Genomic DNA, 134923 nt, shown 5'->3' with positions numbered 1-134923 from the left:
CCGATGCCCCCTGCCTCCGCCACAGCCCCCGCCCACAGCAGGCGCTGGCCTCTCTTCTCGCTCTCCTCTCCGCCTGTCCTAAGAGCAGCTTAAAAATCAGGGCGAAAAGGGGTCTCCGCTTCCAAAATGGGATGAGTGTCGCTATGTCAACGTTGCCAGCCGCTGGCTGTTCGTCATGAGGCATCCATGTGGCTCATTCCCGATTCCGAACTCTGTCGCGCCCTGATTCCTTTTTTAATGCCGCCGGCTCACAAGCCGTTCCCTTTCCTCGGGGGGCCTCGTCTTGCTGGATCCCGGACCCGCTGTGTGATGGCCCAGAGCCGCCGACCATCATGTTGCCTCTGTCCTCATGACAGGTGACACGCCACCCCTGGAGCCAGCAGGGATAGGGGCCAAGTGGCTCGATGAGGGCCACTTCCCCAGAGGGAAGCCTTCTCCCAGCGGCAAGTTCTAGGCTCCCCTGGCTAAGTTCTTGTTTTCAGCCCCAGCCAGGGCTGGCCACCCGAGCCTTTCTCTTAGAGGGGCAAGAACAGGACTAGGGGCACAGGCGCACCCATCCAGCCTCCTGCTCGCCACCCTGGCAGCCAGGGCCCTCCTGCCGTCTCTGCCCCTCCGGCCACAAACTTCCTCCGGAGCGCCCAGAGCCCAGCAGCCCTGCAGCCCTGCAGCCCCTCACAAATGTGCTCAGAGCCTCCTTCCTCCTCACCATTCAGTCCACCCCCTCCCCCAGCCCTAAATCCTTCAAACGGCTCCCTGTTGCCGCTCAGTTAACAACTCTACTTGCCTCCCACAATACTCTGCTCTGCATCTCCGCTGTCAGCGGGAGGGGGGCCGAGCCTCCACGGCGGGCTCTGAGCTTTTGCTGGGGCTCTTCCCTCCACCTCACACGTTGCCCTGCCCTGCGCCCGGCAGAGCCGCCCCCGGCAGCCCAAGGCCAGCTGTCCCCTCTTGCGGGGAGCCCCCGGAGCCCCCTTCCTCCTCGCGGTCTGTGCTTCGCTGGGCGGGGCTGAGCCTCGTTCCCCTTGTGGTCCCAGTACGCACAGGGGGTGCTCCGTGCACACGTGGTCTAAGGAACGGAACCCTTGGTCACGGGTTAGGTGTGACCTGAAAATTGCAAGCCTCGGGTTGTCCCTGGATCCTCGCTGGGCCCTGCTGGCCGGACAGGGGCAGGGGTGGCCTTGGAGCAGAGGGCCGTGGCTGGGAAGGTTGAAGCAGGAGCAAGGCACCTGGAAAGTCGCCGAGGTCCTCGGGGCTCTTCATCCTTCTGGAGGATGAGGATGATTTCTGTGCCTGATTAGAGCCGGGGAAGCCGCTGCCCAAGTCCTGCAGGGTGGGTGTGAGCAAATCCCACTGATGGTTTACTGGCTCTGTGACTCACTAGTCTCAGCCAGGAGTGTGGTGGAGTGGGGACTTGCACCCGGGCCTCCCTGATTCTGCAGCCTGGGGAGAGCAGGTGCTCCCTCCAGAGAAGGGTCCTGCGGGAGGTGTTCCCTAGGGGAGGTGTCATACGAGCAGCCCTGTTCTGGCCCTTTCAGGTGACACCTGCCTCTCTTGCTGCCCCAGCCCCTCTACCTGTCTCCCACCAGCCCCTCCTCTTGGGGGGCTGTTTGGCCGACAGAGCACAGGCCCTCCCCCAGGAAGGGCACAGGCCCTGCCCCCAGGAAGGGACAGGCTCCCCCCCAGGAAGGGACAGGCTCCCCCCCAGGAAGGGCACAGCCCCCTCCCCCAGGAAGGACACAGGCCCCCCCCAGGAAGGACACAGCCCCCCCCAGGAAGGACACAGCCCCCCCCCAGGAAGGGCACAGGCCCCCCCCAGGAAGGGACAGGCTCCCCCCCAGGAAGGACACAGCCCCCTCCCCCAGGAAGGACACACGCCCTCCCAGGAAGGGCACAGCCCCCCAGGAAGGACACAGGCCCCCCGAGGAAGGGCACAGGCCCCCCCCAGGAAGGACACAGGACCCCCCAAGAAGGGCACAGGCCCCCCCAGGAAGGCTGTGGGAGGGCGGCTGAACCCTTGGGGCTAGAGGGCCCGCCCCTCGCCACCACCGGGTCCCAGCGTGGGCAGCTGTCCGTAGCACCAGGGAGTGGCATTGGCCATCTGGTACCCGGCAGTGGCTGGGCGTGGGGGCGCAAGGCCTGAGGCCCCTGCTAGAATCCAGAGCGGGTGAGATGAAGTCTCACCTCTCGAGACTACGAGTTGACGCTCTCTGCGCCGGGCCCCAGTTAAAGCCCCCAGTGTGTGCCATCCTCGAGTCACAGCACGCGCCCTGGTGTGGGTCACCACGTTTAGCATGAAGCGTGGTCAAGACGCTGCCTTTGGAGTCAGAAAACCATGAGTTCAAGTCCCAGCTCGCCATGTCCTCTACCGTGGAACCCTGGGCAAGTCCCTCAAAGCTTTGTCCCACAGTTGAGTCACTTTTGTCCACTTCAAAGGGCTGGATCAGAGGATGCAACGTGGAGCTCTGGGCCCAGCTTGCGAAATGGCCGATAAGCGATACTGTCACCACATTCATCTTGCAGACGTGGGCCTGGAGCCCAGGGAGGTTAATCGACTTGCCCAGGGTCGCGCGGCTGTTAGCTGCTGGAGCCGGGATTCCTCCCCAGGCTTGCCCGGCACCAGGTGTCTCCGCTCCACGCTGGCCTCTGCCCCGAGCCAGCAGCAAGCATTTTGTCACTTGGTGATTAAGGGACGGGTCCCACCAAACAGCAAGTGGTGTTTCATTGTCTGGATACCAAGATAATGAAGTTTGGGGAAGAGGGAGCCGGAGGATTGGTTGGCGGGGAGGAGGGGTGGCAGGAGGCAGGACTCTGGCGGGACCTGGTGGGACCCCTGGGTGGGCAGCAGGGCTCTGGCCGCCCCCCAACTCCGCAGTGCTGTGTAGGTTTTTTGAGGTGTGAGGCCTTGGGGGGTTGCAAATTCCCAAAGCTACTGTTGGAAACAATGTAAGCAGATGGGGCCGCCCCGGTGGGGAAGCCAAACCTCATTTACGGAGACAATGGTCCTCTGCAGGCAGGCCTGGGCCTGTGGGGCCCCACCCCCTCGGAAGCCATCCATCACCCCACGAGGGCCGAGGACAGGGCCACCTGCGCTTGCCCCCCCAGGCACAGATGCACACACGCTTCCAGGCCCCCCCGACCCCCACTCGCAGCCCGCGCGCTCTCCCTCTCTTCCCCATAACTGGGGCTACTGCTTATTGGCCCCTTCTGGGGACTGCTCACTTCTTATGCCGTTGCCTCTCCTCCTGGCATTTTACAGGAGCAGAAACTGAGGCTCAGACAGGTTCAGTGACTCGCCCCGGGTCACACAGCCCTTTGCGCTCCACTCCGTGGGGCTCAGCTTAATGGATTTGGGGCCAAGTCTGAGCAGGGAGCCGGAATGGGGGCGTGGTCCCAGGACCCTGAGGTCTTGACCCAATAACACAGATGCGTGGAGCCTGAGCCGCAGGTGCCCCCGACATCTGCATTTGAATCTGGAGGGCAGGGGACTGCGTCTTTGCCCACAGATTAGAACCTCTCCAGTAAAGGATGTGTTTCTCCATGTTCTGGGAACTTCCAAGGCCGGGCCTGCGTCTGTTCTAGCAGGCGGGGGGCAGCAACTGGATGGACGGCTGTGGGCCGCAGGCCTCCTTGGGGGACGGGCCAGAGCTCCGTGGGCAGGAGCCGTGTCTCTCTTAGCCTCGGGGAGTCCTCCCCAGATCCCAGGCCAAGGCAAGACCTGCACCTCCCCTACCGCCCTCGGGGCTCCCTCGGGCCAGGGCTAGTGTCCCCGCTCCAACTGGCAATTTCCAGAGCAGAGACCAGGTCTCCACCTCAGACTGGAGCAGGCTCTTTACATGACCTCCAGGTCCTGCCCCCGGAGGGGCTCACAAGGGGTGACCGCCTGGTGTCACTCTCCCCTCCCCTTGACCCCTGGGATGGCCACCCCCATTCTCCAGGGGTCAAGATGCACAGGCCTCTGCCCGAGGCCAGGTTGGCTCAAGGCCTAGGGGAGGGTAGACCGAGCTCCGAGCTCCGGCTGCTCTGAGGCCCCTTCCTACTGGCCAGGGAGGGAGAGTGGTAGGGACTAGTCGGGACTGCCAGCCCCCGGGGCAGCGCCCCGCCACTCATCTCCTTGCTGGAGCACCTCATAGACCTACCTGGCCCCATGCATACCCACTCCCCCCGCCCCCATACACACAGGCAGGGGTACTGATCTCCCAAATAATCCCACCTCCTGGCAGTCGGCTGATCCCATTTCACAGACAGGGATGCTATGACTCATGAGGAGGTCTCATGGTGGGAGGAGCTAGAGGGACAAAGTCTAGTCCCAAAATGCCTTGGAAAGAGCCCAGCCCATGAATTTAGGAGCCATCTGCCCCTCCTCCACCCTCATCTAGGATATGACAGGGTTTTTTTGCGGTAGGGGGGAGGCTTAGTTTTCTTTTTCCTTATTCACGAAAGACACAGAGAAAGAGGCAGAGACACAGGCAGAGGGAGAAGCAGGCTCTCTGCAGGGAGCTCGATGTGGGACTCGATCCCAGGACCCCGGGGTCACGCCCTGGGCTGAAGGTGGACGCTCAACACCTGAACCACCCAGGGGCTCCTCGGATATAACAGTTTTGATCGAACAAGCAAAATTACCCATTTTCCCTCCCTCCAAAGGAGTCCGGGATCTGCTCCCAGGAGCCCCGGCTCTGTGGCACCCACGCGCCCCAACCTGAGCTGCGGCCAGGGCAGCCCCACTGTTCTCAGAGCAGGAGGGCCTGGGATGGCCACCCCCATTCTCCACTAGCCCTTCTAGGAGGCGGCCAACCTGCTGAGAAGGGGGCGCCCGAGGGAGGGGTCTGGCAGATGGCTTCCAAGCTGGGACGTTCCTAGTCTTCATGGACGTATGGGAACGTAAAACCCACACGATCCCTGCAGCAGAGTCCATCCCAAGCGCTCCTGCTCCCGGGCTCCCAGGCTGGGGGTCGGGGCTGGGGGGCCAGAGCTCTTTATATGTTCAGGAATCATCTCTTGTCTGCGGAGCCGGTGGCAGCGATGTGGGAGGAACGTTTTGGTGAAAAGCGGGAGCAGAGGCGGGAGGGCGGCGGGGAGTGAGGGGGCTGTTCTGGTCACACGGGAAACACGGCAGGGAAGGAGGCCAGGGTTTTATGGTGAGGGGGCACCTGCACGGAGGCCGGGCCGCCTGCGGCTGCTGCTCTGAAAAACAAATCAGGGGCGCCTGGGGGGCTCAGGGGGTGAGCGTCTGCCTTTGGCCCTGATTGCGATGCCGGGGTCCTGGGATCGAGTCCCGCATCGGGCTCCCTGCTTTGGGGAGCCTCTCCCTCTGCCTCCGTCTCTCTCTGTCTCTCATGGATAAACAAAGTCTTAAAAAAAAAACAAACAAGAACAGAATTGGACCCTTGGTGCTCAGGATCCCGGGTGGGAGCTGTGGGCTGTGCTGCCTGGCCGCACGGGGGGCCGTCCACCCCTGAGCCCACGGGCTCATCCCGGCCGAGGGAGCCACGCGGGGGCCGGGCAGCCTGCTTGGGGTGGGTCAGCGTGGCCTTCCCAGCTGGGCTCTCAAGGGAGCAAGATCCCGGGGATGTTTCGTGGCCTCTCGGGGGTCAGAAGACCCTCCCTGCGCAGGTTTAGGGCTGGGTAGTGCCGTCCAGTTCCTCACGAGCTGGGAGGTATTCCAAGGGAGGCGTTTCGGGTGACCCATGGAGAGGGCCATTTCGAGGCATGGGGTGTGGCCCACGGAGAGGCAGGAATTGGGAGCCCTCCGCGGCCAGCCCCTCGCCGCCTTCCCTGAAGAGGTCTTGAGAGATGGAAATGCGCCAGTGTCCCAGAGAGGCCCGTGCTGGCGTCGGGGCGCACGGCCCAGCCCCTCTGGGGACAGTATGTCCTCTGAGCCCTCGCTGCCTCACGACGGGCCCCTCACCCCTGCCGGCTAACTCTGGATCCTGGAGGCTGGTACCTGTCGCCCCTCCCCACGGGGACCTGTCGCTTAGACAGACATGGAGGCTTGTCGCCCCGGGTGGGGAATCCCCAGGCTCCTGGGCAGACCAGGCCCCGAGGCCTCCCAACCTGCTGACCCGGGCTCTTCCTCCCCGAGTCCCCTCACCCCGATGTTTTGAGCACAGCAAATCCTCCCCGTGGAGTCTTCATACCCCGAGCACGGGAAGCCGACAGGCCGTGATGTGCGACTGCAGCACCCCACGGCCCCCACCTGCAGCCTCTCCCTGGAAGCCCCGTGCACCCCGTCTTATACGGACACAGCGTCAGGGCCCCCGGCGGCCAGGCCGGCGTCAGCCTGGTGCGCGGACATGCGGGTGACCACCGCTAGGCGCCCGGTCTACGGTGCGGCCTTGAAGCGGGTCCGCGTGGAAAGAGAGCTGGTCCCCAGTGGTGCGAAGGCACCCGTGGCCGTGGGCGGCACCTGTCCCAGGGAGGCGGGGCGTCCACCCGGCGGCGGTCACACCCGGAAGACCCTGGAGTGGGCACACAAGTAGCCGCAAATGGGCACAGTGGTTCTTCGAAACGGCTCCCCTTGTGTCCCTGGGTGCCCTGCAGGGCCCCGGGGAAGCCCGAGCTGTGCTCGCGTCGGGAGTGGGGCAGAGGACGCATCTGAGAGCATCTGCCGTTCCCGCTACAGCTTTTAGGGTCGCTTAAAATATATTTTTAAGAAGTGACGTCAGAACCAGGTGATCTAAGCACCCCTGGCCCGTCTCTACCAAATCCGCTTTCCCACGGGAGGAGGAGAGCCAGGGCCTGGTGGGGGCTGGGGGGCTGCGCGGCCAGGGTCTCCCGGCGGCCGGCTGCGGGACCGAGCTCCAGGATCCTCGGCTCCGGAGCGCCGCTCGTATTCGGGGCCCCGAGCCCCGCCGGACGCCCCTCAGCCGGCTCTGCTCCCACCACCACCCGCTCCCCGGCCCCGGGCCCCCGGCACAGCACGCAGCGGGCGAGCCACTCGCCAGGCAGGAATGCGAGCCCTGCAGCGGCCCCGGGATGCCCAGGGGCAGCCCAGCTCCACAGATGTCCATCGGGCGGGTGGGCCACGAGCCCCCCTAGTCTCCCGGGCCCCAAATGCCAGGCTGTCGGTGCGGGAGGGGCTCCGGAACCGAAGCAGGCTCCAGGCTCAAGTCGTTGGCTTCGCTTGCACATGCAGCCTCTGGATGGAGACAGGTCACAGGCCAACCGTCCCCACCGAGTAGGGACAGCGGAAGGACACGACGATCTTTCCCCTCCGTCCCCAGCTGCCGGTGCCCAGTCCCCCTCGTGGGCCCTGACTGCACTCACAGCAATCACAGACCATGTGGGGGACGCAGGGGGGGACCCCGGTGAAGCTCAGTGCACCGACAGTGGTGTGAAGGACTGTCCCGTGTGCGCTGGGCGAGCGTCGTGTATGGGCTTACCCCCCGCCCCCCGCAGGCTCTCAGCTTCCTCGTTGTATAAACGTGGAAAATGACCCGCTGCACAGGGCAGTTGGGAGGACGTGGGGAGAAGTGGGCGAAATCTAAGGGCCCGGGCCCCACAGGCCCCGGGAGCCGCGGCTCCTATGATCGCGTTTGCTTTTGTTCTGTTTTGCTTTTCATGAGTCACTGAGATCTCAGTTACGGGGGGGCTGTCCCTGGGCTGTGGGTGGCCCCGGGGTCCCTGGACCGCCCTCATCCAGGCTGCTGGGGAGGGGCTCAGACCAGGCCCGGGAGAGCAGACTTGGTGAGCCGAGCACCTGCCGAGCACCTGCCGCCCCTTTCTGCCTGGATGCTCGGCGCCTCGTGATGCGGCCTCCAACTGGCTCAGAGTGGCAGAAACTGTTGGCGCCCCTCGTCGCCGCGGATCCCTGGCACCACTTCTGTAGCACATCCCACGTGTCCTGGGCGGCGCTTTGCCAGGCTGGCATCGTGGCTGCGGGGCTGTGCCAAGATCTGCGTACAAATCCTGTGGGCTGGGGGAGAGGGCCCCATCAGCCACGCGGGCAAAGCGCTGCCAGGATCCCCCGCCCTCACTCCAGCCCTCGCTCGCAAGCACACGTGCACGACCACACCCTGAGAATGTATTTATGATCCTCTGCTCAGTGGTCAGTTTGTTCTCAGTCCACTTCCATTCTGATCTATTAGTGCCCATTATTTGCAGGGTCTTTTTTTTTTTAAAGATTTTTAAAAAAAATATTTTATTTATTCATGAGAGACACACACACACAGAGAGAGAGAGAGAGGGGCAGAGACACAGGCAGAGGGAGAAGCAGGCTCCATGCGGGGAGCCCGACGTGGGACTCGATCCCAGGACCCCGGGGTCACGCCCTGAGCCAGAGGCAGGTGCTCACCCACTGAGCCACCCGGGCGTCCCTATTTGCAGGGTTTTATAGATGTGATAGGAACAGAGGGAAGACTGGGACGGAGCCCCCTAGGATCAGAGTCCTGTGAAAAGGCAGGTTGCTGCAGCACAAGACGGCACACGGGGTCCTTCAAGAGCTGGACAGAGCCGTGTGGGAGCGCGACGGGGAGCCCTTGTCGCTGGGACACAGACAAGCTTCCTTCCTGGAGGAGAGGACATTTGGGACGGACCGCAGAGGACGGGCAGGATTTGGACAGAGATGGGGGTGGAGGGAAGAGGTGGTTTCAGGCAGAGGGAACAGCCCAAGCGGGAAAGACACAGGGAAGGTGGGGTGTGTTTGGGCCCAGGGAAGAGCCCCTGTTGGCTGTGAGGTTGGGGGGACAGTAGAAGTCAAGGCCATAAAGCCAGGTCGGGATCACATCCTCCAAGGTCTTGAGCGCCAAGGTAAGGAGTCCATGGGTAAAGGGGAAGGCCTTAGGGAGCCAAGGACTGTTTTAAGCGCGTGAGGGTCCCGGTCAGAGGAACGGTCAGCAGTGGGGCCGGGCTGGGGCAGGACGGGGCTGATAGGGTCTGGGCAGAGGCATGGCTCCCGCACGCTGAAACCCCCGGGCTTGCCCCAGGCTGGCGTGTGCCTGATTTGTGGGGGGCGGGAGGGGACAGGTGGCCCTGGAGTCAGCTGGGGTGCGTTGAGATCTGCAGCCGTTGGAAGAGTCGTGGCAGGAGGACTTCAGGGGGCCAGACTGACGGCCGCGGACGTGATGCCCCGGGGTGTTGGGGGCCTCCTTCCTGGCGCCGCCTCCGGGACTCCGCCTGCCCTCCGCCCCCTGGGCTGCCCGGCCCTGTCTCCCAGAGGCCCCTCGGGGTGCAGGCCTGGCTCTGCCCACCCCTCCTCCCGCGAGCCTCTCTGCTCCGGCCCTTCTGCCGTGACCTGCCTCCTGCCCTCTACCTCCACGGGAGGGGGGTTCCCAAGTGGCTCTCCCGTAACGTCACGGGGGCGCCCCGGCCTTCTCCCAGGCCATTGTCCTCCGAGACACAGGCCGGGCCTGGCGGGGACAGCATCCCACTCGGCCCCAGAGCCTTTCTCGTCGGGGGAGCGCAGAGGCTGGCCAGGCCCCCCTGGAGAGCAGCCTGCACCTGCTTCACCCGGAAAGGGGCTCCAGGGGTCCCCGCGCAGAGCAGCCCTGCACTGGCAGGCCGTGGGAGGGCCCTCCTCCCGCCCAGCCGCCTCGGGAGCTCTGGAGCCGCCCCGCTGCCCGCCTGGGCCTCCACAGCCCCTTCCGGAAGGGCTGCAGGGGAGGCTGGCAGGGGCACCCTCCTGGGGGTGAGGCGGGGGCGCCCGGGACAGCCGGCGGGGCTGCGTGCTTTACTTTCTCCGCGGCGGAGGGGTCACACCAGGGCACCCCAGGGGTCCCACACGGTTCCCGAGGCTGTGCAGGCAGCTCGGAGCTGGGAGGTGACCGGACGGCCTGTCTCTGTGTCCATGGTCCCAGGGGAGCAGAGCGGAGGGCAATGCTGGGGACCCGGCCTCGCGGGGGACCAGGCCACCCCAGGGGGACGAAGGGAGAGCAGGATAAAGGACGGTGGGGGCCAGGCAAGGTGCGAGGACCTGCTGCCCCTGCTCCCCCCAACCAGCCTGGTCGGCCTGGCCCGGAGGGCTCCAGCCTCCCCGCCCGCTCCAAGGGCCTCACTGGGAGTTGGCTGACCATGAGGCTGGTAGGGGAGCAGGGGGCGCGGGGGAGGTGGCCACGGGGCAGCTCCAGAACAGAGGAGGCCAGGGAGAGACCCGGGAGTGACCACAGCCCCACCAGCCTCTCCTCGGCCCTGGGCCATCACATGGCCACAAATTCAAGGGAACAGTCACATAAGCGCCTTTGCCAGCCTAATGGGGTACGTGGGAGGCCCCGGGAGGCCGTGGAACTTCAATCAGCTCGGCCAGCCTGGTGCCGGACCTGTCGGGGCGCGAGAGCCTGGTACGGGGGTGGGGGCTGCGGCCAGGGCCACGGGGGATGGGCCCCAGGCTTCGGCAGACACCCCACCCTCCCCCAGCCACGGGGACGTCAGGGGTGCTCCCCCCGGGGCCCCGCGCGTGGTGGAGAACGGAGGCTTACCCCGACGGTGGTGGGGTGGTGGTCGGGGTGGGCTCACCCCCCACGGCCGCCGTCGGAGCCCAGCGTCCAAGGTGCTCGGCCCCAGCAGGGTCAGTGGGGGTCGCAGCCGCCGGCCCTGGGAGGAAATCGAAGGGGAAAGTCAGGACTGGGCTGTGTCGGGGCAGCCACGGGCGAGCGCCCGAGCCCAGACACGGCAACGACGCGTGCGGCGCTTAGTCTCGGCTCCAGAAAACGCTGGGAGCCACTCGAGAGCCGCGGGGAAGGAGCGAGTGATAGAAACTCCCGTGAGCACTGAGCCTGACGCTGAGTCCAGCCCCGGGGGCCAGGCCCGCCTCTGGGCTCGGAAGGACTCGGCCCGTTCCGGGGGCTTGGCGAAGGGTCCAGGTATGCGCGGAGAAGGGAACGTTCTAGACTAATCTGGAACCTGCCTGGAGCTTGGACTCTAAACCAGGGCTTCCAGCCGGGGCACCCTGGTCTCCCCGCCGGCCTCCAGGGGGCCGGGCCGTGCACACGGGGCTCCCGGCGGCGCCCCCAGCCCGGCCGCCGGATTCTGCAGCCCTGCGGCCCCGGGGGGTCTCCACAAGCTGCCGGATGTCCCCGGACAGAGCCCGCTCTGCCCCTGCTGAGCCCGGGCCACAACGGGGCGTGGAGGCGGGACGCAGGAGACGGTGGGGGGGGGCGGCTGGCTGAACCGAGCCTCACGGGCTGCTCCTCTTCCAGACCAGAGCCCATGGCCGGGCCCGGCACCCACGCCGTCCCCGTGCTGTTCGCCGCCCTCCTGCTGCTCCTGGAGCTGCGCCCGGCAGGCTCCCTGGGCCCCGGCGCCCCCGCGCGGAACCTCCCCGAGAACCACATCGACCTCCAGAGCCCGGCGCTGTGGGTGCCGCAGACCAGCCACCACCGCCGCCGGGGCCCGGCCAAGAAGGAGCGGGCCCAGGACGGGACTGTGGCCTCCACCACCAGGCAGGCCTCCAGGCTGCCTGGGCAGAGGCCTGCGGGCCTGCTGCAGGACGAGGACCCGCTCCTGGGGCTGGCGCTGCCCTACCCTGAGAAGGACAACCGGCCTCGTGGGTCAGAGAGGGTCAAGAAACGCGGCAGGGAGCACAAGAGGCGCAGGGAGAGGTTGAAACTGCACAGAGGTAGCCGGAGGTCTGCCCTGGAAGGGGGGGCACGGGGGAGGGGGTCGGCAGGGGGAGGGGGCCATGAGGGAAGTGAGGACCCTGGGAGGACGTCGGGAGCCCCGGAGAGGGCAGGCACTGAGCCCCCGGGGTGGGGGGTCTCTCTGAGGTCAGAGTGATGTGATGGGGGCGCCGGGCGAGGCCGGGTGGTGGAGCTTGGGGGGGGAGGGAGGCATAGCTGTCGAAGCTCAGCCCGAACAGTGAATGATCCTCCTCAGTCAGGAAGTTCCCCCTTGTGTCTGACCTAAATCCACCGCCCTGTGAGCCCCGGACAGAGATGCACTAGCTCGGGTGCCCCCGCACGCATCACTGACCTGCGTCCAGGGCTCGGAGCAGGCGCCCAGACGCTGAAGCCAGGTGTGCCCAGGCCAGGGTTGTGGCCCTGCCCCTTACCAGCTGTGCCCCAGGGCAGGTCAGCCTCCCGTGCCTCGGTTTCCCCATCTGCATGAGGATGCTGGCCCCGCGGACCCTAGTGTGAAGTCCTAGACGACTCAGACTCTGGGAGGGCAGCCGGCGGGTCGGGTGCGATGAGCAGCGGGCGTCACAGGCCAACCCTGGGCTTGTTCTCAGGCTGGGATCCCCATCCTCGAGGCCGGACCCAGATGAGCTGGGGAGAGACGTGCTGTCGTCCCCCCGCCTCTGCCCCTGGGGTGCTCCCTGGCCTCCGACTCTCCCCCACATCCCTGAATGCCCGTGAGGGCCTAGCTGCCCCCCTGGCCGGCCGCCCCCACCCTGTGCCCACTCGGCTCCCGAACAAACATGTCCTGGCAGGTGCCCCCGCCACGCCCTGCCCCAGGCGGCTGCTCCGGGGGCAGCTGGCCCCGAGGCAACCTGGCAACCTGGGCTCCCGAGTCCCTTGGCGGACCAGGTCCCACAGATGTGAGATGGGTGTTGTTGTGCAGGAGGAGAGACAGAGGCTCACCCCCCCCCCGGCCTGCAACAGCCGGGCTTGCTTCCCCGCCAGGCCTGCCCACCCCGTGGGCGGCACACTCAGGAGGGCCCAGCTGACTCGGCCCCCACCACCGGAGCCGCGGGTCAGGAAGCGGAGGGGACGCCGGCATCCTCGAGGACGCCGGGGCCGTGAGCTCGTCCCGGCTCAGCGCCGGGCCCCAGCTGCATGGGGCCAAGGGGACCCCTAAGGGGGGGAGGAGGCCGTGGAGGTCTCCGGGTCTCCAGGCCAGTTCCAGCCCTGCTCACGTGCCGTACAGCTCCGGTGACTGGGTCCCCGTTGCCCCATCTATAAAATGAATGGGGTGGATTTACTGGTCCCCGAGTCCCCTTTTGACTCTTTGGGACTTGTTTTTGGGGCTTGGGGTGGCCTCAACTGGCCCAACCAGACGTACACTCGGAGCTTGCCTAAGAAGGAGGCGAGGATGAACCCAGGCGCCCCGGCTTCTCTCAAAGTCCCTTTGTTCTTGACCCCCCACCCTGCCGCACTCTTCACGCTGTCCCCTCCGCACTCAACCTCCCGCAATGGCCCTGAGTCTTGGGAGGTGGCATCAGTGGTTAAAAGGCATTGGCTTCGTGCTCAGAGGGACCTGGGTTTGAATCCAGGCTCTGCTGCTGCTGGCTGCCGGCTGACCTCTCTGCGCATCAGTCCCCCCATACGTGAACCTGAAGGAGCACCCAGGTCCTAGGCGAACCCCAGGAGAGGGGTTAGATAGAGTAATGCCCCTAAGGAAGGATCCGGCCCACGATGGGGCCCGGCACACAGCAGGGTGACGATCGTCACCGCGTAGGAAGCACCTGTTCACAGAGGATAAGCTGCGGCTCCTACTTGTCCAGGTCCTCTCCCCCGCGATGCCTCTCATCACGTTATCCCCCCACTCAAACCGCACCTCTTCCAGGAAGCCTCCCGTGGTCAATCCCACTTAGTTCCCATTTGTCGCACTTGCACCCAACCCGGCCTTGAACGTGCTGGAATGTTCCTTCAGAGAGAGCATCCTTGGGCCGACCGTCTCCCCAGCAACAACACAAGTTCATTCGCGACGTCCCCTCCCTCCTCTCTCCCCGCCCCGCCGGCCCCTCATCACCTCCAGGAAGGTGGGCAGCAGGAGCGCTGGCTGAGCCCACACCTGTCCCCCGGCCCAGCCGCCGCCCTGCTTGGGGCTGAAGATGGGCCTTGCCGTGGGCTGACGCGGATAAAGGCCCTGTTGCCCGCCCCGTGTCTCAGGCCGCGCCGTGCTCCGAGGCCCTAGCTCCCTGATGAAGAAAGCAGAGCCCTCCGAGGACCAGGCCCTGGAGGCCACCATGGAGGACTCCTCCACCAGCCTGGCCCCCACCATTCTCTACCTAACCACCTTTGAGGCGGCACCTGCCACGGAGGAGTCCCTGATCCTGCCTGTCACGTCCCTGTGGCCCCAGGTAAGGGGCCCCAGACCAGCTGGACACGGAGGCCCGGGGGTGGGAGGCAGCTGGCCGAGGCCTCCGAGCCAGGGGGGCGGGCACCTGTGCAGCCCAGCTGCACCCCAGTGCACGCTCTGTCCTGGGAGGGCTGCTACCGTCTGGGAGGAAGGGGTCCCAGGGGCTCAGTCCAGGGACAGGCAAGGAAGCAGGTGCCAGCTCAGCACGCTGGCTCTGCGTGGGAAAGAGCAGGGGCCTCGGGGAGGAGCAATCGTACGTTTGCCCAAAAGTCCAGAGAATAATAATAGTAATAATTTAAAAAGCCATGTCCCCAGGGCGCCTGGGTGGCTCAGTCGGTCAAGCATCTGCCTTCAGCTCAGGTCATGATCCCAGGACCCTGGGGTTAAGTCCTGCATCTGGTGCCCTGCTGGGCGGGGGGGGGGGGGGTCTGCTTCTCTCTCTCCCTCTGACCCCCCCCCCGTTCCTGCTCACACCCACACATACACTCTCTCTCTCTCTCAATGGAATACATAAAAAATCTTAAAAAAAAAATAGCCATGTCCCCATGACACAGAATTAATAAACGTAAGTCAGCACTTTGAGCTATTGCTTCAGACCTTCCAAAAATCCACATGGCGCACGCAAGCCCAGGTGGCAGACGGGCGCGCCGTCGGTGATTGTAGACGGACGGGCACGGAGGAGCTACTAGCATCATTCTCGGAACTAGCAAGAGGCGCACCCTTCTTGGACCCCTTCCGTGGCTTTGAATTTTTTCCCAAATATGATTATTGAAGGTGATCAATAAAGTATATGCATAGAAGAAATAAAACTTTTTAAGCAGTAGGTCATTCTTACTCCCTTTTGGGTCTTGTCCCCCACTCCTTGAGATTTTTTTTTAAATTTCATTTTTAAGGGGCGCCTCGGTGGCTCTGTCGGTGAATCGTCTGCCTTGGGCCCAGGTCACGACCCTGGGGTCCTGCTGCTGGGGGGGCGGGGACTCTGCTTCTCCTCCCTCTGCTCCTTTCCCCGTCTCACGCTCACTCTCTCTCCCAAATAGATAAATAGGATCTTTTTTGAAAATTTATTTTTTAAGTCATCTCCACGCGCACCACAGGGCTCCAGCTCACAGCCCCGAGGTCACAGTCGCACTCTGCACCGACTGAGCCCGTAGGCGCACCGCCCCCCCTTGAGATTCTGACGAAAGCTAGGGACCCTCTCCAAGGACCAGCTGGCGGCGATCTCCGCTGTCCAAGGCCCCCTGAGGCCCGTCGGTTGAGAGCCCAGCCCTCGAAGATGCCATCAGGGCCCATGTCCGACCCCCAGGACCGCCGGCCAGGGCTGTGAGCCCAAAGGAGCTGTGGCCTCACGGTGCCACAGAAGAGCCGAGAGCTTTTTTGGGGGAGAGAAGGGGCGGGGAAGCGAGTGGGTGAGCGAAGGCCTCATCCAAGCCCCGCCCCCCACAGCACAGGTGTAGAGACCCGCCAGCAGGTGCACCTGCTGCCCCAGCCGCTCCCCCACAGGCCCGGAGGGATATCACTGGCTGCACCACCCCTGCACCATCCGGGGCCTCCCGCAGGGTGGTGGCTGCGCGGCCTGGGAGCTGCCTGAGTGCGGCTGGAGCGGGGCCTGGGCAGCTGTCCCCGTGTCCCCCCACCCCGGGCTGGGCTTCCAGGCTGGCCTCTGAGGATCCCTCCTTTGCCCTCGGGCTCTGGGGGCCCCCATCTCCGCTCCCGCTGTGGGAGCTGCAGGCCCCCCCTCGTGCGCTGTCTGCAGGCTCCGCCCAGGCCTGACGGGGAGGTAATGCCCACGCTGGACATGGCCTTGTTCGACTGGACCGACTACGAAGACTTAAGACCCGAAGTCTGGCCCTCTGCAAAGAAGAAAGGTATGTCCGCCGACCCTGCCACCCCCCTGTCGGGGTGGGGGCCCCGGGGAGCCCAGCCTGACCTACAGGTGTCCCGGGGGGGGCGTGGAGCGGAAACGGGAGCTGACAACGGGGTGCAGATGTTGCTATCGGGCCGATGGCGTGCTCGTGCTTTCCTCCGGCAACTCCTTTTACCTGCAAAAAACCCACAACCTGCTGGGTCTATCCTACCATCGATCCCATTTTAGAGAGGAGACGACTGAGCCAGAGAGGTGGACAGTCCTGTCCACGCGGCCCAGCGCGGGGGGCAGCACGGGCCGGCGCTCGGTCGCTCTGGCCTGTGGGCGTCCGCTTCTGACGGCGCATCTTCTTGTCCTCAGAGAAACACCGGGGGAGACTCTCCAGCGACGGTAATGAAACATCCGCGGCTGCAGGGGCGCCGTGCAACCACCACCAGGACTGCCTGCCAGGTACCCTCGTCCCCTTAGGACGCTGCCGGGCCTGGGGGGCGGGTGCACCTGAGCAGCAGCTGCGCCCATCATCCCGTTTTGGCTGGCGTCCTCAACTGCTGGCCCTTGTTGGGTCTGTGGGGACCCCCCGGGAAGCAGACACTGGGGTGGGGGGGTTCCAGGTGCAGCAGGTTTACTCTGGGGGAAGAGGGCAGGCCTGTGAATGGCCTACGGCGGGTGGGGGAGCAGGACCGGACCCAGAAACCGGGGAGGTGGTCTCCGCCAGCCCTCAGGGAGCGCTGGGGCAGGGCTGCGGCCCACGGAGCCCGCGTGGGCCAGAGTGGCTACGCCTGGTCGCCCTGCTGGGCCCCGCCCTGGCTGGGCTGCCGGGGAACCCAGGTGACGTCGGCCCGGGGGGTGCCTGAAGGTGCTGCAGGCCGCCGGCTGACCGCCCCCCACCTCCTGACAGCAAGAAGGGAGACCAAGGCCTCTTCCGCGGTGCCCCGCTGGTGACCTCAGCGGCCAGAACATTGCACAAAGTAGCGATCACAGCGGCAGTGTGGCTGTTTAGGGCAGGCCACCAGCTCTCGGACCCGCTGTCTCCGCTCCAAACCATTGTTCCCACCCCAGGGGAAAGGGCTTGAGCTGGGGCCAACCGGGCAGGCGGCCGAAGTGCAGGCTGCATCTCTAGAGGCCGTCGGGCCTCCCCGGGGCCTCCTTCTGGGCCGTCCAGCGGCTCCCCGGGGGCCTCGGTGTCCCCATTGTCGAAGAAGGTGTTGCAGCAGGTGTCCCCAGGGCCCCCCCAGCTGCTCTGGCCCCTCCCGCCCCGCCCGTGTGGGGCAGCTGGGGTCCCTGCCGCCGGCCCCGCGGGGCCCTGGCCCTGAACGTCCTCGGTGGTCCTGGTAGGGGGCCTTGTGCAGCAGGCGGCCCTGCCTCGGAGATGACGGATCTCCTGTCCGGCGGGACTGCGTGCACGTCGGGGGAGGGTCCGGGCGGCTGGGCCGACCGCGCTTGCTGTGTGGGCAGGGACCTGCTGTGACCTGCGGGAGCACTTCTGCACGCCGCACAACCGAGGCCTCAACAACAAATGCTTTGATGACTGCATGTGTGTGGAAGGTGAGCCTGCGCTCTGTGGGGCGGGGGGTCCCCCGGTTCTGCACGGAATAGGGGCGGAGACGTCCTGGCAGAGGGCGGGCCGGGGCCGTGGGGAAGGAGAGGGTGGCGGGATCCCTTGGGAGCAGCGCCGCTCCGTGCCTCCCCAGTCTGTGAACTCATGGAGTCTCGACTCCTGGCATCGTTTCTCAGATTTGCTTTCCTCGCCTCTTGAAACACAAGCTGGCGTGATCGCCAGCGAGATCGGAGGTGGGAGAGGGAGGAAAGGAGCGCGTGTCTCCAAATAAGACGGAATCTGAGAAGCCTGGCGCTTTACCCCCGAATTCTACCCCGGGGCCGGCATTCCCGGGGTGAGAACGAGGGCTGGGCGGTGGCGGTGGCCTTCCACCAGCCCGGCGGCGTCCTTCACGCTCCCGAGCTCCCGCCCAGGTGTGCCCGGCTCTGTGCCCAGCACGTCACTCCAGTTATCTCTCATCACCCTCGCAACCGTCCCAAGTTAGGACCTGTTACTGGCCCATTTCACGCCTGAGCCAACTGAGGCACGGAGAGGCTAAGCCACCTGCCCAATTCACGCAGCTGGAAAAGTCGGGGAACACTTCTAATTTCGTCCTCCGAAGCATTTCCAGTATATGTGTTTGAAATTAGGAGCCCCCGCTTGCCGTCCCTCGGCTTCAGTACTTACCAGCTCCCACCAGTCCCGGCCGTCTTCCCCCCACTCAGCTCCCCGATTCCAGTCTGATTTCAAAGCGACTCTGGGGAGCGCATCTTCCACCTGCGAATATTTCAGGATATATCTCTAAAAAGATAAGGATTCATTTAAAAATAAAATACCGGGGCTCCTGAGCGGCTCAGCCGGTTGAGTGTCCGACTGTTGCTCTTGGCTCAGGTCACGATCTCGGGGTCGTGGGACCGAGCCCTGAGGCGGGCTCTGCGCCAAGTGCAGCCTGCTTAGGATCCTCTCTCTCCCCGCCTCTCTGCCCCCCCTCACTCTCCCAGGCACACGTGCTTTCTCTCTCTCTCTTAAAAAAAAAAAAAGTGAACAATAATTACTCAATATTGTTCAGTAGCTAAACGGTTGCTCACATGCCCTGAGTGGAAAAATTGGTCTCGGCCCTTCTATTAACCATCCTGAGACACAAGCCCCGTTTTTGCTCAGATCAGCCTCAAAAATTACCTGCTGTGACAGCAATAAAGCTACTTGGGTCTAGTCAGTGAAGAGATATCTACCGAGTGCTCTCGAAGGTCCTGGACCTTTGAGATGCCGGGGCAGAGAGAACTGGCAAGCCGCTCCCACGGATTCCATTCTAGCGAGATGCGCAGATATTAAGCAAATAAGGCGACAAGATGTCTTTAGAAAGAAATAAAGACTCCAAAGAAAATCAGGGTGGTCCGATGAGGAGTCAGAGTTGTTTTAGAGAGGACAGCGGGCGGGAGGGGGGTGTGGACCCGGCCGCCTGAGGATGGAGGGTGCGGGGAGCGAGGGAGGGCCCCACCCACGCAAGAAGCAGGGCAAAGGCCAGAGTGAGGCTGGCGTGTTGGAGCGCCCCGGCCCACGGTGGCCCACAGAGAAGGAGGCTGGAGGGGCAGGGCACGGGGGACGCTGGAGGAGACCATCACGCAGGACCTGGCTTGATTTATAACGGAGGGCGTCGGCCGGCTGTACGCTGGGCAGTGACCCGGCCTGCCTGCGGGCCTCTGGGGGCAGGAGCGGAGGCCGGGAGGGCCCATGGAGATGAGGGGATGGAGGCAGGCAGGGGTGGCGCGGGGCGGGAGATGCGGAAACGACCTCCTGTTACCTGTGTGCAGGGCTGAGGCCCCATTTCACAGAGCAGGAGACTGAGGGGTGCAGGGGGCAAGAGGGCAGTGCAGCCCGGGGAGTCCCGACAGCGCTGAGGTCCCCTCACAGCTCCTGGGCCCCTAGGTCCACCCCGGCGCCGGGTGAGGGGATGCGGCCCTACTGAGCTGCACGTGCCAGGTTGGTCCAGGCTGGGCGGCCCCTCTGGCCAGGGAGCCTTCCTTCCTTCTTTCCTGCCCTGGACCCTCTCCAGGCCACCCCCGAAGCCCCTGCGGCTCATTTCCTCTGATCCCTCTGGATCAGAAAGGAAGCTCTTGCTTCCTCCCTGGAGACTTAGGTTCCGGAAAAGAAAAAAGAAGGCTGGAAGTGACCGCCCAGGCGGCTCATGAGAGCCGGTCCAGGAGGAGGCTGTCACCAAGGTGCCACGCAGGAGGGACTCCCTGCCTCCTCAGCCCAGGGTCCTCGGCCAGCCTGGGTCGTGGACGGTTCTGGAAGGACTTCCGTGGGAGCCAAGCACTCCTGCTCGTGAATCCCCGGCTGCTTCCCGAGTGTCACTCGTGTGGCCCCATGACCCAGGTGTAAACTCCAGGCCCCTGAAAGCACGAGCTTCACAGCGGTTCCTTTATCCTCTCGGGAGCAACACGAGTGGATCCTAGAGTAGCCACGTCCTCTCCCCCCGGGGCCAGGCCTGACCTGAAGTGCAGGGATTGCTCGGGCCCCACTCACACCACCCAGAAGGGGTGGCCTTCTGAAGCCTCGAATGAAAAATATGCTTAGCCGTGTCTCCCAGGGGATACCTGTGGCCACGACAGAGCTTCGGCTACGACCCCTCCCCGCAGTGGCCAGGAGGGCCACGCCCACGCCAGCTTGAGTGGTCAGGGAGGGTCTCTGAGACCTCAAGGCCCCAAAGAGGCCAGTGATGCAAAGCTTGGGCCAGGGAGTTTGGTTGCAAGAACAGCAAGTGCAAAGGGCCTGAGGCAGCACATGGCTGGGTGTTGAGGAAAATCAAGAAGATTGTGCGGCTGGAGCTCGTGAAGAGGAGAACGGACGGGAAGGGGCAGACAGGAGGCAGGTCCAGGTCCCGGGGGGTCTTGCAAGCCAAAGAGGGAAGTTTGGACTTCCTTTTGAGTACGGGGGCGGGGGTCGTGGGGGGTTTTATAGGGGAGGTCGGAGTCTGCCTTCCTTTGTCACTTTTTTTAATAGACCCTGCATCCTCGAGGCATCGCCGCCGGAACAGCGTCGGGCTCTAAATAGCCTCGAGCTCCATCTGTCTCTCCTTCCTTTCGCCTTTTTTAAGCCTTTTTTAAGCGGGCTGGGCTGGGCTGCCAGTGGGGACGGGGCGGGCGGGTTGTGCGGCAGAAGGGGAGGGCGGCGGTGAGAGGGCGCGGGCTGGGGGCGCCCAGGCGTGGGGCGCCCCTGACCCCTGCCTCCCTCGCTCAGGGCTGCGCTGCTACGCCAGGTTCCACCGGAACCGCAGGGTCACCCGGAGGAAGGGCCGCTGCGTGGAGCCCGAGACGGCCGACGGCGACCAGGGGTCCTTCATCAACGTGTAGCGGCCCCGCGGGGGGTGCCCCCCACCGGCCTGGGGACCCCGCAGGTTTGGAGAAGCCGGACGTTTTGTTGACAGCTAGTGGGCGACCCGATGGGGCCCAGAGACCGGGGCTACGGGCTGGAGTCCGGGACCCTCGGCCCGGAGGGGAGCCCCGCGCCAGCCGCCCCCCACTCCCGTGCCCCGCCAGACCCAGTTCCCGCCACGGCGGTGTGGGGAGCACCCCCCGCGGCCCGGCCTCGGCACTGCAGTGGCCTCAAGTCCACGGAGAGGCTTCCCTCGACGGGAGGAACTGCCCGAGACACGCGGAAGTGGCAGCCGGGGCCCAGCGTGGCCCTGCATTGTCTCCCCACTGAGCTCCCACAACGACCGTCCAGAGGAGGCATGACCACCGTCTTCCAGGCGGGGAAACCGAGGCAGAGCCCGCTGGGACTTGTCCAGGGTCCCAGATCGATGCTCCTCACACCTCACCCTGTAAGGGCCCCCGGGGTCTGACTACCACGCAGATTCCGGTTGGGTCGAGTCTGCGTTGTTAACAGGCTCCCGGGGTGGGGGGGCGGCCGCGGGGAGGACCCCGCTGAGAGCACCCGGATCCTAGGGAGCAAAGCCGTGCCGAGCTGGGATCTGCCCCCGGGCCAAACGTGTGGGGCTCCCCTCCCGCATCCCTGCCTCCCCACAACCAGGGGCTCAAGCCGGCTCCCCCGCGGCCTTCAGTGAGACGCGAGCGTTCCCCGGCAGCCCCCTCACCGCCGCGAGGTCCGCGGTGCCCGGTGTCTTCCTTCCTGGACAGAGGCGTGCGGCGTCTTCAGCTCGGTTAGGCCCCTCCTGGTAGGCACCCCGCGGGCAGATGGCCGCTGCCCCTGGACACGCTGTCCTGGGATCCGACGTGTTGGGGGGAAGGGCCGTAGTGCCGTTCCTCGTCCTGCGGCTCGCTCGCCCGTCCCAGGCCAGGTGCCCTGACGTTGCTCTGACAGCCTCTTTGGCTTCTGTAGTCCATGCCCTTTGGGAATCCAGTGCCGATATGGACGCAAAAAAAAAAAAAAAAGCAAAAATGCACACTCTGTGCATGTGCAGCCACTTTGCACACCGCCTCCATGGCTCCCGGCCTCCCGCGGACCCTCTCTAGACCCCCCACCCACGCTTCTGCAGCAGAGCCTACTGAGGAGCTGGGGCCCCTGGGAGTCCGGGTGCTGCCTGAAAGTGACTGCCCCCCACGAGCTAGACCCCCGCTGCCCCAGCACAACTGGCCCTGGGGGTCACTTCGGGAGGGCCGCTTAAGTGCCCCCCACTCCTGGTCGGCCCTCTGGTCCCGGGACAACCAGGTTGCAAAGGACAAAAGCCTTCCGCGTCCACATTCCCGACCGGCCTGGACGCCTGCCGAGGGCCCACACCCGCGGGCCTAGGCTATTTGCTCCCCTGGGAAAACCAGCTGGGGTCAGGGGTCTGGCACCAGCAGAGCAGAGACATCTAGGAGAAACCAAATATCCTTGCTCATTGCTCCCTGTCCACGTTCCACGGGCAAGGAATCCTCGGGGTGGGGGCGAACGAGGCGAGATGAAAGCCGGCTACCGGGAAACCGAATCCGCGGCGGCTTTGCCAGAGGGCACCCAGGCAGCGCCCGTGCTCTGCGTGTCTCGGGGGGCGGCTGACTGGAGACTGTGACGCAGCCCCGAGGGGGCAGGCCCAGGCAGGACACGCGGCAGGGCTTACGCGTGGCCTTGCATGTGTCGGGGGCCAGGAGGGTGGTAACAGGGTGGCCCCGGGACATCAACAGCAGAAAGCACGAAGGGCAGGACAGCGAGGGCCCTGGGGAGCTGTGCTCGTGCACCAGGGCGGCTCCACGGCCGGACGGCCCGCGTCTAGCTCTCCGCGAAGGGGGTGGGTGCAAACCTCCTAACACCAGGGTTAGAGATCCCAGAGCCCCCCAGTTCTTCCTTAGGTCTCTCTTAAGTTTGTTTGGCGAGTGCAGAGGTCACTTTCCCTTAATCCGGGGTTTCAGCAAGTTTTGACCATAAAGGGCAGGTAAATATTTTAGGCTGTGGTCCAATAAAACGGTTCACGGACGCGGAGATTGGAATTTCATATGCTTGTCACATGTTCCGGATACTACCCTTCGTTTGATTTTCCAAAACCCACTTAGAAATGTAGAAAGCCCCTCCTGACTTGCAGCCGCAAAGCCGGCGATGGGTTGGATGTGGCCCACGGGGCCGTCGTTTGCAGGTCCCTGCTCTGGTCGGCTGTGTCCGGCGCGGCTCACGTTAGAATACTTTGGGGAGCCCTCGAAGGAGCGGGTGCCAGGCCCCTGCACAGATGCCGGTTCCACTGGTCTGGGTTGTGTCTGGGCTTCGTGTGTGCGAGGCCCCCCAGGCGGGGCCTGAGCTCCAGGCCCCTCGACCCCACGAGTGCCTGCCGCTGGCGACAAGCTAGTGCTGGGGTGTCGGGCGCACAGCCCCCGCAACGGGATCCGCTTTGCAGGGTGGGGGGGGGCAGGGAGCACCCAGAACCCTGCCCGGAACGAGTTTACAGGGCAGCAGAACAGCAAGGAGAGTGGGTGCTGGGGGGACCCAAGGGGAGCCAGGGAAGCAAAGCCGTTAGGATTTCGCGGGGCGGGCCCGTCACCGCCTTGATGACCTGGCCTCTCGTGGGCGGCAGCGAGCGTGCATGTGTGCATCTGTGTGTGTGTGTGCGTGTGTCTCAGGGAGGGGGCGGCAGGGTGAGAACCGGAGACCTCCGCTGCAGGGCGTGTGTTCTGAACCGAGTCCGGCCGGGTGGTCTGAAGTCGGATCCTCAGCCTCCTCTGGGCGCGGGAGGCTCGGGGTGGGCCGGCAGCGCGGCATCGGGCCGGGGCTCGGCGGGAGTGCGGGGTCCCGGGCCCCAGCCCAGCCCGCTGACCCCGAGCCTCTGGCGGTGCTGGCCGGGGCAGGGCGGGCGGACATCAGGGTTTTAACAAGTTCCTGGGCCGCTCTTGGGCACAATGAAGCATGAGAGACCCAGGTCTCGGACACATAAAGGGACACAGACGAGGTGGATGGTCGGGGACGGCTGGCGATTCAGGGCGTCTGCGTTCAGCTGGGAGCCGCAAGTCCGAGGTCTGGTTTGCCGACTTAGCGACCAGCGGGTACCAACTTCCGGGACCCGGGGCCCTGCCTCCCAGGCGGGGGCCTCAGGCTTTGGGTTTTCCGACCCTCGGAGCTTCCCTGGGGTCCTGTGCCTCCTCCTGAACATGTGGGGCGGCGGGGTGCCTGCCCCCTAGTCCTGTGCTGACGTGTTGCATGTGTTCTCTTGAGCTGTAAATAAAGAGCCGATGGTGGTCGAGCTGCCTCACTGTCTCTCTCTGCCTCCCCCGAGACCATCCGGGGCAGGCGGGGAGCACGCTCCCTGCGGGCCCGAGTATTTCCTCCGCCTCGTCTTCGAGCATTTGCGCTGAGCTCAGCGGGAAACAAGACCGTCTCTGTCCTCAGCTGGACCTCTTCGTGCTCCTTCCGTCAACCTCTCGGTGGGGATTTGATATCTGCACCTCCCTCTCCATTTTAGGGCTGGGGCAGCCGAGGTCGCATCAGGCCGGCCTCGGTCGGGGCCTGGGTGGCCACGTGCAGTGAAAAGCAGACGCCGACTCCCCCCGGAATGGGAAGGATAAAGCGCCGCCACCTGACCTGACGCGGGGCCTGGGCAGGCTCAGATGGCGTCCTGGGAGAGGGCATGAACTGGCCAGCGGGTGGCCTGGCTTGGCACCAGGAGGGCCGTCGCTTATCTCGGTGGCAACTCCAGCCAGCACCACCCGGCTCTGCTGAGCTCCCTGCCAGGCCTGGCTGAGGGCAACACAAAGCGAGGCTGCACCGCCGCTCTCGGTGCCTCGGCGTCCTGAAGCCAGGGGGGTCCAGGCTCTCCTGGGGGCTGGGGTACCACAGAGGAGGGAGGCCCCCAAAGGCCTGCTGTCCCTCTGGGACTCTCCCTGCCCAAGCACCACCAAGGGACTGTAGCCTGGACGGAGGCGGGACGGGGAACCCCCTAATCCCGGGTTTCCCAAAACGTGGGCCTGGGATCCGGGCTGGGCGGGGAGGGGGGCGCCCAGGTGGTGGTGAAGCGATGAAGAGTCCGCCTTCGGCTCAGGTCGGGATCCCAGGACTTGGATCGAGCCCCACGTCATGCTCCCTGAGCCTGCTTCTCCCTCTCCTCTGCCTGCCACTCTCCCCACCCCACCTGCTTGGGACACAAGCTCGCTTTCTACAAAATAAGTAAATAACATCTTTTTTTAAATTTTATTCATGAGAGACACAGAGAATGAGAGGCAGAGACACAGGCAGAGGGAGAAGCAGGCTCCCCGCAGGAAGCCCAATGCAGGACTCGATTCTGGGTCTCCAGGATCTTGCCCTGGGCTGAAGGCAGGCGGTAAACTGCTGAGCCACCCAGGCGTCCCAATAAAATCTTACAAAAAAAAAGGTCCTCTAAGGGGAGAAAACCGAAGTTTGTGAGCCCCACTGGAGCCTGTGGCTCAGCGTCTCTAGGGAGGGGGCTTGGCCTCTGCGTGTTTGACGAGCCCCCTGCCTGGGTTTGAGACCTTCCTGAGAGCTCAGTCTCCTCCCCACGCAGGCCCCAGGCGGCTGGTGAGCCTCACGCTGGGGATGGTGCTGGGGTGTCGAGCCCGAAGCTCCCCCTTCATATGAGCTCCAGGGTCCTCGTCACCGTGGCCCTGCTGCTCAGCATCGCAGACAAGGCTGAAGGCGGATACGCACCAACGAATGAGCCGTAATCCTCGTTCACACGGAGGGGCAGCGCGCTGGCTCTGCCCGGGGTCTGCAGTTTGCCGAGCCCCAGGCCTGTACGGCTGACTCCGGGGCGCGTGCTCGCAGAACCCTCCGCTAGGCTTTTAAGAACCCCTCTGTCCCGGGACATCAACTCAAATCCATTTCCTTAATTTTTAAAGATTTTATTTATTTATTCATGAGAGACATAGAGAGAGGCAGAGACACAGGCAGAGGGAGATGCAGGCTCCATGCAGGGAGCCCGATGCCGGACTCGATCCTGGGACCCCAGGGTCATGCCCTGAGCCGGAGGCAGACGCTCCACCGCTGAGCCCCCCAGACACTCCTCAGATCCGTTTGTGCTCATAAGGGTCAGAACGGTACTGAAGTGAACCCACGGCCACGGGGGTCTCGGCTCCCTGCTGGCAGCCTGGGTGCTGCCCTCGGGGCTCGGGTAGCTGCCCTGGGGTGTCAGCCAGGGTTCTCCAGAGAAGCAGAACCAATAGAATTTGTATTTTTTTTTTTTAGAATTTGTATTTACATATCTTTACACGTCTGTGTGTTTATACTGTATTTATGCCGATCTATTCTGCGGCACCGGCTCACTCGTGCAGGGCCGGCAATCCGCAGGGCGGGCCTGAACCTCCCGCAGGCGTTGATTGGAGTCTCGAGACCACCTCTCTTCTCGGAGATCTCAGTTTTTGGCATTTCGGGCCTTCACCTGATGAGACAAGGCCCACCCACAGGGTTCTCCTTTACCTGAAGCCGATTGCTTGTAGATGAGGACGCCGTCTCGGCTGCACCTAGGTCAGCGTGTGCTTAAATCCTCACCTGCTACTGCTGGGCCGCCACGAGACCGAACACCACTCGTCTCGGGGGGGCTCCTGAGCTCGGCGCCCAGCTCTGGATCACAGCGCCCGGGCACAAGGCGGAGTTGTGTTTGGTGCGTCCTGAAGTTCTGGGCTATCTCGGTCCTTCGTCAGCTTGCGCGTCAGGTGGCAGCAGTGACCACCATCTGTCATGTGAGGGGACACGCACGTCCTCACCTCACGTCGGATGGGAAACCCTGCAGGGTGGGGGGTGCGGGAAGGTGGGATCGTGGACCTTGCCCCTCCTCCTGCCCCTCGGTGATGGCGGACCCTGACACCTGTCTTTGTGCCCAGGGGACCACGCGAGATGCCCGGGCCCCTCCCACAGGTGACCGTCCAGAGGGCCAGGCTGGCCAGCCCCGCGCACTGCGGTCCTGGTGTCTGTCTACGCAGGGCCTTGACCTTGCCTCAGGGTGTGCCCGGAGCGGGACGTGAGCTCATCTGCCGGGCTGCACCCACGGGGGGTGGGGGGCACCCTCCCCTTGTGCAGCTGCAAATGGGTAGAGCCGCCCTCCCAGAGCGGGGCACACACCGCACCGAGAGATAAAGGCCACTTGTCCAAAGCGGTGCAGCTGCTTAGTAGCAGGTACCAGGAGCCCCAGCCGGGCCTCTCTGACTCCGGGACCTGATTACGTGCCCCCGTCTCACGTTGCCTCTCAAGTGCCACGAGTTTGCTGAGCACCTACTAGGAGTCGGGCACCTGTCCCGCTTGCCCCTTCCACCCCGCCCATACCCCAGGTCACGGGGGCTGCCCGGTGCATCCAGGGCCACCGAGGCTGCTCAGGGCCAGCAGGGAACAGGAGGTCTGCTGGGCAGGCCCCAGCCCTGGGCGGCCGGAACCGAAGGGCATGGCTCCCCTGGGCCACCTTCCAGAAGGCCCCTCGGGTCGAGGTCCCTCTCAGGGGCCCGGCTGCCTGACCCCAGCGCCCATGTCCCCATTCTTCTGTCTCCCCCGCACGGGCGCAGGCTCCCTTGCTGCCCGCCCCCAGCGGAGGAAGGTGAGACCTCACGGAGCCCGCAGACCTGGACCCGAGAGCCCCGTGGGCCATTCTGATGCGTTCTCTGGTCCTGACGTGAGCGCGGGCTCTGGAGGGATGGGGCAGGTCTGGTGAGGCCTTGCCAGGACGGGGCTCCCGCCAGCGAGGATCACGGCACCCCGACCAGGCGGCGAAGCCTCAGGGACACCGGGAATCACGGGCTGCATTTTAAAGCTCAAGGCTGGTTTCGAGGAACCTGACTGGGACCCACGGACGTCGGCCGTGATGCCGATGGATTCTGAGTCGTTGGGACACATATTTTGGAACCTGCCCCCCTGTGCTTTGACCAATCATAAAAACAAAAGTGTCCTCTAGAGAGGAGGCCTCTCGCACCTCCCAGCCTTGTCCGGGCACCTCTGGAAAACCCGAGAAAGGAGAAGTAGCAGAACCCGACTCCCTCTGGGCCCGTGCTGCCCCAGGATCGTGTCCCATTCCTGGATCCGAGTAAGCTGCGACGCGGTGACTGTCCTGACGAGTCACAGTGGTGTTTGATGCTTCCGGTGTCTTGGCATCAACCAGGCTCTGGGCTGAAGGACAGCGAGTGAAAGCTGGGAGCCCAAGAGAGCCACCCGACCCCAGTCCTACCGGGCTCCACTCGGGGCCCTTAGCCCCTGCCCGTGCCCGGCCGTCTGCTCACGGCAGCTGGCCCTCGGGAGGAGAAAGAAGAGCACAGCCACGGGGGCGCCTGGGGGCTCAGGGGTGGAGTATCTGCCTTCCGCCCAGGGCGTGAGCCCGGGGTCCTGGGATCGAGTCCCGCATCGGGCTCCCTGCAGGGAGCCTGCTTCTCCCTCTGCCTGTGTCTCTGCCTCTCTCTGTGTCTCTCAGGAATAAATAAATAAAATGTTAGAAAAAAAAAAAAAGGAAGAGCACAGGCACAGATCCCAAGGCCGACACTGACCCACAGACCCCAGGCCTTCCCTAACCCCGGACCTTAGGCCGAGAAACACAGAGCCAGCATGATGGACACTAGCTGACACAGACCCTGGAGGACAGGTCTCAGGTCAGACGCCAGAAACAGCCCCTGCGCCACCAGGGCCCACGGCTCTGCGTCCAGGCCCTTCTCGGATCTAGCGGAGGTTCCTGCTTTCTGACAGGCACGTGTGACTCTCCGACGATGGTGTTTTGGTGACGCTCTCGGCTCTTTTCCTTCCCAGTTTGATTTGCCGGCTCCGGAAAGGGAGTGGCTGGGCCGCATCACAGCTGTGGGCCTCCTGCGCCTTGAGAACCAAAGGACCTTAGTGGGAAGGAGCTTCAAAAACCTTTTCATATTCGGCGCCCGGGACTGATTATCACCGTCCTCATTGTCAGGATGCAGAGAAAAACTTGGAGGGATTAGGTGGCAGATTAAGTGACAGATGCAAAGTGGCAGCGGGGGGGGGGGGGGGTGGCCGTGGGCCAGAACGCAGAGGCCTCTAATAGGAAAAGGAGGATGGGCATCTTCTGTCCATCAGAGGGGTCGCCCCTGTGCCTCCATTCAGCAGGATGTATCGTGGACCAGGACCTGCTGGGAGACGCTGCAAGATGCTATGGGGTTCGTTTGGGGTTTTGTTTTTTTTTGTGTGTTTATAGCAGCAGGGCAGCTCTTTGCTTACGGAGCATTTATGACGAGCCAGGAGCTGCGCCAGGTGTGCTACATAAATCATCTCACGTGGGATCCCTGGGTGGCGCAGCGGTTTGGCGCCTGCCTTTGGCCCAGGGCGTGATCCTGGAGGCCCGGGATCGAATCCCACGTCGGGCTCCCTGCATGGAGCCTGCTTCTCCCTCTGCCTATGTCTCTGCCCCTCTCTCTCTCTCTCTCTCTGTATGTGTGTGACTATCATAAATAAATTTAAAAATAAATAAATAAATAAATAAATCATCTCACGTGAGCCCTGCGGTCACCCTGTGGCTCGGTGTGGCCCAAATCGCTTTGCTATAGGAGGAGGCAGGGCAGGCGCCCAAACACACACCTTTGCCCAGAGGACCCCGGCATGCACGGGAAGCACATGGGACAGCGGTTGTGATGCCGGCGTCCGAGGACCCAGAGCAGGGTCCCGCAGGACCCACCAGCAGGTCCCTGGCTTCACCCAGGCATGTGCCAGGGAAGCGAAAGCAGAGTTTAACGAACAACGTGAGCCACAGAATATAGCAGACGGGGCGTCTGGGAGACTCAGAAAAGACAAAGCCCGTCGTCAGTTGGGGCAGGGGTTTACACCGCAAAGGAGGCTGGGGTACGAGTTCCCTCGGGAACCCAGGGTAGGGTCCGACCAAAGACGAGTGACGGGTGAGTAACAGGTGTTATTCCATAAACCACCAAACAGGGGCATTGATGCGCGTCCGCCGAGCTTTGTCGAAGCCAATGTCCCGGACGATGTTTGGGGTCTGGTTCCTCTCGGGTGTGGTCAGGCGTTTGGGGCCTGGAACAAGACTCAGAGAATGGTCAACCTTGTAGCTTCCCCCCTGAAAGTGGGAATATCATTTCTTTGGCTTGTTCAGAGGCGAGGGTAGACCAGGAGTAAATGGAGCCGCATAGGCCTGGGGCCTTTCAATTTTTTTGTTGTTATTCTATGTCTTTTTTTTTCTTTTTTTCTTTTCTTTTTAGGTGTTTCCTGCGTGGTTCGTGTGCTCGGGCACTGTCCATGGGGCTCTGAGCAGCCACGGGAATGTGCAGGTGCAGACGGCAGACCCGGTGGCATCTCCAACACCGTGGGAAAGGACTGCGCGTCACGGGGCCGAGCCCGTGCTCCCCTACGTCACCTGGATCGTGCCTGCGTGTTCTAGGAAAGACGTTAGGGTTTAAAGTCGACGCGCTTGTCACTGCGGCGGGAGTTCGCGGCTCCTCATGCCCCCTTCACCTCCGGGACCGCGGAAGGGCTTGGGCCTGACACCAAGTGCCCGGCGTCCGTGGGCAGACAGGGCAAAGGCACGTTTTCCTTACCCGGCCCCCAGGCAGGCTTTGCTCTCTGGGACCTTGGCCAAGTCATCCGAGTGGCAACAGCCTCTCTGGTAACACAGCAGGAGTGGCCGCCCCGCCACGTGAGATGTGAAAAGAGAGCCGAGAGCCTTTCTAAAGGCAGGGCCACTGCCCGAGGTCCCCCCCCCCACCGCCCTGGCAGAGCCTGACTCCCAGCGGGACCCTGAGCACAGGCCGAGGGGTGGGTGGCAGGTCGTCCAGGTCCTGTGATGGGAGGAAGCGGTGCACACGCACGTGTCGGCTGGTGTGTGGGTCGGTTCACCCCCAGGGACTGCTGCGCGCCAGGTGGGCGGCTGAGCACCGCGAGCGAGACCCCCTGTGGCACACGGGGCGGGGGGGCGGGCGGCAGATAAGAACCAGCCCGCAGGTAGCCCGAGAGGCCCACACCTTCAGACGTCGATAAGCGCTACAAAGAAAATAGGATAGGGTGCCCGGCGTCTGGGACAGCGGTCTGGCAATTTCTTAAAAAAGGTGACTCGACACCAGCCACGTGACCCGGTCCTTCTGCTCCTGGATATTTTCCCAAACAGGTGTTGGGTGACAGGCCCGGGCGGGTGAGCGGATGAAAGCGTCCATCCTGCACGTCCTTCTGGGTCGAAGGCGCAGAGGCAAGGCCTGGCCGCGGCACACAGGACCGGTGCGGGTGCGGGAAACGAGCCCCCGGTTCCGCCCGCCTGCTCGCCAAGCACGACCCCAGAGCCCCGGGGATCCGCTCTGCGGGGGATCAGGAGCGGCTCGGGGCAGAAACTCGGGCTCCTGGGAGAGCCGGAACGTTCCTCTGTTGCCCCAGAGCGACCCGCCAAGTCCAGCCACCAGGCCGGGCCCTCGCCCAGGCCGCCAGCCCAGGATGGACGCAGAGTGACCGCGGGAGCCGCGGGGACACTGCACGGCCCCCGCCTGGTGCCCTCCGCTGCCCGCTCGCCCCAGCCTTCGCAGCGCAGCCTGGGCGCCGTCTCCCGGACACAGAGGCTCTAGCCCGAGGGGCCGAACGTTGGGCCGGAGCCCGCCCTCCGGGGCCCAGGCCAGGCGCCCACCAACCGGGGCCTCGGGAAACCCTGCCGTGTCCTCACCTCAGTCGCCCTGCTGGACCGAAGGGCGGGGATGACACCTACACCACGGGGTCACTGTGACTGAGCGGGTCTCACTGCCTCCCACCGATGAAGTACTTAATGTCGCCCATACTCCCGGGGCTTGTTCGGGGTGCACTGTGCTCCTGAGGCGACGGCGGTCTCGTTACACATCCAGAGGCTTGGAGGAAACGCGGCGAGGACCTGCGGGGCAAGGGGACTAGCTCCTAGAAGAGGACTGATAGGGACACCTGGGGGCTCAGTGGGCGAAGCATCTGCCTTCGGCTCAGGTCATGATCCCAGGGTCCCGGGATGGAGCCCCACGTCGGGGGCGGAGGGGGGGGGGTCCCGGCTCAGTGGGGAGCCTGCTTCTCCCTCTCCCTCTGCTGCCCCCCCTGCTTGTACTTGCTCGTCCTTTCTGTCAAATAAATAAAATCCTTCCAAAAATAATAAAATTAAAACCTTTTTAACGAAGAGAATTAATAAATAATATAATGTTATAATATCCACCATTTATTTGGGAATGACTCTCTTCTAAGATATCACATAACCAATCATTAACAACGCCTACTGCGGGCAGCCCCAATGGCTCAGCGGTTTAGCACCGCCTGCAGCCCAGGGCATGATCCTGGAGGCCCGGGATCGAGTCCCGCGTCGGGCTCCCTGCATGGAGCCTGCTTCTCCCTCTGCCTGTGTCTCTGCCTCTCTCTCTCTCTCTCTCTCTCTGTTTCTAATGAATAAATAAAATCTTAAAAAAAAAAAAAACGCCTACTACTCGATAGCAATAGTAACCAGTCCTGATGTAGTGCTTACTACCTGCGAGGCGCTGTTCTAAAGGCTTTTTATGTATCAGCAAATCCTAACAGCCCTGTGAGGGAGGGGACCATTATTATCCTCATCTTACTGTGAAAAAACGAAAGCACAGGGAGGCAAAGCAACTTGCCCAAGTTCAAGCAGTAAGTGGCAAAGCCAGGAGACAGACACCTGTTCCCCTGTGTGCTGACTCTGGAAAAACCAAGCTCGGTGTGTGGCCATTTCCCAGCTCTCGATCACAGTGGCAGGTGCTGCGTGAGCCCCGAGGCCCTGCAAAAGGTCCCCCTTTCTTTGTGTCCAGAGAGAGTCTGCGAGTCTTGATAGGCTCTCCGGACCCTCCCACTCCCCACGGCCAGTCCCAGGTTGTTTCACAGCCTCCCACCTGGTTTCTCCCTCCCAGGAACGGGAGCAAGCACCTAGACCCACCCTGAGGGGGGACCCCTACCCCAAGTGATGCTCAGGAAAGCGGGTGTTCTTCAGATGAAAATGTTCTCCGGTTACAGTTAGGTTACGGTGAAGGGTGGGCTGGGGAGGGGTGAGGGGAGGGAGTGGGAATCAATGCTCCTATTTGGGGTGGGGAGAGGCTAATGGCTAAGAGAGGTGCCGGGTTCCCGCCCTTCCTTTCCGCAATTCTTCCCACTTACAATTACAAGGGGCAGACAGTGTTTAGGTAAAATCTTTCTGTTCTCTCCTCCTTCTGGAGACAGGTGCGTCCTACAGATGTTCTGCTGTTTTCCAGCTACGTTTTCCTGCAGCTTTGGTAGGAGACTTGAGCGGACTCCCCCCAGTGTATGGTGATGACCTTGCGCGGCGATGACAGCAGCTCATGTGTACCCCCCTCGCTTACTAAGTGGCAGGTACTGTTCTGGGCACTTCACCTTGACAAAGACGCTCGCTCTCCTTGACCTTATTCTAGTTAGGCTCCTCCGAGCCCTCCTCCCTCCCGACCAGGCCTGGCCTGTGTCCCCCTGTCCTTGCTGGCCCGCAGGATCCAGCTTTAGCAAGAATCGCACTCACTTGAGTGGGGGTCCCCGGCTTTGCCCCCGGGCACCGTCCCCACCCCCATCTTTGGTGTCTCGGTGCTGGAATCCTGTTGCTCAGTGTAGGGAGACTCTCCCCGCCCTTGACCGCTGCTCTTGGTAGCTCCCAAGGCGGCCTGGTGCCCCGGGGGGCGGGCTCCCTCCCTGTCCCCCTAACGGCGATGCCCCTGCGCCAACCGTCTTGAACCAGGTCCCCCTCGCCGCTCCAGCCAGGGCCAGAGGCTTCTGTCGCCACCAACGGAGGAGTCCGTCTAACCCGCACGGCTCCCGAGGGGCAGGGGCAGGTTATGGGTGAGGCTGGGATGGGGAGGGGTGACAGGGCGGGGAGGCGGGGGCGCCTCGGGAGGAGGCATCAGCCGCCGCCCCTGGACGGTGCCCCGGTCCTGGGCTGCAGGGCGTCCGGTCCATGCACCTGCTGGGACGCGCCCGGGCAAGACGCGCGCCCTCTGCCGGCCTGCGCGGGAGGCGGCGGAGCCGGGAACCCGGAGGGCGCGACGCCGTCGCCTAGCGACCGGGGGCCAGACCACGTGACGCGCCTCACGTGGTGGGGCGGGGCGGGGCGAGCGGGGCAGGAGGGGCGGGGCGAGCGGAGCGGGGGGCGGGGCGAGCGGGGCAAGAGGGGCGGGGCAAGAGGGGCGGGGCGAGCGGGGCAGGCGGGGCGGGGCGGGACGAGCGGGGCAGGAGTGGCGGGAAGGGTGAGCGGGGCGGGCGGGAGGGCTTAGTGGGGCAGGAGGGGCGGGGCGAGCGGGGCGGAGGGGCGGGGCAAGAGGGACAGGAACGGCGGGAGGGGTGAGTGGGGCGGGCTGGAGGAGCGAGCGGGGCAGGAGGGCGGGGCGAGCGGGGCGCAGGGGTCGGGCGAGCTGGGCAGCAGGGGCCGGGCGAGCTGGGCAGCAGGGGCGGGAGGGGTGAGCGGGTCAGGAGGGGGCGGGGCGAGCGGTACAGGAGCGGCGGGAGGGGTGAGCGGGGCGGGCTGGAGGGGCCAGCGGGGCAGGAGGGGCGGGGCGAGCGGGGCGCAGGGGGCCGGGCGAGCTGGGCAGGTGTGGCGGGAGGGGTGAGCGGGGCGGGCTGGGGGGGGGCGGCGAGCGGGGCGTAGGGGCGGGGCGTAGGGGCGTAGGGGCGGGGCGAGCGGGGCGGGAGGGGCGGGAGGGGCGAGTGGGGAGGAGGGGCGGGGCGAGCGGAGCGGGGGGGCGGGGCGAGCGGGGCAGGAGTGGCGGGAGGGGTGAGCGGGGCGGGCGGGAGGGGCCAGCGGGGCAGGAGGGGCGGGGCGAGCGGGGCAGGAGGGGTGGAGCGAGCGGGGCAGCAGGGGCGGGAGGGGTGAGCGGGGCGGGCTGGGGGGGCGAGCGGGGCGTAGGGGCGGGGCGAGCGGGGCGCAGGGGCGGGGCGAGCGGGGCGCAGGGGCGGGGCGAGCGGGGCGTAGGGGCGGGGCCGCCAAGTTAGTTCGCGGGAGTCCGGAGCTCGGGAGCGCCGGGGCGGCCGCGCAGGTGCCCTGGGCCGGCGTCGGGATGGAGCTGCCCACGGTGAACCTCAAGGTGGCGGGGGCGGGGCGGGGCGGGGCGGGGGCGTCGCTGTCCTCCGGCCGGGTGCGGGGTGCGGGGTGCGGGGTGCGGGCCCCGAGCGGTGGGCTCGAGGGCTGCTGGGCCCGGCTGCGAGGGGAGGCGGCCGCCGCGGCCGAGGGCTCCGGGGAGCGGCCCGCGGGGGCCGGGCGGGGCGGCGCGTTCCCTCCCCCGGCTGACCCCGCCGACCCCTGGGCCTGCACCAGGGGCCGGGAGGGGCCCCGAGAGCCCCGCGGGCCGGGCGGACACCTGCCTGCCCTCGGGGGCCCGCGACCCGCCCGACCCCGCCCGCGGCCCGCAGGCCCGGGGCGCCCGCCTCGCCGGCGTCCGCGGGTTAAGAAAACCCGCAGTTCCCAGACACGTGGTCTCCAACGCCTGCAGCTCCCGCGCCCTTATTTCCTAAGACCCGGAACAGCGGATAGAAGTTACTTAAAAGCAGCAAACCTCGACCCTGGGCCCTAGGAGGACACTGCGAGGCTTCCTGGGGTGTCTTCACTTCCTGTGGCCTGTCCTCCGCCCCTCCAGATGCCAGCGGCTTCTTCTTTCTGTCGCCGCCCCTGGCCCCACGGGCTCCCTCCCGGCGGCTCCCGGGCAGCATCGGCGACCCAGGAAGGTGGGGAGCTTGGCCCAGACCTGCCATCGGGGTGTCGGGCCGCCCCCTCTGACACTATACCCAGGGACGCCCTCTTACTCACCAGTGACAAAGCATTTAGCCCCCGTGGTGTCCAGCATGGAAAGGGAGACACGGGGGACCAGGAAAGGACACGAGACCCGTGCTTGGGTTACTGGGGGGCGTCTGTGTTACGACTCCCCAGGGGCAGATTTTTCTCTAATCAGAAGCTTCCAGCCAGGGAGGTTCCCCGAGGGCATCCGAGGGGCGGGGGGGGGGGGGGGGGGTGGGTATCAATATTCACCTGGGTCGGGGCAGCGGGGCGCCAGGCAGTGAGGGGTCCATGCCCGCGCCCTTTTCTCTGATGCGAGATTCGCCTAAAGCCGTTGCCCGGGGAGCACCCGCTGAGGCAGAGCTGCAGAAACTCGTTCCTGGAGCGTCTGTGGCTTGCCAGGTTGTTCACTTGATCACAGCCGCCTCCCGAGAAAGCTGATACTGTCACCTGCCTGGCAGGTGAGCGAACTTCAGCTCGGGTCAGATGAGTAACCTGCCAGGGTCCCACCGGGATTAAGTGGCAGAGTCAGGCTTTGAACCCACTGGGGCAGACTTCAAGGCCAGGTCCTTTCCTGGCCACCAGTTAGGGCTGACTTCAGCCTTGAAGCCTTCCTTCCATCCATCGGGAGGGTTTAGTCTCTTTGGGGCTTTTTTTTTTTTTTTTTAGATTTTATTTATTTATTCATGAGAGACGCAGAGAGAGGCAGAGACACAGGCATAGGGAGGAGCAGGCTCCATGCAGGGAGCCCGACTTGGGGCTCAATCCTGGGACCCCAGGGTCATGCCCTGGGCCGTACACGGCCCTAAACCTCTGAGCCACGGGAGCTGTCTTTGGGGCTTTAAAAAAAAAATTTTTTTTTTTGAGCAACTTTATGGGCCTGACAGGCCAAGCACACCCACAGGTCTGGGCTGTGCCGACGTTCTGTGCCCCCGAGTGAGACGGGCGGCCCTTCCCTTGGCTTAGGCAACAGCACCCCACGTTTCCAAAGATCTTAGCTGGTACCAGGCAGAGACAAATAAGTGCTGAGAGACCGCGAGGGGCCAGAGTTGCCCCTGGTGTCATACAGGACGTCCAGTTGGATTTGAATTTCAGGTCAACAATGAATAATTTTTTGGCATAAGTATATCCGAGGCAGGGTCTGGGGCACCCTAACAGAGGCTTTATTAACCAGCATTCGAAACTGAGCGTTCTGTGTTTGTGTCGTTAAATCTGGGCATCCTGGGGGGTGGCTGTTGACTCCTTGCTCGTAGGCACTTCAGTGGGATGTTCTGAAGTCAGGTCCCCTCGGGGGCTGGGGAAATGCGCCCCTGTGGGCCTGCACCCCCTCCATTGTCTGGCAACTGGTTGAATGCCTGTCGTGCCCAGCCCAGCCAGAGTGGCCAGTGTGGTGCCGGCGAAAGCAACAGCTGCCCCAGGCCCTTCACACAAAGGGCTGTCCCTAACCGAGGCCCATCCGTGAGGCAGGTCCTGAGCCGGAGACGTGACATTGTGACAGGCTTAGAAAGGAATAGGCTTCGGTCTGGGAGATCTTTCCAGAAAAGGCGGGTGGGAGGAAGGTCCAGGCTGTAGGGTAGCGTGCGGGCTTAAGGACTTCGGGAGCCGACTTCCTGATGGTAGTAGGGAGCAGGGCCGTGCACGGGGCTGACCGCCTGGCAGGCTATTGTTGTGTGGTTTTTTGTTTTTTTAAAGATTTTATTTATTTGTCCATGAGAGAGGCAGAGGCAGAGGGAGAAGCAGGCCACCTGCAGGGAGCCCGATGTGGGATTCGATCCAGGGTCCCCGGGGTCACGCCCTGGGCCGAAGGCAGACGCTGCACCGCTGAGCCCCCCAGGTGCCCTCTGTGTCCTGTGTTTGACGCCCCCCTCCACCGCCCTGGGCCCCAGGCTCCACAGAACAACCCCACGACACGGGCACGATGGGCCCTACTTTATGGAAGAGCAAACAGCAGTTCGAGGGCTCGGCGAGTTGCTCAGGGTCCCGGCTCCTGCCCCCCGGGGCCAGGCTCCGAAGCCCCACCTGACTGCTGCCGCGGGGGGGCGGGGGTGCTGCCGTGGGCCTCTCAGCCCGGCCACCCTGGGGGGCTTGCCACCCCTCCGCAGGCCGCTGGACGTTTACGCAGGACTAATGCAAACGGGTTGCCTAGGAAGTGTGCCCCTCCCGCGCCGGTCAGCCCGGGGCCCTCTGTGGCAAGCGCGGGGCTGGGTCCTGCCCTGGGCCCCGGGCCTGCCCTCGGCCTGCCCTCTGGCTCAGCCTCCTGCGCGCGCCGCCCTTCCCTTGCTCTTCCAGGCCCTGCGCGTGGGCACACCTGCGGCTCACCGGCTGTGTGACTCAGGCCTCGACCTCCGGAGTGTCCATTTGCTCCCCGTAAGAAAGAGGATCAGAATAGACGCTCCGTCCTAGGGTGACAAGAGGAGGATCCCGCGCTCCACGAGGGGGGGGGGCGTTGGCGTTTTTATTAGACCCGAGAGCCGTCGGACGCCTGCACCGAGCGCCGTGTATCTGAGCGTTGGGGTGTGGGCCGTGGGATGTCCCGCCGCCTCGGGGCTAAGAGCGTCGGTGCGCGCGTACACACACACGCACATGCACGTGCACACACACGCACACACACACATGCACGTGCACACACATACACGCACACACATGCGTGTTCGGGGCAGTGCAGACACAGCGGGTCCTGGTCGGGGGCGGGAGCTGCGTCATTAGTGCTGGTGCAGGAAGCCTGAGCCATGTGGGGACCCGTGGTCGGTGCGTGGACGCGCAGTGCCTGCGGGACCATGTCTGTGCGCGGGAGGCACCGCACTGGGACATGGGGGGGACAGGGTGGCCTCTGTTGCACAGAGAACGAACCCAGTGCACAGACACCCAGAGCCGCGGCCTCTGGACCAGACCCCAGGCGTCCAGGGCAGCACCCCACGACCCCAGCTGCCCTGGCTCCCCCCGCCCCCGTCTCTTGGGGAACAGCCGGGCAGCCCCTGGGCCGAGCACTGTGTGAAGAGTCCTGAGCCCCCGGCTCTGCTCTTGCCCAGCCGCGTTGTCAGAGCCCAGTGCCTCCCTCCCCCGGTCTCAGGCGGTACCTGGGGATCCCTGGTGTCCCCCCGGTTACCAGAAACCTCCCCAGCAGCCGGCACGTGGCTCTCTGTGCTGAGACGAGTCGGGGGGCCCTCATGGGTCGCGGGGGCTGGCCCACATGGCTCGGTTTCTGCTGGGAGCTCTCCTGGACGTCGGGCCTCTGCAGGCCTGCGTGGCTGTGCCCTCCCTCCCCTTACAAAGATGGGGACACCCGGGGAGAGGAGGCGTAGTGTTCTGGGGCTTTCTCCTCCCGGGGGCTGAGACACGATCCAAAGCTGCCAAGTTTCTTAACTATAAAATGAAAGTGATGTCACGTGGAGGGCACCCAGCGGCCCAGTTCCGGGTCGCTCTCCCCCCGAGACAGACGGCAGAGGTTTGGGCTTCGGGCAGGGGCCCACTGCGTATTCCAGGTCTTTCTAGCTCTTGGCAAAGTCTTTGTCTCACAGGTGACACCGCGATTGCCCCCGGCAGCTCGCGTCCCCGCCGGCTTGCGGGTCTCAGCCCTTCACCCTCCCTTCATCACGCAGGCGCCCCGGGGCCCAGAAGCGCCCCGTGCTGGAGCCCCGCCGTGTGCGTGGTCTGGAGGTGGGAGCCAGAGCGCCTGGAGATGGAGACGGTTCTGGAATAAAGGCCAACGAGGGGGGAGGCTCAGGTGTTGAGTCTTAGACGGAAGGTGGTGATAGGAGCCCCTGCCCTGTGCTTCCTTCCCCGGGGTCTGCTCTTAGTGGGAAAGGCGGACGCCAGAACCACTGCGGCCGGTCACGTGTGGCCTTGAGGCAGGCTCCCCTCTGTGGGCAGGGTTTCCTGTCAAGACTGGGGGGGGGGGGCCAGTGGTTGGCTCTTGAGATACAGATCAGAACTCTTCCCCACAAGCCCCAGCCCCCCCACCCCCGCTTCCTGTGTGCCCTCCACGGTCTCCTGTCCAGCCACCTTGGCATCTTTCCAGTTTCCAGAATGTTCCGTGCTGCCTTCTGCCACAGAGCCTTTGCAGGTGCTGCCCCTTCTGCTTAAAATGCTCTCCTTTTTTTTTTTCTTTAAGATTTTATTTATTTGATGGAAAGGGAGAGAGCACAGGCAGAGGGAGAGGGAGGCGCAGACGCCCGTGACCTGGGAGCTGACACGGGCTCCGGCCAGGACCCTGGGATCGTGACCCGACCCCTTAATCAGCTGAGCCCCCAGGTGCCCCGTGAAATCTCTTTTTGACGCCCACCTCGCTCACCGGCCTCGTAACCCCCCTGCCCCTCCCCTTGTACAGGAGGCTCCTCTTCCTTTACTAGAATCTCCCTCGGAAAGACGGTCTCATTGGGGCAGCCCGGGTGGCTTAGCACTGCCTTTAGCCCAGGGCGTGATCCTGGAGTCCCCGGATCGAGTCCCACATCGGGCTCCCTGCACGGAGCCTGCTTCTCCCTCTGCCTGTGTCTCTGCCTCTCTCTCTGCATCTCTCTGTGTCTGTCATGGATAAATAAATAAAATCTTTAAGAAAAAAAAAGGTGGTCTCGTTGGACCCCTCACTCTGTGGTGATGATCTGCTCAGCAGGTGTCTCCCGCCACATGAGGTTCTGGGAGGGCCGCCCAGCCCCACGTATGCCCCACTCGCCGCTGGGTCCCCAGGCGGGTGCCAAGCAGATGCCAGGGGCACCGGCCGACAGTCTAGATGTCTGAGACACGTAGCCCCATTTGGTCACGTCTCGTAAGCCTCTGCGAAAGGACACCCTAGCACCTCAGCCTCCTGTGCCTCGGTGTCCCCATTTTGTAATGTGAGGAGTGCACTGGGCCCCCAGAGGCTTGGCGGTCAGGGGCCTCGGCCTTCTCCCCTGCACACGGCTCCTCCGCTCCCCGCACAGGATGGAGGGTGTGCGGCCCTCAGGACGCGCCCGGAGCGCCAGCCCGGCCCCCCGGGGGGACAGAGCGGCTTCCCCAGAGGCGGGTGCTGGGCCCTGGTCGCCACCGGCTCAGGCAGCTCCCCTGGAGCCTGGACCCTGGGAGCCTGGGTCACACTCGCCGCCGACCCCTAGGCCCACCGCCCGCCGTCCGGGGAGCCCGGGGCAGCCTCAGCTTCCTGAGTCTGGTTTTCCCCTCTGTAGGAGGGGAGCGATCGTGGCGTCTGTTCCAAAGGCTCGCGTGCGGGCTGGGTGCCGCGGGGTGCGCAGCAAGCGGGGCTCTTCTCGCGGGGCTCTTCCCTCCGCGGCCACGACTCCTTCCAGCAGGTGCCCTTCTGCCCTTTGCGGGGTTCGGAAGCCTGGGCTGTTCCTGCACGGCCTCGCCCTGTGTGCCCTCCCCCGGGCTCTCGGCGTCCCCCCCAGCCCGACCCCCCAATCCCCTGAGTGACTCCTCCAAGGCCCCCCTCTACCACAGGGACCCCGGGGAAGCCCCCGTGGGGGTCAGGGGGGCCCTGGCCCCCTGCTGGTCCAGGTCTGCTCTCTGCCCCCCGCCCCCCGCCCGGGCTCTGGCTCCTGCCTCCCCGTCTGTGTTTCCACCTGTGGCTCTCGCACACCTTGCCCCTCCCCTTTGCCAGGCTGGGCCCTGCTTGTCCCTTGGCACCCAGCGCCCTCCTCCTGAAGCTCCGCCCGCCGCCGGCAGCACCCTGCCCTCCCCATGGCATCTGCGCCTCCTCCTCCACTTCCAAGCCGGGCCCTTGCCGTCACCAGCAGTGGAGACAAGTTCCACGAAGAGGGCTGTTATTTTAAACACATCCGGGACGGTGAAAGGGATGGGATAGCGCAGAAATCTAGAAAAAAGCGGGGGTGGGGGGTTGTGTTTTGTTTCCTTAAACCGCAGCAAGTTACTTCCTTGCACAAAAGCCCTCTGTGGCTTCCCTCCATGCACTTCAGATAAAATCCGTGCTCCGCTTTTTTTTTTTTTTTTTTACAAATACAAATAGTATATATTATATGCAACGTTCCTGAAAACTTCCACCAGATTTGAAAAAGGAAAACCGGAACGTGACTTACATGCTGTAAGAGCAGTTTCATTCTCAGAGAGCTAATATATTAGAAAACATTCCTCTTCTTACAGACCTGGTTTTTTATTATATCTTTTTTACATATGACACATCCACTTTAAGTTTCCAGCTAAAACCTCAATGAGGGCTGAATAAGCCTAACAAGTAGTGCACCAAATGATTTCAAGCTTTCTAACACTGACATTAGCACTTTTATCATCTCCATGGGGATGCATGGGGAGCTAAAATCCCCAAGGCCTGCTCCTCCCGGGCCCCCCGCCGCCCTCCCCTGGCTCTTCCCCCGGCCCCCCCGGTGCTCTCCTGCTCCTTGCACGCAGGTGGCCCCCCCCCACCATACCCCAGCTCTGCTGTGCCAAGAAAGCAGCCTCGGTGGATGGAGTCCCACGCCCCCCCCCAGCCATTCCTAGTCCAGGGATCCGCTGATGCCAGAGCCGATTGGCAGGTGCCCCCGAGGAGCCCCCGCCTCTGGGAGCAGGTGGGGCTGTGGGCGTCTGCTGCCCCAGGGGACGCGGCAGCCCAGGCCTGGCCTCACTCGTCGTCCTTCACCTGAGCCTGGTTCGCTCAGTGTGGCTGGTGGATTTTTGTATTTCAACAGGTGTTTGCAAAGCTTGTTAGGTCCTAGGCAGGGGCTTCCTGTGTTTCCTGGCTCCACAAGCCCCCCCGCCCTGGGGGGCGTCTCACTCACAGTTCTCTCCTTCCTTCCCACAGATGATCCTGCTGGTTCACTGGCTGCTGACGGTCTGGTGAGTGACTCCGCAGGTGCCCGGTCCTGGGTCACGTACCTCCCGGGATCCTGTCCACGTGTCCCCTGGTCTTACCCGCGTGTCTCCTGGCCAGGTCTAAGACTAAACAGCCCCTCTGTCAAGAACGTCATCAGCAAGCACCCTGTGTTCCAAGACTGTCTGTGGGGCAGGCGACTTCCAGAGGCCTTTGCCATCCCTGCCACCTCCCCCCCACCCTCCATCGAGGCTTCAAGCCGTCATCCTCGGGGAGGTGGCCGGCCCAGGGCAGTCTCCACGGCTCAGACCCTCCTCCAGGCACTGCCCTTTGGGGCTTGGCTGACTCTGGTTCCTCCCCAGGCCTTCGTGTCTGGAGGGCGTGAGGTGCTAAAGCCAGGGGGCTGGTCTCGTGGGCAGCTGGACTCCCCGAGGCAGCTGGGGGTAGGGGGCGGCTAGAGCTCCTCGTGTCTGTGGCCTCGGGTCAGTCACTGGGACTCCCTGCGTCGTTCTCTCACCCGTAAGACGAGGGCATAACTGACCCGTGTGAGGTCACCGGGCGGTGAACGCACAGCTTCAGACACTAATAGGCACGATGGCTTACTGAGGGTGTCTGGGAGCAGCCACCGGGCCGAGCACCTGTGGGTGACTCAAGGAGATGCTCACGACCCGAGGCGCAGGGCTGGACCCCTTTTCCCATATCGAAGTCCTGCCCAGAGACGGCCGACTCAGGATTCACACGCATCTGAGCAGGGCCTGGCACAGCCGGGGTGCAGCCGGTGACCTTACCGAGTGTCCCGCCCCCTGGGGCCTCGGTTTCCATCTGTAAGGACGGCACACCCCTGCCTATGGGGCTGGGGGGGGAGGCGTGTCGTGCCATCCAGCCCCCGGGGCCTGCCGCCAAGGGGGGCCCGAGGGTGTCAGGCGACTCCACGATCGCCGTGGGGCTGCCGGGGCGACCTCGCTGTCCAGCCAGCGCTGGGAACCGTTGAGCTCCCGCGCCTCTGGCAGCCCCCCAAGTACGCTGCCCGTGTGGGGCGGCTGCGAGTGTCGCACACGGTCACGGCGGATGACCTCGGGAAGCAGGGTCAGGAGTCCCGGGGTTCCGGGTTGTGGTCGGGGCCGCACTCGCTTCTGAGGAGCAGGAAGTCAGGTGACTTCTTCTAAGGCTGCGGCGCCCCTCACCTTCTGCTCTGAACTGGAGCGGCCTCTGCAGCGGCCCCTGAGCCCACACCTGGGGGCTGTGCGGCCTGGGCCGAGGCACGTCATCTCCCCGTGGCCCAGCTTCCTCGTCTTCATTTTTTTTTTTAAACATTTTATTTATTTGACCCAGAGCGAGCACAAGCAGGGGGAGCGGGAGAGGGAGAAGCAGGCTCCGTGCCCCGCAGGGGGCCTGACCTGGGGCTCGTTCCCAGGACCCCGGGATCGTGACCTGAGCCCAAAGCAGATGCTTCCCCAGCCGAGCCACCCGGGCCCTGGGTTCCTCCCTCATGTTCAGAGCGAGGGCACAGCTCGCGCCTCCTTTCTAGGGTCGTTACCATAAACACGCATCCCTGAGTTCACGTAAAGCGGCTAAACGGGCCAGGCGCCCCCGGGGGCTCCGTGTTAACTATTTTCGCTGGGTTGACGACCACAGAGGTAGTGGGTGACGACACCCCGGGAACCACACGGGGCGGCACCAAGTGAGGAAGAGCCGAGGGGCGCGTCACACCGGGCGGTCAGGGCGAGGGCCCGGCGTCCACGCGGGGCCGAGCTTCAAGCGGCACAGCAGGCCCCGCGTTCAGGGCGGCGCACGCAGGCGGCCGGCGGCGAGTCATGGGGCCCCTCGGGTCACAGGGCTCCTCGGGCCACGGGGCGGGTCTGTGTTTCATGGCACGTGGGCAGGAAGCTGTGGGAGACTCAGCAGACGAGGGGCGGCACCCGGTGACGTTAGTCGCCTCTGTTGAGGGAAGGGCCAGAGGGCAGGAGTGGGCGTCCGGGGCCCGCGGGGCCAGGCCCCCGGTGATGGGTCCTGGTGGGGGGGGGACCATGCGGCCAGCGGGGGCCAGAGCGGGGTCCCTTTGGGAAGCAGGGGTGACGGGGTTTGTTGCCGGTTCCAGCGCCCAGCTGGGCGGGAGGAGAGCGAGCACCCCAGCCTCTTCACAGGGGCCCGGGACCCCGGCGCAGTGGCCTCGGGAAGGGGGGGCACCTGCAGGGTGGGCACCTGACGGGACCTCTTCCCACAGGGGCTGCATCACATTCTCGGGGCCCTATCCCTGGGCCAACTTCACCGTCCTGGCCGTGGGTGTGTGGGCCGTGGCTCAGCGGGACTCCATCGATGCCATAAGTCTGGTGAGGCGGGGGAAGCGGGAGGTGACCGGCCTGGGGGGCCGCAGCCCCCCATCCCATCCCACCCATCCCATCCCAATCCTGACGCCCCCACCCGCCCCCCATTCCCAGGTGTCTCACCCGGCCTGCCTGGCTCCGAGAGCCTAGAGTCCCTCGTGGCCGCCCCGACAGAAGCATGGGTGGGGTCCCCCAGGGGCCCCAGTGTCCCGCTCCTCGGGGGCGCTGGAGCACGTGCCCAGTAACCCGCCTCTCCAGGGAGGGGTGCGGCTGGGAGCCCCACCAACGGGGAGCTCGTCTCCGTCATGAGGTCAGAGCAGATGCAGCCGTGCTGAACTCTGTCCCGGGGGCGCTCCCCCAGCCCCACTGTGCCCCAAGGGCCCGTCAGGGTGACTGCAGAGGAAGGAGCTCCCCACGGCGGAGACAGACTGGGGAACCCGAGGGACCTTCTATCCCAAAGGTTCTGGAACCGAGTCTTGTGCCCCATCCTGGCCTCAGGGACAGGGAAGAGCAGGAGTGGTGACGGGCTAGGTCCAGACCCGGGTCCACCCTGCGCTCAACGGTGTCACCCTCGGTCGGGCGTCTCACCCGCGGCTCCTGCCCGTGGCCCGACCTGCCGTCCAGCACAGCCCGGGGACACGGGAGCGCGGACGGAGCGCCCGGGCTGGCGCGCGTGGCAGCGGATGGCACAGGCCCGCGTGCCTCTGTCTTGCAGTTTCTGGGCGGCTTGGCGGCCACCGTCTTCCTGGACATCGTCCACCTCAGCATCTTCTACCAGCGGACGGGCTTCTCGGACACGCAGCGCTTCGGCGCGGGCATGGCCATCCTCAGCCTGCTGCTCAAGCCCCTGTCCTGCTGCTTCGTCTACCACATGTACCGGGAGCGCGGCGGTGAGCGCCTGCTGTATACGGGTGAGGCCGCCGCCCCCGGCCCCTCTGTCCCGCCTGACCCGCAGCTCCTGCCCCAGGGAGCGGGCCTGGCCCCGGGGTCAGGGGTCCGAGGGTGGGGCCGGGGAGCGAGGCCCCTGAATGCCGGGGAGTGGGAATGCAGGCTCCCGTGTCGCAGCGCACAGGCTGCGGGCAGAGCTGGGGGCGCGCCCAGACCCCGTGTCAACCGGAGCTCGGATGCCACGGGGCAGCCTGCAGCCCGAGGCGGGTAGGCTCCTGCGGGGCGCCGGGCCTAGAGCCCCCCTAGCAGCACGCGGGCTCCGCGGCCAAGGGACGGGAGCTGCTGGCCTGGGCCACGGAGCCTCGGCCGGCGGGCACGGAACCGCAGGCGCTTTGTCTGGGGGCGTCCCGGCCACATCCCCTGGCCCGCCGCTGCCCCCACCCCCCTCCTCGTGGTGGCTGGCCCATTTTCCTCTTCTCCCTCCCATGCTTCTCCCGTCCCTTCTCTCAGAGGCGGGGAGAGGGTAGGCGGTGGCCTTCCACTGTCCCCTCCCAAGGAGAGAGGCCCGATGGGCCCACAACCTGCCCGCGGGAGCAGCTGAATCTGGGCAGCAGCGGCCTGTGGCCTCAGCATTGCCCTGGCCTGGCCTGCAGCTGGGGACGGCCAGGAACATTCTTGCCATGGGACAGATGAGGGAGCGGGCGCCCAGAGCCCCTGGGACTTGTGCTGGGTCACAGGACGGTGTGCAGGGCAGGAGGGGAGCGAAGAGCATGGGCACACGGAGTCCGCCCCCCTGACACCTTGGGCTCTGCGAGTGCCAGCTCTGGGCCTTCTGCACAGTCACGTGGTGTCCACTGTGCGGGGAGGACCCTGCGGGCCCAGGGCAGAGAGCGCTGAGCGCGGGCTGCTCCGGGAAGGCCAGTGCAGGGTGGCCAGGGCACTGGCTGCAGGCTCGCGCCACCCTGGCGTAATGCCCTCAGCTTCAGGCTCTACGCTCGGGGCCAGTCAGGTCCTCTCTTGGAGCCTCAGGTTCCCCATCTGTTAAGAGCACCCGCTCGAAAAATAAATAAAATTAAATAGATACATACATAGATAGATAGATAGATAGATAGATAGATAGATAGATAGATAGATAGATAAAAAGAACACCTGCTGTGTAGGGTTACAGGAGGACTAGCGCACCGGCCAAAAGCTGGGGACTGTCACCCCCTCGGCGTCTCAGTGCCCTCCTGGTCGGGGGTGGATCTTGGTTGGGGCTCAGTAGAATGTCCCGAGTCCTCACCCTTCATCTTTCTCCTTCCCCTGTGACCCCCCAGGTTTCCTTGGGCCGTCACAGGAGCGCAGTGACTACCAGACGATTGAGTCACCAGAGGTGCCTGCGGACCCCTTTGTAGGCTCAGAGGGCAGGGGCCACTCCCCGCAAGGGTATTGAGGCCAGCCGGCTTTGGCCGCAGCGCAGGGGCGAGGGTGGTGGAGCCCGGAGATGGCCCAGCGGCATCACCCCCCTTGCGCCGCGGGTGGTATCCCAGAGACACTCCTGACCCCACGCCCCTGTCTTGGACTACGTTCCCCTGTCCCCAACCCCCATCAGGTGCCCTGAGTGCTCACCCATCCCAGGCTCCCTGCAGCCGCCTCTCCCTTCGCTGGTCCAGGGCCGGGAACCTGGGGTCTCATCGCCTCCCGCAGCTGCCCCGTGCAGCCCCGTCCCAGTCTTGCCCGAGCCAGGCTCTGCCCATGGCTCTTGGCCTCTGAGCTGCCTGCAGGTTGCACTCAGCCCTGGAGCAGCCCGGCTCGCTGCCTGGTGGCTTGTGGCGTGGGGTCCTTGGGCTTGGGGATGGCACCTGGGACCCACCACAGCCTCGGGCGGCCCTTCCTGAAGCCCGGTGTTGGCGTCGGGGCACGTGGCTACGTGCACTTTGAGCCTGTAACCCCCAGCCGGGCCGTGCCTGGACCTGCCTGCGATTTCCCCTTTGAGTCCGCAGGGAACCGGGGCTCAGCTGCCCTGTCTGCTGTGGGAGGACGTGGCCTCACGGGTAGCCGGGCCCACCCTGCACCCCGCATTGGCCCAGCGAAGGCCCAGCAGTGGAGGGCGCTGCGTGGTGCCAGCGGCCTCCATGTGTCTGAGTCAGAGGGCTCGGGTACCGGCTTGAATCTCGAGCGACTTGACGTCTCCGACCTCAGTGTCTTCTGGAAAGAAGCTAATAATGCTGCCGGGGTGGTGATGCAGGGGAAGCGTGCAGTGCCCGGCCCTTGGAAAGCTCCCGAAGTGGCGGCACAGTTGGTGGGCTGCTCCTTGATCCTGGGGTGCTGTGGGGTCTGTAGGTGGGGGGTGACCTCTTCTGGGCAGACCCTGGGTCTTGCCGTCGGGGGGACGGGGACCAGCACCCAGAAGCCCCGAGCATCCCACAGCCAGGCTCCTACCCTGTGTCGACTGGACCAAGTGCCTGCGCTCTCCCAGGCCGGCCCACTTGTCCCCGGCACGCACCCCCCACGCCCCGTGTCCATCCATCCGAGGGCGCTCAGGACCTGCTGCTGCTGAGCCAGGGCTGCGGGGCTGAACCTGGAGCCTGCTCTCAGGGAACAGACCTCAGGAGTCTGTCAGGAGGCAGGAGCCCCACAAGGGTCCTATGGGGAGGGACCTGCACTTGGCACCCAGGGACACCGAGCGGGGGCAGCTTCACCGTCAGGGGGGTGAATAGATAATCCACGGTACGTGCACTCTGGATGTGGCTCAGCAGCCCGCGTGTGTGAATAAACCACACCTGTTTCTGTCAACGTCGGTCCCCCCGTGTGAGCAGATTGCAGAGTGGCCCCTGCGACGTGTTAGCATGAACTTGAAACCCGCCAAGCGAGCCCGTGTGTCGTTCATGAGCGAGTAGGTGGTGAACTAGAGGAGTGTGGGCTAGAAGGGAGGACCCTGCAAGCTCGTGGTCAGGGCAGCCTTGGGGGGCGGAGGTGGGGCCTCCGGGGCAAGTTCTGGGTCCCCTGCTTACACCAGCCCCTGGCACATGGCAGGCTTGCGCCGCACATGCCCGTGTGTATGTTGTGAATATATCAGGTTTTCAAGGGGAATGACAAGGTGAGGGGGACGCAGTGGGGGGGCCGCTAACTGCCTGTGTCAAGCAGCGGGAAGAGTATATTCAGAGACTCTGGGTCCTCATAGTCCCAGATCCTCAAATCAGACCAGATCTTTACAGGGGTGGGGGGGTGCAGGGAGGGCCCCTGTCTTAGGTAGGGGTCCCCAGAAGCACACCCTGAATGCAGTGTCTGGCTTGAGGCGAAGCAGGGGAGCTGGGCTTTCTGGTCATTGGCCAGGGGCTGCTCCGGCTTCGGGGGACGGCGACTGAACCTCCCAGCTACTCTGGCTCCCCGAACCCGCAGGCCAAGTGGCCCCGGGAGCTGGACGGTTGGCCTGCAAGAGCAGGGCCCTGATCCGAGGCCCAGGGACAGCGAGGGCCCCCAGTGGGGTGCCCCCTCTCCAAACAGCAGGTCTCCTAACTGACATTCTAGCATTCGTTCAACAAGCAACCAAGAGCCTGTGGGAGCTGGGAGTCCTCTAGCTGCTGGGGCTGCCAACATCGGGGAAAAAGCCCCAAGTACCAGGCGATTCCCTTTGATGTGAGAGCTTCCAGGCAGGGGAACAGCTCGCGGGAAGGCTTGAGCATGTGTGTGCCTGCCCAGCCTGTTTCCGGGCACAGTCAGGAGGCCGGCGTGGCTGGAACCAAGGGAGGGAGGAAAGAATGAGGTCAGAAGGGCAGCAGGGACCCGGTAGCAAAGGGTTAGGAGGGCATGTGGGGACTTTGGCCTGTTCTGAGTGCCCTGGGGCCGCTGGAGGGCTTGACGGTCTGACCTACACTCTGAAAGGCCCCTGTTGGCTCGGGCGGGCGGGGAGAGGTGGGGGTGCTGCTGGCCACATTGAACAGAACACCGCGCACCCGTTCTCAGTCCCAGGGAGGGACATCCGAGTCCTGCCCACTGCGTGCTGGAGGTCGGGGCACCGAGGGCAGCGGGGCAGGCGCGCCCTGGACGGACCACGCTCTACTCGCGCCGAGAAAGGACAAGACCAGCTTCGGTGGGACGGGGGGGGGGGGGTCATTCCCCCTGGCCAGCAGTAACCCCCACGCCCTTACTCTCACCCCTCTCCGGCCCCGGTGGGAGGACGCTCCCCTCCCCGAGGACAGGCGCAGCAGTGGCGTGGGCCGGGGGCCACATGACACGCATGCTTGAGCAGAACAAGAGAGCAAACCTTGGACTTGAAACAGAGTAAGATATTCCCACACGGGTGACAAGGTCAGCTCCGCCTGCGTGGGCTCTGCATCTCTGGGTAAGGAAGTGTTCCAGCCTCAAGGCCCCTTTGTGACCGGCGAGTGGGATGCAGCCAGCTTGCAGGAGGCGGCCTTTCCCAACAGGGCAGCCCTCGGCTGTGTTTTGGAGGCAGAGCGGCAGGATTCACTCGTGGCCGGGGTGTAAGAAGGAGAAGGCCTGGGGCCCGAGCAGCTCGGAGCTCCAGCTGCCCCTGGCTGGGGGCCCCGGCAGGAAGGCCGGGTCCAGGGAAGGGCCAGACGGGAATGGAGCTTCCGACCGACCGTCTCAACAGCCTGCTCTTCCAGAAAGGCCAGCTTTTGTAGACTCTTTTTCTCAAATATTTGTTTATTCATGAGAGACACGGGCAGAGGGAGAAGCAGGCTCCCTGCGGGGAGCCCGACGCGGGACTCAACCACTGAGCACCCCGGCGTCCCTGTAGACTCTTGCCAGCCTCCGCCTTTTAGTCTGTAGCGTCTGCCGCTCTGGACACTCGACCGCAGGCTGCCAACTCCTCTTGCCTCCGGTCTCCTGCTGGTGAGGGCTGAAGCCACCTGTCCGGTTCCCAACTCTTGTGTTTCTTGTTTTCACAAAGCTGAGCTTTCCAGATGAGGGAGCCGGAGATAAGCCCTGGTCCCGGGAGAGGTCACTGTCCTGTCCTGTTGGCCGGAACTGGACCAGAGCCAGCCGTCCCCGCAGGGGCCCCCGCCTTAGGCTCATCCTGCCTCGAGTCTCCAGAACAGCCTGGAAATTCCAGCTCTCCCCGCCTCCCCCTCCAGAACGGCCCTAGAGCCAGAAAGCTTTGGTCAAATCCCCACTGCCCCCCGTGACCGGCTGTACGAGACACAGGACAGCCCCTTCCCTCACTGTGACTTGGTTTCCTCATCTGAGAAGTGGGGATTGTCCCAGTGCCTGGCCCCGGGACCAGTGAGATCTGAAAACGTGTGACATCAGTGTTTCTCGTTGTGCTGTGACCGTGTTAATCATTGAGAGAGGGAGGGGGTGACGAGCGTAGGGGAGGAGAGAGCTTTCCTCCGTCCTCCGAGGGTCCCTGGCTGGGTCTGAAAGTCTGAAACTGACAAACACGAACAGGAGAAAAGCATGTGCGTTTTCTCGAACTTTCCCACGTACATGAGAACCTTCACAACAGAAGGACGGTTTTGTGCCTTTCACACAACGAGACGATGAACGCGTGAAGAATTGAGAGGTGGGGACTGGGCTGGGGTAGTGAGGGTGACGCAGCAGGAAGATCAGGGTTAGTCTAGCGAGGTTGGTTCAGGCAGAGCTCTCGGAGAGGAACCCCCGTCTCTGGTGATAAGGATGTCCTCTCTCCCCGGCACGCGGATACCTTTCACCTAGGGGATTTAGGGCTTGTTTCAGGGAAGTTCAGGGGACGGGGGCAGAGTGACTTTCTTGCTTCAGGCATTTTTCCCCCCAAAAGCTCAGGGTAAGATGTTCAACACGCCACGGTGCCAGGCCTTGGGGGTAGCATGTCCTGAGCCCATCAGTCTGTCTGACCATCCACCCATTTATTCATTCATGATCAATTCCATAATAATTTATCGAGTGCTTTCTACAAGTTTTGAAAAAATTATAAAACAGAAGTTTTCCTCACTGGCAACAGCAGAGCCCTGAGGGTCCAGTTCTCCGGGTAGTTGAGGGCTCATGTTCATACCTATTAATGTAGAGACTGTTGACAGAGTCAACAGGTTATTATAAAGCATTACCATGTCAACGATCTTTTTTTTTTTTAAAGATTTTACTTATTCATGAGGCACAGAGAGAGAGGCAGAGGCACAGGCAGAGGGAGAAGCGGGCTCCATGCAGGGAGCCCGATGCAGGACTCGATCCCAGGACCCTGAGATCATGCCCTGAGCCCAAGGCAGATGCTCCAGCCAGGTGCCCCCATATCAAAAATCTACACTCAGATTCACAGACTTGAACTCAAGAGAAGCTTCGAGCTCCCACAGCCCAGCAGTTTGAAAGTTTTAATTTCAAACCCTTGATTAAAAAAGAAATCTTGGCCAGGGAATAAGACAGAGCAGGTCTGGCAGAGCACGCCAGCACCACCACCGCTGCCGCCACTCTGAGGTAGGGCACAATTGTTCTACATCCACCTTATTTCATAGCTTGGGACACAGGCCCACAAAGAGGAGACTTGGCCAAGGGGTACATGGAGACTTCTTGATTTTAGGGCCAGAATGTGCCAATGTGGAGATTAGGGAGCCAAGTAGAATTTAAAAGGAAATAAATAGAACTTCCACAAATAAATAGGAAAAAAAAAAAAAAAGGATTGTTGACATGGTAATGTTCTATAATAACCCGTTGACTCTATTATTTCCAGAAATAATAGAACAGTTAGAGACTCAATGGATGGCTTAATTCATAGAATAGAAACACCAGAAGAATAGTAGCCTTGAAGATGTATTCAAAGAAATTGCTCAGAATATACCAAAAAGCACAAATAAGAAAGGTTCGTAAAGAAACAGAGGATAGCAGGACAAGATCCAACATAACTCCCTTGGAGTTCGGAAGGAGCCCCTGGGAGAGAGAGGCAATACTCAAAGGAATAATGGCAGAGAATTTTCCAGAACAGACAAGACACCAAATGCAGATTTGGGAAGCCAAACAATCCCCGCACGTAAGAAATCCACATTGATAGTCATCCTGGTGGCCCTTTGTTCAGCATTGCTTAATCTTGGACACCTGGAAGGGTTCTGGCACCGCTTTATAGCAAACATAGAATGAGTGGTTCAGGACACCAGACATGAACATTAAGATCCCGAGAGCGGAGGCGGCTGACTGGCTACTTTTGATCTCCAGGTCATGAGTTTAAGCCTCGTGTCAGACTGTAGAGATCACTTTAAAAGAATTTTTTTTAATTTAAAAATTAAATTGAAAATATCCCAAAAGGGGATCCCTGGGTGGCGCAGCAATTTGGCGCCTGCCTTTGGCCCAGGGCGCGATCCTGGAGACCCGGGATCGAATCCCACGTCGGGCTCCCGGTGCATGGAGCCTGCTTCTCCCTCCGCCTGTGTCTCTGCCTCTCTCTCTCTGTGATTATCATAAATAAATAAATAAATAAATAAATAAATAAATAAATAAATAAAAATATCCCCAAAGCAACCGGGTAGAAAAGATGTTGTCCTAAAAGAAATGACAATTACATGGGCAACCGATGTCTCAACAGCAACAAAAGGAGTCAGAAGACAGGGGGCTGGTATCTTCAGAGTGGTGCGGAAGCAGCTGTGTGCTAGGAGTTACCTTTCAGGAATGAGGAAAATTAAGGCCTATTCAGAGAAATGACAACAGAGTTTGTCACCAACAGACCTTTGATACAGAAACATCTGAAGCATCTTCCGAAGGCATTTTTCCATAAGGAAGGGCTGACGTACACAAGGAAACAGTAAACACGATTTAGTGATCAAAACCGTCCTGGTACACGGCGGGAGGAGCTGGCCAGGCACGCAGTGTGATAAAGTCCTTTTCTGTCCGCAAGGAGGGTAAACACTGGATTAACTTCAGATTCTGCCAAATTAGTGTCTCGAGAACCATGAAAGAATAGAGGTGGAATGTGCAACTTCCAGGACAGTGTTGGGCCGGTGGGGAAGAGAGAGCCTTGATCAACTCCCCTGTTGTTGTGGCGGTTGTTTGATCAATTCTTAAAAAGTCGAGAAAGGAGGAAAAAGAAACATGAAGTTGGACCATTAGCAAACACAAAAATAAGATGGTTTTTGTATATGCACGTCACGATCATTCCTTTGTAAATGACTCCCTAGAGACCCCCAGCCCTGCCTGTGCTGACGAAAGACGCGCCCGAGGTACACAGACACAGGAGGGTGCCCTGCGAGAAGGAAAGAGCGTCAAGCAGGCGGGGGTGCCAGACCTGCTCAGTTAGTGGATCGCGCCGCACTTAATCTCGGTGACCTGAGTTGGAGCCCCACGTTGGGTGTGGCGTTTACCTAAAAATAAATCTTAAAAAAAAAAAAGAAGTCAGAACAGGCAAATGATGACCCAAGAGAGCTGGTGTAGCCGGTGTAGCCGCATTAGTATCAGGCCAACTCGCCTTCAAGGCATCAAGTGTTACCTGAGATAAAAGAGCACCAAGATCCGAAGAACGGAAGGGGCGGGTGGTCGACGAGATCCAGGAGACGTTAGACCCACAGACTCGGGCAGGAGGTAATCGTTCCTCCTCCTTCCAGAACTGCTTCACTTTTAGGAGGCTCTTCGGCAGTTACTTGGTAAAGGCTCGCCTCAAACCGGTGGGACGGCAGAGGAGGCGATACCACCCCTCGGCTGCAGATGAGAAGCTGAGTGAGGGTCCTAGGAGTTAGGGACCGGCCTTAGGGCACAAGCAGCAGAACGATGGCCTTACAGGTCCTCTGACCCGGGGCCAAGTGCCCTTTCCTGTCTCGGTTGGAACCGGGAAAGCGACGCATCTGGACAGAGGGTAGAAAGGCAGGCTCCTTGGGAGCAGCTTGGGCAAAGGCCTGGCAGGTGGGCACGCCTGGCTCACCTCCGGGCTCTGGGACACGGAGGAGTGGGCACGGGGGACTCCGGGCCGTTTCAGGGGGACCCGGAGGCCGGCAGCGTCTCCCGTCTCGCAAGGGCAGCCCTTGCCCGAGGCCCCGCGCTTCGCCACCGGATGCGCAGCGGGGCCGGGACCCTCGGGGAGGCCCTGGTGCTCGGCTGGTCGCCCCATCGCGCCCCGCGGCCCCCGCCGCGAGCCCCCGCGTGCACCTGCAGGCTCCGTGGTTCCCTGGCGCCCCTCCCCCGCCGGGGTCGTTAGCCCTCCGCGGACGGGACAGCAACGGCGCCCCCGGCTCAAGCCCCAGGGGGTGAAGGAGGCCCCGAGAGAGGCGGACGGACTCCGAAGCCGGTCCAGGAGGCCAGGAACACCGCCCCCGTTCTCGGGTGGGAAGACCGGGAGGCTCTGAGGTCCTTAGCTGGGGGGGCGGGGGGCAGACGGGGGGGGGGGGGGAGGAGCACTCAGCGGGGGGGAGGGCAGGCTCTGAGGTCCTTAGCTGGGGGGGCGGGGGGCAGACGGGCGGGGAGAGGAGCACTCAGCGGGGGGAGGGCAGGCTCTGAGGTCCTTAGCTGGGGGGGCGGGGGGCAGACGGGCGGGGAGAGGAGCACTCAGCGGGGGGAGGGCAGGCTCTGAGGTCCTTAGCTGGGGGGGCGGGGGGCAGACGGGCGGGGAGAGGAGCACTCAGCGGGGGGAGGGCCGGGAGGCTCTGAGGTCCTTAGCTGGGGGGGCGGGGGGCAGACAGGGCGGGGAGAGGAGCACTCAGCGGGGGGGGGGGGAGGGCTCTGAGGTCCTTAGCTGGGGGGGCGGGGGGCAGACGGGCGGGGAGAGGAGCACTCAGCGGGGGGAGGGCAGGCTCTGAGGTCCTTAGCTGGGGGGGCGGGGGGCAGACAGGGCGGGGAGAGGAGCACTCAGCGGGGGGGGGGGGGGGAGGGCTCTGAGGTCCTTAGCTGGGGGGGCGGGGGGCAGACAGGGCAGGGGGAGGAGCACTCAGCGGGGGGAGGGCAGGCTCTGAGGTCCTTAGCTGGGGGGGCGGGGGGCAGACGGGGGGGGGGGGAGGAGCACTCAGCGGGGGGGAGGGCAGGCTCTGAGGTCCTTAGCTGGGGGGGGCGGGGGGCAGACGGGCGGGGAGAGGAGCACTCAGCGGGGGGAGGGCAGGCTCTGAGGTCCTTAGCTGGGGGGGGCGGGGGGCAGACAGGGCAGGGGGAGGAGCACTCAGCGGGGGGAGGGCAGGCTCTGAGGTCCTTAGCTGGGGGGGCGGGGGGCAGACAGGGCAGGGGGAGGAGCACTCAGCCGGGCAGGTGCGCCGGGGGTGAGGGGAGGGGGGCACAGGGCAGGCTCTGAGGTCCCTAGCTGGGGGGGGGGGCAGACAGGGCAGGGGGAGGAGCACTCAGCCGGCAGGCACAGGGCAGGAAGGGATCCCGCGGGGGCGGGGGTCCTCCGGGCTCCCTCGGAAAGAGGTGGGGGCGGGGCGGTCCTGGTTCTGAGCATGCGCCGCGGAGCTGGGCCCGGGCCTGGGCGCCTCCGCAGCCCCTGCTGGGCAGGTGGCCCCGTGGAGTCCCAGGGCCTCGTCTCTAAAACAAGGGACCCAGGGCTTCGGGCGCGGGGCGGATTTGACGGGCGCGTCCGAGGGCTCTTTGCGCGCAGGGTGGAAGCAAAGAGGCTGGGCCCGGGGGAGGGGGTGGGGGGGACTGGCTCGCAGCCCCGCTGCATTGGCCTGTTCGGGGAGAAAGTCCTGCAGGATAAGAGAGGACAGAGTGGGGATGATGTGATCCCTGTGCGGTTCAGGAGCGACAGTCGAACACTGGAGAAAGAATTCTTTTTTTTTTAAGATTTTATTTTATTTATTTATTTATTCATGAGAGATACACAGAGAGAGAGAGGCCGAGCCGGGGGCAGAGGGAGAAGCAGGCGCCATGCAGAGAGCCCGCCGTGGGACTCGATCCCTGGCCCCCCGGGGTCACACCTGAGCCAGAGGCAAATGCTCAACCGCTGAGCCAGCCACCCAGGTGTCCCTGGAGAAAGAATTCTTGAGATGTTATGGGTGCAAAAAAACAAAAATCAAAAAACAGGGGGTGGTTTTATTAAAGCACAAGGACAGGACTCATGGGCAGAAAGAGCTGCACCAGGATTGTGAGGAGTGGCTGATGATGGACTTTTACGTCTGTGGAGGGCCCGGCCGGGCCAGGGGAGAGGGGGTAGAGGCGACTGTCGGGAATTGTGGCTGAAAGAAACGTCTGCAACACCTTGGAGGTCTGGCTGTTGTACGTCTGTGATGCAACATCACTATGAGTTGCTTGAGGAACATCACCCTCTGTCTCACGTACTCAGCAGCAGGCTGCGAGCAGTAAAGAGATTTATTTATTTTATTTATTTTTTTTAAATAAATTTTTTTTATTTATTTATGATAGTCACACAGAGAAAGAGAGAGAGAGAGAGAGAGAGGCAGAAACACAGGCAGAGGGAGAAGCAGGCTCCATGCACCAGGAGCCCGACGTGGGATTCGATCCCGGGTCTCCAGGATCGCGCCCTGGGCCAAAGGCAGGCGCCAAACCACTGCGCCACCCAGGGATCCCTATTTTATTTATTTTTAAAGATTTTATTTATTTATTCATGAGAGACACACACACAGAGAGGCAGAGACCCAGGCAGAGGGAGAAGCAGGCTCCCTGCAGGGAGCCCGACGTGGGACTCCATCCCGGGACCCTGGGGTCACGCCCTGGGGTGAACGCGGCACTAAACCGCTGGGCCAGCCGCGCTGCCCAGAGATTTAATTTAAGCTACAGTTCTCTTGCTTTAGTTCTCTTCATCCTTTCCTCCCCAATTTTGACGCTTAAATCTTTAAGGTTGCTGAGGGAGGAAGGTCTCATCTCTGTAACTTCTTCCTGCTGAATAGGGACATAGAGCTGTCCCTTCCTACGGGACAACACTGGTGAGTTGGGGAACATTTTTTAAATTTATTTTTTAAAAAGATTTTAAAAATTTATTTATTTGACACACACAGAGAGTGAGCATGAGGAGGAAGAGGCAGAAGGAGAAGCAGACTCCCCACCCAGCTGGGAGCCTGACACAGGGCTCGTTCCCAGGACCCCAGGATCGTGACCTGAACCAAAGGCAGACACTTCACCGACTGAGCCACCCAAGTGCCCCAGTTGGGGAACTTTTATATAGAGAAGGTTCCAAAGGCAGAGGCAGCCAATCCAAGGTAGAGAACACATACGAATCTGAATAGAAAGGATCATCTGTGGGCTGGAAGTTAGGGCAGTGAAGGAGTCTTGGCACCAGGCAGGGAGACACCAAAAAGGAAGAAGAAGGAGAAGGAGATCAATATTATTAAGTGAAAGAGAAGCCCAAGGTGGGCCAAAATTTTCCTCCAGTCCTTCATGGTTGTTTGGAGAGAAGCGTGAGGCCTTGCACGGGCCCACAGGAACAAGAAGGCACGTTAGCTGGCACTCTGGCTTCCTCCGAGGAAGGAACAGGTTTCATTCGTGGTGTAGGAGTCCATGAGGAATGTCCTGCTGATTCTATGGCCATAGGAGAACATGATACAGCCCGGTAGGGGCCCTTCCATTTTGGAGTTAAATCCCCTGCTGTATTAGACTTGCAAGCCTCTAAATAAACCATGTATCCTGGGGTTCTGTGGGGTGGGTTGCTAGTAACCATCGGATCAGGGGGAGGGAGGGTGTGCCCGGGGGACCCCTTCAGCTACATATTTGAGGAAACCAGAAGAATTCAGAAAATAGTATTAAAATCTAGTATCTACAAAGATGTTATTGAAACCTATTTTCTCTCTGTAATCACCGTCATTTTTACCAAAGATAGCCAAATCTAGACTGCTTCATTTTTTTAAAAAAAAGATTATTTATGTATTTATTCATGAGAGACACACTGAGAGAATCAGAGACACAGGCAGAGGGAGAAGCAGGCTCCCTGCAGGGATGCGGGACTCGATCCCGGGACCCCAGGATCACGACCTGAACCAGAGGTAGATGCTTAACTGACAGAGCCACCCAGAAGCCCCAACTTTTTCTTTTTTTTTTTTTAAGATTTAATTTTTTATCTATTTGAGAGAGCGTGCGTGCACACGCTGGGGAGAAGCAGAGGGAAAGAATCTCAAGCAGACTCTGCTGAGTGTGGAGCCTGAGATCGTGACCTGAGTCGAAACCAAGAGTTGGATGCTTAACCGACTGAGCCACCCAGGCCCCCTGTAACCTTTTCTTTTTTTTTTTTTTTAAGATTTGTTTTTATTTATTTATATATTCATGATAGAGACAGTCCGAGACACAGGCAGAGGGAGAAGCAGGCCCCATCCAGGGAGCCCGATGCAGGACTCGATCCCAGGACTCCAGGACCAGCCCCGGCCCAAAGGCAGGCGCTAAACTGCTGAGCCACCCAGGGATCCCCCCCCCCCCCCCCCGTAACCTCTTCTAGTCAGAGTTGTTTCCTTTATTTCCATCAGTCTTAATTACATTTAGCAAGACTTTAACCCTCAGGAACTTTAGTCTTCACCAATTGTGAACTACACCAGAATTCTCTAGATGGCAAATTTGTGCATACTTTTCAGAATTTTAAAAACATGTTTTGCCGAAGTACAATCTTCCAGTAAAGCACAAAGCGTGTTTACCCACAGACCCAAGTATCCTCAGCTTGTCTGCAATATGAAGCCAAAAGCACCAACCAGCGTCCAGTAATCATTGCTTTAATATTTTCTCATTTGGAAAAGACCTCGATGTCCAGGGCATTCAATCCCATTTCTCATCCAAGCGAGACTTGAAAGCTTCAGGTTGCCAGAGCCTTTGAAAGTGATCCTAACGATTACCCATGAAACCCTTGAGACAGACAAAATCAACCATCGTTTTAAGTCCTCTTTTTGCTGACAGATTGGAACAGAGATCACGAGCTTATTTGACTTTTCGTAAACCTTAGCAGGATAGAAGTCTTAGGTTTAGTGCTGACAGCTCTAAAGGCACGTCTTCACTCACCCAGCAAACTTAAATTGAGTTTAAATATCAAATATGTTCCCCCTGGGTCCACTTCAAAGTTTGTTCTCCATTGTCAGGGTCTACATGGGTCCATGGCGGGAAATCCGAAGGGGGCGGTGTAAGTCCAAGGGCTGGGGTGCTCCTCGCCCCTTGACAGAAGGGGCAGGAGCCAGGGAGGTGGAGGCGCCAGGAGGGCACGGGAGCCAGGTGGTCCCCGAGGGGGTGCAGAACCAGGGGGAACGGGAGAGGGCGGGAGAGGAGCCCCCGAGGCGCCTCCAGGAGGGTTGGCGGTGGACGAAAGCCCAGGGGGCAGGGAAAGAGGATTCCCGGGCCTGAAGCCCCTCAGCCTGGACGGATGAAATGACAGATTTTCTTTCCACCAACAAGTGGAAACAGGAGGTCCATGTCGGGCTGGAGAAGACAGGGAACTTCCCCAAAACAAAAGGGATTTTGGCACCTGCTTGGGAATATTAGTAAAGGCCCCGTCCCAAGACGATTGGCTCCAATGATCAGAGCCACTGACCCAGGAAATGAAGGGGGGAGAGGCCCCCCCACACCGCTGGAGGGATCTGGGACGGTCAGGAGCAACGGTGAGGCAGCGTCCCCTTCATCAGCGACCGCCCGTGTTTCCTCCAGCAAACTGGGTTTGGTCGGAGGAAGCCTGTGTAGACGACATCATCCCGTGTGTCAGGAGACTGGCCAGTCTAGAAAACCAAACACATTCTACGAGGCCCGCAGCTCGGGGCCCTGACTGAGGGCCAGGAAGGCCTGGCCACCGGGTACCTCCATCCGCTCACCCTGTGTCCTGCAGAAGAGACCCAGCAGATTGATTGTGTTGAAGCTCAGGGTCCCATTAACGGACCGTTTTCCCTTGTCTCCTAAGGAGAGGCCACGCAGTGTTCCGGAAGACCGCTCCTTTCTTAAATCTTGCAGTCCCATTTGTTTCCAGTGGGTAAAAGGGCTTCCCAAGGGAGGGTCCTTGGGAACTGAAAAAGAAGCCTAGAAGGCCTGTTACCAAGAACCCTCCACCCCCCGCCACTCCCTGGTGGCATCCCACATAGGATGTATCCGAGCCGCCTGGTGTCAAAGCGACCCCAAAGTGTCCCTCTAACAAAATTGCTATGATCCCTGCCCTGTAGGACGGATGCTGGCGCCCCCCACCCTGCTTCCCCATTGCATCCGAGGCTACAAATGGGTCCTCGCCTTGCCATGCTGTGCCACAAAGAACCCACCATTTTTAACCCGTGGAACATGCTAGAAAAGTTTTGCAAGAGGAAATTAGCCAACATAATTGAAGTGCTAGAGGATGTTGAGAGAAAACGGTAAAGATAGGAATCCATGTGGTTTAAGCGACATCCCCACACATCCAGTCCCTGTAGCCAACTTCCCTAGGAAATGGTCCCGGCCGGGTTTTAATTCAATCAGGTGCTGCTTTCAGCTGGCTCCCGGGGGAGTTCTCGCAGCCAGAAGTGGCTGGGCCTGGGATGCGGAGGGGATCACGTGAGCCCCGGTGAGGAGGAAACCTCACATGGGAGTCTTAAGACTGGCTGCCGTGCTGGTCCCTTAGGTGGCTGTCCTGTGCCCAAGACAGACAACTGTGTATAAGAGTAGGGATAAAGGAGGGGCACTGGGGGGCTCAGTCGGGTGGGCATCTGCCTTCGCTCAGGTCACGATCTCTTGGTCCTGGGATCGAGCCCCATGTCGGGCTCTCTGCTTGGTGGGGAGCCTGCTTCTCCTTCTCCCTTTGTGTGTGTCCTCTCCCTCTTTCAAATAAATAAATAAATCTTTGAAGAATAGGAATAAAGAGGGACGCCTGGATGCCTCTGTTTGAGCACCTGCCTTCGGCTCAGGGCATGACCCTGGGGTCCCGGGATCGAGTCCCACGTCGGGCTCCCTGCATGGAGCCTGCTTCTCCCTCTGCCTCTCTCTCTCTGTCTGTGTCTATCATGAGTAAATAAATATAATCTTAAAAATAAAAATAGGAATAAAGAGAAGGCATCGAGTTTCTGGGTCTTGTTACCACTCTGGCCAGGGGTGTAGCTCCCAGCCGGAAGGCAGGCTCTCTGCTCGGCGTAGGACGGCCTGGGCTGGAGGATTGCCTCCTGAGCAATCCACAGGAAAGTGTTCCAGGAAGACCGACCTCCTTGGAAAGCCCCTGAAATGAAAGTAAAGAAAGAGAAAATACCAAGGTGGCACCGAGACTCAGGGTGGAGATGAGATGACTCAGGCCCCACGCTGGGCACCAGAATGACGTGATTTGATATATGGTTTGGGAGCAAACAGTCAAGAGAGAATTCTTGGGATATTTTTGGTGCAAAAAGGCGGTTTTATTAAAGCACGGGGACAGGACTCATGGCAGGAAGAGCTGCGCCGGGATTGTGAGGAGTGGCTGATGACGGACTTTTACGTTTGCGGAGGGACGGGGGTAGAGACGACGTCAGTGTGTCGGGAATTGTCGCTGAGATGTTGGTCCTCCGACGTCTGCAGGACCTTGGGGGTCTGGCTGTTGGACGTCTGTGATGCAGCATCACCATGAGGGCAGCCGGGCCTTCCTACAGGAACGTCCTATTGCCCGGCTCAGGTATTCCACGGGGGCTGCAGGCTGGAGACTCGGATGAAGCTACGTTTCTCTTGCTTCTGTTGTCCTCCTCAGGGAGCTGCCGCGTCGGGGATGACGGTCGGGGAAGGGCTTGGTGCCAGGGCCAAGGCAGGCCTGCCTGGAAGGAGAGAGCGAGAGCGAGAGGCCTGGGCGCAGGGAACGGCGCAAGGGAGGGACTCGGGGTGAGGTCACAAGCTAACTGGGGGCCAGATAGCACAGGACAGGGGTCAGCAAACATCCCTAAAGGCCAGGGAGCACATGTCTAGGCCTCGAGGTCCAGGAGGCTTCTGTTCCAACTTCTCCGGCCCCTGGTACCAAGAGAGTAGCCAGGCCAAGCCATGGGGGGCACCCGGGGGCTCGGTGGGTGGAGCGCGGGGCGTGATCTCAGGGTCCTGGGGTCTCAGGGACCACGTCGGCTCCCTGCTCAGCGGCGGGGACTCTGCTTCTCCCTCTCTCCCCTACTCATGCTCCGTCTCTGTCTTTCTCAAATAAATAATCTTAAAGCAAGCAAGCAAGCAAGCACCAAGGCCTTAATCCCTAGCCGGGGCTGTGTTCCAACAGAACTTCCCTCACATAACAGGCCCCGCTACTGGGCCTTCAGGCGAGCTCGGAAGAGCAGGGACGAAGCCGGTGGGCAGGAGGGGAGGGCAGGAAAACCCAGTCAAAACCCAAACTGCACACTGAATAAAACCAAGCAGAGAGTCGGGCTCATTGCAAGGCTGTCCGCTCAGGGCTGCGGGCGATGCCTTCCCACTGCTCGCAGGTAAGGGGTTTTTATGGGATAAATACGGAAGTTATCTGACTTTTGTTGCCGGTTGGTCACCTAATGGTCTTTCTTATTTCTTACTTGGATCGAGGGAGCTGATTCAAGGGACTTGAGGGGAGGGAGGAAGTGCAGAGAGAGCGGACCGGCTTGGTGCTTGGGGTTTCCCCGGGGCCCTGTGCTGATTTCTGAAAAAATTCCCCTGTAAATTCCCCTAAGTTTAGGCCAAACGTCCTTTATGCACCTGCGCTGAGCATCTCCGTTCTGCCCCTGACAGAAGGGGCTCCATTTTAGTTTGGTTCGACATCCAAGAAGGGGACATCCTGGAGCCAGGGAGGCGGGGTTCCCCAGGGGACCAGCGAGTGACCACCGTCCCAGTGCTGCCGCTGCCCCAGGGGTGGCCCGGATGGGGGTGGCATCTTGGGGATCACCGGGAGGGAGGAAGGCAGCTCTGGGCAGGTGGGGGCGGGGGGAGCCAATTGCGGTGAGGTCAGCGGAGGTGGGGATGGGAGAGGAACTGGGATTTGAGTGTGGGGACCGTGGGAGAGGCGGCCAGGGACCTAGAGGCTCAGGAAGGCTGGTGCTGGGTTTTCTGGGTGGCGGGTCTTGCTTTCCGTCTTTTAAAGCTGGAAGAAACAACCACCTGCTTAAGTGCTCATGGGAATGATTCAGTAAAGAAGAGGGAAGTTTTGATGGGGGGAGGGGTGGTTTCTGGAGCAAGGACATCAGAGTGTGTGTCCCACCCCCAGGCTCTGCACCCCGGTTCAGACCTAAGTCTGCGGTGGGGCCATGGGGTCAGAGGTGCCTTTCCTGACTCACAGAAGGACCCCTCGGAGACCGTGGTGGCCCTGGGATGGCGCCCAGAGTGCAGGGGGGTGGCCAGCTGGGAAGGGGACCACAGGACGGGGGAGGGGCCAGGAGGCGGTAACGAATGCCTTTCTCTTCTGATTTTGCCCTATTTTGTGAGTCTGCTGGAGGGGGGCGGGGAGGGGAGAAAGGGTGGCCCGGGTTTGAGGACAGGCCAGGAAGTGTGACCTGGCCTCTACGAGGGAGGGGAAAGGGAGTAGAGTCTGATTCTCCAGCAGCCCGTGCGCCCACTTGGGATCGAAGGCGGTCACTTGGAGCAAGGTCGTCGGTCGGTGCAGCAGGAGGGTGAAAACCACTCATCACCTGTGTGCAGAGAGAGCAGGGGTGCGGGGCCAGGGCCGGGGTGTGCCAAGGGGCGCTTACACGCCCGCCCGACGGTTAAACTGTGGGAGGAGGGTGAGCCAGCAGCGGTGAGGGGCAGTCAAAGGGTGGCAGGACCCGAGGGGGGCGTCTGATGGGACAAAGAGCACCGCGTTGAGCGACAGAGGATGGGAGCGGGCCCCGGAACTGAAATTATGGGGTGGGTGCAGTTATTTAGGACGGCAGGGCCTGGGGCACCATGGCAGCAGGTGGTTGAGGCAGGACGAAGGGCAGGGTGGTGGGAGGGGAGGACATGGAGGACTCCGCAGGCCAGGAGTGAGAGGCGTGGCCATGCAGACGGTGCGAGCGCCAGACGGAGGTGTGTGTCGGAGACTGCAACAGGGGCCAGGGCTGAAGCCTTCAAGGAACGAGGGGACAGGCCCTGGGCTGGTGTCAGGGCCTGCCTGGAGCTTCGGCGGAGTGCTCCCCCCTGGAGCGGGGAGAAGGCGGGAAGCGGCGGCAGGCAGCAGTGGGCCCCAGCAGTCTGGGAGGCCCCGACCTGAGAGGGCTGCCCCGAGAGCAGGGCCCCTGGGGGCTGTGGTCGGCGTTGGAAGGAGCAGGGCCGGAGGACACGAGTCACATTCAAGGGAAAGGGGGTGGTGTGGGGCCTGAGCAGGCCCGTGGGGGTCGGGCCTCAGGGCAGCTGGGTGCAGGGGTAGGGTGCGGGGGGCCCGGGGCAGGGGCGAGGCAGGTGGGAGTGCGCCTGCCGTCCTCGCCCTACAGGACCCGTCCCATCAAACCGGCCGGACCACGCGCCACGTGGACCACGGACGCCGTGGCCTTGGCCTCATCCTGGAGCCCGCGGAGCTGAGACGCGATGGCAGCCGCAAGGACCCTGTGCTGCTCGGGCCCGCGATGCCCCCGGGGCCGGGCAGGTCAGGTGGGTCCGGGTGGGGGCGCGGGGCAGCTGGGCGGCCGTGGGCCCGGGGCTCCTTGCCCGTCAGTCCAGTCCGGCCTCCCGAGTCCCGGGGACTGACTGGACAGGGCCTTCCCCACGGAGGGCAGCAGCACTGGGCCTGGCGGGGGCCCCGGCTGAGAAGGGAGCCCCGGGCGGTCTGTGCCAGGCCAAGAGCTGGCACAGCCGCAGGGGAAGTGGCCCCCACACAAAATCAGGGCAGATCCTGATCCTCGGGGCGAGTTCTCCAGGTTCTAGCTGTGTGACCGTGGGGCGAGTGGCCAGACCTCTCTGGGCATTGGTTGGTGTCCGCGAAGGTGCAAGTCCGGCCCGCTCTGGGTGCGGGGTCCTCCCAAGCACTTGCCAGGCCCCGGGGAGCCTCGTCTCCACTGTGGGACGGCCTTGGGGGGCGGGGAGCCTGACCCCCACCCCGAGGCCCCAGACCACTCCCTTGCGGCTGTTGGTTGCGGGGGGGTCTCACCCCGGGTGCTGTCCCTGTCACCTCTGCCCTGGCCAGAAATCGGGCCCCCTTGCCCCCCCCCCCCCACCGCCCCTTCTGAGTCTCAGGGCACATCTGAATCTGAGTCCTTCTCTCCCCTGTCACTGCCACCCCCGATCCCAGCCCTGTCGTCTCTCACCCGGGACAGGACGCCCTAATGGCCTCGTTACTGTCCCCCTGCTTCCCTGTGCCCTCCCTGCGCCTGCACCCCGCAGCCAGGCCCCGACTCACACTGCCACTCCGTCCGCGGGGGGAGCCCTGGCCCGCTCCCACCTGGGGCCCCCAAGCCGCCCGAGCCCTGGCCACCCGTCCTCCCCCGGACCTGACGGTCTCTCCTCCCTTCAGAACAGTGGCGATGGCCGAAGAGCCTAGACGCCGGCCCGGGCAGGGGACCCGGCCGGGGGGCGCCCACGTGCGGGGCGCAGAGGTTCCCCTCGCCCTCCCCGGTGGCGGTGCTGCGCTGGGAGCCCGGCTGGGTGCAGAGCAACCTGGCTGCGCCCAGCCTCGTCCCGACGGACGGCGCGGACTGGCTCATGAACTCGAGCCCGCAGCAGCAGAGCAACCTGCCGCCCCCCGCCAGGCCCCAGGGGAGAGCCCGAGACCCTGCCGTCCAGCAGAGCAACCTGAGCGCGAGGGGCACCGGCCTGGCTGGGGGAAGGCGCTGCAGCCCCCGCCCCCCGCCAGAGCTTCAGGAGAGCATCAGGCCCCAGGGGGCAGCTCAGGGGAGCCCTCGGCCCCCAGGCTCGCTGGCCTGCCCGTCCTCCACCCTGAGGTCACCCCAGCTGCTGGCCACAGATGCCCCCTGCCCAGACGTCCCGCCTGCGGCAGGCTCAGCCCCTTTCAACGGGCGCGCACAGCCGGACTCCGGGCCCTGGGGTGGCCTGTGGAGTGGGCCCTCTCGGCTCGTGGGGGAGCCGCTCACCCTGGAGGACCTGACCGTCCCTGTCCACGGCCGGGCTCAGGCTCCGTCCCACACCGCCGTGCACCAGCTGCTGGCCTCCGTGCGACACATGGAGCGAGCGGTAGCTCGTCTCCGGTGCCGACCGTCCCAGGAAGCCCCGGGCCCTGCTCAGCGGGCCCCCTGGAGCAGCTTGGGCCAGGCTCTCGCCGCCCCCCGCCAGCCCAGCCGACCTGGTCTTGCTCCCTGGGGTGGGAGGAAGGAGCACCCGGGCCGCCTCGGGGGAAGTGCAGATTGCCCAGAGACTCGAGGGAGCCAGGCTGGCCCTGCAGGCTCTCAGGCAAGCAGGCGGCCTGCATCGTCACTGGAGGCCACGCTGGGGACCCTGGCTGGGGATTGCCTTGCCCCTAAGGACAGCGTCCAGAGGCAAGGAGAGAGCTCCCCGGGGCCTCCACGTGGCAGCTGGCAGAGGCGAGACCCCCAGCTCCCTCCAGGGGCGGGCAGCAGGGAGGCCAGACGCTGCTCGTGGGCCTGGTCCAGTGCTGCCCGGGGCGTCCCACCTGGGTGGGGAGGCGGGGAGGTGGCCCCGCAGGAGCAGAGCAGTAGGGAGGAGGAGACGACGGCCTCCTGGCCCCCAGATGCAGCCCCAGCAGGGAGCGGCCTGCAGGTAGGGGCCAGAGGAGGCTGGGCGTGGGGGCCGGGGGACCCTGGGATTCTCATTGCCAGCTGGCTCCTCCCCCCAGAAAGGGAGACCTTGGGCAGGCCCGCTTTGCAGAGGGTGTCCTGTCCTGCTTGCTCTCAGCCTGAGAACTCTGTCCTGCCCTTTTGCTTTCCAAGGAAAAAGCCCGAAACGTCGCGAGCCTGGAGTCTGAGACAGCTGGGTGAGGCCGTGGGCTGTGGGGGCACAGGGGGTGGCCACACTCCTGGGCCAGTGATGGTCCTACCTGAGGTCAGGCCCTGGAGGCAGACCCACGCAGGACTCAGGGTGGGGGGGTCACACTGTCCCTGCTGGGGCATGCGGGGGCCCCAGGGCCCAAGGACAGGGACGGGGGGTGGGGGCTGCTGTGGCTGCTGGGATCCGAAGCTTCTGAGGCTCGGCACTCTCGGCCGTCGGGGCACCGCGGGCGGCAGGAGCTTCCCCGTGGGGCTTCCCGGGCCTGCTGCAGCAGGAGGCCTCACCCACCCACCGGCGTGGACGGTGCCGCGGGGGGTGCCCAGGCCCCAGTTGCTTCCTGGGGCCGCGGGCCAGGCCAGCCCTGATCAGCCCCGGTCTGGCCCCAGCCGGCCGTGGCTGTCCCCATGTTTCAGAGCCTGGTGGCGCTGGGTGCAGAGGCGGCGGGCAGCGGCTGCCGTGGTGGCGGGGGGCCGGCGGCAGCTGTTGCACAGAGGCCTGTGGGCGCTTCGGGGGGCCCTGCAGCTCCGGCAGGCCCAGCTGGAGGCGGCGTGGGGGCGACACACTCGGGCCCTGCTGGCCCAGAGCTTCCGAAAGGTCAGCGGCCTCCAGGTTGGGGCGTGGGGAGGCGAGGAAAGGCTGGTAGGTCTGGGGAGGAGGTTCCCGGGGCACCTGTCGTCTACCTCCCGAGTGGTCCAGGGCCACCCGCACACCTGAACCAGCTCTGCCTGAGTTCAAATCCTGCCTCCACTACTTTCTTTTTTCCACAACTTCTCACGTGTGGCTTTGGGCAGGTTACTTAACCTCTCTGCGCCTCGGTTTCCTTGGCTCCAAAATGGGATAATACTAAGAGTACATACCTCTGGGTTGCTGTGAGGTCCCATTAATAAGCATAAAGGACCTGGAGCCGTGCTCAGCACACAGCAAGCGCTCTAGCGTGAGTGCTCGCGACCTCCTACGAGCGGTCAGCCCCCCCGGGACTGGCAGGACACATCTGTGTTCTTCTGTCCTGAGGAAAGGGGGGCTCCGGGGGGGGTGCAGCCCCGGGTTTTGCCTCCTGAGGAAGGCACCGCACCGCGGGCTCCGTCTCGCCTTTCATTCATTTATTCCGAAAGCGTCTGGGTAAGACCCAAGGCTTCGGAGTAGGACGTCCCTGTCCTGTCCCCTCTTGGGGGCACGCTTGGAGCTTCAGCTGACAGCCTTCTTTCCCCCTCCTCCCCAGTGGAGAAACCGGACTCTGCAGCAGAAGCAGGGGCAGCCCCCCGTCCAGGCTGGGCCGGGACCCCCACGCCCTGGGCCAGGAGGAGGCCAAGACCCCTCAGGAAGGGGGCCCGAGGTGGACCCCGCCAGGAGCAGCAGGTAGTCCGGGTCCCCCCAGCAGTCCGTTGGTCAGTGTGGCCTGGGCAGTGCTGGTGGGCCGCCCCCCCGCCCCCCGCTTTCTGCCCACGGGGCGAGTGAGAAAATTATGATTTAACAGCGTGATGAGCATTTGGCAACCGTTCCATACGATGTTCATCAAGATTTTAACATTCCTCCCCATTCTTTTTTTTTTAATTTTTTTATTTCAGTAACTTTTGGGTGCTACTTCTAATTATAACAGTAATGTGTGCTTGACTTGAAAAAAACACTCCAAATAGCTGGAAGGTTCACCCCCTCCCCAGGTATCCCCCTTCCTAGAAGAGTTTCATGGGTATTTGCATGGAATTTTTAGTGACGAGAAGAAATTGGTTATATGCCATGTCAAATGGGGGGAGAGGAACTAAAAAAATGGTGTATAAGATATTTTTTATGCACATGAAATGGTACAGAAGGAAAAATGGTGCAATGTGGCACCATTACTTAGCACTACTGACCCGCTCACTTAGAGGTGGTTCAGACAGTAAGTTTTATGTTTTGTGTATTTTTACCAGTGTTCAAAAGGAAAATAAATAAGTAGTTCATCCAAAAAAAAACAACAACCCATGCTGAAATAAGCAGATAGTGCACATCTCTGGGGCGGTGAAATTCAGGGTGACTCTTCCCCCCTCCATTTGCTCGGTCTTCCACTGCGGCAAAGTGTGGTGTTTGTTCTTATTTGTAAATCGAGACCCACGTATCTAAGACGATCATTCAAATACCAATGGTTTGTACGTGTTTGCTGTAAGAGTCCAAACGGCGTTGGAAGAGAATGAGGCAAGAGCAGGCCCGCGGCCCTCCCTCCGTCACTCAGATAATCGGGGAGGAGACGGAGCGTCTGGGGGAGAACGGGGTGGGGAGCGGCGGCTCAGGGCACCTCTGCACCTGTCCGGCGCCGGGTGGCCAGGTTGGGACTGTGCGCTGTCCCTCAGCCCGGCCCGCGGCGGCATCGGTTTCTCTCCGGGCAACTTCCCTCGCGGTCCAGAGAGTCAGAGGGAGGAGGCGGCAGCCTGGCCGGGACCAGATGGAGGCGATGGGGGAGCGCAGATGCTGCAGGCCTTAGGACAGCTGGCCGGTGAGCCGTGGGCCCCGGGAAGCGGGGGGTGCGGGGTGGGGACCCGAGCACCCACACCGGGCAGGGCACGGGCTCCCGAGCGGTGTTCCCTGAGCATCTACTCGGTCCGCTTCCCAGACACAATCTCATTTGAGCCTCGTGGGACCTGGGCAGGGCTTTGTGCCCGTTCACGGACGGGGAGGGGAGGCACAGAGAAGTGACCAGCTCGAGGGCACACGGGATGGGCGCATGTCCTGCCTCAGTGTGCCGCTGAGGGTAGTACAGCCCCAGCGGAAGCTTGAGTGAACCGGAAGGTCTCTCAGACATCACTCACTCACGGGGAAACTGAGGCCCGGAGACAGGGAATGACATAGCCTCCTCCTGTCCGGGGCCTCCCTACTCTCTCTTCTCGCTCTCTCTCCTCGCTCTACAGTCTTCCTCTTGTGGTGCCACCAGAAGAAATGGGCCAGGCAGGACAGGGAGGCCCAGAGAGAGAACCCCCGGGTCCCACTGAGGACACAGGGGATGGGGAGACCCCCCGAAGCCTGGCGCTCTCATGCTGTAGACGCACCCAGGGCGGCCTCGCCGGACACTCAGCCGCGGAGAGCCTGGCTCGGCAGGTAGGGAGACGTGGAGAATGTGAGACTGGGGACCCTTCCTTGAGGCAGGGGGCGAGGTGCAGCTGGAGCAACCCTTTGAGGCAGCTCTGGACTCCTGGTGTCAAGAAAGGATGATAAAGACCAACCACGAGAGGCTCCTGAGTCTGAGAAACAGGGTTACAGAAGGGGAGGAGGGCGGGGGGTGGGGTGACTGGGTGACAGGCACGAGGAGGGCACGTGACGGGCTGAGCCCTGGTGTCATACATAGGCTGGCAAATTGAATTTAAATAAAAAATACATTTTTTAGAAAGAAACGATGATAAAAATAAGAAATGAAAACACCTGCTGTTTGCTGAGAGCCCAAGACGCCACCCAGAGCCTGGGGTTTGGCCCCAAGCAAAGCTGGGTGCCCCCGCCCCCCTCCTGGAAGCGTGGCGGTCACACAGGGTGCGGGCCAGTACCGCCCGAGTCACGTGTTGGGAAGGGAGAGAGCTCAGATCTGTAAGACGCCTCTTCCTGTGTTGTTTTATGATGAGACATTTATATCTTACACAAAAGTAGAGAGAATAGATGCTGACCCCCGTGTCCCCATTACCGAGCTGCAGTAAAGTCACCTCCTGGGAACACCTGGGTGGCACAGTCGGTTAAGCATCTGACTCTTGGTTCCAACTCAGGTAGTGACCCCAGGGCCTGTGGGGAGTGACCCCAAGGTCCGTGGGGAGTGACCTCAGGGTCCTCGGGGAGTGACCTCAGCATCCTCGGGGAGTGACCCCAGGGCCCGCGGGATGGAGCCCTGACTCAGGCTCCTTGCTCTGTCTGCTTGAGAGTCTCTCCTTTGCCCTCAGCCCCTCCCTCTCATGCTCTCTCTCTTTCTCTCTTTCTCTCTCTCTCTCTCTCCTAAAATGAATTTAAAAAATCTTAAAAAGAGGGCAGCCCAGGTGGCTCAGGGGTTGAGCACCTGCCTTTGGCCCAGGGCGTGACCCTGGAGACCCGGGATCGAGTCCCACGTCGGGCTCCCTGCATGGAGCCTGCTTCTCCCTCTGCCTGTGTCTCTGCCTCTCTCTCTCTCTCTCTGTGACTATCATAAAAAAAAAAAAAAAAAAAGTAAAGACAATCACCTCCTGAAAAGCTTGTTTCACGTACCCCACCTGCTTCTGCCTACGTTGTCTGAAGCAGGGCCCCCTTCGTACCGCTGCGCCTGTAGATACTTCTAGAGCGTCTGTGGAGGTAGGGACTCCCCACAAGGCACACGGAGCCATGGTCACGCCTCAGAGTGAACGTTCGTTCCCGAACACCGAGAAATCTGTGGCCGGCCCGGGTGTGCAGCTGCTCCCGGCGCGCACATCCCGCTGTAGTTCGTGTGAACCGGGGTCCAGACGGGGTCCCCCGCTAACGGCGGCGGACAAGTCGCCACGGTCTGTCTGAGCTGCGGGGTCCCCTCCGGTTCTGGTCTTTGCCGCCTGTCGGGAGGAAACCGGGTTGCTGGTCCCGTAGGATCCCCCCGGGGCCTGCGTCCCGCTGACGGCCCCGGTGGTTTCCGGGGAGAACTCGGGGCGGAGGACGCCGAGCCGCTGAGGGCTCCGCCGAGACCCGAGGGTGACTGCTTGGGCCCGCGACGCCTGTGACGCGGGAGCTCGGGGAGCCCGGAGGACGCCGCCCGGCAGTCCAGGTGCAGAGGAGGCGACGTTCTGTCCCCAGCAAGGAGGCGGCCGCTGGGGGTTCTCAGCAGGGCTGTGAGCGCCCACACCTGGGATTTGAGAAACATCAGTGTGGGGCCAGGGTGGACGCGGGCGTCCAGGCCCGGGGGCACCCACGCTGTCCCGACAGCTGCCCCATTTACGTATGACAAACAGGTTCAGAGGGCCAAGTGGCTTGTCCAAGGCCTCTGCGGCGGCACGGGGCAGGTGGCTGTCACTGCCGTCATCACTAGTACCAGCACCTCCCCGGCTCCCCAGGTGCTTTGGGGCCTGGCAGCGGTTCGCACAACGAGGGGCCGGGTTCCGGGAGCGGCTGGCCCACCGCCGGGCACACACCCTCAGGCTGTGTCTGCAGCAGTGGCTACGGATGAGGCGGCTCCGGGCCTCCGATGGAGCCAAGGTGACCCAGCTGTCCCTCTGCCGGCAGAAGGCAGGTGAGGGAGCCAGTGGCACTCCGAGGAGCTCCCTTCCCCTCCCACCCCTGCCAGCAGTGTCACCAAAGCTCCCTCTGGGATGGTTCGAATTCTTGTGATGAGATGGAACCCGGAGCACTCGGGGGTGCGGTGTGTCGGCCCGGAGGGTCCAGGAGGTGCCCTGGGTGGCAGGCTTGCAGGGCCGCCTCCTCACTCCCAGTCATGGGCTTCTCTAGGCCAGAGACTTTCTTCTCCCGGCAGGAGGGGGGTGGCCTCTGCTCTCGGAAGCTCTTAGTTGGGGTGGAGGGATAATGTGCATCCCTTGTCCCCCAGATCTGACAGGGGAAGGTGGGATCTTTGAGGTGTATTGGAGGGGAGGGTTCGGAGGCAGTGGGGGGCGGGCAGTGCCTGGGAGCGGGATCCTAAAGGGGGTGAGGTGGGGTCACTGGGGACCTGGCTGGTTCACCCTCTGACTGCTTCTCAGGGAGCGCGACTCTCTGCGGCCCAGCCCCTGGGGTGGCCCCAGCCCGTGGCCTGGGAGTGGTGGCTCGGGTCCAGGCGCCGGCCCAGGAGCAGGGCCGGGGCTCCCTGCAGGAAGCCTGCCGGAGACTGGCCCTCAAGCGGGCGCTGCTGCTCTGGAGGACGCGGCTGTCCCAGCGCCGGAGGCCTGAGTAGGTGTCCACGAGCCTGGGACCTGGGTGCGTACGGGGCGGGCCGTGGGCAGAGCTCAGCGCTGGGAAGAGCGTCCCTCCGGGAACGGGCCCCATCCCGCCCTCCCCGGTGGCTTCTGCGTGGGCTGCGGTGCCCGGCAGGTGCGGGGCGGGGGGAGGTGGCCCGGGGCCTGGGACGCGATGGAGCAGAGGGCCGCCGGGGCCACACGCACGGGCCTCTACCGGGTGCGGGAAACTGGCCGCGCGGGAAGCCTGTGTGCCTCCCGCCGCCGCCGCCCAGCGCTCAGCAAGTGTCTGCAAGTTAGCAGCTCAGCATAGACCCTGCAGGCTAGTGTAGACGCCCCGGCGGCCTCACTGCGCAGCCAGGCCCACTGAGGCTCAGGGTGGAGCAGCTCGCTCCAAATCACACTGTGAATCGGGGCAAGAAGGTCCCGGTGCTTTTCCACAGACAGTTGTGCTGGGATTCAGAGTCCAGGTGGCTGTGGGTTAGGGGGGCGGGGGGTCAGGGGGGCAGGGGGCCGCTGCGCTGATGGGACACAAGTGGAACGTTCGCCAGCAGGTAAAGGCCAGTAATTCCCTCGGGGAAAGTCACCCACCAGGGCATCTGGGGGCTCAGTGGTTTAAGCGTCTGCCCTCAGCTCAGGTCACCTGCCCACAGCCCTGGGGCCCCGCGTCGGGCTCCCTGCTCAGGGAGGAGCCTGCTTCTTCCTCTCCCCCTGCCCCTCCCACCCTTGTGCTCTGTCTCTCACTCTCAAAACAATAAAATAATAAAATAAAATAAAATAATAAAATAAAATCTTTAATTTTTAAAATATTTTATTTACTTATGCGTAAGAGAGACAGACAGAGAGAGAGAGGCAGAGACACAGGCAGAGGGAGAAGCAGGCTCCATGCACGGAGCTCGATGTGGGACTCGATCCCGGAACCCCAGGGTCACGCCCTGAGCCGAAGGCGGCGCTAAACCACTGAGCCACCCGGGCTGCCCAAAATAAAACCTTTTTAAAGAAATTTAAAAAGGAAGCCACATACCTAGCATCCATCATGCCACACCCCCTTGGTCCAGTTGGACCCTCGTCTGTTTTGATGAAAGCCCCAGAACCCCCGGGAGGGTCGGTGAGCTCACGTGATCCCTGGGAATGTAGCTCTCCCTCCTCAGTGTGTGCTCCCGCCCCGGCCTCGGGGAACCGTCCCCGTCCACCCAGGACACAGCTGGGGCTGCCCTGCGACCTCAACGACGTACTTGGGTCCCACGTCTTCCACTGTTTGCCGTTTGGGGAACTGACCTCCCGCAGGCCTGTTTCCCCATCTTTACACCCGAGCAGAGGCAGAGCACCGACGTGGCTTCCCCCTGAGTCTGGGGTCCTCGGGCCTGGGGCCCAGCTCCACCTCCCCTCGGGAGCCTGGCTCCAATCCGCCAGGTGAGGCAGGCACTGGTGGGAGTCCCTGTGGGAACTCTGGAAAAGTGAGGAGGCCCAGGTTGAGCTCAAGTGGGGGGGACCCCAAGGGGCACGGGTGCATCTCGGCCACCAGCCGTCCCGTGTGCGGCCAACACGGTGTGGGCGAGGTGGCCCTTCCAGAGTGGTGAGCTGGCAGAGGTCCGGCTGGGGGCCCCCACATGGCAGCCCGTCCGCTGGGGGTGAGGCTGGGCTGCAGGACGCCCCTGCTCCTTCCCCAGCATCTCGGACCGGGCCTTACGGCAGCTTCAACACATGCTGAGTGGGGGGCACCTGACGGCGCAGGGTCTGAGCGCCTCGGCCCCGGAGCTCTTGGGCAGCCTCCCGGGAGGGGAGCCCTGGCTGGGCGGCCGCCCACTTCGAAGCTCGCCGCAGCAGGTGAGGGGAAGGTGGGGGACGGGCGGGGGCGGAAGGGGCAGGCGGGGGGCCGTGGTGGGGCAGCGCAGGGCCGGGGGTGCAGGACTCCATCCCCCTTCCCAGGCCTTCAGGGTGCCCGCCCCCTTGGAGACGCTCGGGCTGAGCTTTCGGTGGGCATCTGGGCAGCGGCGGAAGGGGCGGTGCCTTCGGCTCTGGCAGGTGCGGGCCTGGCAGTCCCGGGGTGCGGCCAGGTGGTGCCGTTGCGCTCTCCAGAGGCGGTAGGGACCCTCCCCGCGTGGGCCAGCCGCGCCGCGGTCACCCTGCCTCCCAGCCCCCTTCCCGCCCACCCTGACCTTCACAGCAGCCTCTGTTCGGGTCTGCACCCCGCAGGGCCCCCACGTCACCCCCCAGGCCGTTGGTACCCAGACTCAGGTCTCTGACACCTCTTGCCCCCCGGCCTGCCTTGTGGGGGCAAGGGGCTCCGGGGTGAGAGCTCCTCCCGGGGGCCCGCTGACTCACCCCCCGTGCCACGCTTACCCCCAGCTTTGCCCCTTGCGGGCTAGAGCTCCCGGGGGGTGGGGGGTGGTGGCCGGGCGGGCCCGGGGTGGCCAAGCCTCCTCAGGTGGGCGCTCCCCTTCCTAGCGTCCTGGTCGGCTGGAGCCGCTGGGCCTCAGCCCAAGGGGCCCAGAGACAGGTGGCCGTCGGCTGGGCCCGGGGCCGGTGCGGCCGGGCTGCGCTGCGCTGGTGGCGGCGGCGGCTGGTGCAGCGGCTGGAGGTGGAGCAGCGGGTCCAGGCTCGGGGTCGCGCGCTGGCTCGAGGCGCCCTGCAGCGCTGGCGCACCTGCTGGCAGAGTGAGCCTGGGCCCGGGCGCTGGCAGGGTGAGCCGGTGGGGGGGGGGGGGCGTGACCTGCATCCTCTGGCGCAGAGCACGGGGGTGGGACCTCTGCAGGGGCAGGGCGCGCCAGGACGGGGCGGGACGGAGCAGAACCGGGGCGGGACACCGCCAGTGCTGTCCAGCCGTGAGGACCTTACGCAGCCTACAGAACCTCCCTGAGGCTCAGCTTACTCGTCTGTAAAATGGGATCGTGCTGCACGTGCCTCATAGGGTGATTGTAGGGCGTCCATGCCACCATCCATGCCACCATCCATGCCACCATCTTGGCTCACAGCCCAGCTCCTAGAGCGTGTGCCTGTCACCAGCATCGTCTTCATCCTCATCCTCCTCACCCTCACCTGGCCTTCAGGAGCCCTGGGCCCGAGCCCGAGCTCTGGGTTATAGTGCCCTCAAAGCCCCGCGTGGGAGGTGGGGAATCGCTGGGGGCCGTGTTAGAGGCTTCCCACCACACCAACACATCGGATCAGTGAGCTGGCAGGCGAGGACCTCGTTGTTCTGGAAAGTTCCTATCCTCGTCCTCTGGGGACAGCTGCTTCTCCAGCCCAATCACTGCCCAGTGAAGCTGACCCAGTGTTGTCAGAGCTAGTTTTCAAAAAAAAGCTGGAAATCTAGATTTTTGCACAAATTCTCCTGATTCGTAAACATTTCCAAGAAATTAAAAACAATGAGCTGGGTTAGCCCGGTCATCACAGGACACTTATAACCGAAGCGATTAAACCCAGATGGTTGGGGGGCCTCCTCTGTCCCCTACTTGTGGCCGAGGAGGGGCCCCCAGTTACCCCGGGCCGAGCGGTGAGGCTGGGATGAACGCCTGGGGGGCATCTCAGCATCTCTCTGGCCACAGGGCAGCAGTTCCTGCATGGAAAGTACCAGAGGTGGGTGCAGGTCCACCGCCAGGGCTTGAGGAGGTCGGTGTTCCAGCGCTGGCGGCGGGCAGCAGCTCGTCGGAGACGCCCAGGGGCTCCGCCAGAGCAGCTTCTACTGCACAGGTGGGTGGGCCTGGGGGTAGGAGGGTAAGGGTCATCCCCACTCTGGAAAAAGCAGAGAGAGAGCCCAGGGGACCTCAGGACGGAGCCTTAGGGCCATGACCGCCGACCTTCCACGACCTGCTTCGTTGGAGTGGTGGGGGTGGCAATCCTTCAACCCCACCTGGTGCCCCGGGGAGCCCTGCGCCTCCGACTCCTGGGCCGACCTCCTGCCCCAGACTGGGCTTGCGAGGGGAGACCAGGCCGGCCGCCCCTGCCGAGGCCCGCAGAGCCAGCACCTGGACCCGATACACACCGGCTCGGGCGTTCTCCATGCGGGTCATACATTCTTCAGGGGGGCGTGTGTGCCAAGCCACGTAGAACCTATGGTACTCGGCAGGGGATTTGCGGGTGCGATTTTGAAATGTGACTTTTGCATCTGAGGCCAGCTGGACCCCTCCTCTGTCCCTGTTTTGCAGCCACTCCCTGGCCTGGTGTGCAGTTGTGAGAGACGCAGGGGCGCTCCCAACCACGGGAGCCTTTCGGGGTGGCCCGGGAGAGGCCCGCGGGGAGGCGTGGGCTGTGTGGCAGGGTGCCCGAGCAGCCGAAGCCTGGGCACGGGAGCGGCGTGTGGCCTGGGCCTCCGTGGGCCGCTGGAGGAAGCGCGTGCAGGAGCGCCGGGCAGACAGACAGCTCCGGAGGGCCCGGGCCCAGCAGGCCTTTGCGGCGTGGCGCGCGGCTCTGGGCCAGTGCTGCAGGGTCCGCCAGCTGGTGGAAGAGAGCCGACCTGTCCCGGGCACCGAGGGCGCAGGGGTCCTGCCTGCACCGGGGCAGCCGAGCCCAGGCCGCCCGGAAGCTGAGCGCCAGGTGGGTGCCCGTGACCCGAGGGCAGCCCCACTGTGCCCCCAGCTGAGGCTGCTTCTGCGGCCTTGAGCTCTCGCTGGCTGGTGCCGGGGCTCGGGAGGCTGGGGTCAGAGGGGCGCGATCCCAGGCCCTGCCGCTGGTCCCCGGGCCACGTTCCAGACCTGCACTTTCCAGCAGTGCGACTCCTCTCTGAGCAAGTCTCTAGAGGCCAGAGGACGATGAGAGGCCTGCCTTACAGAGATGAGGCCTGCGAGCACTCAGCTCGGGGGTCAGACGCACGGCAGATGCGCCGTAAACTGTCCTGACAAGGGAGGGCGAGGCCAAGTATGGCAGCAGGACCGCACACTGTCTGTCCCCTCAACAGGATGCTTGTCCCCCCAGCGTGACGTGCTGCTGCTCCCGGGCCTGTTCTCACCAGATTCCCCAGAGGAGGGATGAGGGCAGGAGCGCAGGGGCGGCCGGGCAGGGCTCCCGAGAGCCCAGCACAGACAAGGGCTCCTCCCTCCCTCCCTCCCAGGGCCCTGGGGGCCTGGGCCCAGGTGGCAGCCAAGGGCCGTGTCCAGCGAGCCGCCGTCACCCAGTTCCCCCAGGCTGGGTCCAGACGCCTCCTGTGGACCCACAGGGCCCTGCACTTGGAGCCGCAGGCAGAGACCCAGGAGGCCCTTGCGGGGGACCCAGGGGTAGCCAACAAGGGGTGCCTCCCAGCGCTGCCGGACACTCCAGCCCCACGGAAGCAGGTGAGGCAGCCTAGGTTGGGTGCTAGTTCCCCAAATGACCCGAGGGCAGGTGGCCTCAGAATCAGCTTGCCTAGGCTGATGGTGGCAAGTGGCTGGACGCTTATCCGTGGGGCCCAGTGGCCTCAAGGGCAGCCTAGGACAGCCTGCTGGCTCTGGAGGACCGTCATCCCTGGGCCCATCAGCAAACACGTACTGAGCACTACTGAGTGCCAGCGCAGCACAGGTCTGCCGTGGAGACGAGTGCTGGGGTCACAGGCTATTAGGGTGACAGACAACCTGAACTCATATAGGAGTCCTGGTGCAGCCTAGGGGCAGGCCCAGGGGGCAGGAGCAGCTGCTTGCCAAGTCCTTTTTATTCCTTATTGGAAAAATTAAATATGCTCACCACAGGAACATTGGGAAATATAACGAAAGGTTCCTTTCGTAACCCCCTCTCCCCAAAGACAACCACCCGCCGCCGCCACTCTCTGGACCAGGAGCAGTTAGTTCTGGGGCGCCTGCCTGGCTGACCCAGTCGGTGGAGCATGTTAACTCTCGCTCTCGGGCTTGTGAGCTCGAGCCCCACACTGGGTGTGGAGAGTACTTGAAAGTAAAACAAAATCTTTTTAAAAGAAGAAAAAAAAAAAAGCAGCAGTTAGTTTTGACACCCGCAAATGGTGACAAGAGCTTGGTGGCAAACAGGGCTGAGGCCACAATGAAAGCCAGGCACAAGGAGGGACACCGCAGAGCAGTGTAGTGACGCGTCCTTGGAGGACAGGCAGCCCCGGAGTTACTGGCAGGCCACGCGGCGTTGCTGAGGATGAGCTGGAATCGTTCAGAATCCTGTTTCAGAATGTGAGGAGGCGCATAGTAGATTCTAGGACGGTTCTAAGAAAGAAGAGGACGTTGTGTTTTGGGTTTTTTTTTTTTTTTTTAAATTTATGATAGTCACAGAGAGAGAGAGGCAGAGACACAGGCAGAGGGAGAAGCAGGCTCCATGCAGGGAGCCCGACTTGGGATTCGATCCCGGGTCTCCAGGATCGCGCCCTGGGCCAAAGGCAGGCGCCAAACCGCTGCGCCACCCAGGGATTCCCTGTTTTGGCTTTTTCGATCTCATTTACTGAGAGTGGGAGCGCACGCATGCACACGCGTGTGCCCGGGCTGGGAGGCGCAGCGAGCGAGGCAGGAATCCCAAGCCGCCTCCTGAGCACGGAGCCCAGCGCGGGGCTCGATCCCACAACCCTGACACCGCGACCTGAGCCGAAATGGAGAGTCGGACGCTGAACCGGCGCAGCCACCCTGGCGCCCTACATTGTTGTTTTTAATGGGATCGAAAGGGACGAGCTGGGCCGTTCGCAGAACCACGTACTGGCACGCGGGGGCCTTGGCAACAGCAGCTTCTGCGGCCCTCGGGATCCTACTTCCGGGTCTGTGTCGGGGCAACCTCGTTTCTGGTGAAGAACGTCAGCGCCGCGCGGTCAGCGAGGCAGGAGGGCTCCCGGCGCTGCTGGGGGCCGAGACCCGCTGACCCGCGGGCGGGGTAACCGCGGCAGGTGCGCGCGCGCGCAGGCCGGCCCGGCCTCGTGGGGCACCGGGGGCAGCAGGGGCAGCAGGGGCCGCGGCCGTGGGCCCGGTTCCCACTTCCCTTGGCAGGGCCGAGGCGGGGAGGCGGGGAGGCGGGGAGGCGGGCCCGGGCTCAGGCGCCCCGCCGGCTGCTCCCCAGACCCCCCGCCTCGGCCCGCGGCGCGGCCCCGCCCGGAGCATCGGCGGACGGGAGCGGAGACCGGCGACCCGCGCGCACAGCAAGGAGACCGGCCCCGGCCCCGGCCCCGGCCCCGGCCCGCCGTCCTCTGCACTGGCCTCTGTCGCCCTCTCTCCAGGCGGCGACCAGCCCCCGGCCCGCCGGGCCCTCCGCGGAGGGCGGCCCGCAGGACCCCGAGCGGCCCCGGGCTCCCAGGTCCGCGCCCCCCGCCGCCTGGGCGACGCCGCGGAGAGGCGGCTGGGGTAAGCGCGGCTGCGCGTGCGCGGGCCGGCGGGGGCGGGGCCACGTGGGGGCGGGGGCGGGGCCAAGTGGAGGCGGGGCCTGAGCCAGGCCAGGGGCGGGGCCTCAGCCAGAGCGGGGCCTGAACCGGGCAGGGGCCAGGCCGAGGCAGGGGCGGGGCCCTAACCGGGCCGGGGGCGGGGCCCGAGCCGGGGCGGGGCCCGAGTCAGGCCGGGGGCGGGGCCGTCTCCGGCCAGCGCTCCTTCCCGGAGGATGCGGGGATCCCTGGCTCCGGCCCTCCTCCGGGGCGTGGGGTCCCGATGCTCTCGGCTATCGGGGTGCACGCCAGGGCCTCCCCCCACCAGGAGGAAGTACGGGCAGCGCTGGCGCCACGAGGCGTTGCTTCGCCGGCTCCAGGGCTCGGAGCGGGCCAGGCGCCTGGCAGCGACATGGCAGCGCTGGGTAGATGCTCAGGGCGGGGAGCAGCTGGCACGGACGCTGGTGAGTGGGGGCAGCCCCTCCCCGGCCTCCGGCTGATGCCGCAGCTCCTCTCATCCTCAGCCCTAACCCCAAGGAATGAGGTCTCTCAAAGCATCTCGGTCTCTGTACAGACCAAGTCTGAACAACTTGGGGTCGGGCGCAGGCATCTGCATGAACACACCTCAGGGGACCCCCCCCCCCCGCCCGGGCCCGGTCACAGCCCCTTCGTCCTGAGGCTGCAGAGGGGCGGGGGGCAGCAGTGGGCCCGCTCACCACCTGCCCCCACAGCTGAGGCAGTGGCACCTGAAGTGGGCCTGGCGTGTGTGGCGGCGGCGGGTCCTGCAGCTGCGGGTGGCTCAGCGATTACAGCAACAAGAAGGTGGCTGGGTCCTTTCCCAGGTACGGAGGGTGTCCCCCTCTCCTACCCCCACCCCTGCAGCAGCTCTTCCCAAACCAGCACCAGGCCTGGTCATTTCTGAGCTGGGGGCCCTCCCTGTCACCACCCCCAGGGCCCCTCCATTTTCAGGGGAAGGGGGCAGGCCCACTACAGAAAACACCGCTTGGATCCTGACTTAGCTGGTGATCACGTGCTCAGCCCAGTCCTACCTGGCCACTTGGGGTGGGAACGAGGCTTGGCTACAGCACGGCTACCACTCACACTAGCCCATGGGTACAAGTCCCTGAGTGCCCCCTCCCTTATCTGCCCCACTCTGGGCATAGCTTCCCAGGTCCGGATCTGTTCTGAGCCTGTGCATCTGGCCTGGGGCAGAGCTGGCTGGCTGGCTGGGGTGGACGGAGGGGTCTCCTCTTCCCGCTGGGCACAGGTGTTGGCCTGGCAAATACAGCGGGCCCAGGAGGGAGCCAAATAGCCTTTCCTTCCTCCTCCCTGATTCCAGGCCTTTGAGAAGTGGTGCCAGCACCTGGCAGCCAGGGGCCAGAAGAGAGGGACCACCAGCAGCCTGATAACCGCAGGCCTCAGGAGTCCTGGGAGCGGCTGCAAGCTGCCCGAGCCCATGTGTGTGGTGGACTTGGGGCGGAGCAGGGGACCCAGCTGCAGCTGTGACTTGTTCCCATGGAAAGAAAAACAACACTGAGCCCAGCCTCCCAAAGGAGAAACCATGCCCCACCCGTCTGGGGAGTGCAGGCTCAGGCCACCGGCACTCATCCCACAGCCTGGTGACAGGGGACTGCTCTCTGAGCTCTGAAGGACAATAAAACACCCTCCTTACTCCTAGCTGCTTCCCTTGCTCCATCTCTTCTAAATACTGCCCCCCCCAGGTCAGCCACCCTGGGGAGAAGTGAAGAGGGTACACCCGCGGCTGCACCTGCCTCTTCTGCCATCAGGCTGCTCCTTGGACAGCTACCACCACCCCCCCCACCTGCTGAGCTAGCGGAGAGCAGCAGGCAGGGACCCGGACCAGCTTCTATGCATCTACCGGTCCCTGTCCCTGGGCAGGGGGGCTCGAGGGCTGACTCCCAGGGAGCAGCGCCGGGCAGAGCGTCAGGAACAGGGTGAGCAGAGGGGAGGACGCGGCTGGTACTAAGAGGTCCCACCTGATAAGAAAAAATAAGCCCGAAGAAAGAAGTTCTGCTCAGAGGAGTCTTATCTTGGCCCTGACAGGAACAGGCAGGGGATCCGTCCGTGGCCGGGGGCGTGGGGGGGCAGGGAAGGTATAAAGGCTCAGATGCCTTCATCCTGTACGGGGCGCCTTCCCTCCTGAGCCACCGGAATACAGAAACTGTTCTTTCGAAGAGCAGCATGGTAGGAAGGTGAAAGCCCAGCTGGCTCTCGGGCAGGTGGGGGCGGGGATTTCTCGCACCGACGGGTTTCAGCCGAGGCCTGTGCAAGCAGGTGGGCGGGCAGCCCTCTGCCCCTCCAGTCACGGGTAGAAGAGCGGGCGGCCCCCGCCTCAGAGGCCAGCGGGCGGCCCTTGGGGACGGCATCACCAGCAGCCCCAGGCCAGCATCTCCCCGGGGCTGCTCTGGTTCAAGGGCCCAGTGGGCAACAGCCCGGCCTCTCCCCCTCGCGGAGGACGCTGTTCTACCCGCGTGGTCCTCGCCAGCAGGGAGAGGCTCCTCACCGAAGAGCACAGGTCTGGGCGGAGCAAGGACACCAGGCTCCCGTGTGGGGCCGACTCCGGTCCGGCCCGAGCCCGGAAGCCTCACTCGGTCTAGCTGCCGTCACATGAGGAGTGGAGGCCAGGGCTTGGGAGAAGTGGAGGGGAGGGGTCCCCCAGAAAACCAGGACTGGGGAGAAGGAGGGCAGGACACGGGTGGCCTCGAGCCAAGGACACCGGGGTGCGGGCTCATAGAGCCTCTGCCTCTCGCTCTGGTGAGGGCCCCTTGAGAAGTTCAAACGTGTCTTCCACCACTTGCCACAGGCAGTTGTCCAGCGGAAACTCATTGTCCACCAGGTTGACCAGGAAGTAGTTGTCGTGGATGTACTGGATGATCATGCGGGACGGGGACTCCTCCTCATACAGCTTGCCCCACTGCTCGATCCACAGGGCGAAGGCTTCATCCTGCGCACGCCCACAGACACGCAGGCAAGGTGAACGGGGCTGCCCTTGGGGCAGGGCTCCATGCTCAGCGCCCCAGGGCCTCCCCGCTGCTCAGCAGGCCATTTCCAGGAATAGAACCAGGCGAGCTGCCAAGCCGCCTCCCATCCTCCACCGCAGGAATCCACCGGGAGTCCAGTCAGGGCCCAGCCAGGAAGGCGGAGCCACCGGGCCTGGGGGTGTGGCCCCGACGACACCTTCCCGCCCCTTACCTTCCAGAACATGAAGCTGATGGGGTCTACCACCGTAGGCTGGATGATCTCCCGCCCCGGGAAGATGCCCCAAGTGACGGCATTGGGCTGCAGCTCAGGCGCATTGGTGATGTTTTCACCCTGAGGGCAGGAGGGGGTCAGAGCACACCTGGGCGCTGCCACTGCAGCCCCCTCACTGCCTGGACCGGCTCACCCCCTTCGGCTGCCCTCCTCGCTCTGCAGCTCCGTGAAAGGCCGGGGGCTGCCCATTTCCTTCCTCCCCCATGTGTCCCAAGCTCCGCACCCCCCACGCCTGCTGGCTCCTGCTGGCTGCCCTCGGGTCTGCCCAGCCAGGCCTCTCTCTGCCACTCGGGCTGCCGCAGGGCCTCTGATTCCAGTCCTCCCTGGCGCTCTTACCCCACCGCCATCCACCGCCTAGGACAACACGGAGCCTAGTCACCACTGCTGGGAAAGGCTCCCTCTCGCCTTCAGGGGAAAACCCAGACGCCCAGCAGGACAGTCAATCCCAAGTCAGCCTTCCTCTGAACCCACTCGGCATGTCCCCACAGGCCGTGCAGACAATGCGTTCACACACCCCTGCTCTTTCCCTGTGACACCCTCTGTCCTTAAAGATTCCAGCCACAGGGGACCCTTCAAGCCTTCCCTGGCCCCTGGGTCCCCAGCATCCTCTAATGAGCCTTACTGTTAAGAGTGCAACTGGATTGGTAATTACCCGCTGACCGGGCCCCCTCACTACACTGGGGGCTCTGAGCCGGGGCAGGGGCCTGGCTCTGGGTACATGTACCCATTTCCACCACGCTGGCCAGGGCCAGGTGCTCAGCGCTCGCTGAGGGGAGCAGGACACGCGGTGCCTGCGGCCTGGGACCCTGGGCCACGGAGCGCCGTCTAAGCCCCGGGAGCCGGCCTACCTTCACGTCCACGATGTGGTAATTAACCCGGAGCTCATACTTCTTCAGCACCTGCAGAAGCGCCCCCACCGTCTCGCGGGAAGTGAAGAACTCCAAGTAGGCCTGTGGGACAAGGACAGGCACCGCCCCATCAACCCCAGTCCCTGCACGCCCGGACCCTAGACCCTTGCCCTCCGACCGTCCCGGGGAGGCGCCCCGCAGACAAGCATGGCAGGACTCGACACACTGGGACTGGTGTGGCCACGTGGATAGAATCAGGAGCTCAGAGCGGGCGAATACAAGCAGAGGGGAAGGGAACAGCTTTGTGAGGTTTGTCTGGACAGGCCTGAGGGACACCTGTGCCACTCTTCCAACCAGGGAAGGCTCCTGGAAGAAGCCCCTTTGGAAGCCGGACGGGAGGCCCCGTTTGGTAAGTGGAGACCTGGGAGAGAGGCCTGACACATCCCATCCTCCCCACTCACTGGAGGGCAACACGGACACCAAGGGCTTCTCGGGGCACCCACTGCCTGTCAGGGAGTGGCTGCGTTAATAAACTGCAGGGGGAGCGCACTGATCCCCATTTCACAGATGTGGAAACTAAGTTCAGAGGGGCTGAGCAACTTGGCTGTGCTGAAGGTAAACAGCAGAGCTGGTCCTCAAACCCAGGCCTTTCAAACTCAAGCCCACAGGCTGCGATTCTAGAATGTAATCTTAACTCTAGCAGCCCCAGGAGAAAGGTGCCAACTCAGGACACCAGTAACGGCTCCAGTAGGTGAACGCTTCCTGCGTTCCTCCCACCTGCTCCCATGTGCTCTGTCATGTTTTGGCCCCAGAACATGATGTGACCTAAACTCATTTTACAGAAGAGCCAGCTGAAGCTCAGAGCGGGCAAGCGACCTGCATCCCCAGGGCTGCCGGACTCAAAGTGTGGGCTCCTGGCCGCTCTGATCCTCTGCCCCTTAGAATGAAGAGACCCCAGGGAGGAAGACTTCTCTGTCCCCATCTCTAGGGAACCCCTGGGTGCCGGTGGAGGTGGGGCAGCCCTGTGTGTCCCTGCCGCACCTTCTGGAAGACATAGCCCCCGCTGGGGCCCCAGCCCACGATGGGGTCAGAGGATGGTTTCCCGTTGATGTTGGGCTGGGAGTTGATGGTGAGGATGCCCTGCCGGTTCACTCGCAGCAGCTCCTCCTTCATCAGGCTGGTCTCGGCCGCCAAGGGCTCGTCATTCCAGGGCAGGCAAGTCACCTGGGAGAGAGGACAGGCTGAAGCTGCGATCACACAGGGCACCCTAGGCTCCTCCCTCTTGAGGGCTCTGCCTACGACTATGTCAGCCCTTCTAGGCGCCCTAGGTGGGATCTTCCCAGCTCACCCTTCCTTCTGTTGAGGTGTCACATTCAAGCAGAAAGAGGGGAGGCCTGAGTGAGCAGGAGCACTGAGAGCCACGGCCCTGAGGTCGGGCCCACAGGGAGAAAGGGTAGGGGAGTATAACCGAGGAGCCCACATCACTCACCTTGTAGCCCTGCTGGTTGGGCTCTCCAGAGAGGTAGCGGGCAAAGACTTCAAAGACACTTTCTTCACTGGTCAGCTCCTCCCCCCACATCTTCAGGAGCTCCTCCCTCGGGGACTTGCTCTTCAGGTAGAAGAGGTAGTAGTCCTTCAGCTCCCCGAAGGCTGGAGAGGAGGAATTGCCCCTGGCAGAGGACGTGCCCAGAGGGCAAGGCACACTCCTGACCTGGGGCTCCCGACAGAGGGACACTTGCACCCACCCACTTAGGGAACATTCCTGTGAATCCTATCCCAGGCTGCTCCCAAAACACATAAATAAGCAGGCAAACTCCCTCCGTCTCCACCCCAAGCAACAGAATACCCTTGCAACAGGCTGCCACCAGCAGGTGCTCACCAGCGGCCATTGGGGAACTCATCCCACTCTTGTGTACGGTAGATGTAACTCTTTGGTCTGGAGGCCCAGAAAATGGGGCGTACATCTTCCTCCCGGCGCTTGGGGTGGGCGCTGACAGCCCAGGGTAGGGGACGCCTGAGTGAGAATGGAGACAGGATGAGTAAGGGGTTAGCTAGAGGAAGCAGGAGTGGGGACACCACTCAGCCTGAGTTCTCTGATTAGACTCTGCATGGAGTTCCCACTGAGACAGAACGCAAGTGTACTGCTAGCCACGGCAGACATCTGTCTGTACCACCGTGGTGGCCAGCACTGCTAGGGCGTGCTGGTTCTATGACCTCTTTTTGACTTCTCCGCCCATCTCACTTTCCTCTGTGCCTCCCGGGCCCAAATCCAGGACCACTGGCCTTACCTGGGGTCCTCGATCCACATGCCCAGGCGCTTCAGCACCTCTGTGGTGGCCATCTCGCGGTTGAGGGTGTAGAAGTGGAGGCCTGGCACCAAGCCACTGGTCAGAAGCTCCTGGCACAGGCTCACAGCCTGCTCAATGCCATAGTTACGGATGGCGGCATCATTGTCTTTGATTGGCTCAATCACATCTTTGATCTGCTGCGGTACCTCCAGCTTGGACAGTTTCACGAGCTGCCGAAGGGAGTGGTAGCCCTGTACGAGACACGGGGGGCTGTGGGGTGCCACCTCCCAGCCCATCTCTCCCCTGAAATACTTACCGCCCTTTCCATCCCCACCACGCCTCCAGGCCAACTGCAGTCTCACAGAGTGACTTGGGAAAGTCAGTCTAGATTGCAGGAGGACCCTCGCCTTGTCCTGCTGCTTCCCCTCCACAGAGTACAGCAGCTGCCACAGCATTCCTGCCCTTCCGCCCCTCGGTGTGTTTACTGATAACCTGGTGAGCATCAAGGCCAGTGGTTCCCAAGGTGCACTGATCGTCAGCACCAACTGTAAAACCTAAGAAGTGATGTGTAAGCTCCCAGGCCTCACCTCAGACCTATTAAATCAGAACCTCTAGACAGGGGAATCTGGAAATCTAACTTTCAAAAAGGTTTTTCAAACAATTTTGATAACAGTTAAGTTTAGGAAACATGGATTTAACCAAGATTTAAAATGAGAGCCATAATCCCTTTTAGTGACAGTTGTCAGCAAGCCCCCCAACACACACTGCTGCTGTTTGGGGGGGGTGGACTAAAGGTGACCAAAATGGGGTGGCACGTTTGCAAGGACTAGAGCATCTGTCTGAAGGGAAACCTACTGAGCATCAGAGATTGGCACTTCGCCTCAGGGCCCTGGCCTGTGCTGGGACGGGGGCGAGGGGGTCCACGGCCCTCCTGGGACCCTCACCTGAATAGGAAAGATTCCGGGGAGGATGGGGCAGGTAATGCCTATCTCGCTGCAAGCCTTAACAAAGTGGAAGAATGTGTCAGCCTCAAAGAAAAGCTGGGTGATGATGAAGTCGGCTCCTGCGGATACCTTCTCCTTCAAGTACTTCAGGTCGGCCTCAAAGCTCCCTGCGTCGGGGTGGCCTTTGGGGTAACCTGCCGGCAGGGATGACAGTAGGGAGAGGCTGGCTCCCACGTGCTCAAGTGAGTGACGAAGAGACCAGAAAGCTGGGGGCCAAGAGTTCTCTGCCTCGGGGGTTCTGGACTTGGCCCTTGTAATACCGCAGCACGGGCAGGTCGAGGCGGTGAGTGGCTGAGCTCACAACGATGTGCTTCTCACTCTGGACACGACCTTTGGTGAGAGGTGGCTTAGGGCCACCCGCCCAAGAGCTGGGGGCGGGGGGTGGCACCAAACTCCCCACGCTGTCCTGCCTCAGGTCCCTGGCAAGCAGCCGGGGCAGATCAGGCCTGGTCACTCTGTGGCCACAGAAAAGAGAAAATGCTGCCCTCAGCGTGGGTCGGGCGGCATCTGGGGTCCTGGGCTGGAGTCTGGGCCCTGGATTCAAAACCAGGCTTTTAATTTAACACGGAAATTACTCAGGGAGCCAAGAGACTCAGTTGGAAACCTCATTACCCAGGGGAGACCTGAAGAAAGTGGGGATGTTTCACCAGAGGGGAGAGTGGAGCGAACACCGGAACTACTCCCAAAAGCTCAGAGGTCTGTCGCGGAGGGGAAAGGGATTGACCTTCATCAGCTTCCTTCTTAGTCACAGTCTGTGTTGCTTCTGATGACAGAGGCAGGATCGGTCCCGGGGAGCTGCCTAACACTGGAAGCAGCGGCCCCACCAAGTACCAAGCTCCCGGAGTGTGCGGCACTGGCTGCAGGGTGAGCACGTGCCGGGGAGGCTGAGGACGGGCTCCAGATCTGCCTGGGAGGCAGGACTACGTGTCGCCTCGGCTCCTAACCAGCGCCGTGAACCCCGGGGCCGCCTGCTTCCCCGAGCGCCTGAACTCACGGGCAGCCGCGCTTGCAAAGGACGACAGCGGGCCCTCGGGAAGCTTCGGGGGCGCGCGGGCTGCCTGGGCCTGCGCCCTGGGCAGGACCCTGAGCGGGGCTGCTGGGAGGCCAAGCTGCTTGGCTGTGATAAGGCACTTCTGTTCTGAAGAAACCCCAAGTCATCAAAAATGAATATAAAAACTCTTGTCCCAAGGGGCAGAGGGGAGGAAGGACTGAGCACCACAATTTCACTTCCAATAACGAGGCTATTTTTCCAGCAGGAGTTTCAAACACAAGGAGGCTTTAACAGCCCAAACCGCGGCTGTAAGTCCTCAACGTCACCAAACAAATGTAGCATTTGCTTATAGAGTTCGCTCCGTTACTGTATTTTCTGTCTCAGCCAACGTGCTGTCTCTCCACCCCAATCGCCCTGCTTGTCTGTTTTATGACAGGCCAAGCCCCAGGTCCCCCAGCAGCTGCAAGCTCACGGCTTGGCCAGTCTCCATGCACGACCACCTAGTGCCTACTGCACCTGCGCACGTTCCCCGGTTAACTGACCAAATGGTGGCCCGTGCAAGCAGCGAACACCTGAACAGGTGGAAATGCTGGCTCTGTTCCTAATGCCTCATCGGGGCCTCCCAGACGCCCCTGAACACCCCCGTTGACTGTGATGGCCAGGTACATGGGGGCTGGGACTAAGTTCAACGCCACCACCACCAACTCCCTTCCAGGAGGCCGCGGTGCATTCAGGTCACCTTGACATGCTACTCCAGAGCACAGCCGTGTTTGTCTTGATATAAAAATGATGTGACTTTCCCTAAAAAATCTTGAGAAAAACTGTCACACCAAGATGATGTGTCAAATTAATCCCCGGACTTCCTGCGTCCCTGGCATGTGCTGGTCTGAGGCCCAAGCTTGGTTTGAGCAGCTGAGGCCGATCCCAGCGAGTGGAGGTAAGAGGGAAGGCCACCCACGCCTTCTAGCGGGTGAACCTGGCCTGTCGGTGGTGGCGCGTGGCACTGGAGCTGAGCCGGCCCAACGCTCCCTCCGGAGAAGCTGCAACTGACACTGAGACCTGCCAACCATCTGGACCAGGGGCCGGAAGCGGGCGTGCCCACCCAGGGCAGGCGGCCGGTCAGGTGGAGGGAAAAGCAGATCGGGTGTGCTGGACGCCTGGAGCACGCGTGCAGTGGACGCAGAGCTGAGGGCCTACATGGCTCCAGACAGAAGAGGGAGGCCTGCCTTTTGGACTGCTGCCCGGCCCAGCGCCATTTCCTGATAGGGGCTCGGAAATCCCCTGGTCCCACATCTGCCATCGTAACAAATACCCCTTTTGTGTTTAAAAAAGAAGAATCGGACTGGGAAGCAGGCTGGGAGCCCGAGAAGGCAGAGGGACAGAAACGTAAGGGGTGACGGCAGCCGAGCCCGGAGCAGATGACCCACAGGAACAAGGGCGCTGTACGATGCGCCTCTGAGGCTCCCTCCCCGGCAGGTGCCCTGGGTTACCGGGGCCTGAACTGAACGCTGGTGGGGGCCTCCTGTGCCTCTCCGGGTGTGTCCCGCCTTCCCTTCCCTGTCCCTACGCATGGGGAAGGCCCGGCCACTCACCTGCCACACAGATGTCAAAGTAGTCCCCAAACTCGCTTCGGATGTGCCTCACCAAGTCTGCGGCATAGCTGAAGCCTCCTTCCTCCTCTTCCCACTGGTCACCCACGGGGTCTGCGGGGGTGGTAGAGGTCACGGTCCCTGGGTCTCACCGCGTTCCAGCTGCCCTTCTTCCTCCTTGTCCTTACCCCACACCCGGTGCCCTGGGCTCCTCAGAGACGAGGCCCTGAGCTTCTCCAAGCATGTGCCTCCTCCTCCCAGCACGGCACTTGGCAAGGGGTGGCCGGGCAGCGGTGGCCGTCCTGTCACACACTTACTGAGCCCCACGGGCAACGAGCTGCCGGTATAACCAGGGGACAGCTGTTCTTCAGTTAGCCGGAGCATCTGAGATCCCTGCCCTACCCAGATCTGGGTGTGTCGCACACCCGCACCCTCCCACCCTCCCGGGAGTCCTTGCAGGGAGCATGAGGCCACAGAATCCCACCCATCCACATCCTCTTCCCACACTCGCGTGCCTGATGACGGCAGGTGCCAGAGGCTGCAGAAGCTGCCTCAGCCCTGGGATCAGCGCCAGAACCATGTTCTTTGACTGGACCCAGAGCTGGGTACAGCCAGCAATCGATGAGGCCGTGTGGAGCCACCAGGCACCGGCTGCACTCCTGATGGAACTCCTCCTCGAGGCCTGGAGGTCGAGCAGTGGCTCCTGTGGGGTCCCTGCGGCACCCACTACCCACAATGCCCACTGACACTACTGCCAGGGAGAGGACCCTGAGCGTGCTCGGTGTGGGACCCTTCCAGGGGCAGAAGAGGCCTTCGAGGGAGTGAGGTCCCAGGGAGTAGAGTGCTTGCTCCACACCTCCCCTCAGCGCCAAGATGTTCTTCAGGCCCAGCCGCTTGGCCTTGTGCAGATAGCCTGTGATCTGCTCCCGGCTCTGACAGCAGCAGGTCATGTGCAGGATGGTCTCCAGGCCACAGTAGTTCACGGCGGTGCTGGCAATCATCATGGAGGATGTCTCCTTGTCTGAGCCAGGGTCCCCTGCCGGGTGCCAGGTCACATCTATGAAGAGGGGGCCACCTGCCCCCATCCGATCAAACCTGCGGGTAATTTCTTTCTGAAGAGGGGCTCCTGAGAGCACACGGCCCTTCACCACCTTCCCATGGGCCTGGGGAGTTAGGGAAACCTCACGCGCAGGTTGTAGTCACATGACCTACGTTCACGTCCTGGCTTTGCTACTTATTAGCTGCGCGCTCTCGGGTAAGTCACTTAATGCGTCTGAGCCTCAGTTTCCTCATTTCAAACATGTGCCAGAGAACAGTACTTACTTTATAATAATAACTCCAAAAATACTATGATAGATGGCTCCACATCTCTTAGAGCAGCGCTTGGTACACACTCAGTGTGAGCTGCTGTTACGAGGATTTTTTTTAAAGATTTTGAGAGGGATCCCTGGGTGGCGCAGCGGTTTGGCGCCTGCCTTTCGCCCAGGGCGTGATCCTGGAGACCCGGGATCGAATCCCATATCAGGCTCCCGGTGCATGGAGCCTGCTTCTCCCTCCGCCTGTGTCTCTGCCTCTCTCTCTCTCTGTGACTATCATAAATAAATAAAAATTAAAAAAAAAAAACATTTAAAAAAAAATAAATAAAGATTTTGAGAGAGTGAGCGAGAGACTGGGGGGGGGGGGACGGAGGGAGGAGAAGCAGACTCGCCACTGAGCAGGGAGCCTGATGTGGGGCTCGATCCCAGGACCTCAGGATCATGACCTCAGCTGAAGTCAGATGCTTAACGGACTGAGCCCCCCGCCCCCCCCACGCTGATGATGACAATGACGACGATGATCATCGCAGAGATACCTGATGTCAACAATGCAACCCTTTTGTGAGAGCAGCACTGCAGCCTTTCCAAAGTGCTTGCAGTTTGTTATCTTAGGTGATAAGATATTTTGATGGTCAAAGGTACAGGGAATTCTCAGAGTGGCAAGCAGAGGCTCGCCCTAGGAAGAGGAAAAAGGAAGGTCAGCAGACAGGGTTCTTTCCAGCCACCCCCCCCCACCCCCGGGGGTTGTGGTGCAGCAGCCAGCAATCTCACAGAACACGGCCACAGCTCCGGAACGAGACGCAAGAGCCCCAGGTGCGCACACGTGCCTGTCTGCCTGTCTGACCAGCTATAACAGGGCATTTAAACACCCTCCTGCCTTTCAACTTCAAAACCTTCAGGGTGACTCACGAAAGATGCAAATGATAAAATGCATAAACTTAGGAAAGATAAAAAAAGGAACCAAGGGGCGCCTGGGTGGCTCAGTCAGTGAAGCGTCGACTTTCGGCTCAGGTCCTGGGATCGAGCCCCACATCAGGCTCCCTGCTCAGTAGAGAGTCTGCTTCTCCCTCTGCACCCCCACGTGTTCTCTCTGTCATTCATTCTCTCAAATAAATCTTAAAAAAAAAAGCGGGGGGTGGGGGAACCACAACACATAATGTGCTAACAAAATTCATTCGGCATTTTTAGATTTTGAGAGGCGTTAAGTCAAATTCCTAAACTCGCTGAAAATGTGAAAATGTTCTCCAAGCTGCTGCTTTATGACTTCCTAAACCGTGTTCCTGTCCACCCCAAGTTCCGCCACAGAATGCAGCCTGAGAGAATCAACACTTTTAACCCGTTGAAGAGTGTGTCTAAAAACTCCAGATGCTCGCAGGGACTTTAACCCACAGCGGAGAAGCTGCAGCTCTAATGATCTACCCTGCTCTTTTCCACCCTCTCTGGCTGCCTTTTCCTCCCAGGTCAAAGGGTGGCTCTGCAGGAGAGCGGCCAATTTGCCTCCCCCGGGCCCCCTCATTCCGAGCCTGCTCCCTCACTACACCGACTCACCTTGAGATGAGGTTGACCGCTCCCTCAGCAGTCCGAGGAGGAAAGAACTCCAAGGAGAACCACCTGTCACCGGATTCCATCCTCCGCCTCATCTTCTCCCTGAGTCTGTCGTGGCGCTCAGGGTCCAGCCCCGGCGTGGAACATCTCGAACTATCCTTGGAGCTCTCGCTGCCGCTGCTGCTGCCCTCCGAGCGGGGAGTGGGACCGCCGTCCCCTCGGGGCTCCTTCACCATGGCCGGGCTCCTGCTGCACAGAGCGGGGGCAGAAGCGTCAGAGGACCGGCAGCCAAGTCCCGGGGGGCAGGGTCAAGTGAGAGATGCGGCATTTCCACGCAGGAAGAGGGCGAGGGCCGGCGGGGGTCGGGTGGCAGTGCCCCAGCCCAGGGGCTCCACCTACCACAGCTGTGCCTGTCTACGCCGCCTCACTCGAGGCTTTGCCCTCCACCGCTTCCTGGCTCCAAATCAACCAGCCCCCACCCGGCGCAGAAACACGCTCCTTCGGGCCCTGGCATCTCAGCCACAGCTACCTGATGGAGGGTGGCACTGAGAACCCGACCCTGCCGGCCTCCAGAGTCCACAGTCCTAGGTGGGAGCAGCGGACTCTGGCTGGGAGAACCCGGGGTGTTGGCTGGTCCATCTCTGCCAGCAAGGTCCCCGAGTGGGTGGGTTAGAAACGAGAGGAAACTTCCCCAGCGGGTGTGTTCATCTGGGCGGAGGGAGCAGTGACTCGGGAAGAGCCCAGAGCTAGGGCTGGGGCCCTGCGCAAGGGGGCGGGGGCAAGGCTGCCCGGCCAGAGGGAGGGCTGAGGCTCCAGTTGCAGAAGCCGGATGGAAGGAGGGGGCGTTGACAGGGGACGGCAGGGCTCGGTGGGTAGGAGGCCAGCAGACGCTGGGGTCACCGGATTCCTTCCAAAGAAGGCAGAGCTCGGCCTTGGCCCAGCCCGCACATCTCCTGTTACTCGGAGCAGCCTGCGCACAGGATGGAAGGAGCGTGGGCATGACAAAGCAGCCACGTCTCTCCCGAGTTCATGCGACTCCAAAATAGACCCTGTCGTGGGTTAGAACGCGACACTGGCTGGCTTCCGGGAGTAACCAGATTCAAATTCGGTAAGGGCACGAATTCACGTCCTCCTCGGAACAAAAGCCGGCCCGTCCGCGCCTGCCTTCCAGGCTGTTTCCCTCAGGCCACGCAGGTCGCTCACAGTAACCCCCGAGACCGCAGGGCCCCCATGCCCTAAGCCCCTCGCGTGGCAGAGGGCACGGGCCGGCCAGTCAGTGGGGGAAAATAAGACAAATACTTAAAAGCACACTTTTACAAGCGTGCAAACACGCTTCTTTCGTAGTGAAAAATCCATCGCGTGGGGACATGGGGCATCAGAGGGGCCACCAGGCCCAGTTCACTCCAACCGCCGCGGCTGAGCGGGTGTCCCAATCGCGCCTGGGGTCCTCCACTCCCGAGACCTAGATGACCTTGATGACCTTCCCGCTGCTCCGCTGGCCCGAAACCCACGCAAGACACAAGTGCAAACAACACAGACTTGTACATCCAGAGTCGAGGGGCCAGGACCAGAGCGATGACACCCGAACCAGTGGTCTCCTCCCCAGGGATGCCCGATTCGATCCCGGGCTCGGAGTGCAGCTTCTCCGCAGGGCTGTCGGTGAGGACGGGCAGGGCACGGGCGGCCCGGCCGGGTCCTCCCTGGGAGCGGGGCTGGCCCACCGTCCGCTGGACAGAGGACAGAGCCCGCAGCCGGGAGGGAGCGCGGCCGCCCGCGGTGCACCTGCTCCTCCGCGCCCCGCCACCTGCGTCGCCGTGGGGCTCCAGGTCTCGCGTCCTCCGGCGCCCCGAGGTCCCGGGCCCAGCGGCCGCACTGCGCTCTCAGGCAGCCCTCGCCATCCCGACGCGGCTTGGGCCCGGCAGCCCCGCGGACACCTGCGCGCAGCCCGGCGCACACCTGCGCGGCGGGGCCACGGGGTCGAGGTGGGGGTGCAGACGGGGCCCAGGGCCGCCTCCTCCCCGGGACCCCCGCTTCCAGGCCGGGGGCTGACCCGAGGGGCCCTTCAGGGCTGAAGCCCCCGGGGCTCGCACCTGCCCCCCCGCCCCCCCAGGGGTGATGAGCCCATCCCCTGCAGGGGCGAACCGCGCTGCAGGGGGGCGGCCCCCACCTCCCGGACGTCCCTCCCTCCCTGGAGACCCCACGCCTCGCCCGCACTCACCCTCCCGACGCGGGGGGCTCAGCGCGCGCGCCCGAGCGGCGGCCAGACCTGCGGGGGGCGGGGCGCGGCGCAGGTGTCAGGTGGCCGGGGTGGGGGCGGGGCCAGACGGCGGGCGGAAACGCTCCGCGCGGGCGACCGGAAGCTCCCGCCCCAACATGGCGGCGCCCAGAGGCCTCGTTGGAAGCGGCCCCCTCCACCGTCATGTGACGCGGGCCCTCGCCCCACCCGCCCGCAGCCACTCCCTGTCTCCGTCCCCAGCTCGGGGGCACCACGTGACGCGGCCGGGGCCAGTCACGTGAGGCGCGCGTCTGGTGGGAGGGGGCGGCGGAGGGCTCCGGGGCGGCAGTAAAGGAGGGAGATGGCGGGGTGCAGGGGCGCCCTGTGCTGCTGCTGCAGGTGGTGCTGCTGCTGCGGCGAGCGTGAGACCCGCACCCCCGAGGAGCTGGTGAGCAGCGGGCGGAGCCGAGCTGGGAGCTGGGAGCTGGGAGCTGGGAGCTGGGCGGGGGGCGGTTGCCGCGGCGGCGAGAGGCGTTGCCGGGGGGTGGGGCCCGGCCGCGCTGGGGCCCCAGGTGGCCGCGGGTGGGGCCCGGGCACCGCGTCCTGGGCTGGCGCAGCATCCGCGCGGCTTCTCGGCCCGAGTCCGGGGTCCTTCCTCATCACCGCGCCGTGGGAGGCGAGGGAGAGGCCAGGCCCGCTGCAGCGAAGCCCATCCGTGTTTTATTTGCATATGAAAGGAGTTTTGCACGAAACGGGCGTTTTCAGAATGAGCCCCGTCCCTGCGCTTCGTGCTCCTCCAGCCGCCGGTCCAGCTCCTGCAGCCCTTTCTCACCTTTTCTGGGTCATTGATAATCCGGTTCTCCCTGCAAAGCACCCTGGGAAAACTTGAGTTGCTGTGACCCAGAGTTGATAGGTCCCTTCTGTTCTCAGACCCAGCACATTGTCAGGTGGAGTCTGCTTTTTTTTTTTTTTTTTCTCTTTTATCTGGCGTGGGACATGCTTGAGGTGTCCTGAAGACAAGAGTTGATTGTTTGGAGGACGTGTCCGTAGAACCAAAGAGCTCAACTGCATGACCATGGATAGCCGCCGCCATCCCCCCCCATCCCCCCAATTTTTTAATTTTGAGATCTCGTTCACATTTGATCATCGTTTCTGATGATTTGGAAATTAGCAACGGATTTCAGAAAGAAATGTCTTTCTCTTTTTGCTTTGAACCTTGTAAGTATTTAACCATTCTGTGGATCTGTTTTTCTAGACCATCCTTGGAGAAACCCAGGAGGAGGATGATGAGATCCTTCCGAGGAAAGACTATGAGGTGAGATTCTTACTTGCTGCTTTGGTTCGCAAGAGCAGTAAGTGACCCGGTCACTGCAGACCAAAGCATTAGGGTTCCAACAGGAGATGCTCTGTGACGTCTCTCCCAGGGAATGAATGGGTAAGAGGTACTTTCCCTCGAAAGGGTCTGCTTAACAACAAGCCCTTTCCTCATCCTGACGCCCAAACAGGGTCTGGTGTCTCTACGTGCGGTCATACATCTGTGGCACCGTAACCTGGGTAGGGTATGTTCACCGTTGAACTATTTGCTTTTACAGCTGGAGACCCAGAGTCAAAGCCGCTGACAGTCTGTGCTCATAACAGGTGTGGGACAGGAGACTCTCCTTCTCCTGTTCGAGAACTTAGTTTTCAGATGATTGTTTCCTGCTGAAGCAGCTTCTCTCTGAAGGGCTCTTGATTGCAAGTTCTGGTTCAAGTATGGGATTCTAGGAGTGTGTGTTCAGTAAGGCCAGTGATGCTGGACTAAAACCAAACAAGTATGCCTTTTTAATCATTTAATCGGTTCCTGATAATGTTTCTGTGATTTTTTTTTTTACTATTATTTATTCATGAGAGACACTGAGAGAGAGAGAGAGGCAGAGACACAGGCAGAGGGAGAAGCAGGCTCCATGCAGGGAGCCTGATGTGGGACTCGATCCCGGGTCTCCAGGATCAGGCCCTGGGCCGAAGGCAGGCGCTCAACCACTGAGCCACCCGGGCTGCCCCTGTTTCTGTGATTTTTGAGATAACAAAAGCCCTGATTATGATTGAGAATTCTTAGACCGTTTACGAAAAGAAGCTAGAGAAAAATCCATAACCTCACTCATTAAAAGATAACTGTAAACCTTACTGAATATCCTTTCCATGCTTACATTCCTGCTTTTTTGAAATAACAGAAGTGAGATTCAGCTACATTAACCATTTTATCATGTTTTCTTCTCAACTTGAAAACAATTTTTGTATTGTTAAATATATTTCTACGGTATCTTTTTAAATAGAGGAATACTCTTTTATTATGCTACAATTTATTTTATCTGACTTTACTATATGATGAACTAGTTTTGACCATCCTTTATTCATCCTTTTTTTTTTTTTTTTAAGATTTTTATTTATTGGGATCCCTGGGTGGCGCAGCTGTTTGGCGCCTGCCTTTGGCCCAGGGCGCGATCCTGGAGACCCAGGATCGAATCCCACGTCGGGCTCCCGGTGCATGGAGCCTGCTTCTCCCTCTGCCTGTGTCTCTGCCTCTCTCTCTCTCTGCGTGACTATCATAAATAAAGAAAAATTTAAAAAAAAAAAGATTTTTATTTATTTATTCATGAGAGACACAGAGAGAGGCAGAGACACAGGCAGAGGGAGAAGCAGGCCCCTTGCAGGGAGCCCAATTCTGGACTTGATCCCAGGACCCCGGGAGCACACCCTGAGCCAAAGGCAGATGCTCAGCCACTGAGCCACCCAGGCATTCCCTTCGTCATCCTTAATTGCTTCTTTAAGCAATCTCAAAAAGTGTGATTAATCTTGTATGTTTAATGCTTTTCTTAAAATGTCAAGTAGACTTAAAACAATTCAGTATTTTAGGGCAATAACATACTCAGGCTGATTTTCTTTTTTTTTTTTTTTTAATATTTTTTGCTGTAAAATTTAGTGGAGCTATTAGGATTTATTAGTATACCATGGAATTGTTTTTAAAACTTTCATTATATCGGGATCCCTGGGTGGCGCAGCGGTTTGGCGCTTGTCTTTGGCCCAGGGCGCGATCCTGGAGACCCGGGATCGAATCCCACATCAGGCTCCCGGTGCATGGAGCCTGCTTCTCCCTCTGCCTATGTCTCTGCCTCTCTCTCTCTCTCTGTGACTATCATAAATAAATAAAAATTAAAAAAAAAAAAAAATTTTAAAACTTTCATTATAGCAAATTTCAAAGATAAAAAAGAATGGACAGAATAGTAAATGGAAACCCCCTGTACTCATCAGTTTCAGCAGTCATTCAACTCATGCCCAGCCCTCATCTGTCTCTCATCCCCTCCCCTTCCCATATTATTTTGAAGAAAGTTCTATACATGACATCATTTCACCCATAAGTAATTAAACGTGCATCTTCAGAGGATGAGGATTTTTTTTAGCACAATACCATTTTCATACCTAAGAAATTAACAATAACACCTTGATATTAAATATCTGATGTTCAGATTTTCCAGTTGTCTTATGTCATACAATTTTTTAGTGTCCTATAATTTTTTAATAGTTTGAATCCAGTTTGAATCCACATTGCATTTGTTTACCTTTAAAGTCACTTCTAGGGATCCCTGGGTGGCGCAGCGGTTTGGCGCCTGCCTTTGGCCCAGGGCACGATCTTGGAGACCCGGGATCGAATCCCATGTCGGGTTCCCGGTGCATGGAGCCTGCTTCTCCCTCTGCCTGTGTCTCTGCCTCTCTCTCTCTCTCTCTCTCTGTGACTATCATAAATAAATAAAAATTAAAAAAAATTTTTTTTAAGTCATTTCTACCCCCAGCCTGGGGCTCAGACACTCACAACCCCAAGGCCAAAGTTGCAGGTTCTACCAACTGAGCCCACCAGGTGCCCCCTTTAAAAAATTTTTAATCTTTAGATTCCGCCTTCATCATTTTTTCCCCTTGCAATTTACTTAACAGAACAGAATTTTGGGATTTGCCAATTGGACCACCATGATATAGTTTAATATACTACACTGATGGGAATACTTTTAAAGAATCAGAATTAAAAAGCGTGGTATCTACTGATGTATTTTCCCATATTTCTAAAATATCTGTCTCCTTGCACATAGTTGAGAGGTTTACAAGAATTAGTATAAGAAGCCCCATACTGGGCTATCACCTTACACTCCCTTGTTGAGCCCAGTGATGTCACCTTGACTGGAACTTTCTGGCAGCCTTCATCTACTCCCTGGAGCTCACCATGGCTTCTCTGCTCCATTGACCCTGCTGTTCTAAGGATCCTTCACTCCTTTTACTAAATTGCACTTATATTTGTAATGCATTTACTTGTACCTGATATGCATATCTATGTCAATTTTATGTGTTAATGTTTCATGTGAGTCATTAATATTTCTCAATTCTTCAAGTATGAGCTTCAGGACATTTGCTTTATGTAAGAGCAAATTTAGCTAGATGCTTATTCAGAAAAGTCTGCTCAGATTTTACTAGGGGTCAACTAGAAAACCCTTCTGTTAAAATCTTTCTGAAATGTGCTCTTTCTCCTTCCTGCCTTACTAAGAATTCACTGCACCTACTTGACTGTTTCTTTGATAAGTCTGGGTTCTTACAAGATGTTAGAATTCCTGGTTTGATTCCCATTCTCATTCTAAATGGTTTGAATAACAATAACTATCTGTGGGGTGGGGCTGTTAACGGTGATGTTTTCAGGCCTGTGTTGCTCAGCACCCCTCAGAACAGGACTTGGAATAAAAGGCCTCTGTGGGCATCTGCAACTCTGCTAGTTCAGGGCCCATTGAAGGTGCTGCTTATGGGAGCACTGAGGTCCCCTTCTTGGTTGAACTTGGGTGGCCTTTCAGCCCCACTTACCCCGTGGCCACATGCCGTTTGGGTGGTAACCTTGGGCAGCAGGCCTGCAGGACACTTACACAAATTGTATTTTACAAAAAAACGTTATTAGCCACCCTCCAGCCAAATAGCACAACACAGCAGAAACAAAGGGAAGTTAGTCCTCACAAAGGAGAAGTAAGCAGTATCTGGATTTGAAAACAGGTTATGTACTCCATTGGCACATAGTTACAAAGCGTCAAATTCAGTTTTAAGAACATTGTATGATTGGTATGTATTTTCAAAGTGTCAAATTCAGGGGGTTTTTTTGTTTGTTTGTTTGTTTGTTTTTAAGATTTTATTTGTTTATTCACAAGAGAGACAGAGAGAGGCAGAGGCGCAGGCAGAGGGAGAAGCAGGCTCCATGCAGGGAGCTCAACATGGGACTCGATCCCGGGCCTCCAGGATCAGGCCCCGGGCTGAAAGCAGCACTAAACCGCTGAGCCACCAGGGCTGCCCTCAAATTCAGTTTTAAAAAAAGAATAGATTGATGTTCTGGTGTTAGAATTGTTTTCAAAATGTCCCTTTTAACAGTTTTTTTTAGCTGTAGTTCATATTCTATACAATATATCCATCTAGAGTATACAGTGCAATGGGTTTTTTTTTAGTATATTTAGTATATTTACCCTAAGCAACCACTAATCTACTTTCTGTCTCTATAGTTTGCCTGTTCTGGACATCTTAAAAATCTCTTCAATGTTTATGAAGCCATAGCATTATTAGACAAAGCCAGCAAGCAAATAATTGACCAGTAATTTCTTTATGTATTTGATAAGAAGGATTCATATTTTTCAACCTTTTTATTTTTTTTGTCCCGTTCCTAGAATGTGATGTCATTTTAATAATTTAACAAGTGTATGTGGGGTGACTAGCTGGCTCAGTCCATAGAGCAAGTGACTCTTGATCTCAGAGTTATGAGTTCAAGTTCCACGTTAGATGTAGAGCTTACATTAAAAAATGTATATACAATGCCAATAATAAAAATAAAAATATGTGTATATTTTATAAGCACAGAGATAAAATATATATGTGTTATGTGTATATACTGTATACCGCACCCCTGCACAGTCAAAAATCTGCATATGACTTTGACCCCTCCAAAAGCTGAATTAATGGACAACTGTTGACCAGAAGCCTTATTGACAACATAAACAGTCAATTATTCCATATTTTGTGTTATGTGTAGTAGTCTGTATTCTCACAATGAAGTGAGTTTAGAGAAAAGAAAATCGTAAGAGAAAATACATACAGTACTGTACTGTATTCATTTAAAAAAATTTATGTAGGGATCCCTGAGTGGCGCAGCGGTTTGGCGCCCTTTGGCCCAGGGCGCGATCCTGGAGACCCGGGATCGAATCCCACATCGGGCTCCCGGTGCATGGAGCCTGCTTCTCCCTCTGCCTGTGTCTCTGCCTCTCTCTCTCTCTGTGTGACTATCATAAATAAATAAAGAGAAAAAAAATTTATGTATAAGTGAACTTGCTCAGTTCAAATCTGTTATTAAAAGCTCAACATATGGATAGTATGTTATATGTATGCAATCACTAAATACATATATATTTTTAATCATTCATGGATGAGTCCAGTTTTCCAGCAGAAGTATTTTTTACTGACTGTGGTATTTTGTTTCATAATCAGAAAAACCCCATTCTTTTAAAATATAAAATGTACACCATGTTTGCTGTAAGAATTTCAAACAACACCCAGACGCAAATAACTCCTAAGTATCACTTCGGAGATAAGCACTGTTAACAGTTTTCCCAGATGTTTTACGTTATATGCTGACATCCAAATCATCTTAATTTTGTTTAATCAAAATAGGATCCTATTACACATTTTATTTTGCATCTGGCTTTATTTTGTATCTTTTTTTACTTATTTTTTTTAAAGATTTATTTTAGGGAGAGAGAGACAGAGTCTGGGGGAAGGGGAGCAGAGGGAGAAAGAATCTGCAGCAGATCCCCTGCTGAGCACAGAGCCTGACACAGGGCTCCGTCCCATGACTCTGAGACCATGATCTGAGCTAAAACGAAGAGTCAGATGCTTAACCAACTGAGCCACCCAGGTGCCCCGTTTGTTTGTTTGTTTTTTTCCTAATAGTTATTATCTGTTCCACATCTATCTATGTGGACTTGTAATTATTATTATATAGCCTTCCATATTTGGATGTCTGATCATTGATTTAATAAATTGCCTGTTGATGTCCCTTGGACCCTTTTACAGAAGGGACTTGGACTTTGAATATAGATATAGATGGAATAATTTGTCACGCATCCCACCCGTGTTTGGCTGACGGCTAGCTCCTGCATGGGAGTGCGGCCACCAGGCCAGTGTCTAGCTTGTTTGCCAGCTGATATGTAGGTAGCAACAGGTTTAGGAAGGAGAGAGCACACAGCAGACCATTTTCCTCTGTTGCCAGACTGCTGCTTCTCTTACAAAACATAGAAGAAATAAAATTAGTTCCTTTGAATTATTTCTCAAGATGTCTCTGGCACACAGGCAGATTTTTTTCCAGAGTAGCTGTGTTCTATGTTCTATGTTCTAGTTGAAGGAACCTTGCTGTAGACGTAGTTTTAGGAGCTATGCTGCATCGTGCCTCTTCCTAACATAAACTGAAAGTTGCTTTTTAAGATAGTGTCCATGTTGGTTAGTCTTGTGACTAACCACTTATTCATAGAAGCTAACTACAGAAGATACTTAGGATTAACTGATTTTCTGAATTAATTTGGTTCTGGATAATTGAAACTTTTATTCCCGTAAAGGGTAAGTTAGTTGGGTAACACTGGTGGTAGCCGAAGGTCTTTTCGTGTTTTCTTTTTTTTCAAGATTTTATTTATTTATTCGTGAAAGACACAGAGAGAGAAAGGCAAGACACAGGCAGAGGGAGAGGCAGGCTCCAGGCAGGGAGCCTGATGTGGAACTCGATCCTGAGATCGGGGATCACGCCCTGAGCCAGGCGCAGGTGCTCAACCGCTGAGCCACCCAGGGGTCACCAGTCTTTTCATGTTTTGCAGAAGCTTTAGGGCTTAGGTAATTGAAAGCTTCTCCCAAAGCATGAACTGCTGCCCAGATGTTCATGTGTGTCAAGTGCAGGCCAATGTGGCAGGTCAGAAGGTCTGGGATTGTGCATTTCTTTTTTTTAAAATTTTTTTTTTAATTTTATTTACTTATAATAGTCACAGAGAGAGAGAGAGAGAGAGAGAGAGAGAGGCAGAGACACAGGCAGAGGGAGAAGCAGGCTCCATGCACTGGGAGCCCGACATGGGATTCGATCCCGGGTCTCCAGGATCCCGCCCTGGGCCAAAGGCAGGCGCCAAACCGCTGCGCCACCCAGGGATCCCGGGATTGTGCATTTCTAACCAACTCGTCTCAGGTGCTGCAGGTCCACTGCCCTGCCCATCCACACTTCAAGTAACAGCAACCTAAAGTTTCAATGCTTTCCAGGTTTCCATAATTCTTCCTATCTGGTTGTGACTTTCTTCATTTCTCTTTCAGAGTTTGGATTATGATCGTTGTATCAATGACCCTTACCTGGAAGTTTTGGAGACGATGGACAATAAGGTGAGTCCCTTACTGATCTCTTGAGACCGAATAGATCTTACCAGCAGCTTCTTTTTCCCATCCAAATTCTCCTGTAAATAGCCATACCCCATGGCTTTTAACCCGTTTCATGAGATAATCCGCATTTATTCCTTAGATCTTCATCCTGCCAACCAAAGTACCCACTGTCACTGCACCTGGCCCAGGCTCTTAGAGCTCATCCATTTGGCATTATAAAGCACCTGCCATCCCAGACACCATTGTCGTGTTTGCTGTCCCTGTGGAATTTAATCTAAAACTGTTTGGCCGAGATGTGTTCCTTCCCTCTTGCCAAGAAAACCGTGTAACAAGCTGATCTGTCTTTCCCTATGTGAACAGAAAGGTCGCAAGTATGAGGCGGTGAAGTGGATGATGGTGTTTGCCATTGGAGTCTGCACTGGGCTGGTGAGCAGAGGGCACACGGGAGGCATGATGGGTGGGTGGGGGCCTGGAGAGTCAGAGGGCAGGTTATTTGTCCTGATTAACAGAGACTGCCTTTTCTTTTTTTTTCCTTTTTTTTTTTTTTAAAGTAATAATCCTGATACTGTTTCGTATTTACCTTACTTTTGCTTTATGAAAGTGAATCATACAACACCGGTACTCCTTAAGCTCTCAAAGGCTTGGTCAGGACCTAGCTCTTATGACGTAGTATGGTCCTGTCAGGTGGACAATAAAGTGGGGGGAGCACTTCGTGGAAAATGAGGTCATTCTGTAGGGAAAAAACAAAATTGTGGGATAAAACCAGCCATTACACCCTTTCCTTTAGTATGGCATGCCAGTAAACAGGACACCGTAGATGTCAATTTACTGTAATGTCCTCGGCTGCTTTCCTGCACATTGCTTGTTTTATCTAGAAGGTAGAGCTGGTGCCTGTGGATAGCCTGAATGCACAGGGTTCTGGGGTCAGCTTGCTCACAGATGAATCACAGACAAGAAAAGATTATGAAACACTGCCAAATTGTGTAGTAGCACACGGCCCAGAGTCCTCACTGCTGACCTAACCACACTTAAAGCTGGGGAAGAGAAACTGGAAAAGTCAGCAGTCAGAATGATCCACATCAGATCTGATTTTCCATGATTACAGTGTTCAACTCTGCGGTCTTCGTCTATTCGAGCTACTGTAATAAAATACCGTAGACTTGCAGATGGCTTACTCAACAGATGTTTATGTCTCCCAGTCCTGGAAGCCAGAAGTTCAAGATCAAGGTGCCAACAGATTTGTTTCTGGTGAGGGCCTGCTTCTTGGCTCCTGGCTATATCCTCACAGGGCAGAAGGGGGCAAGAGCTCTCTGGGGTCTTTCATAAGGCCACTGATCTTATTCATGAGGGCTCCATGCTCAGGACTTAATCACCTCCCCAAAGGCACCACCTCCTAATGCCATCACAGTGGGGGCTAGAATTTCAACAGATGAATTTGAGGGAGACACAGTGTTCGGCCTGTAACAGGTTATATGTATTTCTAAGCAGCAGCCTGTTTATCTCACCGGAACTGACTACAAGTCTCATTCTTGATTCTGTGTGATAATACCCATAAACTGTAAGCACGTATTTAGTATAATATAGCCACAAAGGCTGACCAGTTTTTATTTTCCTGGCATTTGTCAGATTTTTACTGTAGTAAATTCAGAGGTCAGGGAACGTTCTACTAGTTAAGACAAATGGCATTCAGAAGGCCTCTTTGGTAACATTCTGTTGTGGGTTAAAACTTGGGTTGGTTTAATTGTTTTATTGAAATTTCAGTGTCTGTTTTGCTATATATAGGTTTCTGGTTGCAAATTTCCCTGTAATAAGCATAATCACAAGCCGTCTACTTGTTAGTCTTTCTGCTACTTTCATACCAAACTCCTTGGAACTGCCATTTATCAATACTAGCAACTTCACTATTCCTCTCACATCATCCCCTCACATCCCCTCACGTTGCTGGAAGGCCGACTTCCCTTTATTCCTTAGCAACTAGCTCCTCTTGCTACTGGCTCGTTTATCCTTCCATCTGTCACAACCTATTGCTTCATTCAGTATTTAAAAGCCTCCGGGCATTGGCTTGAGGGAAGGTTGGAGATAAAGGCCTGAAGCCTTTGATCCTGAATCCGCCAAATCATGGGTTTGTCCAGTTCTCCCTTAAGCCCAGAGCAAAGACTTGGGTCTTAAAGTGGGCAGGTGGGCTGAGTGGTTTTCTCTACTCACCAGGGTGCTTACCAGGGTAACCATTGGCTGCAAATCAGAATAGTGCCCTACAAAGTATAAAATAGTAATAACAAACATGCAAAAGCCATATATACCTGAGTAAATGTTGTCTTTCAAAGTAACATCCTAAGCTATATGCTTAATCAGCTAAGCATCACTGAAGATATTACTGGAGTTCTTTTTCTGAAACTGCCTTTGGAAAATGCTGAGCAGCTCCTCACTTGATTCCAGATTATTTTCCTAGGCACCGGATGGTCTTCCTTGCTTTCACAGCATTTCCTGCATCCTTTCCTTGTGTTTTACTCTCCTTCTCTCAGCTTAGCTATGCCCTCTTCCTTTGTCCTCTGGAGGGTGGTGGGGCCAGGCTGGCAGGAAGTCTCCTGGTGAGTCAGAGTGATGAGCAAGAAACCTGTTCACTCATTGTCTCTTGGTAACACGGGTGCATGTACCAGCCAGGAAAGGCCAGGGGGACATCACAGCCTTTGAGTGAAGTGTCTGCACCACGGTGAGGAAAAGCTGTGTGACGGTTCACTTGCTCTTCACAGGTGGGTCTCTTTGTGGACTTTTTCGTGCGCCTCTTCACCCAGCTCAAGTTTGGAGTGGTACAGACGTGTATCCTTTTCATGGCTCTTGGTGTTCCCAGAAGTCAGCAGTTTCTGCCTCTGCTTTCTTGTCCAGAGACTAGTAGACATGATCTAGTGAAGAGCTATTTATTAATCATTCGGTTTCATTTTTTAGTTACTATTGAAGGACATAAGAGGGGCAGCCCTGGTGGCCTAGCGGTTTAGCATCACCTTCAGCCCAGGGCGTGATCCTGGGGTCCCGAGACTGAGTCCCACGTTGGGCTCCTTGCATGGAGCCTGCTTCTCCCTCTGCCTGTGTCTGTGCCCCCCCCTTCTCTGTGTCTCTCATGAATAAATGAATAAAATCTTTTTTATTTAAAAAAAAAAAAAAGGACACAAGAGGAAGACTTTAATAGAAAGAGACTCACATTATACCACAATAATGCCTGTTTGTCCCAATTACCTATAAACTCAGTGTGGTTCCAATCAAAACTCCCAATCGAGTTTTTCATGGAACCAGAAAATTCTCTTCCTAAATTTGTTGGGAAGAGCAAAAGGGCCAAAAGTAGTCGAGACAGTTTGGAACAAGCACGGGTGCTTGCCCTACTCAATGTCAAGGCCTGCATACTTCAAGATATGGTCACTGAAACTGCCCTATTGGTGCAGGAATTGTCAATTAGGTCAATGGAAGATAACAGAGGAGCAGAAATTGGCTTGTGCATATGAAGAAGTAGGGTGAATGACAGAATTAAGTCGGTGAGGAAGAGATGGGCGTGATAAAAGATGCTGGGATGTTTTGGTGATCCATCTGGGAAAATATAGATTCCTACTTTGTACTATAAATTAATTCCGGATGGATTGAAGATGTAAATAGGCAAAACAAAACTTTCAGAGACTGTGATGTCAAGAGTAGGGAATAGTTTCTTAAAACTCCAGGAGGCACAAAGTGAAAGGGAAGAGATCAATAAACTTGACCATGTCCAATTAAGTTTGTTTTTCATACAAGCAAAAAACCAAACCACAGCAGTAAAACACCATAAGGAAAGTGAAATACAAGTCCACGGCCTAGGAGAGGTTACTCACTGTATATTTAAGAGACAAGTAATTAGTATCTAGAACACCAAAAGAACTACAGATCAGTAAGAAAAAAGCCCAAACAGCCCAATAGAAAAATAAGCGGAGGATGTGAACAGGCAATTCTCAGAGGAGGGAAATGGAATGGTCAGTAAATCAACCTGTAGAAGAGGTAAGGGGAGCCCTCTTACCACTAACCAAGGAGATGCAAATTAAATAGCAAGATACACCCCTTCTGACTCCCCAGCCCTCTTTCCCATGTGGACCTTGGACATATACAAAGATGTTCATTATAGCTTTGTGATTGCAGAAAGGTGAAATCACACCAAATGGGACAACAGAAAAATTGTAGTGTGCGCATACAGTATAATTTTTTTTTTCCTCAACGATTTTATTTATTTATTCATGAGAGACACAGGCAGAGGGAGTAGCAGGCTCCACACAGGGAACCCGACATGGGACTCGATCCCGGGTCTCCAGGTTCACGCCCTGGGCCAAAGGCAGGCGCTAAACCACTGAGCCATCCAGGGATCCCCTATGCAGAAGTTAAAATGAATGGACCAGAACTGTGTAGATCAATATGGCTAATTCTCAGAAACTTGATGTTGAAGGAGAAAAAAGGAAATTGTAGAATGTGCATAAAGTGCAATCCCATTTTAGTTTTAGAGACACAACAATACGGCTATGTATAAAAATGCATAGGGAATGAGACTTAGTCGGTAGAGCATGCAGCTCTTGATCTTGGGGTTGTGGGCTTGAGCCCCATGTTGGGTGTAGTAATTACTTAAAAATAAAATTTTAAATACATATAAGGAAGATCTACCATAGTTTTAGGTTAGTGGTTTCTCCCAGGGAAGAGAGGGAGGGAAACAGGATTTGTTTTGTGGTATCTAACATGTTAATTTTTTTAAAAAATCTGGGGCAAATACGGCATAACGTCAAGATTTGTTAAAGAGAGGGATGTAGGGGGAAGGATGTTTGTTGCTTTTTTATACCATTTGAAGTATTGATTTGAAATGTTGGGGTCCAGGAGCAAATGGTCAAAGGATTCTTGAGACATTTTTGGTGCAAAAATGGTGGTTTTATTAAAGCACAGGGACAGGACCCGTGGGTAAAAAGAGCTGTACCAGGATTGTGAGGAGTGATTGATTATATTCTTTTAATTTGGGAGAGGTTAGGGATAGTGTTAAGTCTTTAAGGAATTTAGAAGCAAGGTCTGCAGGACCTTGCGGGGCTAGCTGCTAAGATAAGATTATTTAGTACTGTCTAGTAAAATCCTAGTCAGATGGATATCACTTGGGCCATGTGCTTGGAGGATGATTGCTAACCTGTATCTTGATGAGGTGGGGAGGGGGGTGAGGGGCACAGTGGATAGAGATAAAGGAAGTTTCCAAGGGATTTTCATATGTTAAAGACAACTTATGGGATCCTGGGGATCCACTGACTTCAAGCTAAAGCTGCTTTTCCCCCTCTAGCTAGCAAAGCATTAGCATGGAGGCCGCTGAGTTCCTCAAGAAAGGTCACTCTGCCTGCCTAAGTATTTTGTCAGTGGGCTGCAAGTTGTAAGGAAGTTTAATTTTTTTCTACATTTCTTTTGCCTTCATTCTCCACATTAGTATTTCATAATTTATTATTTTTTTTAAGATTTTTATGTATTCACGAGAGACACAGAGAGGCAGAGACACAGGCCGAGGGAGAAGCAGGTTTCCTCCAGGGAGCCCGATGTGGGACTCGATCCCAGGACCTGGGGTCATGACCCGAGCCAAAGGCAGACAGACACTCAGCCAGTAGAACATGTTAACTCTTGATCTCAGGGTTGTGAGTTCAACCCCCATGTTGGGTGTGTAAAGATTATTTTAAAATAAAATCTTTAAAAAATAAAATAAAATAAAATCTTTTAAAAAATAAACATAAATGGTTCCTGATGTAGAAGAACTCTCAGATAGTTTGTTCTTTTTGTTTTTTGTTTTTTTTTTTAAAGATTTATTTATTTAGGGATCCCTGAGTGGCGCAGCGGTTTAGCGCCTGCCTTTGGCCCAGAGCGCGATCCTGGAGACCCGGGATCGAATCCCACGTCGGGCTCCTGGTGCATGGAGCCTGTTTCTCCCTCTGCTTATGTCTCTGCCTCTCTCTCTCTCTCTCTCTCTCTCTGTGTGACTATCATAAATAAATAAAATTTTTTTTTAAAAATTTTTAAAAAAAGATTTATTTATTTATTTGACAGCTGGGTGGGAAAGGGGGAGAGAGAGAATCTTAAGCAGACTCCCCGCTGAGCATGGAGCCATTGTGGGGCTCAGTCTCCCCACCCTGAGATCATGGCCTGAGCTGAAATCAAGACTCATGCCTGACACTCAGCTGAGCCACCCAGGCACCCTCAGGTTTTCTTATTCAAGTTTACATTGGAGAACAGGAAAATGTGCGGTAAGCAGCCAACATGTTTTAGAAGAAGAGACACTGCACTATTTCCTACCAGTGATGGAGGGATGCCCCTGACTGGCAAGCGTGTTTTCCTTAACCCCGGGTCTGTAGCGGTGGAGGAATGCAGCCAGAAAGGCTGCCTTGCGCTGTCCCTCCTTGAGCTCTTGGGTTTCAACTTGACCTTTGTCTTCTTGGCAAGCCTTCTTGTCCTGATTGAGGTGAGGTGCTGTGGGTTTTGCCTTTTGGCCGATGAGGTTTGGGATTCCTCCATCTTCGCTTCTGGAATGTCAGGAAACTGAATTAGCCTTGGGATATAGATTTCTGCAGAAAGCGGCCCCTCCTGCACTTAGAGTTATTTCTGAAAGTAGAAGTTCCGGCCTCTGGTGAAATGACAAAGGAAAAGTCTGGATTAGGAGGGTGGTTCTCAACCTCAGGAGCACATTAGAATCACTTGGGCAACTTTAAAGTGACTTTAAATAACTTTAAAATACTTTTAAGGGATCCCTGGGTGGCGCAGTGGTTTGGCGCTTGCCTTTGGCCCAGGGCGCGATCCTAGAGACCCGGGATCGAATCCCACATCAGGCTCCCGGTGCATGGAGTCTGCTTCTCCCTCTGCCTATGTCTCTGTCTCTCTCTCTCTCTCTCTCTGTGACTATCATAAATAAATAAAAATTTTTTAAAAATTAAAAAAAAATACTTTTAAAAACGGCTGCTACCCAGCTCTAGTGAGTGAGATCAGAATCTCCGGAAGCAGGAGTGTCTGCATTAGTAGATGCACGGCCCCCAGGTGATGCCGAATCACCAGAACTTGTTAGGGGTGCAGCTGTTCCTGTTGCCCCTCAGACCTGCCGAGTCAGAAACCCAGGGTGGGGCCCAGCATCCGTCTAACAGACCCACCGGGGATGCTGATGCTTAAGGAAGACGGGCAGTTCCCCCTTGTTAGCAGGGTTGTTGCGGGCAAGCCACAGAACCGGCGGACTTCTATTTCGACTTCACGGGCATCCTTCTCTCCCCCATCAGCCGGTGGCAGCAGGCTCCGGGATACCCGAAATCAAGTGCTATCTGAATGGTGTGAAGGTGCCCGGGATCGTCCGTCTCCGGACCCTGCTCTGCAAAGTCTTTGGAGTGCTGTTCAGTGTGGCTGGAGGTGAGGAGGGTCTTTCTGACCTTTAGTCTTCCAAGTATTCAAGAGGTGAAGATGACAAGAGGTACTGCGTACATAAATTAAGTAGATTTGGATTTGAAAGGCCTGCCTCCAAACAGAGCTCTGCCCTGCGGATTGATGGGTTATTTTTTAAACGTAGACAATGTTAGTAAGTTGCCGGTCAGAGATACCTGACCAACACACACTTAGCTTTGAAGTGGAATGACCGTTTGGTTAGTGGAGTTAGCTTTTAGCAAAGTCAGCAAGATTTTTGTGTTAACAACCAGATAGTAAATATCTTAGGCTTTTTGGGCCAAGAGGCAAAATGGGAGGTACGACGTAGGCACTCAAACGTATATAACCATTTGAAATAGATCCATGTGAGGACGTAAAAGCCATTCTTAGTTCCCAGGCTGTAGAAACAGGCATCGAGCCTGTCTTGGCCCACAGACTAGAGTTTTCAGACTCCTCATTTTAAAGAGTAGTTCTTCTGATTTGATGAGAATTTGATTCTTTATCTTACAAAGTCACGTCATCACCTCTGTTGTATAGTGATCGAGAGAAAGGTCTACCTAGCAAAGGTCTCCTAACCAAGAGAGCTTTTTGTGCTGACTTGATGGTCTCCCCGTTTTCCACCTGTCCCCAGGGCTCTTTGTGGGGAAGGAAGGCCCCATGATCCACAGTGGAGCAGTGGTGGGAGCTGGCCTCCCTCAGGTAAGAGCTGGTGGGCTGGGAGGACAGGACCCTGGGCAAGGGTCTCTGGGCAGGGCCAGGTCCACGGTTAAGTTTGTAACAGATCCATGGGGAGCACCTAACATGGCCTCGGGAGCTGATGTCGGTTTGGGTTGACGTGAAACTGCTCTGGTCACCCAGGAGAGTGGGTAACCGGTACCCCCGGGTTTTAACAAGGCTCTGCTGAGTACTTGGAGTGGCGACAGGACACTGAGAAAGTGTTCAAGTGAAAGTCACCTGGTACCACAGGCCAGTACTGAGCACCGGCCCATCAGGCAGTTGATAGATCACCTCAGCTGCCAAAACGTGCTGCCGAACCCCAAGGGGTTGGACACGCGGACCGGACCGGTTCCAGACCCGGGTCTATGGTGAGGCCATTGGAAGGAGCACAGGAATATTAGCTGCTGCTGTTTGCTGAAGTGCTTTCTGGGCCAGAGTCTCCGTGTAGCAGCTTCTTCCTTGGAGTCACTGCAGGGGTTTGCTTGTCCTCATCCTCCCCATTCTCAGTTGAGGAAACCAGGGCTTAGCACTGGCTCGGGCCTGCAGAGCGCCCCTTCTTAAGGCTTATTCCAGATCCCTGGCTGCAAGTTTGAGACGTCTCTGTTCCTTTGAACCGCCCCTTGTAGATGGTTAGTTCTCAGGCCATCATGGGAGGGAGTCGCTGTGGCTGTGGGCCCTTGACGGAAAGGAGAGAAGACTCTTTCGTCCAGAGTCCATCTGTTTGTCTCTCTTTTGTGACTGCATCCTCTCCTTTATGTCAAGCACCTGGCCTACCAGAAGTGGGCTGAGAGGCCGAAGGAGGCTAGGGGAGGCTAGGGGAGGACGGGTGGCAGCGTGAGAACTTGCTGGGCTCATTGGACGCTGGCTCCTTGAGCCCCTTCCACACCCACATCCCCTGATCAGAGCCCACTTCATCTTCAGCAGCAGCTTTCATTTCCTCCTTCCACCCAGCAGTTTCCCCTTTTTCTGTCTGATGTGTTGACTGTGTACCAAATGCAATTTCCAAAGATCCTAGAAATCTGAGGGGCAAGAAAAGAAGTTCCTCCCAGAAGTAACGATTTTTTTTTCCACGTTGCTGTTCTGGCCTCTTCCTTCTTGCAACACATCTGCCTGGGTGTGCTCAAGCAAAGGGGACCTTCTGGTGCCTTGGCTTCCTGCAGCTCTGGTCCCTGTGGGCATTCCCCCCCCCCCCCCCCCCCCACACACACACACTTTGTTTTCTCTTTCTCTAGTTTCAGAGCATCTCCTTACGGAAGATCCAGTTTAACTTCCCCTACTTCCGAAGTGACAGGTATGGAAACTCAATCCAGTTCATTTCCTGCTCCTCGGATCCTACTACACAGTAGCTGGCTCACCGGCTGCCTGCTGGGCAGGCTGCTTGCAAGGCCCACCTGTCAGAATGGAGGGGGGACTTTGATGCTTCTGAAAATAAACACGAGGGTCAGGCTGGCATCGTAGCTTCTATTTTGTCAGGACATAAGGCCTAGAACCATCTCAGACAATGAAGATGGTCCAATATTGAAAACACGACCAAGAAAGTCCACAGGCGTATTATCAATAATGTGTTTTATATTCCAAAGTGATGTTCTTGGTCAGCCGCCTTTCTGGGTTGGAAGGTGCTTGTCTGGGTACTTTTTCGCCCAGTGGGATTTCCGTGTGTACTGACGTGCGCATCCTGCTCGGCCTTTGGAATCAGGGCCCCAAGTTCAGAGTTGTCCTCCTACTCATACTGGGATTCCCGTAGATCACTTACCCACTCCTCTGCGTGTAACCAGCACTCTGATGTTGTCACTGATGCTGTGGCTCTCCAGGAGAAAGATCTGGTAAGAGCACAGCTCACACGGCCAGAAGTCTGTGCTCTGGTGACGAGATCCCACGTTCAGAGCAGACTGACGTCAGGGAGCCCCTCTAAGGGGAGGGTTTGGGTAAACCATATTTGCTGGTGAGTCTGCCTACCAGACACCTGCCCCTCGTAAGCCCTGACTCTTCCTGGGTCATGGGTCCCAGTGTTGGTGGACAAGGAAGTGAACAACTGCCTTTTGCCTCCTGAGGACTCTTGCTCTTCTGGGTAAATCACCTCTCCATCTTCTCCCCTCAGAGACAAGCGAGACTTTGTATCAGCAGGGGCGGCTGCTGGAGTTGCTGCAGCTTTCGGGGCTCCCATCGGGGGTACCCTGTTCAGTCTGGAAGAGGGCTCATCCTTCTGGAACCAGGGGCTCACGTGGAAAGTGGTAAGGAGCCCTTGCAGTGAAGCCTCTCCTAAATTAGCCACTGCCTCCAAAACGAAACTGGACATCTCGTTTTGATGAAACCAGGAGAGTTGACTTTGTTAGAAATATCTTTGTTCAATGGAATACTACTTAGCCATCAAAAAAATAAGTCTTGCCACTTGCAAAGATGTGGATGGAACTAGGGGGTATTATGCTAAGTGACATTAAGTCCATCAGAGAAAGACAATTGCCATACAATCTCACTCATATGTGGAATTTAAACAAAACAGGATCAGAGTGGAAGGGAGGGAAAAATGAGAGAGCGGGAGACAAACCACAGGAGACTCTTAATCGTCGGAAACAGGGTCATTGGAGGGGGGGGCGGGCTGGGGTAAGTGGGGGATGGGCATGAAGGAGGGCACGAGATGTAAGGAGCACTGGGTGTTCTATAAGACGGATGGGTCTCGCCTACCTCTGACACTAATAATACATTATATGTTAATTAATTGAATTTGAATTTTAAAAATCAAAAAAAAAAAAAGAAATTCCTTTGCTCTAGACCAGTAAGTCCAAACCATAGGCTTTTCTGTACTTTTCACATTAAGGCCTCCCGTCCGTTGTCTCTTGAGAAACCACGTGGCATGACAACAGGAGACCAGCTGGGGGCAGAGGCAGACAGGCAGTGGCAGAGGGTGGACTTGAGCCCTGCCCAGTCCCCGACCTGAGGCTACCCTGTTCCTCCTCTTGTAGCTACTCTTCCTTTTTGGCCACAAGATCTAGTCCGTAACAGGCTCTAGATAAATAGGCTCTCCAGTAGGCTGCTGAGTGCACACCCCTTACAGCCTGATTCGCAGTTTTCTGTACCTCCAGTGCACCCGCTGAGGGGGGTCCCAGGTCTCCACGCAGACCTGGAGTTTCTTCGGGGTTTCTGCGGGGGAGCAGGAGGTTTCCTGAGGCCCCGAGTGCCCAGGAGGAAGTAGGACTTGTCTCTACTGAGTGTTCCTGTGTTTGTCACCTGTCTCCTAGCTCTTTTGTTCCATGTCTGCCACCTTCACCCTCAACTTCTTTCGTTCTGGGATTCAGTTTGGAAGTTGGGGTTCCTTCCAGCTCCCCGGATTGCTGAACTTTGGCGAGTTTAAGGTATGTTTCATCCTTTCTTCCATAGTTTTTGGGGTCATGGGGGGTTTTTTGGTTTTACTTGACCCATGAAAAATGCTCTTATTAATAAGCAAAGTACCTGAGGGCAGTTGTCAGAAGGGTAGGTAGAGCTTCTAGTGGGGCCTCTCTGCCTCGTTAGACGCCTGTGCATGCTCAGTGCTCGGTGCGGGCAGGCTTCCAGCACTGCATTGGCTCTCGTAGGTGGAAAGCTCGCCTCTCATTTCTGTCTTCTCTGCTTCTGTCCCTTCCTGTTCTCATGGCACTCTGGTTTTTCTCTCTCCCTCCCTTGCCCCTTCTCTCAGTGCTCTGACTCTGATAAAAAATGTCATCTCTGGACAGCTATGGATTTGGGTTTCTTCGTCGTGATGGGGGTCATTGGGGGCCTCCTGGGAGCCACATTCAACTGTCTGAACAAGAGGCTTGCAAAGTACCGTATGCGAAACGTGCACCCGAAACCTAAGCTCGTCAGGTACCTGGTCGCCTCCCCCAGCCTGCTGTGGCTCCCTGAGCTTCCTGTGGACCAGGCCATCTCTCCCGAGGAAGGCACTCGTGCGAGCTGACTCTGCTTCCCACACCGGCTTGATTTCATGTCTAAGCCTAAAAATGTAGACCGGGTCCTAGATCTACTCTGTTTGTCAGGCCAAAAGTCTGAGTCTGAGCTTAATTTATATCAGAGGTGCTGGTTGCCTCCCAGCCACGAGGACACACGGCAGAGTCAGAAGGGTTGACGAGACTCTTGCCCCGGGACCTAAAATGGAAGGCCGTTGTGTTCCTCAGAGGGAGAGGAAGTGGGTGTAGCAGCCCATGTCACTGGTACCCACAGCTGATGTACAAATTGCCAGGATAGAGCAAGTCGCTGGCAAATTCTGCACGTGTGCTCTCTTACTCGGGCTGCTGTGCATGCTCTTTGGGGGAAATGAGGGTTGGGGGTAGACAGGGCTGTGTTGTTTAGTTCCCGAGGCTGGGGGGTCTTTCTGTTCTGTAGTAACAGCTGTGCTTTGCTTCCTAGAGTCCTCGAGAGCCTCTTGGTGTCTGTGGTAACCACCGTGGTGGTGTTTACGGCCTCGATGGTGTTAGGAGAGTGCCGACAGATGTCTGCTTCGGGTCAAATCGGTAATGACTCTTTCCAGCTCCAGGTAAGCGCTGCGCACCTGCTGCCTTTGCCCTATTCCCACAAAGAAGATGATTCCACAAACGTGTGATTGGCCTCTGCTTACAGCCGGGAGAGGTGTTTCCTTGCTCCGTGCCTGTATCCGGTTGCTAAGAGCTAGAGGAATCCGCAGGAGCCTTTTCACTGAAGAGAAAAGACCGTCTTCCTCTTGTCTTTCTCTGTCTTTTTCACTTCTATGAAGAGTCATGGTCATCATAGAAGGAAGCTCCTCTCTCTCTCTTTCTCTCTCTTTCTCTCTCTCTCTCGTTCTCTCTCTTTGTTGAACAAAAGTAACTGGAGACAAGCTCAGGAAGCAGACAACCGCTTCTTCACCAAACCCCAGTTTACTCTTACCTCTTCACCCCTGAAAGGTGCCCACCAGCCTCACCCCCATGGTTGTGAGCATCACCCTTGAGACAGGGAGAAAGGAATGTCTGCCTCAGGGTGATCAGTGCTCTGGCTCTCTGGGCATCTTGTTCTTACTGGGTTTAGGTTCTGGCCTATGCTCTTTTTCCATTTCTCCTCTCTTCCTAGGAATATGTAGTACTTTCTAGAACCTTTTCTTGAAAGAGCAGAGGCAGTGAGGGAGGCATTCCAGCTTACTCTGCCCTGATAATCTCTGGTCCAAGCTAGTGGCTCTGAGAGCTGCCTGTGGTCAGCCAGATGCGTGGTTCTGGCCCCTAGGGACGAGGCTCAGGAACGGTCCCTAAGTTTCTTGTCATCTTGTTGCCCCTGCGGAGCTTCGTGGGGACTTTGTCTTGGATGGCTGCCCCTTTGGTGTCCCCAGGAATGTCCATGAAGAGCAACAAGTGTTAGATCGGAGGTTGCCAAACTGTGGCCCATTGGCCAAATGTGGCTTTGGCAACTGCTTGTTTCTCTGTAGCCCTCTAGCTAAAGAATGGTATTCACGCTCTTTTTCCTTCGACGCACCACTGAAGATCTGGTGTCGCCATGGGTCGCCGCCCCGCCCGGTGTTACCGGTACTGTAAGAACAAGCCGTATCCAAAGTCTCGCTTCTGCAGAGGTGTCCCTGATGCCAAGATTCGCATCTTTGATCTGGGGCGGAAGAAGGCAAAAGTGGATGAGTTCCCATTATGTAGCCACATGGTGTCAGATGAGCATGAGCAGCTCTCCTCCGAAGCCCTGGAGGCTGCCCATATTTGTGCCAAGAAGTACATGGTGAAAAGCTGTGGCAAAGATGGTTTTCACATCCAAGTGCGGCTCCATCCCTTCCATGTTACCCGTATCAACAAGAAGTTGTCCTGTGCTGGAGCTGACAGGCTGCAGACAGGTATGCGAGGTGCCTTTGGGAAGCCCCAGGGCACAGTAGCCAGGGTCCACATTGGCCAAGTCGTCATGTCCATCCGTACCAAGCTGCAGAACAAGGAACATGTGATTGAGGCCCTATGCAGGGCCAAGTTCAAGTTCTCTGGCCGCCAGAAGATCCACATTTCCAAGAAGTGGGCCTTTACTAAGTTTAATGCGGACGAATTTGAAGATATGGTGGCCGAAAAGCGGCTCATCCCAGATGGCTGTGGGGTCAAATACATCCCTAATCGTGGCCCCTTGGACAAATGGAGGGCTCTCCACTCATGAGAACCTTGCACCACCCGAACCCTATTCATGCCCACCAATAAATCCTGCTTCCTGTCAAAAAAAAAAAAAAAAGAAAGAATGGTATTCACATTTTTAAAGAGTGTTTAGGAAAAAAAGAATATACAGCAGAGACTCTGTGGCCTATGAAATCTAAAATTCTTACTATGTGGCTATTTATGGAAAAAATTCACCAACCCCTGTTACTTGCTAATACTGAGGCTGCCTCATTACAGAGCAGTATTTCCTAGACGCATTCTGTGGAACCCTGATGCATATGATTCAAAAACAAATGGAAAAGGATCCTGTGGTCTAAGGGGTTAGCCAAAATTAAACGAATTGCTTTAATACAGGACGTTCTAGGGCCTTTAAAATTCTGTAAGTGTTACAAGTGTTTGGAGTATTTCTCGTGCGCCAGCTGTCCCACCAAGCACTCGTGTACATGACTTCGTGTGGTCTTTACCACCGCCATGTTGGCTGCTGTTATTATCCACGTTTACAGAGGAGAAAACAAAGTGAGGCCTCTCTTTTTATTTTTCTTGAAATTTTCTTTATTTATTTGAGAGTCCGTGAGAGAGCGGCAGAGGGTGAAGCAGGCTTCCCACTGAGCAGGGAGCCCGATGTGAGACTCAATCCTAGGACCCAAGGATCATGACCTGAGCCAAAAGCAGACGCTTAACCGACTGAGCCATCCAGGCGCCCCACAAAGTGAGGTCTTGACCTGTTCTCACAGGGGATAGTATATGCCATGAGGTCAGCATTAACCTATTTCACAGGTGAGGCAGCCAGAGCGTTGCAGAATGAAGTGTCGCTCCCACGGTCGCTGTAGAGCAGCCGTCTGATGCTGGAGCCTCTGCTCTGCCTTCAAGTGAGCTCCAGCAAGTGCTGTGATGCATCTCCGCGCATTCGACGCAGGACTCTTTCCAGGGAGCCCCTGCGCCTGGTGTACCCCCCGACGTGGTTTGGGAAACCCCGCACGTGTGGATCATCCCGTGGTCGCCTCATTGCGAGCCACACACGTTTCTCCTTTGGCTGCTCGTCTCTGCCAGGTTCCACCAGGAGGGGGCACTGACCTGCTTCCCTTGGTGGTCTTCAGCCATCCTGCCCAGGCAGGCCCACCTGGCAGGCCTGCACCCCCATCACCAGTGTGGTGATAGTGTCCACATAAGGGTATCTCTACAGTGTCCCCGATAGACTTGAATCCAGGAAAGTCCATTCCTTTTAGTGAACCGTGTAGTAACACTCTGTGTGTGTGTGCGCTGTGGTAAATGTGAAGTATACCAGCTCCACCGTAGGACACTGTCAGCTACAAGATAAGGACTGTCCTGCTCTGCTGTGTCGGGTACACTTGGACCCAAGCTCGAGCTTGTAAATAAACCCTCGTGTGTTTGCAAAAAATAAAAAAAATAAAAAATAAGGACTGTCCTACTCCAGCGCCTTTGCCCCTGATGAGTCAGGCAAGTATCAGGATTCCATTGTCCTGCACAAAATGGTGGAGAGAGCAGGTCTGAGATATGGAGAAATAACCTCTTTTCCCAGGTTGGGTTTTGTTCAGCCAGCTGGGCCTTGGAGGGAGAGGCAGGAGCATCCAGGCCCCATGTGGGAGTGTTTTCTTCTGCAGAAAATTCAGGGCAGAGGCCTTTTCCATTTGGAGCCAAAGTTGGGGTGTGGGGTCAGGCGGTACCCGGGCCTGTCCTCCACCGTCACCTGTCAGCTCCCAGCTACTCACCTGTCACCTGCCTCGTCTCCCCCACAGTGCACGGGGCTGTTGGGCCAGACTTCCAGTGGTATCACTTACAAAATTATCACTGGGAGGGGAAGCAGAGCCAGATCCATGGTGTTGCATTGTCATAACTCAAGCGCCCTCATCCCAGGTCTTTCTTCCTCAAAGTGTAAGGAATATAGTCTCATGGTTGACTGCTCTTGGCTAGAAATGTATTTTTTTTGCCACCTGTCTCATCTCCCAGTAAAGCTTGCAAGCCAGACTTTCTCCACCTCAGCAGAGACCTGCCACTCCAAGACTTTGAGCGCCCTGGTCACGTATGCGGACTTTGTACTGCCCTTGTGCTGACTTTTTGATCCCTGTGTCTTAGGTCTCGTCAGAAGATGTCAATTCAAGTATCAAGACCTTTTTTTGTCCCAATGAGACTTACAATGACATGGCCACACTCTTCTTCAATCCCCAGGAGTCTGCCATCCTTCAGCTTTTCCACCAGGATGGTGAGTATCTGGGAGCCTGCCCGTTCTTGGGTGATTGTTTTCTTTCTGCAGGGAACAGATGATGGTTCCTCTACACCTTCTGTTGGCCCATAGACACAGCCAGGCTTGCCCTCAATTCTGATCAAAATAGGACTTTTCTTTTGTACTAGCGACCCAGACAAGGCTAGAGTCTCTGCCTCCAGTGTTGGAAGTGAACTGGTTGGGGTGGGGAAGGACCTGGGATGGGCCGGGGCAGCCCGGTGGACCTGGTGGCACCTGGCAGTGGAACTCAGGTTGGTTCTTGCCTCGCAGGTACTTTTAGCCCAGTCACTCTGGCCTTGTTTTTCGTGCTCTACTTCCTGCTTGCATGTTGGACCTATGGCATTTCTGTTCCAAGTGGCCTTTTTGTGCCTTCCCTGCTGTGCGGAGCTGCTTTTGGACGTTTAGTGGCCAATGTCCTCAAAAGGTAAGTGTGTGCATGTGTGTGTGCAAGCGTGGCCTTGTGTGCATGTGCACACGTGTGCAAACCTTGTCACTCTAAGCCGTGGTCTTGGTTTCTCTCTTGCCCAGCTACATCGGCTTGGGCCACATCTATTCGGGGACCTTCGCCCTGATTGGTGCCGCAGCTTTCCTGGGCGGGGTGGTCCGCATGACCATCAGTCTCACGGTCATCCTGATCGAATCCACCAACGAGATTACGTACGGGCTCCCCATTATGATCACTCTGATGGTGAGTACTCCCCCTCTGGGCCTCTCTCAGGCACAGGGCCGAGCTCAGCCCCCCAGCAGCCTCTTTTCAAGTCTTTCCTCTGTGTTTCAGGTGGCCAAGTGGACAGGGGACTTTTTCAACAAAGGCATTTATGATATCCACGTGGGCTTGCGGGGCGTGCCGCTCCTGGAATGGGAGACGGAGGCAGAAATGGACAAGTGAGGCTCGCCCTTCTCTTCTGTCCTGGTTGCAGAATGTATGACCTCGGGCCCGAGGGTGGGGAGTGGTGTCCATCAGGGTGGGGAGTGGGGTGGGAGTCCAGTGAACTGGTAGGTAACTATGGGAGCAGTGAGGTGTGGTGGGAGCTGAGGGCCGGAGGTGGGCAGCTGCTGCATGGTTTGGTGTGGCTCCCATGGCCGCCTGGTTCAACATGAAGGCAGGTTCTGATCAGGTCTGCATTATGACCGGATGTTTCCGCTAAGGGTCTGCTGAGCCCTGTGAGTGAGAACCAGCCTGCCCCACACGTGCCCAAGGAAGTGTCATGCCATCAGCAGTGATTATTCTGGGCACAGTCGCCGATTTATCCATCAGCTTGCAAATGGTTTGGGCCTCCCGTGTCTGGGGATCCCACAAGGCCCTTACAGTCCAACAGGGGGATCAGCAAACTTCTGTAAAGGGGCCTTTCAGCTTTGCAGGCCACGTGGTTTCTGTCACAACTCCTCAGCTCTGTCACCGCAGTGCAGACAGAGCCGTGGACGTGGTAAATGAGTGGGAGAGGCCAGATTTGACCTGGGACCTGTGGTTGCCCCCTGGTCTAAAGGGATAGCTCCCCTGCCTTTTTTTTTTTTTTTTTTTTTTTTTTTTTTTAATAAATTCTGGTAGTATCATTAGCAATCCGTGATAATGTGAGGAATTGCCACAGAGGGCTGAGGAAGGGATGGCCAGTCACCCGGGCAAGTAGGTGAAGTTTGTGCTGAGAGGACATTTTGTGTTGAGCTGAGGGGTGAGGAAAGGCCCACCGGCTTGGCAGAGCAGGGAAGGGCATTCCAGGCACGGGGAAGGGCACTTGCCAAAGGATAGAAGTACCAAGGAACGCGCGTGTGCAAGTAACTGCTAGAGGTGGCTCAGGAGGTGTGCGGGAGAGCCAGGACTTGCTCCTGGGGCACTGTGGGCTCTTCTTGTGAGGCTGGACGGCTTTCCTCCCTCCCCCAGACTGAGAGCCAGTGACATCATGGAGCCCAACCTCACCTACGTCTACCCACACACCCGCATCCAGTCTCTAGTGAGCATCCTGCGCACCACGGTCCACCACGCCTTCCCGGTGGTCACGGAGAACCGGGGCAACGAGAAGGAGTTCATGAAGGGCAACCAGCTCATCAGTAACAACATCAGGTTCAAGGTACGGCACCGGAGGGAACGGTGGACGAGAAATAAGGCGCTCCCTGACGCACGCACCTGCTAGTACTTGCCACACCCCGTAGATGGGGGGCGCTGGTGGGCTCTCAGGGAGCATCGGCCTCCTTGTTTGTGTGGCAGTGAGTGTAGACGTGACTGCAAGTGTGGACTTTGCTGGCCGTCAGGGCACGTGTCCATTCTCACCCAAGTAAATGCGTGGATGGAATTTTTTGTCTTAGTCGGCATTGTTTGTGGTGTGTAAGTGGTTTCAGGAGCTTTCTAGAGTTGCCTAGGCAGAAATGGACTCTGGCCTTCTTAAGACAAAGAGAAATCAGCTGGAAGCTGCAGGGCTGACCGGGGAGCTGGGGGGCCAGAAGCGGTGCGCTGGGTGTGCAGGCGGCTGGCAGACCCCGGAGGGTGTTGGGAGGCGTGGCCACCAGCCTTTGTTCCTGATTTGAAATCCAGGCAGAGGGAGAGTCCCGTGTGCCCACCGTTGGCTCTGGGGGCCGGGCACATAGACGGTCCCACCGTGACATCACATGGGAAAGGGCTCCCCCTGGAGAGTCGAGGTGCTGTTCTCAAATCAACGGAGGGGGGACGTTGGGCTGGTCTGCACGCCCTGAGAGCGGAGAGGCTCCCTGCAGCCCCGGCCCGTGAGCCACAGCGAAGACGTCTTGCCCTTGCTGTGTCGGCATAGGCTTGGCCCCACTGGACCCGCATCCTTAAGCTACGGAGGTGCCGCGGTGGCGTGCCATGCCCAGCAATCCGTGGCCCCCCTCGTAGAAACCTCTGTCCCCATCACCCGTTCCCACGCACAGAAATCCAGCATCCTCACCCGGGCTGGCGAGCAGCGCAGACGGAGCCAGTCCATGAAGTCGTACCCGTCGAGTGAGCTACGAAACGTGTGTGACGAGCACCTCGCCTCCGAGGAGCCCGCCGAGAAGGAGGACCTCCTGCAGCAGATGCTGGAGCGAAGGTGAGAGCACAGCCCCCCGCCGCACAGGCACCTGCTCGCAGGGCTCAGGAAGGGCCAGCGCTTTGCTCTGAGGCAGCTCCCGAGCTCCCTGGGGATTCGGGGAGCTGGTCAGGGACGTGGGGGCAAAGCAAGAAGCAATCCTGCTGAGGGTGTGCTAGGCAGCGTCTGGTTTTTATATAACAGATACACTCCCTACCCCAACCTATACCCTGACCAGTCCCCGAGCGAAGACTGGACCATGGAGGAGCGCTTCCGCCCTCTGACCTTCCACGGCCTGATCCTGCGGTCACAGCTTGTCACCCTGCTCGTCCGAGGAGTTTGTTACTCTGAAAATCAATCAGTGAGTCTCTCTGGTCTGCGCTGGGATTCTGGAAGGCACCGGGTGGTAGGAGCACGGGGAACAGAAGTGGACCTTTGGGAGTCTGTGTGCCGGCGGGCTGCTGTCCCGTGCTTGTGCAGCCAGCCCCGTGGTCCCCTCGGCCGTGGCCGGTGCCTGTCAGGTGACACGCGGTGGGGGGCTCCCCCAGGCCCCATGACAACCGCTGCCCTTGTAGCCTGTAGGCTTTTAATAGACTTTGAGTTTTTTTTTAAATGCTGTTCTCCCCACTAATTTTCTTTTTCTTTCATTTGGGTTTTGTAGAGACAAGTGGGGGTGGGTGGGGTGTGTTGTTCAAAGTGGTCCCTCTCGTGACCTGAAGGCCTGGCCATCCCCACACACGTCACCCCCTGTAGACAAAGCCTGCAGAGTTGCCCAGAGGCCTGCTTTCCAGACTGTCCTGCTTGAGCTCTTGCCCACAGGAGCACAGGAGGGCCGAGGTGGGCTGCGTTAGAGGCCTTGTCTGGAGGCAGAAACCAGCCAGTGCTGGCCTGATGGAGCAGCGGGAGCTGCGTGCCGCTGGGCGGGCGGTGGGCAGAGAATGCAGCGTGCAGAGTGGAGCCGCGGGGAGAGTGACCAGGGCAGAGCAGTGACCAGCACTTGTGGCCACTGCACCCAGCCTGAGACCCTGTGGTGTGGCCCGGGTGCCCTTGGAGGGCTGAGGGCAAATGCGGGAGACGCGGGATGCAGGGGCAGGAACAGAGCTGCTGTGTCCAACTGCCACAGACCAGGTGGCTGCAAGCAGGAGGAACGGGTTCTTCCGTAGTTGTCAAGGCCGGAGTACAAAGCCCGCACGTCAGCGGGGCCTTGGCTTCCTCGTGCGTGGAGGCTGCCAGCCATGCCTGGCTCTCCTTGACCGTGGATCTGCCACTGCAGCCTCTGCTCCCGAGTCACGTGGTGTGCTCCCTGTGCGCCTCTCCTCTTGATACTGTCGGTGGACTGGGGGTCACCCCAATCCTGCCTGCCCTCTTCTGAACTGGCTTCTGTCTGCAGAGACCCTGCTTCTGACATGGCCTCACCCACAGGGTAGCAGGAGTTAGCGCTAGTCAGGCGTGTCTTTTGAGAGACACGTCAACCCAGGGGAGCTGGTAGGTAGCTCTGCTCTCACATAGACTCCAGGGCAAGCCGTGTGCACCTCACAGACGGAGAGAAGCAGGTTCAGAGAGAGTAGGAGGTTCGCCGAGGGGCACAGCGAGGCTGGGAGCTGGCCTCGGGCCCCCGGCCTCTCACGGCAGAGCCCCCGTTCTGTACCACCTCGCACCAGGTGGGGCTGTGGACGTGGAGAGGGAGGGGCTGTAAACATCCCCGACAGTGGCTGTACCGGGTACAAGGACGTGTCTCGGTTGGGATTGCAGAGCGCCAGCCAGCCGCGCCTGTCCTACGCCGAGATGGCTGAGGATTACCCGCGGTACCCCGACATCCACGACCTGGACCTGACGCTCCTAAACCCGCGCATGATTGTGGTGAGCAGGGCTGTCCCCGTGGGGCCGGGCCCCTGGAGGTGGCCAGCAGCCTGTCCTGCACGGAGCCGACCGCTGCTCGTCCGTGTGTTCACGCCTCGTCCAGGGCAGGGCGTGAGTGGCCACAGGTGACTTGTGTTGTCTTCTCTGCAGGATGTCACCCCATACATGAACCCTTCGCCCTTCACCGTTTCACCCAACACCCACGTCTCCCAAGTCTTCAACCTGTTCAGAACGATGGGCCTGCGGCACCTGCCCGTGGTGAATGCCGTGGGAGAGGTGAGTCTGGTTTCCAGTCGTGCCCGCGGCTGTGCCTGCTTCTGGAAGGAGCCCGTCCCCACTGTGGGAGTCAGGGCTTCCCACCCAGGAGGACCCCCGAGGACCCAGGAGACCCCGTCCGCCGCTGCCCCCTGCACGCCCTCAGCTCGGCCAGCAGGTGTCGCCAGTGTCGCAAGCGCGGGGCGTCCGGGGCGTCCCTGGCCATCCTCCGTCCTCCAGTCCTCCAGTCCTCCGTCCTCCAGTCCTCCAGTCCTCCGTCCTCCAGTCCTCCATCCTCCGTCCTCCATCCTCCAGTCCTCTGTCCTCCAGTCCTCCGTCCTCCGTCCTCCGTCCTCCGGTCCTCTGTCCTCCAGTCCTCCATCCTCCGTCCTCCGTCCTCCAGTGCTCCGTCCTCCAGTGCTCCGTCCTCCAGTCCTCCGTCCTCCGTCCTCCGGTCCTCTGTCCTCCAGTCCTCCGTCCTCCGTCCTCCGTCCTCCAGTCCTCCGTCCTCCAGTCCTCCGTCCTCCAGTCCTCCGTCCTCCGTCCTCCGTCCTCCAGTCCTCCGTCCTCCAGTCCTCCGTCCTCCAGTCCTCCGTCCTCCGTCCTCCGTCCTCCAGTCCTCCGTCCTCTGTCCTCCAGTCCTCCGTCCTCTGTCCTCCAGTCCTCCGCCAGCTCCTGCTCTTCCCACCGGGCCTCGCCGGGCCTCCCTGGGCCTGCGCCTCCTGGAGGAGGAAGGGGCTGCTCTCCACCCGTCCTGGGCACCCAGGACAGTAAATGGAATTTCCAGCAGGGCGCTCAGAATTTTAGAAGATCCAATTAGATACAACTAGCAGTCAGTGCTACAGACTTTCCTGGGTTTTTTTTCTTGGAACTCCTTTTTTCCTCATCACATGGCTGTTTAGGTGTTAGAAAAAGAAAATACAGGGCAGGATAATATGAACAAAAGAGCAGTACGAAGCGCCCACCGCACAGGTAGCCACAGTCCTCCTAAGGTAGATCCTTTGGTGTTCTTCCCTCTGCGTCGAGGAGAGATTTTACGTGTCAGGACCTAACGAGAGCGTCACCGCTGTGTGCACGGAGACCCTCCTGGTCTGGGCGAGCTGCGGGAGATGCCTCTCCGCGGCAGGAAGCAGTCGCTGAAGGTGTCTTAGTGGGCTTGCCAGCATCCTGCTGGCCACAACCCTCTGGTGGGCGGAATTTAAGGGTCGCCATCACCCTTGTGAGGCTTTTGATGCTCTTACGCTGCCAGTCTTCCCTCCGGGCAGTGAAACCTCAGTAAACAAGCGCCGCCCAGCAGGACGCGGGCACAGCGCAGCCTGCCCTGCTCTCCTGGGCGCCTGGTTGCGCCGATCAAACTTGGTTCCTTGAAACACGAGCCCGCTGACGGTTCTAACAGGCTGTGGTGTGAAGCGCCAAGTCAGTGGCCGCCGTGAGCAGCTCAGCTTCTGCGCACACAGGCCCTGTCACCAGAGGGACCAGGCTGCTCCCTGCGCCAGCGGTTCTGACTGCACGTCGGTGGGCGCCCTGCAACAGGACTCCACGCTGACACCATCCACCTGCAGACGGCACCAGACCCCGCACGTTCGGGGCTCAGCCGGACAGGACTGGGCCACCCCCCCCACCCCCACCTCCGCTGCTGCCACTTTGCACGTCAATCAAAAGTCCAGGTTGTCGCCTGTGTTTCTGGGCAGGTGGCAGTAAATTGGAGGTTCCCGTGCTCTTCTGCTCCTGGAACTCAGGAGAACAGTTTCCTTAGCAGGTTCCCAGTGTGCCCAGGAACGGCCAGGTGGAAGAGGCCTGGGGCAGGTGTGGGGAAGGGATGCCAAGCTTCCACACCGTCTCCCGCACACGATGCTCCTGGCACCTTACGTGCTCGCCAGCACAGACGTTGTCCAGTGTTGGTAGCTTCATTACGTACGTACACGTGATTGAAGACATGGCGGCCTTTGGTGATTGATTCGACCTCCGGCCGCTCCCCACCCCCAGATGGGGCTCGGGGCTGGAACAGCCAGGCCTCTGCTCACGTGGTTGGTTGCCCTGGCAACTAGCCTCCATCCTTGGCTTTGTAGAAGTTTGTCATTCATGTAGCTGAAAGGGACTTGTCATGAATGGCAAAGGACACCCTTCTCGCTCTTTATCACTTCATCCCAAGAGTTCTGAGGGCCTTGTGCCAGAACAGGATGCGTATTTCCTGTTAAAAGTCACCGTGACACAAGGACCCAGGTAGTGCGGAGAGACGGTGTTCGTGAACCACAGCAAGGTTCAGGGGTCTCAGTGGCTCAGAGCCTGCACTGGGCTGTCTCTTGCACACACGTGTGAAGCAGGGGGCAGGTGGTGGGAACGGAGAAGCCCAGAGAGCGTATGCCTGCTGAAAAAGACACTCCGATGCGGAGTTAGCTGGCCTTCCTGAACTTTCGGAGCTGGATTTGTCCCATTGGCCTCTAGGAGCCCTAGTTCCCTGTGGATCTCCTCCTCCTCAGGAAACCAGGGTGGCCTGGACACACATAGCGTGACCGGCTTGTCGGCATCTGTCACAGCGCCCTGTGGGCCGGGTGTCCGTCCCCGGCGTTTACTGCGGTGGATGAGGCAAGCTGAGCCCGCTCCCCTTCTTGCCCCAGCGGGTTTTCCCTGCAGGTGACGTGGATCTCTTTCTTCTTGTCCTAGATCGTGGGGATCATCACTCGGCACAACCTGACCTACGAATTTCTGCAGGCCCGGCTGCGGCAGCACTACCAGACCATCTGACGGCCCGGCGTGGCCTCACTGCCACACGCCGGCCCTCCCTGTCCCGGAGCTGCCCGGGGAGGCAGCTCGCTCGTGCTCCGCCGCCACGGCTGGCTGGGGCTGTTCCAGGACACGGAAGATTCCCACTCACCCACTCGCTCGGAAAGCCTACAGTCATCCAGCACTCCGCCGGTCAGAGGTCCTGGGGATGGTGTTGAACCGCAAGAGCTTGGACTTGTCTGACTTTCTCAGCAAGTATCTTCCTGTTTCCTGCTCCCTGCTTTCCTGCCGTCCAGCATGGGCTCAGGCCCCAGGCCCCTCCACCCCACTCGTGCCAGGATCAGAGGGGGCACCAGGCCTCAGCCACCGGGGGGGCGGGTGGGGGACACCCGGAGCACTTTTCATGCCCCTCCTGCTGCTTTCCTAGGGAACCCAGCTGTTGCCTTAAACCGCAACGGGGGAGGCTTTGCCAAGGCAAGCGCTGGGGCGAAGGCCAGTTGTGAACTGAAGTGAATCACCAAATTTAGGGACCGAGTGCTGAGACGATTGCCCGTGTGTCGGGGAAGCCTTCCCTCGCTGGGCTCTTGCCATGCTCAGCGGTTCGTCTGAAGGGAAACACTGCTTCCGGGGGGCGCTGCTGCTCAGGCTTGCCGCCGTGGGCACAGCCTCCTCGGAAGCGCCACCCTCCAGAAGCACACGTCCCCCTGACCGGCCCTGAAGGATAAGTCTGACGAGACGTCCGGTTCACAGCCGCCCTAGTCTTGAGCATCTCAGCTTCTCTCCTAATGATTCCGGTTTCCCGAGGTCCGTCCCTCCTCCCGCCCTCTGCGCAGTTAATAACTTCCCTCGAGTTCTTACACGTGTCTTCCTGGCGAAGCAGCCACAGCCCAGAGGGTATTCGTATGTCCCCCCACCCCCCGACCAAGTTAGCTACAAGCTAAGCATCCCATGATAAAACTGCTCCACCCAACTCTGGGAAATGGTACCATTACCTCTAAGGTGGGCAGAAGCGAGTCCTGAGCCAGTGGCCACTGTAGGAACGTGACGCGGCCTGAGAAGCCCGGGTCAGGATGGAGCAGATGGCTTATTCCAGGAGGGGAGGGGTGTGCCCGTCCTGGCCGTCCCCAGCCCGCCGAGGGGCCCAGACCTGGAAACTGTGCTGCCGGGGCCCTGGGCTGGCGGGAGAGCTGGCCGCACGTGCCCAAGCCCCGGCACTGACCCCAGGAAGGAAGCCCCGGTGTGTCCGTGACCGGTGTCTCCAGGCGGGAGGGCCTCTGACTAGACCCCCAAGGTGAACACGCGGTGTCGGGTGTTTTGCACTCACTCTCTCGAGCTCTGTGCTGTCCCCCCACTGCAGCCACACCCTGGGCCCGGCACAGCCCGTGGCAGATGCGCCCGGCGCACCAAGACGGCATCCGTCTGCATTTAAGTTCCTGTTGGGCTTTTTTGTGTAAACTGTTGGCAGTCGCCTGAGAGCCTGGGCACCCGGCCTCTCCGTCCCCTCGCCCTCTGCCTCGGGCTGACTTCCGTCCCGAGTCTGGCACGCAGCCTGGGGGTGGGCGCCCATCCCGGCGCGGCCGCCCAGGTCTCGTGCTCGGCGTGATTGCTCAGCTCAGTGAGGGGCTGCTTCAGGCTCTTTGCCTCCTGACTGGCCGCCTCCGTTCTTCCCACTTCTCATCTCTGACCAAAAATACTTTGACTTCTAAATGTCTCAATTCCCTTGAATGTGTTTGGCCTGTGAAATGTGGATGGGACCCCCCGGCAAGTAGTTGGGGAGATCACAAGGACCAAAAAGGCAGGCCCTGCTCGCGTGCTCGTGTTCCGCCAGCTGCCACTGCAGCGGCACTCAGAGCCTGGCCGCGCTGCTCCTTCCAGTCGCCCAGGTCAGGGAACACCGGGATTGCCCGTCCCTGAAACTGGCAGAAGGAAAGTTCTCCGGGGTCTGGGTCAGCAGCGGCCTGCCTCCAGGCGGCCCCGGGTGAGTGTTGTGGGACTTTCCCGTCGTGCACGTGCAATCCCTGGATGCTCGTTCCCTCTGGTGCGGCCCACAGGTAGCTGGCTTGGCAGGCGCCTCCCTCCGCATGAACCGGCCGCACGGCCGCCGAGGACCCAAACTCAGGCCCCTCTGGAAAGGCACGTGGCTTCTTGTCCTCCGTGGGTGTCTGCCCTTACCAGATAAGCCCAAAGACAACCACTGCCCCACTTGTAACAAAATAACTGGAAGCCTCACCCCCTTGATAGAAACCCACGGTGTCCACGTCCCACCTATTTCCAGCCCCGTCGCCCCCTGGCAATAGGGTACGTCCACACACACAAGCCACAGGGGCGCTGGGGCTGGCTGGGGACGGTTCTCCGCGTGCTGGTCTCCTGCCTGCGGTGTCGGGCTCCCAGCTGGGGTGACTGGGAGGTCCCTCCCCACCGTGGGGCCTCGGCACTCGGGAGTGATTTGCTCATGAGCTTGTTCAACTAACGGTTCCTGGCTGGGATGGACACTCGCTTGCTTGATCCAACCAACTATATGACATTGCTGACGCAGCCGCTGGAGACAAGAAAGCCTCTGGAAAGGCCGGAAGCCCCATCCCGGACCCTGTGGTGTTGACGTGCAGTATTACTCACGGCGCCGTGGACACGGCCACCCCGACAGTCGCAGGCTTCCCTCGTTCCGTTTGCACTGTTGGTTTATATGGTAACACTAGCTAATTCTATGGTGTACATACATTGTATTTTTTTTAATTTGTAAAGTTCTATTTTTATTTGAACTTTTGGAACTTGGAAGTTCTCATTGTAACCGTAACCTGTCAGAATAAAATGTCTTCATCTGTCTCCTTTAACCTCCGTCTCAACGTCTCCACGGTGCTTGCTTTAGAGCGACTCGCTCCTCTTTCTAATGTGTAAAAATTGGAAAGCGGGAGAGTAGATTCATAGTCTCAGAGCTTCGCCAGCAAGGCTTCATTCCCAGGGGTCCACCTGCCACCAGCTTAGTCCTTCGCAAACCTCACGAGGTTCCCAGGCCTCGGGGGCTCCTCCAGACGCTGTGCGACCCCGTTTCCTGTGCTCCTGCTTGTCAGAACCCACCTGCTCCCTCAGGGGCTGCTGCCGCAGCGGGTCTTGGGCCGCCCAACTGTCCCGACAGCACTGTGCGTAGGCATCTGCCCCGCTCACGGGTTCCCGGAAAGTCCGTGCCGAGTCCACAGGCCTTTAGGCCTCAGGACTAGCTTCCATGGTGCCGTCTGCCATTGCTCCCTGTTTTTGCCGGAAATAGGATTTTCTTTGTCTCTGGTTGATCTGCTTCAACTTGCCACCATCCCGCCAGCACTAGAAGTGCTCTCGGTCGGTTCTGTGCCCCCGTGTCCCAGTGACACCCTGGGAGTGTGCCCAGGCCACCACACTTGCCTCCTTTCAGCTCCCACTCCCCGGGCCTCAGGAGCCCAGTTTGGACACTTTTTCCTGTCCCTGCCTTGGTTCCTCTCTGCCTCCTGGTTTTCTGCCCACCTGTGTTCAAAGTCCACGTGAAGAATATTTTTATTGAAAGTAATTAGATTAGGGCAGCTCGGGTGGCTCAGCAGTTTAGCGCCTGCCTTTGGCCCAGGGTGTGATCCTGCAGACCCCGGTTCGAGTCCCACATCGGGCTCCCTGCAGGGAGCCGGCTTCTCCCTCTACTTGTGTCTCTGCCTCGCTCTTCTATCTCATGAATAAATAAAAATTTTTTTTTTTGTAAGGAAGTAGATTAGAGGTCTTTCCCCACCTCCACTCCCTATCCGTCAATTCACTTGCGGCCTCCCTCCTGCAAAGAGTGAATTACTACTTTATTCCCCCTTTTCCTAATTTCTGCTCAAGACCAAGAGATCTCCGGCGACGTTTACAGAGCTCGGGCTACGCCGTGCACTGCAGTGGCTCTGAACAGGCGTTTGCCTTCAGGGAGTTTGGAATCCAGAGGCACAGACGCGATGGCAAACCCAGGCAAGTTGTGTTGTATTATAACTGTTATATGGAAAATGCTGCTGGGGCAGAGCTCAACTCGTGCCAGGCACGTGGTATCGGGGAAGGCTTCAGGGACAACGTGGCATTCTCCACGGGCCTTGAATGTGTAGAATGTTCCCGGGAGCCCTGGATAAATGGCATTACAAGAGGAAGGGACAGGATGAATGAGGGCTGGAGAAGTGATTGCGTCGGTTGGGGAGGGCGGTTGGAGGAATGTCCTAGATTCTGCTGTGGAGAGGGGGACGTGCAGGGTGGGAAAACAGATTAACTTGGCGGCTGGTATTCTCTGCTTTTCAGAAGCAGATACAAAGAAATGGCGTCTTCCCCAGTGCCTCCCCCTCAGCCTAGGCACCTGGGACCTGAATTAGAGCAAGGGGGTGGCTACTTTTTATTTATTTACTTATTTTATTTTTTTGGTGGCTACTTTTTAATTATGTGTTATTACCCAAAAGGCACGCAAACATGCCATTTGTCAACAAAGCAAATGTTTCTTTACACCTTGCTCAGCTCTCAAACCCAAATACAGTGACTGCTCTTCTTAAACCTTCAAGTGCAACTCACTCAGCTGCAGCCACGAACTCTCTCAAAATGCATCAGAAAACATTTCGTGGGCAGCCCGGGTGAAAGAAAGAAAGAAAGAAAGAGAGAGAGAGAGAGAGAGAGAGAGAGAGAGAGAAAGAAAGAAAGAAAGAAAGAAAGAAAGAAAGAAAGAAAGAAAGAAAGAAAGAAAGAAAGAAAGAAAGAAAGAAAAAGAAAGGGAAGGAAGGAAGGAAGGAAGGAAGAAAGAAGAAAAAAAGAAAGAAAAGAAAACATTTCATTAGGGTTCTCACTTATTATAAATATGTCTCTGGAAAAAAAAAAAAAAGAACTTGGTCGTACAAAAAATTGTCCATGGAGTACAAGCAACATTTGACGCCACCATGAAAAAAGCCCAGATGTTTGTTAAGTTTCCTCTTCAATAAATAAGTGCCCCGAGTGTGAGCAAAATCTGAAAAATAAGTGCCCTCTCCGTCCGTCTCCTGGGGCATTTTCGGGATCTGTGATGAGGCCAGAGTGAAGAAACAAGATTGTGAACTGCAGTTTGAGCTCCACCCACACCTCCAACCAAGGAAAAAGTTGGGGGTGAGGGCTGGGGAGGGAATGAAAGGAGAAAAAAGTTGTCCAAACCCGCAGAATGCACAACACCAAGGCTTGACCCTAATGTCAAGCAAGTGTGGGCTCCGGTGGTAAGAGTGTGCCGGTGTAGAGTCATGGTGTGTAGCAAGGGCCGGGCTCTGGCCGTGAGGGAGGGAGGCCCCGCGGGTGTGCAGGCAGGCGGTTGTGGGAAACCTCTGTACTTTCTGCTTAATTTGGCAGCGAACCTGACACTGCTCCCCGAAATAGAGCGTACTGTGTTTAAAAGGAAGAAGAAACTGAGCACTCTCCTCTCTGGCAAAAGGTAACCGGGTCCTCAGCCTGGGAGAAGAAAGACCACGCAGACCCGCCACCCGGCCACCCGCACGCCGACCACGCGACCCAGACTTGGCTGCTGTCCGTGGTGCTGAAGTTTATTCGTTTTCAAACCCCTTTCAGTGACAGGTGAGTGTCTATGCTAAAATGTTAACGCGTGGGGTGGGAGGGGTGGGAAAGCCACAATTCAGCCAAGTTATCTACATTTAGCACAGAACGTGAGAAACATCGCCGAGAGGCTGCAGCTTGAATACGGTCTCGGTGCTCGTCACGGCTCAACTTGATGGCAGTGAGCTGGGACAAAGTTGAGTGAGAGACCCCAAGGGATGAGGGTCTCTCAGAATCTGCCCCCGGGCCAGGGCCTCCTTTTCCTCCCTGGCCATTATCTTCAGTACTACAAAGAGAACAGACACAAGTTTGACTTGGTGACCTGGCTCTTTTGGAAAGGTCACTCTCACAGGACTGTGTTCACTTCCCACCAGCACCCCCCACCCCAGCCTGACAACGCCAGGAGTTTCACGAATGGGTGCACAAGTTGCTCGGTAAAAGTTAGAAGTCAACCCCGATGGCTTGCTTGCTTGCTTGCTTGCTTGCTTTTTTTCTTTTTAAGATTTATTTATTTGAGAGAAAGAGAGAGCACCAGCACATCCATGTGTGCGTGAGGGGAGGGGCAGGGGGAGAAATCTCAAACAGACTCCCCGCCGAGCATGGAGCTGGACATAAGGCTGGAGCCCCACCTGGAGCTCGATCCCACAACCCATGAGAGCATGACCCGAGCGGAAACGCTCAACCTACTGAGCCACCCAAGCGCCCCAACCTGGTCATGATCATTTATCCTTTAGGATCCGGCAATTCTGGGGAGAAACATGAACTACCGATCAGCAAGATGAAGGTGGTTTGGCCCCATGAACATTTTAAGTTCCCAGTGTTCATGGCAGTACCTTTTTTTTCCCTTAGCATATACTTGGCAGCCTGTAGCTGCGGATGAGGTCATTGCCCCAAGTTGGGGCAAGCATTTCAAAGGAAGTAAGCTTCCACGCTGGTCTCCGCTGCAGGAGGCATGCCCTGGCCGGACTTTTTGACAGGGTGAAACCACAACTAACTTCCTCCCCATCCCGTATCCATCCCCAGCTCCTCTTACCCGGAAGCTGTTGCAGCCCAGTCCGCTCTGGGCTCCAATCCTATCCATCCTGCCTCCGAAGCAGCTGGACCTCCGCAGGCTCCGAGGGGCAGCAAGCAGGGCTCTCAGCTTGCTCTTCAGGAGGGCAGATCTATCGGAGGAGTCCCAGGGGCTGCGCCCAAGGGCACCCCCATCTCTCTGGGCTGGGCTGACCTCCCCCGTCCAGGGAGGCACCTCAGGCAGGGGGCTGAGAGCTGCCCCAGCTTCCGCATTCTGCTCACTCAGGACTTGGGGAGACTCGGCTTCATCTTCTAAAGGCATCTTGTCCTCCAAGCGGTCCAGCAAGTTCTTTACAAAAGGAACACACAGGGAAAGGGAGAGGTCCCACTGACCGGCACAGCGTCACAAGGCCCCCTGGCCCCGCACTGTG

At 59.4% G+C, this 134923-nt stretch overlaps 7 protein-coding genes across 34 annotated transcripts in view; 5 read left to right on the top strand and 2 right to left on the bottom strand.

The window, feature by feature from the left end:
• The first annotated feature begins 11139 nt into the window (after nt 1–11139).
• Nucleotides 11140–23997, top strand: DRAXIN (dorsal inhibitory axon guidance protein). Its single transcript, XM_041765216.1, has 6 exons — nt 11140–11548; nt 13761–13951; nt 15704–15815; nt 16175–16264; nt 17270–17359; nt 20592–23997. Exons 1-6 carry the CDS (start codon nt 11140–11142, stop codon nt 20702–20704), a joined length of 1005 nt encoding a protein of 334 aa, XP_041621150.1. The 3' UTR covers nt 20705–23997.
• A 10627-nt stretch (nt 23998–34624) lies between these two features.
• On the top strand, nt 34625–48174 carry LOC121498089 (angiotensin II receptor associated protein). Of its 3 annotated transcripts, none has more exons than XM_041768085.1 (5): nt 34625–34750; nt 42179–42213; nt 44412–44517; nt 45227–45401; nt 46716–48174. In XM_041768085.1, the coding sequence occupies exons 1-5, from the start codon at nt 34724–34726 to the stop codon at nt 46829–46831; spliced, it is 459 nt and encodes a 152-aa protein (XP_041624019.1). In that variant the 5' UTR covers nt 34625–34723; the 3' UTR covers nt 46832–48174. The 3 variants fall into 3 exon arrangements, with proteins under 3 accessions (XP_041624019.1, XP_041624016.1, XP_041624018.1); XM_041768082.1 differs by having other exon boundaries at nt 45227–45422; XM_041768084.1 differs by having other exon boundaries at nt 34649–34738; nt 45227–45422.
• Nucleotides 48175–61377: 13203 nt separating this feature from the next.
• On the top strand, nt 61378–81756 carry C8H1orf167 (chromosome 8 C1orf167 homolog). Of its 17 annotated transcripts, none has more exons than XM_041765357.1 (21): nt 61378–61789; nt 64521–64677; nt 65537–66756; nt 66927–66970; nt 67371–67578; nt 68204–68340; nt 69309–69451; nt 69864–70050; nt 71985–72160; nt 72624–72810; nt 74103–74228; nt 74486–74642; nt 74745–74899; nt 75264–75499; nt 76361–76505; nt 76961–77348; nt 77863–78082; nt 79942–80065; nt 80408–80543; nt 80654–80921; nt 81419–81561. In XM_041765357.1, the coding sequence occupies exons 2-21, from the start codon at nt 64653–64655 to the stop codon at nt 81424–81426; spliced, it is 4290 nt and encodes a 1429-aa protein (XP_041621291.1). In that variant the 5' UTR covers nt 61378–61789; nt 64521–64652; the 3' UTR covers nt 81427–81561. The 17 variants fall into 17 exon arrangements, 16 of the variants coding, with proteins under 16 accessions (XP_041621291.1, XP_041621290.1, XP_041621284.1 ...); XM_041765356.1 differs by having other exon boundaries at nt 79785–80065; nt 80811–80921; XM_041765354.1 differs by having other exon boundaries at nt 61379–61789; nt 80811–80921; nt 81419–81756.
• Nucleotides 81757–82108: 352 nt separating this feature from the next.
• On the bottom strand, nt 82109–95369 carry MTHFR (methylenetetrahydrofolate reductase). Of its 8 annotated transcripts, none has more exons than XM_041765366.1 (12): nt 95152–95369; nt 92937–93182; nt 90929–91167; nt 90076–90186; nt 87433–87626; nt 86489–87042; nt 86080–86214; nt 85690–85870; nt 85242–85424; nt 84201–84302; nt 83293–83412; nt 82109–83044 (listed from the first exon to the last, which is right to left on the bottom strand). In XM_041765366.1, exons 1-12 carry the CDS (start codon nt 95352–95354, stop codon nt 82829–82831), a joined length of 2484 nt encoding a protein of 827 aa, XP_041621300.1. In that variant the 5' UTR covers nt 95355–95369; the 3' UTR covers nt 82109–82828. The 8 variants fall into 8 exon arrangements, with proteins under 8 accessions (XP_041621300.1, XP_041621305.1, XP_041621301.1 ...); XM_041765371.1 differs by having other exon boundaries at nt 86489–86739; XM_041765367.1 differs by having other exon boundaries at nt 92937–93179.
• Nucleotides 95370–95382: 13 nt separating this feature from the next.
• On the top strand, nt 95383–130771 carry CLCN6 (chloride voltage-gated channel 6). Of its 3 annotated transcripts, XR_005989338.1 has the most exons (24): nt 95384–95596; nt 96404–96463; nt 103537–103602; nt 103960–104025; nt 106350–106416; nt 109971–110077; nt 110880–111006; nt 111650–111717; nt 112968–113026; nt 113834–113966; nt 114972–115085; nt 115406–115572; nt 116113–116239; nt 119940–120066; nt 120358–120511; nt 120616–120775; nt 120866–120972; nt 121967–122153; nt 122968–123125; nt 123309–123465; nt 124857–124964; nt 125115–125240; nt 126677–127133; nt 127884–127960. XR_005989338.1 is itself a non-coding variant. In XM_041765365.1 (23 exons), the coding sequence occupies exons 1-23, from the start codon at nt 95510–95512 to the stop codon at nt 127962–127964; spliced, it is 2613 nt and encodes an 870-aa protein (XP_041621299.1). In that variant the 5' UTR covers nt 95387–95509; the 3' UTR covers nt 127965–130771. The 3 variants fall into 3 exon arrangements, 1 of the variants encoding a protein (XP_041621299.1); XM_041765365.1 differs by lacking the exon at nt 126677–127133 and having other exon boundaries at nt 95387–95596; nt 127884–130771; XR_005989339.1 differs by lacking the exons at nt 125115–125240; nt 126677–127133; nt 127884–127960 and having other exon boundaries at nt 95383–95596; nt 123343–123465.
• Nucleotides 117154–117921, top strand: LOC121496766 (60S ribosomal protein L10-like). Its single transcript, XM_041765375.1, has one exon. It carries the CDS (start codon nt 117205–117207, stop codon nt 117847–117849), a length of 645 nt encoding a protein of 214 aa, XP_041621309.1. The 5' UTR covers nt 117154–117204; the 3' UTR covers nt 117850–117921.
• A 2709-nt stretch (nt 130772–133480) lies between the features above and the next one.
• The window catches only part of NPPA (natriuretic peptide A), a 1622-nt gene continuing 179 nt past the window's right edge, over nt 133481–134923 (bottom strand). Inside the window, exons 2-3 of the mRNA XM_041768290.1 lie at nt 134515–134841; nt 133481–133767 (exon numbers count right to left, since the gene is read on the bottom strand). Coding sequence (XP_041624224.1) covers nt 133762–133767; nt 134515–134841 — 333 coding nt within the window. The 3' untranslated portion in view covers nt 133481–133761. The remainder of the gene's footprint in view (nt 133768–134514; nt 134842–134923) is intronic.

This window comes from Vulpes lagopus, chromosome 8 (genome assembly GCF_018345385.1).
Source record: "Vulpes lagopus strain Blue_001 chromosome 8, ASM1834538v1, whole genome shotgun sequence".
Taxonomy (NCBI): domain Eukaryota; kingdom Metazoa; phylum Chordata; class Mammalia; order Carnivora; family Canidae; genus Vulpes; species Vulpes lagopus.
The sequence above is the reverse complement of the archived record's forward strand: the minus strand, read 5'-3'. Positions and strand labels throughout refer to the sequence as shown.

What these genes read in the sequence shown, in the direction of transcription:
- DRAXIN (XM_041765216.1), top strand. Translation starts at nt 11,140, where the DNA reads ATGGCCGGGCCCGGCACCCACGCCGTCCCCGTGCTGTTCGCCGCCCTC. An exon ending in GAGGTTGAAACTGCACAGAG is followed by an intron (nt 11,549 to 13,760) that starts GTAGCCGGAGGT and finishes CCCGTGTCTCAG; the next exon opens with GCCGCGCCGTGCTCCGAGGC. An exon ending in CCACCAGGACTGCCTGCCAG is followed by an intron (nt 16,265 to 17,269) that starts GTACCCTCGTCC and finishes CTGTGTGGGCAG; the next exon opens with GGACCTGCTGTGACCTGCGG.
- LOC121498089 (XM_041768082.1), top strand. Translation starts at nt 34,724, where the DNA reads ATGGAGCTGCCCACGGTGAACCTCAAG. An exon ending in CACTGGCTGCTGACGGTCTG is followed by an intron (nt 42,214 to 44,411) that starts GTGAGTGACTCC and finishes CTCTTCCCACAG; the next exon opens with GGGCTGCATCACATTCTCGG. An exon ending in TGAGCGCCTGCTGTATACGG is followed by an intron (nt 45,423 to 46,715) that starts GTGAGGCCGCCG and finishes GTGACCCCCCAG; the next exon opens with GTTTCCTTGGGCCGTCACAG.
- C8H1orf167 (XM_041765348.1), top strand. Translation starts at nt 64,653, where the DNA reads ATGCCCCCGGGGCCGGGCAGGTCAG. An exon ending in GGCCTTAGGACAGCTGGCCG is followed by an intron (nt 69,452 to 69,863) that starts GTGAGCCGTGGG and finishes CTCGCTCTACAG; the next exon opens with TCTTCCTCTTGTGGTGCCAC. An exon ending in GCCGCGGAGAGGCGGCTGGG is followed by an intron (nt 80,066 to 80,407) that starts GTAAGCGCGGCT and finishes TCCCCCCACCAG; the next exon opens with GAGGAAGTACGGGCAGCGCT.
- MTHFR (XM_041765366.1), bottom strand. Translation starts at nt 95,354, where the DNA reads ATGACGGTGGAGGGGGCCGCTTCCAACGAGGCCTCTGGGCGCCGCCAT. An exon ending in GCGGTCAACCTCATCTCAAG is followed by an intron (nt 91,168 to 92,936) that starts GTGAGTCGGTGT and finishes AATTACCCGCAG; the next exon opens with GTTTGATCGGATGGGGGCAG. An exon ending in CCAACCAGCAGGGCTACAAG is followed by an intron (nt 85,425 to 85,689) that starts GTGAGTGATGTG and finishes CCTCTCTCCCAG; the next exon opens with GTGACTTGCCTGCCCTGGAA.
- CLCN6 (XM_041765365.1), top strand. Translation starts at nt 95,510, where the DNA reads ATGGCGGGGTGCAGGGGCGCCCTGTGCTGCTGCTGCAGGTGGTGCTGC. An exon ending in CCCGCACCCCCGAGGAGCTG is followed by an intron (nt 95,597 to 96,403) that starts GTGAGCAGCGGG and finishes CTGTTTTTCTAG; the next exon opens with ACCATCCTTGGAGAAACCCA. An exon ending in AGGGGCTCACGTGGAAAGTG is followed by an intron (nt 113,967 to 114,971) that starts GTAAGGAGCCCT and finishes CCTGTCTCCTAG; the next exon opens with CTCTTTTGTTCCATGTCTGC.
- LOC121496766 (XM_041765375.1), top strand. Translation starts at nt 117,205, where the DNA reads ATGGGTCGCCGCCCCGCCCGGTGTTACCGGTACTGTAAGAACAAGCCG.